This window comes from Liolophura sinensis, chromosome 10, assembly GCF_032854445.1.
Source record: "Liolophura sinensis isolate JHLJ2023 chromosome 10, CUHK_Ljap_v2, whole genome shotgun sequence".
Taxonomy (NCBI): Eukaryota; Metazoa; Mollusca; class Polyplacophora; order Chitonida; family Chitonidae; genus Liolophura; species Liolophura sinensis.
Window position 1 is genome coordinate 15,164,904 of NC_088304.1, and position 144,179 is coordinate 15,309,082.

The following is a 144,179-nucleotide window of genomic DNA, read 5'->3' on the forward strand; positions in this document are numbered from 1 at the left end:
CAAATAACTGTCTCTTTTTGTACATTAAGCAGGTGTTAGTGGGTATTATATGTATTGATGTTTGTCCACGTGTCCATATGCTTCCTGACAATAGTGTTCGATGGGTGTCTCACATAGCTATCTCTTCTTGTACTTCTTGCAGGCGTCAGTGGATATTATATGTATAGATGTTTCTCCACGTGTCCATATGTTTCCTGACAATAGTGTTCGATAGGTGTCTCAAATAACTGTCTCTTTTTGTACATTAAGCAGGTGTTAGTGGGTATTATATGTATTGATGTTTGTCCACGTGTCCATATGTTTCCTGACAATAGTGTTCGATGGGTGTCTCATATAACTGTCTCTTTTTGTACATTGAGCAGGTGTTAGTGGGTATTATATGTATAGATGTTTGTCCACGTGTCCATATGTTTCCTGACAATAGTGTTCGATGGGTGTCTCACATAGCTATCTCTTCTTGTACTTTTTGCAGGCGTTAGTGGGTATTATATGTATTGATGTTTGTCCACGTGTCCATATATTTCCTGACAATAGTGTTCGATGGGTGTCTCAAATAATTGTCTGTTTTTGTACATCGAGCAGGTGTTAGTGGGCATTATATGTATAGATGTTTGTCCACGTGTCCATATGTTTCCTGACAATAGTGTTCGATGGGTGTCTCACATAGCTATCTCTTCTTGTACTTTTTGCAGGTGTTAGTGGGCATTATATGTATAGATGTTTGTTCACGTGTCCATATGTTTCCTGACAATAGTGTTCGATGGGTGTCTCATATAACTGTCTCTTTTTGTACATTGAGCAGGTGTTAGTGGGTATTATATGTATAGATGTTTGTCCACGTGTCCATGTTTCCTGGCAATAGTGTTCGAAGGGTGTCTCATATAACTTTCTGTTTTTTGTACATCGAGCAGGTGTTAGTGGGCATTATATGTATAGATGTTTGTCCACGTGTCCATATGTTTCCTGACAATAGTGTTCGATGGGTGTCTCACATAGCTATCTCTTCTTGTACTTTTTGCAGGCGTTAGTGGGTATTATATGTATAGATGTTTGTCCACGTGTCCATATGTTTCCTGACAATAGTGTTCGATGGGTGTCTCATATAACTGTCTCTTTTTGTACATTGAGCAGGTGTTAGTGGGTATTATATGTATAGATGTTTGTCCACGTGTCCATGTTTCCTGACAATAGTGTTCGAAGGGTGTCTCATATAACTGTCTGTTTTTTGTACATCGTGCAGGTGTTAGTTATATGTATACATTTCATCAACAGATGTCTTCTCTTGTATCACAATGAGTGTTCTTTGGTGTTCAAAACAAATGGTCTTGAAAGGAGAAACATTGCTGACAGGGTATCACATATAGACGTCTCTGGCTCGCACAAATATAGTGCATGTACACCAAAGGGATCTCCAAACACGTTCCCGTGGTTTTCAAGCATTTGCGTCAAAATCAGTTCTTTACGCTCAGGCGTCAAAATTAGTTCTCTTAGGTTCGCAAATACAGCTTGCACCATTGAGCAGCACGAATAGACTCTTGGCCTGACGGCCGCAGCAATCATGATTCCTGAGGTTTCATGAATATTTGGCATGGGATGGACGGAACTAATACCAGTGGGTTATCAGGCTTCATTTTGGCATTAACTAGATTATCAGCATATTTATTGTCATATAAATTATCTTTTCGACATTATATTGTAACTCCTCAAGCATTAAATATTCTCTTATCTCCTTTTCATTCGCCATGATATGGCTGCAGTATTGCCCACGTCGCGTTAACTCACAATCATTCATTGATCATTACATAACTTGTCTCGCCACTGAACTTAAAATTCTTTTAATGTATTTTTTATCGTATAAATTATATTGATCAATCTTCTAAAAGAAATAGATAATATACATATAGGTAGAAAATATTCCCCACTGTCTACACTCTGTCGTTTTTAATGGATTATGGGTTGTCACTGGACCAGCACGACTAACCTTCAGTAAACGACGTCATGAATTCGAATCCCGTTCCCGCCACACCTTTGGTTCGTTGATAAGCGTAACAGTTTCCGATTGGCCTTGTCTTGTTGCTTCATCAATGATCCTGGATTCTATCGAATACAGATGAAACAACCATTTCAGAAATAATAATAGACAGTATTTCATCTTTCAAGAAGAGAGCCACAGTTGGGTCTGTTACAAGGTGGATCTCTATCTACGACTGAAGTATTATCCCATGTACTCAAGTACTATTAGATGCCTCTTTAGAACTGGTTAGACGCCCTGAGCTTTATACGGCTGGTGTGGATGGAGTAACTGGCGTCAGCTGTAATGAATAAAGATTGGCAGAGCTGGGAGAAATCTTCTAAACCTAACTGCTGGCCTGCCAGCCAAGACATTGTCGAATCAATCACTGGAATGAGCTTGACGAGCTGAGACAGGACTGTCCGATTGAACTCTCAATGACATCACGCAAGCATGAGAAAACGGAATGACAGACTTTTCCAAGTGTGAAAAACCCCGTGAACAAACCGATGTATTTTTTTTTTTGTTCACTTGTGCTGTTTTTGTCTTTATGTTGCCCTTTTTTCAGATGGATGGAGACCTTGCGGTTGTTGTTGCTGGGGGTGGTTCTCTACTTGGTGATCGTGAGGCACATTTGGAAATGCGCATGCATCACAGTTTGTGACCACACACTGATATCTATAAATATATACTTATATTTTTGTTATATTTTGTCTTATTCTACTAGTTTTTAGTATATACTATATATATATATATATATATATATATATATATATATATATATATATATATATATATATATATATATATATATATATATATCAGTTTTATTGGAATAAAATTTGACATACATCTGACTAACCCTCTGAGGTAAAATATCCACCCCACCGGAAACCAAACGCTCGTGACCGCAGATGGAGCGGGGTTATCTGACAACTTCCGGTTACACATGTACAATCTGGCCACTGTCCAAAATTAGTTTTCCATTTACTCACATGTTAACATTTGGATAAACAACCCTGTCCCTAAATCTGCGAGCCCCGAACGTTCCGAACCCAATAAGCCTCCATCGTCCCCTGAGACAATTCCAGTTCCTGATAGTAGCTGACCGGTGAAATTTCCCACAAAACTGACAAATAGCTGATTGAGCCAAACCCACCCATTTAGAGGTCAGTCAGCTAGGACTTTTCACTACTTTAGGTTAGTGTCCATCCATCTCCAGTTCATGAAAACCACACAGATTTATACCCAGCATAAAACCTTATAGAAAGAAACTTTGCCCTTCAAAATGATATCACCCAACAAGCAGGGAAAGCGCAAAAAGCAGCCCAAAGGAGCAAAAGAAAATACACAGAATGAATCCGAGAGTACGTGTAAACTAGCGGAAAAGTCGCTGGCTCATTTATCCAAAACATCGTCATTTGTATTACAAGGCGTTGACCAAGAAGCGGTCGCGCTGAAGAGTTGCTAAGATCCTTAATTTAAAAGTTTGGCACCTTGGTAAACTGTGTGTTTAACACTTTATATTTCTCTGAAAATGTCTACTGGGCTTTGCTTTTCTTGTGCGTGTATTTTGTTTCATCGCGAAGCCGCGAGAAAGTGGCTGATACTTTTTGAAGCCCCATTTAAACAAAATCGTTTTGAGCAAGACGAATGATTTTGGATCGTTTTTCCTCCGTGGTATTTCCTGGCTCTTGTGTTTATCTTTACGCTATGCTCCGTCAGTGAAGCACATATGGTCGGCTCATAGTGTGCAGAAATCTGGCCACGCTTTCTTAATACACAAAACCTTAACACTCCCATGTGGGAACAGACTACCTCAAATCAGTGTTTATTTTTTCATATACGGTTCCCGCCAGTTGTACATGTATGACTTTAGTTAACCCGAGTGAGCGGATTACACTGTCAACTACCTATGGCGAGTAACTGGCGAGCTGTCCCACCAGGGAGATGTCGTATTGGTGAGAGTCAAGTGGTTATCAGCGAATTTCATGTAAGCTCCACCCAAGGGATATTGCAGATCACTTAATGATACCAAGACTTGAACAATAACTGAAGGGACGAAGTCTTGTAAATGTACTATCTTAGGCTGGGATTGAACTCACGTCTCTTGTGACCTATCGGCAGAAAGGCACAGCACGCTAACCACTGGGCAACGACCAGTATCCATGATACGCTATAAACAGCTCGCTGCTAGACGGCTCTTCCAGCACACTTCCCGCCTTGTGTCACATTCAACTCTCAGGAAAAAAGATGGGTGTATGTATGCTTGGGGTTTAGCGTCGTACTTAACAATTTTTTAGTCATATGACGACGAGGAGTCATAAGGTGTGTGTATACATACAAAGGCAGGAGGAGTCCATGCCGCCAAAGTGCTGCCACCACTGAAGACACCAGACATGACACTCATGACACACTCATGGCCAATCAGTCATGTCTCCTTGCTCTAACCCCTAACTGCGAGGTACCACTTTCAAAGTTTTTGGAATGATCCGACCCGGGTTTGATCCTGGGGTCCCCCCGACTTTTAATGCGGACGCTCTAACCATTCGGCAGCAGAAGCGGTCGAGGGAAAAAAAACGATGGGTATTCCCTGGCTTGTACTTTGAGCAATTTATCTCATCGCTTGAAGTAGTTCTTAAAACCTTTAACAATTTCATACTGTCTGCATATAGAGGACATCTTTTGCACCGAAAACAGTAACTGTGAATGTAACAATTTCCCATCTCGCTTATCTGCAGTATTACATTTTATTTTTTTATTTATTTATTTATTTATTTATTTATTTATTTATTTATTTATTTATTTATTTATTTATTTATTTATTTGGTGTTTTACGCCGTACTCAACAATATTTCAGCTTATACGAAGGCGGCCAACATTATGATGGAGGAAACCGGGTAGAGCCCGGGGGAGGCAAGACCATCCGCAGGTTGCTGACAGACCTTCCCACGTACGGCCAGAGAGGAAGCCAGCATGAGCTGGACTTGAACTCACAGTGACCACATTGGTGAGAGGACTCCTGGAGTATTATATTTGAGATGGTACGCGAACAAATGAAGTATATGACCATTACATTCAAACTTTAGAATTTGATTACCATACATATATATGACTGATGATTTGAGCTACTTAATTTTACAAAAATCACTAATACAGGATTCATTCTATAATGTAATGGTAGACACGTTTCACTTTGCACCTCTGTTTTTTTCTTCATTTCGGAATATATAGGCCTACTGAAGAGAGGTCCGTATGCGTCAGTCCAAACTTTTCGTCGGAGGACAAATAACCAAATTTTAGTGGAAAAAAATGTTCTTAAAAACATTTCCGAATATGGGTACGAACCCACATCATTGATCTTGCTCCACAAGGCTGCTCTTTATTCATTGACTAGTACTATACTACGTATCAGATTCACCGCGGCGAGTCGCCTGTATAAAGCTCACCGACCGCGCCTGTCCACACTCTGGTGCGTTTTGTCCGCACCATTCCACTAAAGCGAGGTCGCCTCTTCGGCAATTGGAGCGATCTGGAACATTGGTACGCAGTTGACCGGGTCATGGTAAGTCTACTCGGGGATCTAGCCAAATTCACCAGATATCTCACCCAGGAAACTCGCATCGAACATCCCGTTCCGTGTTTTCCGATATAGAGCTGTGAACAACACGTCGATACCAGCTAGGCTAAGCGAAATCAAGTGGCGTGTTTAGTCTGTACCAGCGAGGCTGTACATAGGCAGGCTGTAGTCTATATGAGACTATGACTGGACTGCTGAGGAAGATAACGAGTTCAATTCCTGGTTAAGATGCAAGAAATTTTGAAAGGTGTCATTAAGACTTTTGAAAACTTTACACTAAGCTCCGCAGTGAGAGCAGAGTGGTGGTTTCATGCCTGATGGCTCCCGCATGGGTGGCTCTGGAGTGAGAGCGGAGTGGTGGTTTCATGCCTGATGGCTCCCGCATGGGTGGCTCCGCAGCGAGAGGAGAGTGATGGATTATGTTACACTTTCATTGTGTGTTTGCTCCGCAGTGAGAAGAGAATGGACACTAAGTTACAGTGTCACGCCTGTTGGGTCCGAGTATAGTGGAGAATGCTGATTATATGCTTCATGCGGGATGGACCCGCAGTGAGAAAAGAGCAACGTTTGTTTGTTACGTTTTATTTGATAATTTTGTCACTGGGAAGATAGCGATGATACCTGCTTGATAGCTCCGCAGTGAGCAGAGAATGTTGGTTTCACGGCTAAAGCTCCGCAGTGAAACGAGAGTGACGGATTATATGTTACACATTCATACATTATTGTTTCGCTGTGAGAAGAAAGTGATAAACTCTATGTTACACTTCCATGCCTGAGGGCTCCGCAGTGAGAAAAGTGATGGACTCGGTGCTACAATTTCATTCCAGATGGCTCTGGCACATTGATTATACGTGTGATAACATTCACGTAACATTCTGTCCATTGAACAAGTATCTGTGATATTAGTAACGTTTAAGTAAGATTCTGTCCACTGAATAAGTACCGGTGATATTCGTAAAGTTCACGTAACATTCTGTCCACTGAATAAGTACCGGTGATATTCGTAACGTTAACGTAACATTCTGTCCACTGAATAAATACCGATGATATTTGTAACGTTCATGTAGCAGTCTGTCCACTTAATAAGTACCGGTGATATTCGTAACGTTCACGTAACATTCTGTCCACTGAATAAGTACCGATGATATTCGTTTCAGTCACGTAACAATTCTGTCTATTGAATTTGTACCGGTGATATTCGTAACGTTCACCTAACATTTTGTCCACTGAATAAGTACCGGTGAAGGTCGTATCAGTCACGTAACATTTTGTCCATTGAATAAGTACCGGTGCAGGATTTTAAGCAGCAGTGTCTTGTGATCGCTTTCTGGAATATCCATATTGTTGGACTTTGATTTAAACAATGAAGTTCAAGGTAAAGTTCTGTATATCATATATATCATATATCTGTTGGTTGTTAGTGAGTTGTTCAGTGTTGTCGTTTAGCTTCGTCCCATTTTGGTAGAACGCTGTTAAGGCTTCTTAGTGAGTAAAATTGTACCCCGCCCCCGACGTTTGAAGAAAGTTATGAAGCGGCCCCTTTGAAACTAGATATCAAACGTGATATACCGAGGATAAATATCAGAAGCAAGGTTAGATTTATTTATTTATTTATTTATTTCAGTGTTGCTTATCGAAATACGCAATGATTTTATAGGTTTATTTATTGATTTATTCCATTGGTGTTTTACGCTGCACTCAAGAATATTTCATTTATACATCGGCGGTTAGCATTATGGTGGGAGGAAACCGGGCAGAGCCCGGGGGGAAATGTTTTATAGGTGAAGTGCTAGGGGTAAACCACCAACCTGTGGCACCTCACTGATGAATTTTACTACGTCTGAGATGCTGTTATGCACCACTATACTGGTGGAAGACAAATGGTCCTTCAACTTACATTAAACTGCACAAACAATAGCTTATTGTCACCATGGAGCTATATATAGCTCAATGTTGTCACCATGGAGCTATATATACCTTCATGTTGTCACCAAGGCCCCATGAACAGGTTTATGGGAACAGGGAATTTACATGGCTGGAAATGACTTTCCGTTGGTTCAGATGCTAAATTTCACTACAGTTTAAGCAAAGAATAATCTGCTTTCACCGCGCATTCAAAACGAAAAAAATAATTTTAAAAAGTTTATGGCAGTATAGTATAACTATAAAGGTCCAACATACTTTTGTTTACGTATCATCCGCTTTAAGAGTGGTGTCCTTATCACGCCTAATTTTCAGTTCCCATGATACATTCAGTCCGCTCAAGTTGATAATTTAGAATTATAGGCATATTCCATGAAATGTCTCATTTTTTGCTGAATTTTACAATCAGGACAATCTTCTGAACAGTAGATATAGACAAAATGATCCGTGCATTCGGATTACATATGCATGACTGTGTCGAATAAACTACACATGTATAGGTATGGGGGCAATCACCTCTTGACCAATGACATTGCGTCCCTCCATCAGCTCTCATGGGTTCTTGACCAGTGAGATCGCGTCCCTCAGTCAGCTCTCGCAGGTTCTTGACCAATGACGTCGCCTCTCCCAATCAATCTCCAGCTGGTTTTTGACCAATGAAGTCACGTCTCCTGGTACAACTGTGACTGGTTCAACTGTGGCTTAAAGGAGAAGAAAACATAAAAATTATGCCAAAATCAGACGAAAGAGCGTCAAAACTTATTTGCAGATAGGATCTTTAATATTTTTTTTGATTTTTTTTCAAGAGAAAAGGGTATTTGAATATATTTTTGTATGGTGGGTATTTGGGACCAACTTTTGGTATTTAACGTTGTTGCATAATAATGTTCTAAATAAGGATGTGATGTTTGTCCAATAAACTTACTTGAATGTAAATTTGTTGTTTACATCGAAACATATGCATTTAACCTAAATGATGATAATATTTATGAACATATTAAAAATATAAATATGATCCAAATTGATGTTTAACGCATTTGTTAGCTGAAAAGAACAGATTCTCGTGTAAAAATATTTATTAATCGTGTTACATCCTCATCTATGACATTATTAAATAAAGACTACAAATACCAAAAGGTGGTCCCAAATACCCACCGTACAAAAATTATTTTCAAGTGTCTTTCTCTCCTTAAGGCAAAATCGGCAAAAATATTGAAGACCACATTTAGGAATAACTTTTCGCACTCTTTCATCTGAACTTTATGTCATTTTTATGCTTTCTCCGCCTTTAACAGTGGGACGCCTCTGTGTAATTAAACACTCAAAGAAATAATAAAAATATTGTCTTTATGTTATACTTGATGGTGCCACTTGGTTAAATTGTTTCATTGATGTTAGTTGTACAACTAAAAGACGTGCATAAGCAGGTCACAATTTGTTAGAAGGAACCACAAGGCCGTACCGAACTTTTTCAGTGTAAATATTCTTCTGTTACTATTTGGAATAAGCCGGGTTTGAACTCAAGACTTAAAACTATTCCATTACGGTTAAACAGCGAACAGTTAAATTGACTACTTGAAATCACAAGATCGAAAAGGGAATAAATCCGACAGGGGCCCAAGCCTACCTTCATAGAGCTCCCGTTAAACGAGAAAAAAAAGCCCACCAATCTAAATCGATATTCGCGAGGCCTCAATCCCATCATTACCATTAACACCCATTCCGCTACAAAAAACTGTACTACATAAGTGTAAAAAAAAAGAAGTCTAGTTACACGCACAAGGGAAATAGCCATCAGTTTTCATTGGCGTTAGAAAAAAAACGTGTTTATAATCAACAAAAAAAAAAGCTTGGAAGAAATGAGGGTGGTTGTAATGATCTAACATTTCTCCTCCAGTCAAGGCGGATGAAATGTTGCGGGGGTATAGTGACAGTCTTGTACTTGAAGATTTAACCCAGATTAAAAAAAAAATTGAAATGCACCACAGAATTCCTCAGATTTCTTCTAGATTAACGTCGCTCTCAGCACGATGTATTTTACAACGTCATATTACAACAATCTATTCTTGTTGAAGGACGCTCCCAGTGTAAACGCATTTATGATGCTGTGTCAGTCAAATTTCACATCGAAGACACCAGCCGTTGGTCCTCACCTGTCACCGCATAACACCCTGTGAAACCCTACTTGGTTTACCCTCTTTCACAAAACACCAAGAGTGTATTTACCAACATTGCCTTAATAAAACTGTCATCGACCTATCCCAACTTTGGGGTGAAATGTGAAATCTGGGTGTCTGTCTTTTGGGTCGAACTCTTCATGTGCTCGGTCATCGGTAGTAGCTTGATCGAAGCAGCATGCATGGAAGGGAGATAACGCCGGGAATTCGGGACTTGTTTCTCTCAAAGCCTGTTCCCCGAGGAAATCTAGGATTACTTTGTTGAATAAGGACCAAGAGTGCCCTTTAAAATCTTTGCTATGTTAAAAAAAATGAGTAACTATAAAATGTTGTTCGCGGTTGAATTTAAAGCAACAAACAATAAACTGTTGTCTCCAGCTGATTTTAGTGCAATAAACCATTACAATATTGTCCCCACCGTGTTTTACCCTCTAGAATGTAGCGCCGAGTGTATTATAGAGCTATACCCGTTATAAAATGACGTTCTCAGTTTGTCATTTATTCATTTATTTGAATGATGCTTAACTGCCACAGCCTACTAGTATATTAAAGCAAAAACCACTATTGTATACCTTGTCTCCAGCGTATTTACAGTACTCAACTATGTAAAATGTACATGTCCCTGTCCTATTTTAAAGCCAAAAACACTGACATATCTCTTAGTGAACAGTATGGCCATCTATTATATAGGGCATAATTCTCTTCCCATTGTGGGCTATAGAGTAGTTCTCTAAGGAATGTTGATGCAAATTTTAAACCAAATCACTACTGTTTTGCTCTCATTGGGTTTTAAACCAAACCAGTAGACCTATATCCAATTGTTGCCGGTGGGTTTGTATAGAGCAATCCGCTACTTCATATTCTTGTCGATGGGTTTGTATAGAGCAATCCGCTACTTGATATTGTTGCCGGTGGGTTTGTATAGAGCAATCCGCTACTTGATGTTGTTGCCGGTGGGTTTGTATAGAGCAATCCGCTTATTGATGTTGTTGTCTGTGGGTTTGTACAGAGCAAGGCGCTACTAGATGTTGTTGCCGGTGGGTTTGTATAGAACAATCCGCTTATTGATGTTGCTGTCGGTGGGTTTGTATAGAGCAGTCCTCTACTTGATGTTGTTGCCGGTGGGTTTGTATAGAGCAATCCGCTTATTGATGTTGCTGTCGGTGGGTTTGTATAGAGCAGTCCTCTACTTGATGTTGTTGCCCGTGGGTTTGCACAGAGCAATCCGCTACTTGGTGTTGTTGCAGGTGGGTTTGTACAGAGCAATCCGCTACTTGATGTTGTCGTCGGTGGGTTTGTATAGAGTAATTCGCTGCTTGATGTTGTTGCCGGTGGGTTTGTATCGAGCAGTCCGCTACTTGATGTTGTTGTCTGTGGGTTTGTATAGAGTAATTTGCTGCTTGATGTTGTTGCCGGTGGGTTTGTATAGAGCAGTCTGCTACTTAATGTTGTTGCCCGTGGGTTTGCACAGAGCAATCCGCTACTTGGTGTTGTTACCGGTGGGTTTGTATCGAGCAATCCGCTACTTGGTGTTGTTGCCCGTTTTTTTGCACAGAGCAGTCCGCTACTTGGTGTTGTTGCCCGTGGGTTTGTACAGAGCAATCCGCTACTTGGTGTTATTGCCAGGGGATTTTAACGCAAAATAGTTTTATCCCCAGTACATTTGGAGCAAACCACTGTAAAACGTTCCTCTCAGTGGATTTTGTAGCAACCCATTATGAAACACTTATCCTATGGGATTGCACATTAATTCACACTAACAGGTTCTCCACTATCTCTCCCGCGTGGTTCTTTAGAGAACCTTCGCAACATCGTTTTCACTTTACGCCAGAAACTAAAATGGTTGTGTAATAAGCTGTTTTAGGAACCAATTTCTGACAGCGGTTGCCTCTTGAATTTGATCCCATGACCTCGGGTTCGTAGCAACCTGCCAATATGTTGACGCTAGTGCGCTTGATTGACATTTTCCGTGTCGCTGAAATTGCAGTCCCTAACATAATAATACCGAATGACCCATACCCTTGTTGGATTCGAACGCACGACCGAAGCTTAAAATCAATTTTCGCCCGCACACTTGATGTCAGTATACTGATGTTTGTTTCACTTCCGGGGGCCACGTGCTCTGAACCTACACTGCACAAAGACTTACACTCATAACATAAATATCAAAAACAGCATAATTCCACTGGGAATAAAATCCATCCCCACTGAATCTGACAGCTCCGAAACTATAGGGCCTAAATGTGAACACAGTGGCTCCTTTCGCGGCGCCATGTACCTTCTGGCTCCTTTAACAGTGGATTTAGGTCGGTTCCCAAACCGACCGCTAAATCTGTTCGGTAATAGTAATAGGAATGATCAGTCCATGTCTCTCAGGTAGGTTATAAATAAATCCTCAGACAGCCCTATCGATTTTTGTCTAAACGCCGAAACCGTCCTTCTTGTTCACAGTGCCGCTTTAGTTCCAGCGAGACACGCTTAAAACCCCGCTCCCTCACATATAACTGTTTTGCATGTCGAGATGTATTTCGGTACTTAGCAGAACTCCATCATCTTTAAAGCGTGTTTTTCACGAGGTATTTATGGAAAATTTCCGCCAGGATGCGATCAGAAATGAGGACCGGGAAGTCTCAAATCCAGGAGGCCTGCTCAGGCGCACTGCCAAGGTATACGTGCGGCACGCGAACCGGCAAGAAAACGGATTATTGATGTAACCACTAGCCTTCCACTGTGTTTACAATGTACCGTCTTGAGCGATACGGCGGTCTAAGGGAGATAACCGTACGCTCCGCGAGATTTCTCTCCTCGTTTTCAGTGCGGCACAGTGAGAATACCTCCTTTTATAACATTGTAACATTAATACATTGGACGTCATGCATGACATATGTAAATAAAGTCATCCGGTTTAAAGGTACGTTTAATGTGGCATAAATTAACTCGTAAGATTTATCTAGCCTGGGCCGAACTATAGGCCTACACAAAATATCCACGCCATTCGTATACCTGATGTCTCCGTTATTTTGTAGTCAGGGGCGTAGGAAGCAATTTCAAAGTTTTTGAGGGGGGGGGGGGGGGGGGGGGGGCAAGTGTCCCAACAAAAAAGGCGAGGGTCCATGGGCCGCCAAGGCCCCGGAAGTTCTAAAGGAACTATATCGCCTTAGAGACGATATGCCGTCTCTGTCGTATGTGCCAACTGAGGTGTTATTGACTATTTAAGCCTGCCTGAAAAAATTGAAATAGACGTTCAGTTCAATTGTTGACGCTTTTGTCTGGAGAACCACGGGTCAACAAAGAACACTGTAACAATTTATCCAGAATTCAACATTAAATTTATGTATGTCGGAGAAAGGTTGGTGTAGATTGACTAATACAAGCATTTAACTCGTATAGAGGAGAATCGGTGGAAAGAAACATCCATGTTTTTACTGGGCTTATGTGGTAAACTTGCCGGAGTATTCGCGCTGGCTTGCTTTCGATTGAAATAAATGTCATTCACATGTATACATACACTTTTTCATCAGGCCTTTGGCTCAGAAAAAAAAAGGCGTGCGTTTGATTTAGGGGAATTTAGGTCGGTCCCCAAACCAGTAACGCGCCAAAGTCGGTGGTTACAACGGTTACTTACCTTTCCTTCACCGATGAATCTTGCAAAGTGAAGTGATCTTGGAATGACGATATAGCATAATGAAATAAATAACTCAACACCGATGAATGCATATATTGTACAAATATATTAATTATTCTGCTTTTGGGGATGAATAGAACCGTAACGTCATCGCATTGAAACACAGTCACTAAATTAGAAAAAAAAGATTGTGTTTGGAGACAAATGAGTCCACATTTTTGTCAAACTGTAGATGATTTGCCCAACCTGGAGAGAATGGTATATATTAATATATGCCACTTCAATATGTGTACTGAAAGTTAAAACAAGCAAACCTACATGAACCTATGTAGTTTTGGTACATTATCAGTTTGGAAAAACAGGTAAATATATCTTCGTGACACTATATCATGTGATCTGGAAAAGCAAAATCTTAGAGAAATAATCAAAATTCACAACCTTACAACAATTGCAGGCGTGGTTACATGGATGCAGAAAATACAAAACCGACGTTGCAGAAAAATTATTTTAAAAAGACCATTATTTCAGTACACGTGACATGAACATTTGTACTTCAAAAACCGCCTACGCTAAGTAACTCTCATAAAAAGGAAGGAAAACAATAAACTGAACTATGTGTCAAACTCCATGAAAAATGTTCAGGTGGCTGGATTTATTTTAAAGTGGAACTCGACGAAGTTTGTCAAGCGGCTCCATTTCAATCGACTGACGAGTCCCATCTAAGAGAGCTAACTCATAAACATATATAAATATGTAGGCCGACGGACGAAAACAAAAAGAAATGTAGGCCCTATATTATCAATGTGCACTGGGAAAATTGCAGTTTATCATGTTTAGTTTACCGAGAAAATATATTTGCAGTAGTGCAATGGAAATTTAAAAATGCCCAAAATGGTTTCTCTCTCACGCAAGCCGAGTAATAAATAAAAAAAACAAGATACATTTATCCTTAAAACTCATGTTGGTGATGACGGCGCGTCAACCAAAATGTGTTCAAATGCCAACAAGGCAAAGTGGAGTGTAATTCGTGGTTCCTGGCAAGGAGCAGAAGGTGATAAATAACATGGAGCCAAATGGGCAAAATGCTGATAGATTATTAAATTTCAAGGTGTTTCAGGACATCCTGATTACTTTTCGAGGAAAAAACTTACCTACAAGCTATATTTTTTCTTTATTTTGATACTAAAATCTTTGTCATTGGGTGTCTCACCTGGGTTAAATTCACCTTTATCCACCCCAATACTTTAATCACGTGACCAAGGAGTCTGCTGATGACTGGCTTAGAGCAGCTATGACGTCACTGCAAAACTATGATTTGTGTTACAGATTCCCAATGACAGCAGGTAAGATTGGAGTGAATTTCTTGTTCAATTTGTGTGTGCGTTTGAAGGTTTTAAACACTGATTTCAATTCATGCTTTCACGGCATCGTCTCCGCTCTTGCATTTTGAGGAGGTGTCGTATCGGTCACACACGTGCTACGCATGGGTATTTGTTGAAAGGAGAAGATGCTCCTCATTGTTTTGCTTGTGATCAACGGTTCATAGTCAAGCACATATTGCTTGACTGTGGCGACTTTGCTCCTGCGCGAGATTCCTTTTATCACGTGAGCTCTCTTGCAGAACTTTTCAGTTCTGTAGAAAGTGATACTATTTTTGATTTTCTCTCTACCATTGGTATGGCAGGAAAGCTGTGATTTTAAACTACCGTCTGTGTTTGTTATGTGACTTCTGATGTCCTTTTTTGACTGACTAGTAAATGACTTATCCGTCGTAGATCTTGACGTTTTATTGTCGTGATAAAACTGAAATATTGTTGAAAGCGACGATAAAACTTTCACTCACTCACTCACCCTTAACTCATGTCATTAAAGAGTTGTGTTGTGGAATGGGTTGTGCATCTGTAGTCTGGACATGGCTTAAAAAGACGACGTATAATACAACCTAGACGGAAACCGATAAGGTTCGGGTTACGTAAGCGGAAACAGCTGCGTCCTCGGGTTATAGAAATAACTCGCGCCTGATTGGTTAAAACGGATCGCATTCGCTTGTCTCAATGTGCGCTAACTTGCTTACTTTAAACTGCGATATCTTGGTTGTACAACATAACAGAAAAAAGTTATGCTTTGTAAACTTCCTGTGGGATACTATATTGATGCATATACATTTGGTCTAGCCTTGTCTTTTCTTGGGCTCAGTTGGTTAGCGCGCTAGTGCAGCGTTCAGCTCATGCTGGCTTCCTCTCTGGCCGTACGTGGGAAGGTTTGTCATCAACCTGCGGATGGTCGGGGGTTTCCGCCGGGCTGTGCCCGGTTTCCTCCCACCATAATGCTGGCCGCCGTTGTGTAAGTGAAATATTCTTGAGTATGGCGTAAAATACCAATCAAAAAAATAACTAACTGACAATACCTTTGTTTAAAACCTTTGTGTAAAAGCATGTGAAGATTCGCGTACATGCCAAGAATATGCTGGAAAACATTCGTTCTTCAGTTCGTGAAGATTTCAAATATTTTATTCATACATCATACAAATTCATATAATAGCACTGGTCATCAATACACCGGCATTTTGCTTTGCAATATTCACAAGGCTCCTGTGCTCTTTTAATGCATGTGTCAAAAATTTCGGCTGTACAATTTGAGTTACAAACAGAAGTCTTTCTTCCACTTCTGTAGCAGTTCCCCGCTGACCGATGACCCTCCGCACACGATGACCAGCGCTGACTTGACCTCTCCCAACCTGCCCTCCCCCTGCAGTTTGGGGATAACGTTACTGTAAATGGCTGCCAATGCTGCGCCACACGCAGGTTCTACCATCATTCGGTGATCGTCTGCAACGAAGAAAACATGCCACAATAATCACTAACTCCGCCAGGTGATTGTTTTTGCAGGTGTCTGTGTGTCTGTCAGTAACTTTAAGGGAAACGTTATGTAGAAATATGGATGAACGACTGGACAATTCTTGTCTATCGATAGACAGAACAGAGAGAAGATTTGCTCTCTCGCATGCAGTGTCTTCTATTACTTTAATAGGTTGCGTGCGTTCACATTTACTAGCCCTTTCTTACGACCAGGTCCAGTTGCCACTAATATTCATATTCGACGAGTTTTACGTGATGACAAAGTCTCTGTAAAAAGGACAAGGCCAACGATTTTGGACTGGATTTCAGTCGTTTCTAGATCCTTTTTATAAAAAAGGGTTATGTGAAACCCAAAAGATCGTCGGTAACAGCTTCAGTTCAAATGGCAGCCTAAGTTGACAGGACATTTAAATTCGTGTTGACAACAGGTACCCCCCCCCCCCCCACACACACAAAAAGCTTACTTCATAACGGCTAAAAATACAAATATCCCCAATTATTCAAAATGGGTAAATCCCCAAATTCTGTTCATCATCCCCACCAAGCTTCGTAAAGAAAACTGTTGGAATATCTGACCCAAACATAAAACATTAGCCTACCCAACAAAATTGAATAGCACTGGCTAAGATAAAATGGCAAAGTCAAAAACCTGATAATTTGAATAAAAATACAAACTAATTATTTAAAATTATTTATTTCATGAAGTCTTCAAAGCATGCCCATCGTCCCTACCAAGTCTCAGCAAGATGGTATAAAAACTGTGGCAACAGCTGACCCAACAAAAACATTACCCTGGCCTACTATAGTACTTGCGTGGATAAAATGGTTAAGTCCAAAACCTGATAATTTGAATAAAAATGCAAACATTCCTAATTTATAATTAAAATAAGTAATTGTCCAAATCATGTTCATCATTCCCACCAAGTTTCATAAAGGTGATGTGAAGACTGTGTGACTCAATACCTCGCCTTATTTTTGTAACGGCGAGATTATAAGATCCGTGGCCACTTAAATCAGTCTTAATATATTAACATTGAGGCGCGGTCACAACTGAGGCGCGGACAAAATACGATGATTTTGAATTTCAACCAGTGCTCGCCGCGCCTTGATTACATTAGGTCTACTACCGAAGTGGTGTTCAGTCATTCAATTACTCAGTCTGCATTCTAGAGGCAGGAGTTCAGAAATTCAGTTTCTGCATTGCGTTTGCCATGTTATTATGGCCAGGCAGTGAAATATTGTCGAACAAGGGGAGCTAACTCCTTGCGCCATTTTAGCTTTGCTGTGAAACGGGTGACGCTCTTCACGCGATTGTCTAAATTTAAACAATAAAAAAAAATACTAGATAGGTGTTTTACGCCGTACTCGAGAATATTTCACTTATGTACGACGGCAGCAAGTATTATGATAGGATGAAGCCGGGCAGAGCCCGGAGGAAATCCTCGACCATCCGCAGGTTACGGAGAAAGCCAGCATGAGCTGTACTCACAGCGATCGCATTTGTGAGGGGCTCCTGGGTCAATGAGCTGCGCTAACCACCAGTCCACGGAGGCCCCCGTAGTGCAGCGCATAGTGTCTTTCAAAAATTGTGAATCTATGTTTCGCAAAAGACGTATACGTATACCAGCCGTCAATCAAAATGGGCGTTGAAGGTCACTAATCGCAAGACCAATTCCAAAACAAGTTTTAACACAAGTCACCAAGGATCTAAGAAAGTATATGTAGTGCGAAATGAGGACGGAACCATGGACTGAGAAAGAATCAACTGTTTTCAATGATGTTGGAAACATGCAAGGTAGGCGAATAGGTGAAATCAGTATTTAAATCGCATACCATGCTAGTATATAAGTTGTCAATAATAAAAAATGTATTTCAGTTGTGCTTTGAGTGCAGCTATTCATATATAAAGCGATCTAATTCAACACGATGCATATACCGCCCCTATCCCCGGGTTAGTTTTGGCAGTAATAACTTGTGACATTGATTGAAATCGTCACATAACACAGAGGATGTAACAAATGCTATGACATATGTACACTCCATGTGCAGGACCTACTGGTATATAGCTGTCCATGCAGGAAAATAACGTAAAATGTCAACCAGACAGGAAACCGTTTTGATCTTCGTACAAAACAGGAAGGGCGAACGAAATTGTCATCCTAATGTTATAGGACAGGAAAATGCCAATTTTTGTATCACTAGCCATAACAATACCTGCGAATCTCAGACATGCGCTGATAGCATCCCGGTCCTCTACAACTTCCGAGATGAGGGGTCGTTCCTGGGAATACTGAAGACTCCTCTCACACGGTGTCTTGGCGGCCAGACAGAGTGCCACACTAAAACAGAAACTGAGAGTTAACCAAGTGCCAAAATCTCCAATGCAGAGACAGAAATGAAGCAGTTACTCCCAAATACAGAGACCGCAATGGGGCAGTTATGCCACAATCTTCCACCTTTCCTTCCGGCTCGACTCCGCATAGGAGCATTTATTCCACTCCGAGAGACCGTAATTGGTGGCTGCCATTCAAGAGAGCTTTCTAGTTCTCTTAAGACGAAAGCAGTGCCGGCCGTATGGTAACTTAAAGGAAAGCGATATTTCACTGGTGACCCGCTATCAAAGAGAAGACACTATCAGGATGTTACACGTACCATAAATGATGAAGTTAAGCGCGACATTAAACACCAAGCAAACATACGAACACAAAACAACCAACCAACCTTGTAATGGTGGAAAGGGTGACTAGGTGCCCTGCCTTGACGCTCTGGTTAAAACTGTCTACACCGATCGTTTCCATACAGAGTAAGGGTACCTCGCCCCACCCCACCTCGTTCATCCCCTGGGCCACCCCACACAACAAACCACCACCCCCACGGACAGAATGACCACATCCGGCCGTCGTGAGAGCTGCTCTGCTGATTCCTTTATCATACTTGTATGACCTTCCCTATAAATGGAAAAAAGAATTTCTCTAATTAGATCTTTATTACTTAATTTATTGCTGTTTTACGCGGTACTCAAGAATATTTCACTAAGATGACCCTGTTCAGCATTACGTTGGAAGGTAATCGTGCTGATCCCGGGGGACCCAATTTTTACAGTAATGATTGCGGATTTGATTTTTCCGTGTTGTGAGAATTTGATGAAGCGATCGTGCATTATTCTTTTAATGGCCACCCCGAGCGCCCATAAGTGCTTTACTTTCAAAACTACTAACTCCTTACCAGTATGGTCGTGGTGTTTAAATGCATCCCGATGTGTTTAAAAGCTTTTTCAGCCAGATGGGTAGAAGCGCCGCCTCCCACCAACATACTCACATCGTATATCAAAGCAGGAATTCCCCGCCAAAAAAAATAGAAAAACTGACGAAATTTAGTCCACATATCAATGTATTGTAGAACAGATCTCTCCATGTAGGAACTACACCTCTACAGTGCTTCAGCAGGCTTCACCACAAAGCCCTGAATTCTGTGCAACAATGTGAAGTATAGTCTTCAAAGCTAATACCAATTTCCACAATAACGTTCAGCACAAACAACCAAAGAAGTCAGAAAGTATATAAAAAGAGATTAGGACGGCTTCCTCAAAGGGAGCATGCCAACAGTTTTTGCTGATGATGGTAGACAAAGAGAAATCTTCTAGGCAAAATGAATTAAATCAAAGCCTGTACCATGCTAGTGTATAATCACCCTCATGTATCTTAGTTGCGCTCTGACTGCAACTGTTTATCAATCCAACATGGCGATTGCATGTGTACTATATTGAATAGAAACACATCTAGGAACGTTAGCGTGTCATTAGACACCGCATTCAATGTGAGGAAATATGATTAGTGTTAAGACGAATATTGAACACAATACAAAGGTCTTACCATACGTCTTTGTTGTCAAATGGATGGACATATACAAAACCTACAAAGAAAGGAAATAATTAAAAACTCACAGGTAAGCTCGCTGTTTGTCAAAACCTAACAGCTTACAACGTTTAAACTCTGCACTATACTTTTTCGCCAGCAGCTTGCGTGCCTTGAAAACATAGGAACGGAATATTGGCTTTTCAATAAGGATGTGTCGCGTGAAGCTCTGGTTTCAGAGAAAGTAGACATGCGCGTGTATGTAAGGTTCTTTGAGGATTAAGATACTAACATACGCGGGCTATCAATTACCTGGTTGCTCGCAGAGTTTGAGTGCATACGAGTTGGCTTCGTCCCACACTTCTCCATGGATTTCAACTTCAGCACCCTGTGATATGAACAGGTAAAGAGAGGTGTCACAAGTATATGAACCCTATAGTTTCAAAAACAACGTTGTTCATTGATGATACAGGTGTAGATGTCAAAAGATGTCAAAATCAAATTTAAATACGACCAAGCATGTCGTTTTTATGAGACGAAAATTTCAACAAACAATTCAAGCCATATAACCCAATTGAAATGTACAAAAAAGTATACCTTTAGAACCGTGCGTCCGTTCGTTCACTGAAAAAAACGTCAGTTGACGTGGATTTTAAAACTTTATGAATTCAACACACAATAACACATACATGAAGGTTACACACGATTTAGGAGAAATACAAATCTGATAAACTTACATAATAAGTCCGAAGCTTGTCCGCTACAAAATTCGGGGTACTTTTAGGAAGTACGATTCGTGCGGGTATCTTCAGCGCCTGCGCAGAATATGCCGCTGCTAGACCAGCATTTCCGCCGGAAGCACATACTATCGTCTTGCAACCTCTTTCTTTTGCCTGTGGTGAAACGGAAATAGAAATTCATTTCTTCACACATAGTTCAATTTAATTTACCCATGAATGGTTTCTCCGCTTTTTCTCCACCCATAGAGATGACCATCATAGTAGAAATACTTTTGATTTTGGCGTAAAAAAAAACAACTGAATACGTGTAATACATTCAAGGAAATTTTAATATGGTAGGTTTTTCGCACACTTTGACGCAGCTCTACAGATCAAAGACCCAACTGATGTTCTACAGGATAACACCGTATTACAATAGAAACGAGACACATGAGAAGAGAAAACAGAACAGGGAAGCCCACCAAAATAAGATCAATCATATACCTTGGAACGTCAACGGAAACTTCTCCAAGAAGACGATTGTAGTTCTGTGTATTTTAGGGTGTAAAGTCTTTTTTTGCTGCCAGCCTGCCGTTTTTGGTGTACAGGTGCATGCTTGGTATCAAAATGATGGAAATTGTCTAAGCTTTGGGCAGGTATGAGTTTTAATGGTGAAAGTTTGAAATTCTGGGCGAGAGGACACAAGGAGACAGATGGTGATGAGGCTGCGAGTGACGTCCCCTTGGCGTTGCTAGGCACCCCTCCCAGCTGCCGGCATGGAAAGGTCCAGATTTTGACGGTCAATCTATGTCAAGATTTTTACAGCTTCTTTCTCACAGGCTGGGCCAGGTATGCACCACAGCTTATTGGCCTCGGAATGTTTGGGACTGAGCTACAGCGCTACACGTTAACATTGTCGCTTATGGAAAACTAATGGGGGTCTGTGGCCAAATGCGCTGTGCTGTCTAACCGTCAGTATGTGAGGCGGAGGAACAGTTTGAAATAAAGCACGAATCTCGCAGGTCACCACCAGGCGAAAGGAATCATGGGAGACAATCTTAAACTAATCAGCTAATCTATCCGTGAATTACGATAGTTGAACTCAGATTTTAGACGTTTCCCCACTTGGGGCTCATAGTCTTCACTCTGTTTGTTGGTGTTGTGTTGTGAACTTCCGTAAAGTTCCGTAATATTCCGTAAATGGACTATCTTTTTGACGACATGCAACCATAGATGTAATATGCAGTTTTGTGTGAATTAACAGCACAATGTAGGAAGAAAGGGTTCTGTTTAACAGCAACAACACAGAATTCTCTGCTGTAAATGAGTACCACATCTTTCCTTTACAAGCGCAGTGTAGGCCGCTTCGGTGGCCTAATAGTCAGAGCGTCCGCCTCGAGGTCGGGACGTCCGCTTCGGGGGCGTTAGATCCAGGGTCAATCCTGTCTCGGGTCACACCTAAGTCCTTAAAAGAGGAAGTTATAACTTCCTCGCTCGGCGTTCAGCATTAAGAGGATAGTGTAACGACTGGTTGACCCGTATCAGTATAAAATGGCTCGGGTGGGGCCACTTACTTGCTTTCAGTGAAGCAGTACCAGATAAAAGAGCAGTGGAAACTCGTCCTGCAACAAGGAGGCACATTATATACACTCTAAGTATTCCTTCGTCATCATATGACTGAAAAATTGTTAAATACGACATTAAACGCCAAACACTGACTCACTCACTCACTCGAAGTCGGGAGGCCGGCAAAATGATAGGATCTCAACTCCGGATCGGATCATAGCAAAGATTTTAAAAATGGTACTTGTTTCTACCTCACTTGTACTGAGAGGTTAGAGCAAGAAAAGTCAGTATAATGTGACTGGGTGGGGTTTCTTGTCTTGTGTCTTCCGCACGATACATCAGTAGCGGAAGCACTCTGGCAGCATGGGTTCGCTCTGCCACAACACAGTAGGCTTATATGTACACACATCTATTGACTCTTCGTCTTCATATATCTGACAGATTAAGTTAAGTGCGACGTAAAACCTCACACATACATACAACAAGACGTCATGTACACAGACACTGTGACGCATTACAGAAAAGAGCAAAAGTGTGCATTGCTTGGTTCGACTTCATCGTTTTCGGTAAATTAGACCAATCTTTTCCTTTACTGTTAAAGTGGGTTTTGTTGATTACAGCCTCACCTTTTTACACTGATGACTTATCCCCCTGCACTTGAAGGACCCCGGGGGTTGAAGATTTTCCAGTTTGAGGAAGACATCAAATCCCGTGAGAAGTTTCATCGGCCTACTATCTATGACTGGCGTCACCAAATAGAGCGGCGGGCTTGTTCCCGAGTTGTCTGTACGGGAATTCATCCTACAAATAATCAGGAATATCAAGATTTCTGCCCACTTCCTTCAATAATATTTAGGAGGAATTTATTTATTCATTTACTGGTGTTTCACTTACACGACAGCGGCCAGCACTACAGTGGGATTAAACCATGCAGAGCTCGGGGAAACCCCAAAACCACCGGCAGGTTACAGCAGACTTCCCCACATATCACAGGCGAGGAAACCAGCAAGAGTTGAGCTTGAACTCACAGTGACCGCATTGATGAGAGGCTCCTGCGTCATCGTGCTGTGCTAGCATTCTAATTATACCCGGCAACGGGTGTCCCCAATACAGGAGAACGGTTACTTCGACACTGTCGATAACTTCTTGGATCAATATTTCGACACTTTGTTCACAACATACTCTTCCAATATGCTACTAATAAAATACGACAACAATCTAACATTCCTCATATGTGCAAATATAATCAGTGAATCCACTCACTCTCCAGATCAATGCTTGTCTATAAACTTACCCCTTTATCTATGAAATTGCTGCCTTTTGTGGATTTCCGCGTGTTTCCGGTCTAGCACGTTCAGGCACTCAAATAAACAGCGATATTTTCCGTCGAGATTTCTACGGAGAAAAAGGAATGATATTCCAGAACCAAATTGCATTTTTCAAAGAAAGATGTATGTGATTTAGACAAAGGCTATAACAAAGATATTCTCTAAAAAAGAATGATCAGTGCAAATCCAGCCAAGTTTTCACATAGCTGAAATATTTATTTATTCATTTATTTGATTGGTGTTTTACGCCGTACTCAAGAATATTTTACTTATACGACGGCGGTCAGCATTATAGTGGGAAGAAACAGGGAAGACATATCACAATAGAACGATTATCCAGATTAAATCAGATAAACACAGAGGGGTTCTATGCAGGAGGTATATTTAGGAGGTATATTTAAATTACTAATATTTATTTAAGTTACAAGATTTTCCGGCGTTGTTTACAAAGCCCCGTTTTGATGCTGTAAAAAGTCTGAAAATTCGCACTTTCATGCGGTTCAGCACTGTGGAGTTTAGTCAGTTCATCGTCATAAATGGTCGGCATCGGTGTTAATTCTTCTCTTGCTCTCTTCTGCATACATATTTTCACTTCATCAAACTGTCGACTAAATGCACTGGAGTCATGTTTGTGCTCTTGTTGGCTGACATATGAAAGAATGTTGTCTGTTGTACATCAACTTGCACGACATCCGGCAATTGATCATTTCCGTGCTATCCAGTTTTCTTTCTTTCGTGTGACCCGGTATTTGTAACCGCCATACATAACAGCCTGTCTGCCTCTCCGTGTTGGAACAAACTCAAGTCGTGTCTGTGAAGCTGCCATTTTTGGAGTGACCATGTTGATAGTTAGCTACCTTTATATAGCAAGAGTGAGAGATTTTTGGTCAGTAAATTAAAGTGTTAACAGAATTGTACCCATGCTAAGTTGCTTGATTTACACCACCCGTGAACAAACCTTTCACTACATGTATGTTGACCCTACATTGTGGGTTAACTGAAGCATTGCCATTGGGTGCCAGGAGCCACCGAAATAACAGAGTTGGCAAAAGTGGCATTTTTGAGATGTTAAAGTCGGCGAAAGGGAAATTGTTGAGAGGTTCCTGGGTCATTACGCTGCCCCTCCCCATAGCCTAAATAATAACCTTACATAAACTATAAGCCATTTTCTGTGCAGTGTTCCCATTCAAAAGCGGTAACAAAGTTTATAATATTTATTATGTGGGTTGCATTATAACTTCTTAAAATTTTAGAACCACTTTAACACTATAGTACTAGTCTGATATTTACTGAAAGGCAATAATTTGAGGTATTCTTGCTAAACAAAAAAAAAATTAATTCAATTAGCGAATAGCCTGTGCAGTTTTTGCCAAACTTCTCCGGTATAGCCTTTTAAAAGAGTGTTCATTTCTTTCACTGGTTAAGTTACATTTTATTATAAATAGGATCTTTGTTCCAAAAGATTCCTTGCCATGCCTTTTCCTGAAAGTAATAAACGTCTGAATTCTGAATGGAATGATACATATGGTGATGCTGATTTAATACACTTACGTTTGATTCGATACATTTTCACCTTTGCAATAGCAGACCTGTAGGCCGACGCGATGTTACCAGTGACTGGCCTAGCACACATAATGTGGGGGCCAACAACAAATAGTGCCCTCTCTGATTTTACTTCCACATAGATTGTGTTTTAACCCTGTTTTGTTTTTAGCTTAGTAAGTACAACACTGTATGCTACCAGCATAATGAATAGAGGCCAAGACACCACATCTGTTCGATACATAATGACCCAGCTTATTGCTAAGAACCCAAGTAGCCTAACGTGAAAGAAAGTAGTGGTTAGCTACGGAAATTGGGTCATGTGTAATTCTGTAATGGACAACTGAGAACCCCATAAGTGTGTGTATATTATCCCAATTGCAAAAAAACCGTACCGGTAGCCTAATAGTTACTAAAATGTAACACCTTTTAATCTATGCAAATTATGAGAACTAATATGAACATCCCTAACTTGACCTAGCAGCAGTCTGATCGATCAAGATGCCCGTGCTCAAGGTTTATAGACACCTTGTAGAATATCACTAGCATCATAGTTTAGCACGAAGGGGATAGTGTAACTACTGGTTGACCCGTATCAGTATAATGGCTCAGGCCTTCGGTAAGGCGTCTTAGTGAAGCAGCACTAGATAAAAGAGCGGTGGAAATCCGCCCTGCAACAAGGAGGCACATGACAAGCACTCTTGAGGATTCCTTCGTCAGATGACCGAAAAACTGTTAAATACGACATTAAACCCCAAGCACTCACTCACACATGTCTTCTTAGGTCTTTTATGTAGGTCTTTTTTAAGCTGGTATGCCGTGAAGGGCCTATAAATCTTCACTTTCTTGGCAAATGAGGAGGAGTGGGTGTCGCCTACAGGTACATCACAGCAACATAGATGGCGCTGTACCGGCGCTGAAATATCCAGGGTGTTCATAATTACCCGTGGTTCCACGTACATTACCCCTACTTAATGTATTCATTAGTAAGACAGTTGAGAAGGCATACAGTTTTACATCTCGTCTGTCAGTCCGTGATTCTAGTCACGAAACAGTTGTTAGGGCTATATAGCTTATTCAGAAGCTATATGGTTTCTGATGTAGACTTGAAAGACCTACATATAGCCCTAAAATAGGTAAAACCTACGTAAATTGTGTATGTCTTACAGTATTGTAGGTGAATGTATAGGCCTACAGACACTAGCTTAAATGTTTACGTACAGTGCATAGGCGTGCTTTATGAAAGCAGGTAAAACATGTACGTGTAAATATACGTATCCTATATATATATATGTGTGTGTGTGTGTGTGTTTGTGTTCTCTTGATAGGCACACGGCCTGTGTAAATCATGCAACAGTCCAGGAGTCTCGATAACTGGGCACCCAGTCGCACCCTGTCACAGATGCCGGCTTGTACACGTGTAGGTCTGCACATGTTATTAAGCGCAATTAAGTGAACCGTTCAGAATTTAATGAATTTCAACCTGTCTGTACAAGCCTAATCAACTTACCTGCTATTACATGTCAAATCAGCTACACCTTTGCCTTAACCGTCGTCGGCGCATTGGGCATAGACTAGAAGTCACGCTGAGCTTGACCTAGTTATGTACCGGCTGTAGTAGTAAATAGGTCGGACTGTCCATATGCAGTTTAACACAAAATTTGACCAATTTCTGTTGTTTTCGAGAATCTAGTGCATGCACATAAAAAAAAAAAAAAAAAAACTGCAAAAACATAACAAATGAAAATAAATTGCGGACTTGCATGCATTGAAGTCTTTCATGCGCAGTTAAATACGTGTAATTTCAGAAGCAGAAGGGATGTTTTAAGACGTTTAACCATGCAAAAGAACCTACATGAAAGTAACTATTAGTCAGTAGGGCTATTTCAGACATTTAACCATTGATCAGTAGGGCAATTTCACACGTTTAACCATCATAATCAGAAGCGCTGTTTCATACGTTTAACCTGGGACTATTATGTACCGTATATAATAGTCCCAGGTTTAACCATTAATCATCACTTGGGCCTAAATTGAAGACAACAATTTGCGGCAAATTTCTCCATACATGATACACGTTTTTACCTGCAGAGTAAAATCAGGGTGCCTTCCTTATTGATGGACAGCAAAGTGATTGTCAATAAACTTCATGTAAGACCACCTGACCTAAAAAGCCATAATGTGATAAGCGTGATGAATATGAAGCTGGAGAAAACATACAAATTACATGAAATTCAGATGGAACTGTTTGCTGTAAATGTAGTTTTCCATTTTTTTTTTTTAAAGAGAAAACGACACTTGAAAGCATTTTCTGTATGGTGGGTATTTGGGACCACCTTTACATATATATATAGTCTTCGGGTAATAATGCTACAAATGAAGATGTAACACTTGTTTTATAAATATATTTGTACCAGAATTTGGTCTTTCCAGCTCAAAAATGTTTTCAACTTGGATTTTAGTTGTATATGTAATGCATATGTTTGGATGTAAAAGACGATATATAATAAACTACAAAGAGGTGGTCCCACATACCTGCCATATCAAAAATATTTTCAAATACACTTTTCTCCTGAAGGAATAAATCGAAAAAAAAAAAAAAAAAGAATTGAAGACAATGTTTACATTTTCACACTCTTTCATCTGATTTTGGCATCATTATTATGTTGTTTTTTCTGGGAATTCAAAGACATACCACACACATACAAGGGTTTATTCCATGAATGTTATATATATATATATATATATATATATATATATATATATACCTGATACGTCTATGTACATGTACATAAATGAGTTAAATCAATAAAACATACACAAAACATATTCATAAATATCTCAACATAACCAGATAAAGGCGTATTTCAGCAAACAAATAACTTTGTATGCCTGAGATCTGTGCTTCACATGCAACTGTATGGACATACCATGTGTCATATTGACTTTAATTTAGCATGGATATATATAAAACAATAGAACAAATAACAGCAAATATATGTACGTATGTTAAAATAGTCTTTGAATAATTACAAATGTAAATGTCACTGGATAACAACAATTAATACCAGTAGGGTATTTATTCATTTATTAATGATATCTACCAGATTTTGTATATCCTATTTTTACATTTGCAAGGGATGTACAAAATGTGTGTTTCGAAAGTTTCTTGGACTGATCTCGTAAACTTTGAGTTAATCAAGTCAATCATCTATCAGGAGTTTGACAAGAATTTTTATAACTAAAGTCCTATTTTACAAACACCACCATAACGGTATAAATAACAACTCCTTCTTGTTATGCGATACAAATTTTCATAAAAAATATAATGCAATCAAAGTGTTACAAAGCACAGTTTTTACCTCTTATGATATTAATATCATTAATGATTAAATCTCAGATCATACACCAAATAACCATTTACAACATGAGCAATTTGGCAAGTATGTTACAAGACATGATTTTGGCTTCAGTATTTCTCATATACTACAATAACGTGAATATCTCGTCTTGTCTAAAACAGTAAATATACACTCCTGTTACAATGTATTACACTGTGATCTTTAATCCACTTTACTTGTAATTCAACTATATATCAGCTAAGAGAAAATTATCTATTAAAGCAAAAAAACAAAAATAGCAATAACTCTCCAGTAGAACATTGCTGTTGAGAAACACTTCCTTATTATTAACAGGAAAATAAGGAATGTATAGCACTATGTAAATAAAATAAAACTTCATAAAACAAAACCAAAAATGAAATGAATAATTGGGGTTCAACACTGCATGGGCAGTATTTCAATCACAGCATCATGGTGACCCAACAAATAAAAATGACCTTCAAAAAATTCCCCAACATTCATAAATATATTTGAGAGGATTGTCTCACACCATGATTGGGTTCATAAAAACAAATTACACTACACAATTGAAAAACGTGAATAAGATGTGCAAACCTGTCTATCAGCTGATACACGTTGTATCACACAGGCTTTTGCAAACCTACATTGGCAATGAAAAACCGGGGCCTCCGTGGCTCAGTCGGTTAAAGCGCTAGCGCAGCGTAATGACCCAGGAGTCTCTCACCAATGCAGTCGCTGTGAGTTTAAGTCCAGCTCATGCTGGCTTCCTCTCCGGCCGTACGTGAGAAGGTCTGTCAGCAACCTGCGGACGGTCGTGGGTTTCCCCCGGGCTGTGCCCGGTTTCCACCCACCATAATGCTGGCCGCCGTCGTATAAGTGAAATATTCTTGAGTACAGCGTAAAACAGTAAAAAAAAAAAAAAAAAACAAAAAAAAAAAAAAAAAATCAATGAAAAACCTACTGTACACACAACAGTGAACACCATGTGGTAACGCCCTTCTCTGCATGCGATGCAATGTTGCTATCACCAATTATTTCAGTCAAATCAAGCTGGCATGACATGGACAGTGTCCTTCTAACAGACCTTATCTCAACATGGAACGGGAACCCTTGTGGATGAGGGGATTAGCCTGCCACTGCGGCCCAATGACCCAGGAGCCTCCCACCAATGTGGTCTCTGTGAGTTCAAGTCCAGCTTATGCTGCTTTGGAAGGTCTGCAGCAACCTGCGGATGTCATGGGTTTCCCCCCGTGCTTTACAGGGTTTCCTCTGACTATATCGTTGATCGTCGTCGTACAAGTGAAATATTTTTTAGTATGGCGTAACACATCAACTTAATTAATAAATAAATAAACACAGACATAGTGTAATTGTCCTAAGAAATTCCCCAAAAGAAGGGCATGTTTAAGACGTAAATATTAAAGGGTCATAAAATATTACTTTTGCTTCTGAAACATTTTCCCAATAGAATGTCATCCCACCTCTAAAACAAACCTCAAGACACTGTTCTAAGATAAACAGCTATTTGCTTGTCAGTTTTCATATATTAAATTTTCTTTCTCAATAAAAGATATAACAATTACAGACACAACTTGACACAATATAAAACCAAATAGCTCTTTTGAGTGGTACAGAAAGGGTCTTATGTAGGAGATGCAAAAGCACATGGTGTTTTTACCTCTGAGATTGGCTGGCCATGTTCCCAGCTTAGCTTTCCCATTAACCGCAGGTTAGTAGATGGAAGAGTACAGGTCTGTATTTCTGAAAGCTAAGCTGGGAAGAATGGAACAGACCTCAGATCATCGAGCTTTATACCTTATGGCGTCCCATTGAAGACTGTTGTAGCAGCCTAAGATTTAGCTCATCTGTAGTAATTTACCACAGAGATGAACTTAAAATGTACAATATTTCTGAATTGTATGTGACTACCATGGGTTACAATATTTTCAGTACCATAGACAGAACCAGTCAGTTAATTATATTTGTCCTGCAGCCAGAAGATCCAGATCAAGTGCACTCAAAACAGCTATCTGGCTTATGTCTATTAACTCCCGTGTGCTTTCCCTATGGACACCAGAGACACCTGTCTTAAGGCCATCCTTTTACAGAGGACCTTATATGCCCCCTTCACCATGAGCACCAGCCAGTACAGCTGAGGTAGGAGAAGCAGAGAACAACCAACATTACATCTGATGGGGATACTCCCAGGCACGTCCCAGAATCCAATATTGGCATAGTTGCTGTATGACCAGAAGAGGAAAGGAAAGACAAGAATACGACTGACGAAGAAGACGATGACCATCAGCAGACCGGCGATGATGGTGTAGATTTGTTCTGTCACCTTGAGCTGAAAGTAGAGAAGACAGAATCCGTATTATATAATCTTCTTATTTTTCATACACTTTATGGCTTTGTTCCAGTATAAAATAGTAGAAATGGGTTACAATCTTTCCCAGTGGTATAGCAGAGAGAGTAACCTTAGGACAGTTATGAAGAGTGTTGTAGTTGGAAAATGCTCACACCCTTTACCAGACTGAGAGAAATTAGGCGACTTGTAAATTTACTTGTCATGTTAGTTAGGGTTTCACTCTAACTGTTCACCTAAATACTTAAAAAGTGACAACTCCCCACCCACCCCAAGGGTTAATTTATTTATTTATTTGACAGGTGTTCATGCCGTACTCAAGAATATTTCACTTATACGACGGTGGCCAGCATTATAGTGGGAGGAAACCGGGCAGAGCCCGCGGGGAACCCACGACCACCTGCAGATTGCTGCAAGACCTTCCCACCTACATCCGGAGAGAAAGCCAGCATGAGCTGGACTTGAATTCACAGTGACTGCATTGGTGAGAGGCTCCTGGGTCAACACGCTGAACTAGCATGCTAACCAACTGAGCCACGGAGATATTGATGCAGTGATATTGATTGTAACATAATAAATGTCACTGGTCTAGTATTACTCAAAATGCTGTTGTCATCAGATTTAACATACAAACACATTACAACAATACAAAGGGATCAGGCCTTGGGGGCGCTTAGTCCACCAGCACAATCCCGGTTTACACAGGAATTATTATATAAAAGACAACAGCACAGAGAGTAATATATCAGAGCCGTGACCACAATGTGATGGCATATGGTCACCTATGTTACTTGTGAAAACTGGCCTCTTGTCAATTTACGTCAATTAGGAATTCATTCTAACTGTTCTCGTGAATGCTTAAACAGTAGCAATTTACACACCCCCTAGCACCACGGTTTAATCAGGATTAGCATATTTCACCTAAAGTTTGGTATGTAAAAAGGCATTTTCAGAATCTCAAGAAGACATTCAAATGATACTTTTGATATCAAATCTTAAGTCTATCTGATAAGAAATGAATAAAATTTTTGTTAAGGTGGATGAATCCATTAGAATCAAGTAAATGTTTCAGTTGAAAAGCACTAAACTTAAAGTGAAATGCAGTAGGTTAAAAAAGCCTTAACTCCACATGTGGAATATTCAGCTGGCCCCCATGTACATGTATGAAAAGACAACTTGGTGTCTTCCTGTAATTGTTGATATACATGCACATGGTTGTGGCTAGGGTGGTTGCCCAGAATGCTGGAACGAAAACGGGCCCAAAAATTGCAGTCTAACACACCTGCCAAATGAGTACTTTATGCAAAATAGAGATGTCAACTGCATATATAAGATTGTATATACAGAGAATTTTTTCACGCCACCGCAACACTGCTGTCGAAGAGCAACGTCTTATCATTCAGCAGGGTCATTCCAACCACAGGGAGGATAAGTTGGTACCGCATACAGTTTAAATGTATGAAAACAAACTTAATTGTTTGAGATACAACACATGTACTTCTGTAATACTTCTAGCAGTGGCTGGAATTCATTCATCAAACCTCAAAGTTTGTTAAAAACCCTCATCCCATTAAGTATACATTTAGTGACTATTCGGTGAATGTATCTCATTCCGAAACAGACTCACACAATAATATTCAAAGCAACTCACTGAAAGCCCACAATACCTCAAGCCACATCCATTCCTTTTCTACACAGATTTATTGCTAATATACATAATGTGAATAAATCACACAAACGAGCTTACCTGAACCAATAATGTAAACAATGCTATGAATGGTATGGTGATCTCAATCATGTAAAATACTCCGATGAAATAGTCTCCTTGATCTTTCCTCAAGAACTGTAACACAAATCAACATGATCAAAAAATGGACATTTTATTTTAATAGATGTTTAGGAATATAAAAATCATAAAAATATTACTTTTGATGCTGAAACTTACATTTTCCAGTAGACTACCATCCTACCTTTCAAATAAACCACAAAAGAACTAAGATCAGGGTAACTTTTTGAATCCAGCAAAAGGAGTAACTGGATGAAATTTTGGGTCAAAAATATTCAGGTTCATTGACTGATTAATTGACTGATGGTTGTTTTAAGTTATACTTAAGATGGCAGTCAGTTTTTGGGAATGAGGAAACCAGAGGGGGCTGAGTTAACCCACTGACCTCGGACAGGTATAACATGACCTATATGCTTGCAAGGTGAAAGGCAAGTGGTCTTCAACACCCATGGCTGTACCAACAACCCTACAATCATCGTTGACCAGGTATTATCCACTGTTAACATTGAGAGTTGGGTATGAACAAATTCTGTGTCGGGGCCTCCGTGGCTCAGTTGGTTAGGGCGCTAGCACAGCATAATGACCCAGGAGTCTCTCACCAATGCGGTCGCTGTGAGTTCAAGTCCAGCTCAGGCTGGCTTCCTCTCCGGCCGTATGTGGGAAGGTCTGGCAGCAACCTGTCATGGTCGTGGGTTTTCCCCCGGGCTGTGCCCAGTTTCCACCCACCATAATGCTGTCCGCCGTCTTATAAGTGAGTATGGCGTAAAACACCAATCAAATAAATAAATAAATAAATAAATAAATAAATTCTGTGTCCAAGGTGGAGATTGAACTTTAACATTGTGTATCTTGTTGATCATCATAGTTATTCACTTATTATAGATAGACGAAACTGATGGAAGAAGCTGGGGAAAAAACCAATGCTACTTACAATGAACATGTTTGTAATTATTAGAAATAGGTAAATTGAAAATATGACAACTTACTAGAATGATTGGGAAGAAGACCATAGGCATAATGACATGGTGGACCATCATCACCACATTCCGACTAAGGTAATGTCTGATTGAAACCCAGGTGGACTTCTCGGCAAGATATGGGTGAAACAGCAGATGAGTCTGGTACATTGCCCATATGTCATAATAGAAGTATGGCAAGGCAAACCACGCATATGTGTTTGAGAGCCAGTGGCTGTAAACAAGAGAATGAAGTCATTTACTACAGATGTGCATAAACACGATGAATTCACAATGTAAATGAAATGTTCTTTTAGCCAGAATTAAAGGCTAATAAACATAATGACATAAATACAGCATATATCATTACTATTGTTTTTTGATTCTGTTAAATTATTTTCTTTAATGTCGCTTAATAATGATCTAGATGATATCTACACCCTTTTTTTTAGATAAACAATCATCTGGTACAAAACAGAATGAAGAATGAAAATCAAGATTCAGGTAGCTTTATTTTGAGTTGGGTTTATATATGTGTGGGTGCGTGTTAAGTTTTTTACACCATAATTAACATTTTTTCACTTATATGACAACGCGCTGTCTTTAGGTGTGTGTGTGTATATACTATGTCTTCTTATGCCACCTAAGTGATACCGGCACTGAAGTACACCAGACATGACACCCCACCCTGTCACATTCACTGACATCGGGCCAGTCAGTCCTGTTTCCTTGCTCTTAACTCTCACTTTTCAGCGATAAGAGAGGCAACAACAAGTACCATATGATTTGTAAAGTACATGTATTTGGTATGACCCAACCTTGATTTGATCTTGCATCTCCTCCTGGCTTTGATTCATTTATTTATTTATTTGATTGGTGTTTTACGCCGTACTCAAAAATATTTCACTTATATGACGGGGGCCAGCATTATGGTGAGAGGAAACTGGGCAGAGCCCGGGGGAAACCCACGACCATCCGCAGGTTGCTGACAGACTTTCCCACATATGGCCAAAGAGGAAACCAGCATGAGCTGGACTTGAACTCACAGCGACTGCATTGGTCTCCTGGCTTTGAGACAGATGCTCTAACCATTACACCACCAAAGCAGTCAAGTTGCGTGTATACAATTATAATAAGCTTTTATTCTCACATGTAAAATGGCTTTTGTAACATTACAATGATGGTACTAAAGTGTGGGTTGGCTGTATTACTCGTATCCTACCTATCTGTCATGATATCTGGGCAAGAGGACATAATGATGAAGCCTGCACAGGTGGAGGTTAGAGCTTGCAGACTTGATACACATCTGCAATCAAAATTATGGAGATATGTATTTATGTAAAAATTATAATAAAAAACATTATGAATTTTCATAATCAACACTGATAGAAAATTGTTGTGAATATGCTACATCAGTCGTCCATGTACATTGAACACTTTGAAGCCTCATAGTTGTGCCTCCTTCTATTCTACGTCCATGAGTCAACTAACAGATGGTCAAATATTGACAACTTTCGTAAAATACAACCTTCCCATGCCCACCCCAAACAAAAAACATTAGACAAATCACTGTGACAAATACAAAACCACATGTGACTTGTTAGACTATTAAGGATCCGGTTTTCGTTACAATAACACAACATATCATTAACACTGTAGTACTTACTTTACAGAGATGTTGCTCACATGAACATCTGATAACGTAGAATATCGTTTCCGAAGAGAAGCTCTCAGGAAAAGAAAACACGACGGGAAGAAAACACAGCCTACTATAAAAACAACAGCAACCGCCATCAATGATGCGACTGCTAAGGTGCTCCATACCAACCAATGAAAATACCTGTAACATTCTACCTCAGCCAATGAGATTAAGAATTTCTCCATTTAGGCGGTTTGACCACTTCCGGTTTATGTTTGATGCGGAAGGGAGCGTGGAAAGAGTGTCAGTGAAAAGAAACTGTCATTTATCGGGTAAATATTTTTTTTTAACAAAGTGATAAATGGAATCCATCGTTTGGTTGTTTGCATTCAACGTGTATCGAGATCGGAATTCGACTGATGATAGTGAGAAGACAAATGATGCCTTTTCGCTTTTGCTTTTACGTTTTAGTTTTTTAAAATTTGTTGTTGTCTCTGGAGCAGTGTTGACGTCCTTCTTGAAATTAATCATTTTATCCTTCTATTTAATTCAATTTTCTTTGATTATCAAAAGCTCATAAGTCCGGACGATTGTGCTCAAAGAATTTTATAGATTTTGACGGTCAAATTTTGATGTGCTTGCCTTCGGACGTTTGTTTTTGAAAAGGCTATTGAGTAAAGTGAATAATAAGATAATTGAGGAAAGGCTAGATTTAGCAGCTCCCCACATTTTGTTGAACATGCTGTGTTAATACCGTTTGACAGATTTATGGTATTATGCAAATGTGTATGATAATTCACATTTTTTTTTTTGTCAGGATTTAAAAGCTGTGATGGCGTCTGGCTCATCCAGCACTGCAGCTGCTGAGGCTCGCATCAAAGAGCTACTGAAGGAACTCTACCATTTGATACATGAAGTTCAGGTAAACTCAGTGATGGAATAGGTTAAAGTGTGGTACACATGGCACCTTGAACCATAGCACACTTCTAAGGCTAGCTGGGGGGCCTCTGTTGCCGAGGGGCTTATCAGGCGCGAGGACGCAGGAACCTCTCACGAATGCAGTCATTCTGAGTTAAGTCCAGGTCTTGCTGGCTCCCTCTCCAACCCTGTGGGTTCCCCTGGGCTCTAGCTGGTTTCCACCCATCATAGTGCAGGCCTCCATCATATAAATGAAGTATTCTTGAGTACACTGTAAAACAAAAAAGAAATAAATAAATCTGAGGCAAGCCTTAACAGTCTAGCCCTGTGACCTCGCTATGCTTTAACCTGGCGGTAGCAGAGATCCTAGTGAAGGCTTGTATTAACATGCTCTGAGTGTTCCCACATTGACTTGTATTCTTAGTAAAACCCACATACTAATATTGTTTGGTCGTTTGCCTACCTTGTTAGAAAGATAAACATCAACACTTTGGGTCAACTTTTTCTGCCTTGGCAATGTTTGGCCAGTCCAGTCCAAGCCACTTAACCACCTTAGTCACAATGAATACTCTACTCACATAAGCATTTGAACCATTTAAACAATGGAGAGCACATGCAATGACTACTTTGCACATGGAAGCGACGACTTTTAAAGGGAGTAATAAAGTTTGGAGCTTACGGCTTTGGCACCCTCACCAGGACTGAAACGTTCCTTTATTGTTTAGCGTCTCCTGGTACGGAAATTAAATACCCTATCTTTGAGGTTGATTATGAGGCTAATTTTAAACAATGGCCATCTGTGTTACACGTGGTCTAGGAGATTCAACTTTGCCTGGCGGTAGCAGGAATGTAAAGTGAGTGTTGTTGGGAGCATGACATTATGGTAGTGTTTTTGGTGCTTTTGAGGTCTTTGCTGCTTTGTGCATTTTTCATGTATTTAAATGTACATACATTTTGTGTGCAATTGTTTCCTGATTGCAGGATGAACGAGCGAGAGGAGAACATAACTTGACAAACATCACGAAGACACATGAGCGGATGCAGGCCGAACAAAGAAGTGAGTTCTTGTTAGCTTTGTTCACAGTCATTGTGGTTATGGTTTAAAGGTTGACATCATCTCAAAGTAGGTTGACATGAATAAACTTTGCTTTTGTGAATATCAAAGCATTGGCATTATTAACACCACTGACAACTTATGTTTTCTTCAAATTTATTTAATGTAGGTTCTAGGCAACAGTAAAAAGCAAATAATGCACAGTGAAAGTTGAATGTGGTAAATGTAAAAGTGACAGATGGAAATTTCGGTCAACTTAGTTATCAGTTCCTCATTTTCATGGGCACAGTATTTATTGAGTTCAAACTTAATTGTCCACCTGTGCATATTTTGACAATGAGAATTTTTGCGTGGGCAAAAGTTAGGCGATGTTTTTTAGCTACAGGCCTACCCAGCCTTATACATGTATATAGAGTGACCTAGTCGACGTTGTTACATTAGATCGTGTCTTGATACGTATAAATGCACTTTGTTCTCATCCTGCTGAGTTTAGATTCAAAACAAAATATTTCTCTTTTTTTGGATTTTCAAGGGGCCTGTGTGCAAAATGCCAAAAGTGATATCTAACTGTGAAGGAAATCCTGATTCTGCATCTTTCTTATAAACAATAAATGAGATTTCTAACACCCTAAGCCTTTCTTTTATGCTCCATGTTTAGTGGACAATTTATTTTTGATGGCCATTTTCAGGTATTGAGGAGATTATATCGACAATTTATTCCAGAATGTACATCAGAAATTATCTTTTAATGAGCATTGAGGATAATAATTACGGGTAATGTCTGACCTAGGCCACTTGTCAGTGACTTTTTTAATACAGCCAAACAAACAAATTAATAGGTAACAATGCTTAGTTCCTGTGTCATATTTAGGCTTTCTGTATGTTTTCTAAAAAATCTGGTACAGTTTTAGTTTATTGAGGAGGTAAATGTTATCCGACTTGTTCTTGGATAATTTCTGAGTTTTATACATGTATGTCATAACACATACAATATCATTTTGTGCTTGCATTTGACCATATTGTAGATAGTTGGTCTGAACCAGTGGAAGATGACACTTCAACTGCATTATAGGCTTAATACTGGAAGAGCATGCACTGTTGATATCTATCAACTCCCCATTGCTGTTTATGTACTAAGAGTCTAGCGTTTACAGGCCTATGTTTGTGTTCAGGAAATCTTTTCACGTTTTTTACCTTAACATGCCCATTGGATAAATGTGTTTTTTATTTTTATTTTTTTTTCTGTGTTGCCTTGACAACCTAGCCGATTTGCTTGCTTGTTTGTTTGTTTGTCTCATTGGGTAAGTGAAATTGAGTGTGACTAATGACATTGAAGAAGACATCTAAACATACTACATGTACAAGTGAAATATTCTTGAGCATGGTATAAAACACCAGTCAAATAAATAAATAAATACATGTACAAATGTGTTGTATTTATTTTTTTTTTTTATGTGTTGCAGTCTCCCCATACTACAAGAACAAGTTAAGAGGCCTGTACACAACAGCTATGCAAGACGCCGAAGCAGAGGCTGAGTAAGTTTATAGTAGGCCCACAGTTGGTCAGGATTAACAAATTAATAATGTAGCTATTATTATTTGACACATTATTTCTGTCATGTATTGTACAAATTTATCTGTGCAAGTTACTGTGTATGCAGGCCTACTGATGTTAGGTACATGTAGAATGTATGAGTATGTTGTGAAGTCAAGGCCTGGTTGGTGTCAGGAGGCCATCTTCATGTTTTGTGCGGGCCCGATATGCGACGTCAATAATGTATACAAATAGGACGCAAGACAAACTGATGGTCTTGTCATTGCAAAGTGAAAATGTCACACCCATCATGTATGCTTTGTGATACAACATTGCTGACTCTGTGACACTGCAGAATATAGGGTCTTGTGGAAGAAAATTGGAAATTTAACAGGATATGGGTGGATCTGTGGCCTTGTGGCCTTGTGGTTGGCATGCTAGAACAGCACAATGACCTCACCAATGTGATCTGTATGAGTTCAAGTCCAGCTCATACCGTCTTCCTCCCCACTCTTACGTGGGAGCCAGCAACCTTTGGATGGACATGAGTTTTCCTTCGGCTCTGCAGGTTTCTTCCCAGCATAATGCGGACCAAGAGTGTAAGAGTTAAAAATTCTTTAGTAAGGCATAAAACACCAATCAGATAAATAAATAAATCTGTTAGCTCTCGTTTGCATCTGTTTCATCAGAGCTTCTCAGACTGCTTAGATTTCGCTCTCACTTTCAAAGGGTGATGTGATGAAATCTCTGTGTGCATTTGTGCCCTTACATAATCACTTTAGATAAAATGTGAGAATTGTGTTAGTGTTTGACAAAATACATTTCCGTGTGTGTGCTCACAGAGAATTGTGTCAGTGTTTGACAAAATACATGTCCATGTGTGTGCTCACAGAGAATTGTGTTAGTGTTTGACAAAATACATGTCCATGTGTTTGTGCTCACAGAGAATTGTGTCAGTGTTTGACAAAATACATGTCCATGTGTGTGCTCACAGAGAATTGTGTCAGTGTTTGACAAAATACATGTCCATGTATGTGCTCCCAGAGAATTGTGTCAGTGTTTGACAAAATACATGTCCATGTGTGTGTTCACACAGAACTGTGTTACTGTTTGACCAAATACATGTCCATGTGTGTGCCCACAGAGAATTGCATCAGTGTTTGACAAAATACATGTCCATATGTGTACTCACAGAGAATTGTCTTAGTGTTTGATAAAATACATGTCCATGTGTGTGCTCACAGAGAATTGTGTTAGTGTTTGACAAAATACATGTCCATGTGTGTGCTCACAGAGAATTGTGTTAGTGTTTGACAAAATACATGTCCATATGTGTGCTCACAGAGAATTGTGTTAGTGTTTGACAAAATACATGTCCATGTGTGTGCTCACAGAGAATTGTGTCAGTGTTTGACAAAATACATGTCCATGTGTGTGCTCACAGAGAATTGTGTTACTGTTTGACAAAATACATGTCCATGTGTGTGCCCACAGAGAATTGTGTTAGTGTTTGACAAAATACATGTCCATGTGTGTGCTCACAGAGAATTGTGTTAGTATTTGACAAAATACCTGTCCATGTGTGTGCTCACAGAGAATTGTGTTAGTGTTTGACAAAATACATGTCCATGTGTGTGCTCACAGAGAATTGTGTCAGTGTTTGACAAAATACATGTCCATGTGTGTGCTCACAGAGAATTGTGTTAGTGTTTGACAAAATACATGTCCATGTGTGTGCTCACAGAGAATTGTGTTAGTATTTGACAAAATACATGTCCATGTGTGTGTGCTCACAGAGAATTGTGTTACTGTTTGACAAAATACATGTCCATATGTGTACTCACAGAGAATTGTCTTAGTGTTTGACAAAATACATGTCCATGTGTGTGTGCTCACAGAGAATTGTGTTAGTGTTTGACAAAATACATGTCCGTGTGTGTGCTCACAGAGCATTGTCAGTGTTTGACAAAATACATGTCCATGTGTGTGCTCCCAGAGAATTGTGTTAGTGTTTGACAAAATACATGTCCATGTATGTGCTCCCAGAGAATTGTGTCAGTGTTTGACAAAATACATGTCCGTGTGTGTGTGCTCACAGAGAATTGTGTTAGTGTTTGACAAAATACATGTCCATGTGTTTGTGCTCACAGAGAATTGTGTCAGTGTTTGACAAAATACATGTCCATGTGTGTGCTCACAGAGAATTGTGTTAGTGTTTGACAAAATACATGTCCATGTGTGTGCTCACAGAGAATTGTGTTAGTATTTGACAAAATACATGTCCATGTGTGTGTGCTCACAGAGAATTGTGTTACTGTTTGACAAAATACATGTCCATATGTGTACTCACAGAGAATTGTGTTAGTGTTTGACAAAATACATGTCCATGTGTGTGTGCTCACAGAGAATTGTGTCAGTGTTTGACAAAATACATGTCCATGTGTGTGCTCACAGAGAATTATGTTAGTGTTTGACAAAATACATGTCCATGTGTGTGCTCACAGAGAATTATGTTAGTGTTTGACAAAATATATGTCCGTTTGTGTGCTCACAGAGAATTGTGTTAGTGTTTGACAAATACCTGTCCATGTGTGTGCTCACAGAGAATTGTGTTAGTGTTTGATCAAATACATGTCCATGTGTGTGCCCACGGAGAATTGCATCAGTGGTTGACAAAATACATGTCCATATGTGTGCCCAGAGAGAATTATGTCAGTGTTTGACAAAATACATGTCCGTGTGTGTGCTCACAGAGAATTGTGTTAGTGTTTGACAAAATACATGTCCATGTGTGTGTGCTCACAGAGAATTGTGTTAGTGTTTGACAAAATACATGTCCATGTGTGTGCTCCCAGAGCATTGTGTTAGTGTTTGACAAAATACATGTCCATGTGTGTACTCCCAGAGAATTGTGTTAGTGTTTGACAAAATACATGTCCATGTGTGTGTGCTCACAGAGAATTGTGTTAGTGTTTGACAAAATACATGTCCATGTGTGTGCTCCCAGAGAATTGTGTCAGTGTTTGACAAAATACATGCCCATGTTTGTGCCCACAGAGAATTGTGTCAGTGTTTGACAAAATACATGTCCATGTGTGTGCTCACAGAGAATTGCATTAGTGTTTGACAAAATACATGTCCGTGTGTGTGCTCACAGAGAATTGCATTAGTGTTTGACAAAATACATGTCCATGTGTGTGCTCACAGAGAATTGTGTTAGTGTTTGACAAAATACATGTCCATGTGTTTGTGCTCACAGAGAATTGTGTCAGTGGTTGACAAAATACATGTCCATGTGTGTGCTCACAGAGAATTGCATCAGTGTTTGACCAAATACATGTCCATGTGTGTGCTCACAGAGAATTGTGTTAGTGTTTGACAAAATACATGTCCATGTGTGTGCTCACAGAGAATTGTGTTAGTGTTTGACAAAATACATGTCCATGTGTGTGCTCACAGAGAATTGCATTAGTGTTTGACAAAATACATGTCCATGTGTGTGCTCACAGAGAATTGTGTTAGTGTTTGACAAAATACATGTCCATATGTGTGCTCACAGAGAATTGTGTTAGTGTTTGACAAAATACATGTCCATGTGTGTGCTCACAGAGAATTGTGTTAGCGTTTGACAAAATACATGTCCGTGTGTGTGCTCACAGAGAATTGTGTCAGTGTTTGACAAAATACATGTCCATGTGTGTGCTCCCAGAGAATTGTGTCAGTGTTTGACAAAATACATGCCCATGTGTGTGTGCTCACAGAGAATTGTGTTAGTGTTTGACAAAATACATGCCCATGTGTGTGTGCCCACAGAGAATTGTGTTAGTGTTTGACAAAATACATGTCCATATGTGTGCTCACAGAGAATTGTGTCAGTGTTTGACAAAATACATGCCCATGTGTGTGTGCTCACAGAGAATTGTGCTACTGTTTGACAAAATACATGCCCATGTGTGTGTGCTCACAGAGAATTGTGTTAGTGTTTGACAAAATACATGCCCATGTGTGTGTGCTCACAGAGAATTGTGTTAGTGTTTGACAAAATACATGTCCATGTGTGTGCTCACAGAGAATTGTGTTAGTGTTTGACAAAATACATGTCCGTGTGTGTGCTCACAGAGAATTGTGTTAGTGTTTGACAAAATACTGGGAGCATGCAATTTATCATTTCAGGTTATTGAGAAGAGCCTTGGACAAAATTGGAGAAATAAAAGGAATACGTGAGAACAGAAGATTAGGTGAGTTACACATTTTAAACTGAGTGAAAGCAGATTAGGCAAGTTAGACATTGAAGAAGATTAGGTGACTTACATTGGAGAAATGCAGGAGATTAGGTGAGTTTAACTGGATGAGAGTGAAAAATTAAATGCCTTAAACTTCACAAAAGAAGAGTACTGAAGATGTTGTGTCTGTTTGATTAAGCATATTTGGACTTTTGGCTGGTATTTAAACATGGTAATCTGAACCGTTATCAATTTAATTAATGTAATTTGGCGTTGTCTTGTCGGTACACATTGTGTATCAAGAGAAGAATGTGCAGCTTTCTGCAACAATTGTCTTCTTCATGTTGAGTGTTGTCTCTTATTCATGTGATTAGAGTTATATATATATATATATATATATATATATATATATATATATATATATATATAGAACAAATAGTGTATCAAAAGAATGACCATAGAATGCATGTAACTGTGTTTCTCACTGCTACATATGACTCATTACTTCTTAATCCTGTAGCTGATTCATGTCTCACCAGTAAAGCTGCATTATCAAACCCAGCTCTCGCCGGTTTGACCACAGTTTTCGGCTGAGGGATAGTCGTGCTTAGGTGCTCTTGTTTTGTTCACCCAGAAACCTAGCAGCTGTTGTATTTTTGTAGTGAGTGTGGTATTAAACATGGTGAACTGAATAAACACATGTAATAATCACAACAGTTGTCGCTAGGCGTTCAGCATGAAGAGGATAGTGCAAGGAATGGTTGACGTGTATCACTATAATGGCTCGGGTGGGGCGGCTTACTTGCCTTCGGTAAGACGTCTCTGTGGAGCAGCACTAGATAAAAGAATGGTGGAAATCCATCCTGCAACAAGGAGGTACATTACATGTACTCTAAGGATTCCTTCGCAGTCATATGACTGAAAAATTGTTAAGTAAGATGTTAAACCCCAAGCACTCACTCATTCACTCACTCACTCACTCACAACAGTTGTCCATGTGATTTTCAGGAGATTCGGACCGCCCTAAACAGATATTACGCCGTGGGGTGTTGATGACGATGTTACAACAGAACGCTGTTACACTACCACTGTGGGTGAGCAAGCCTGGAGAAAAGTAAGTCAAACAGTGCTGCTATGAATAAAGTGAACTTTAGTATCAAAATGCTGTTATGCCTTTGGTTTTGTTGAAGGCAGGTTAGGTTCCCTTCAAGATGGCACAAGTACATGTATATGTAGTGTTATGTTTCAATCCAGGAAGTTAGATTTAGTAACCAGTTGTCTCACTGTACAAGTTGGCTAAAAGAAAGCTAAAATATGAAGTAAGGTTCATCATAAATACTTCATCAGTATGGTCCATAAAGCCCACCTTAGAAGTCAAATGTTTACGTGCCTTTAACTCTTTTTACCAAAATCTAAAAAAAATGAATGAAAGTAAATTTATGCATAGTTTTATGTGGCCTACTTTGATTTTTAGAGGTCTTTTCATTTAACTGAAACGTAATCTCATGTCCAAACTTTGATTCTGATTTAAGAGACAGAGATTTTATGTAATGTTTTGCCTGATGTGCAAATACATGTACATATATGTTGTTAGAAACAAGAAATTTGGATTCAATTTCATGTCTGGTCTGTCCTAGGGGTTTAATATTAACAGCCTGTTTACTTCCATCCTACTGTCTCGAGCTCAGCATGACAGGATTTGCCAAGTGCTAAGACAGTATTCTTTGGCTGGGTGTGGTATCACATCTGATGTCTTTGATATATGCAAATTATTGTGACAGTATGCGATCCGCGATGATGTATTAGCATCGAGTTGTCTGAGCTCAGGTGTTGTATTAGCCGAGTCCAAAGGGCGAGGCTGATGCTGAAGCCTGACCTTAGAAAACGAGATTTTGACAAAACTTTGCGGAACGTGCACCGTCCTGATGGTCTGTTTATCATATATCTCTTTATTCAATGAAATCAACGAGAATGAAAAGTTAAAACATGCTGACGAAGTGCCTGATCACGTCACTAGTTAACCTGCAAACAAACGTAGCTCTTAATAAACATTAAATTACTCAACAGAAAGTGAATGCAAATATTAAAACTAATTCAAAAATAATCACAAAATTTCTGTTCGATGATGCCTAACGAATAACCAGTCTTAAACAATATTATCACTATGCCAAACGGTATGCTGAGAAACAGTGCTGAGGTCACCGTGGAGGTTACTTGGAAATGTCACCAAATGGGTGATTCACAGCAACAAAAACAAACAAATCAGATCTCAAACTGGAGCATGACTGAACTAACTTGAATGAAAAATACAATTACTGCGGTTCTCAACAAAGCTGAAATTTCATCTTGGAAAAAATTTGCAGGATCGCCAGTGGCATTTATTGCTTGTATGGCTGTCATCGTTGCGCATCCCAAATATAGATATAGGGTTTCCTCCAGTAGAGGGCGCAAACAAGGTAAGGGAGTTCAAAGCAGTCCCTGGATGAGTGCTGACGTATCAGATGGCATGTATCGGATGGCACATATCGGATGGCATGTATCGGATGCTGTAGGCAGATAGGTTGATGATAAAGTGTTACATGTCATCATTCATGATGAAAATACAAATAGTTTTTGTAAGGGTAATAAACCCTAACCAAACAAACAAGCAGTACATGTGCTGTGGTCACCATTGTATAATTTTGGCGTTTATTTTGATACAGTATGTCTATAAATGTGAGCTTTGTATCCTCCCTCCCTTGCAGACCCCCTCAGTTATGTGGTGCAGTGCCAGCTGACAACAATTACGTGGCCAAACAAGGAGACAAGGTGGCTGCTAGGGTCAGGGGCTCCGATGGTGAGGAGAATTGGATCTTAGCAGAAGTAGTCTCATTTTCATCCTCATCAAACAAATATGAAGTGGATGATATTGATGCTGAGGAAGACAAAGAGTAAGCATGAAGTCTTTATATACTGTTGTGATTGAAGGAGTGTGTCATGGTTGAGTGCTTAAGAGACTTGTCTTTTGATTGCTAGAACACACAAGGTGCGAATGCAGTCCCAATCCTGGACAGGGAATTTTTACATTCCTTGCTGTCATTGTTTTGAGAGCCTTGGTAACAAGAAGTGGTTGATGATAGTCATATGGCAGTTTAACATATTTTAAAGACCACTTGCCTTCCACTAATGCAGTTTGTTCGCCACACAAGGGAAAGTTCAGCAGTTACTTGCCAGAGAGGTTGGTTTTATCCAGAACCTCAGTTTCCTCCCTTCATAAAACTGACTGCCATTGTGTAAGTGAAAAATTCTTTAAACAACCTCTATATAAATAAAACAAATCAATAAATACTGGTACTATTTCATTGTAAGCTAAGCAACAGGGAACTTATCAAATATGACAATCTGACTCAGCTGTGAATGCCAAAAAAGTTTATTTTTTTGGATAATTTATTATTTAATCTTGTTTTCAACGTTGTAATGCTACCTTAAACACAATCCAGTAGTTTAGAAATTTTGCACAATGTTTCTTCATATCATAGGCTTTCGTTATATTGCTTTCCGTGTATTTTCAGACGGCACACACTAAGCAAGAGACGGATAGTTCCTCTGCCCATATGGAAGGCTAATCCAGAAACTGACCCAGAAGCTCTCTTCCCCAAAGACACTGTATGTGTATCCAGTGGTATTGTTTTCACAGTCCTGTGCACTACACTAATATAATATGCTACTCAGACCTACACATTTTGTACTAAAACCAAACTAAACATATTCATTCTATTTTTACTATTATTTTAAAGCATCTAAAATTGTTCTTTCTTTGTGTGATAAGATAAGTACAAAGTCTCCAGGGCTAGACGTAAATTGATGCATGCAGGAATTTTGTCTCCACTTCAGTGCTTGAGGATACTTTTTACTTAGTCTTTTCATTGATATTGCATATTTAGGAAACTGGGATAATTTTCCATGCCATACCTGGTACATGTTCTTTTACTCATTCATTGTATAACTTGTAAATAAGCAATCAAACTGACCTTTAATCTCTTTGGAGTTGAATTGGTTGCTGTCACATATGTGTTGTCCATTTTGGTGATACAATGTACATATAATCTCAAAGTATAGCTTATGAGAACAGACTTCAGATTTCTTGATAGTCTCCGTGTTCCAATAATGTAAATTCATCCTATATTTTTTCAGTTGGTCTTAGCCCTATATCCGCAGACAACATGTTTTTACCGAGCCCTTATTCATGAGCCGCCTAAAAGGGTAAGTCTGCACCTGAATGAATTCTTCATGTAAAATAAAAACGCTCCTTGGTTAATTTTAGACATTATCAAACGTGGGTAATTCAATCTATTATCAATAGCTGCCTGTGTGGAGCAAGGGAGACAACCCAGCATTATGCAGTTAAGCTGTCAACGGTTAACAGCATAGATCACCTCATTCCTACATCTATCCTGTAATAACAACTGTTCAGAAAAACAGTTGTTTTCTGTGGTATCTGTTATGTCAGGTTGTTTGCTAGCTCACAATGTTGTGTCGTCTATTAAGATATTAAAACCTGTTTATTTCAACGATGAAATTTTTTCTTAAATGTTTCCTCAGCTCCATGATTTTGTCATGTTAAATGGCAGTTCTGAAACAGAGAACTTAAGGCTAATTATAGTTCTGAAAAAAAAAATGTAACAGGAAGCTGTTTACTTCTTTAGCAACCAGTGGGTTTGTGAGTGTTAAGAAATGTTTAAAAGTAAATCAGTATTTTTATTCATGATGTTATTCACCCATGAAGTGCGCCTACTGAAGACTTACTGGTATATACTTGTCAGGAAATATACGACTGGTGGAAAAGGTTTGGAAATAGGTTTCCGTTTTTGTCCGTTTTCATGAAATCACAAAAATGTGAACAAAAAAAGTTTGTGTTTTAGGATGTGGAATTATTTTTTCTCACAATGCTCCGGGCGTACGTGGTAAGGTCTGTCAGCAACCTGCGGATGGTGGGTTTCTGCCCGGTTTCCTCCCACCATAATGCTGGCTGCTGTCGTATAAGTGAAATATTCTTGAGTACAGCGTAAAACACCAATCAAATAAATAAATAAATCCTTTCAATGCAATCCATGTAAAAAAAATTCATCAGGTGCAGGTTTCTGTGGAAATGAAAAATTAATGTCTTTCTTTCATCTGGTTTTTCAGCCTCAAGATGACTACTGGGTGTTATTTGAGGATACATCATACCCCGAAGGCTACTCCCCACCCCTGACTGTAGCTCAGAGATATGTCATAGCCTGTAAAGAGGACAAGTCCAAGAAATGACACTGCGGAGAATGCTAGTTCTTTGTACCATAATTTTACTGCTGTGTACATACATTGTAATTTGTGTCACAGAAGCCAGGGTATATGAATAGAACTTCAAATTACAACATTTAGAATTAAGGTGTAGGCTTGCTTCAGCGTTAAAACACAAGATTTTAAAACTTTTTAATGTCAATGCTGTCCATTGTTCTCTTACTAACATTCGTGGAGGACTGTCAAATCCTTTTCTTTTACATCAGAAGTTATTGCTCAACTCATATTGAGAAAATCATCTTACTGATAACAGTCCAGTTTAAAACTTCATGTATTTGCCTCTATAGGTTTGAAATATTTGAATCTGCAAAACAACAGTTTTATGGCAAAGAAGTGTCATTAATACCAGGACTGTTCTGTAGATACATGCATATTGTAGGTTATCATAACTGGCTTTGTGAAAGGACCATATTTGGAATATTTCTGATGAACTACCGGAAATAGGGTTCACCAGCCCTCTACCAAGGGAAGCAAATCTTGTAACTCAGAAAACAGCAGGGTCTTGAAAAACAGTACATGTACCCGTGATTTCAAGAGCAGAAGTTATCATAAATAATCATAGCTGGCGTTTTTATGCCAGGACGTAGAGGGCACTGCAGCTTTGAAGAGTTACAAGATTTGCTTCCCTTACCAGAGGGCTGGTGAACCCCAATATATATATACAGTATATATAATCACCATCAAGAGATAAGATAATCTGGAAATAACTGTGTACATTTCTGGAAATCATAGGTGCAAAATCATTCACATATCTTCTTCAAATTTCCACCGAGGTTTGCTCATTTACAGCACTTTATCAATTAGAGGTAGGTACAATAATCAGGACGCTATCGTTGTGTGGCATTCAGCTCTAGATTGTATGAACAGTCCATTAACAAAGCTTTAATGAATGCCTGAACTAAAATATGTCTCTCGATATGACATGGTGTACAATAAATATTGTATAATGGAAAATGTGTGTTTGTATTTGAACTGATTTTATAAGGTTGAGGGGCCTCTGGCTCAGCTGGTTAGCGCAGCATAATGACCCAGGGGTCTCTCACCAATGCAGTCTCTGTGAGTTCAAGTCCAGCTCATGCTGGCTTCCTCTCCAGCCGTAAGTGGGAAGGTCTGCCAGCAACCTGCAGATGGTCATGGGTTGCCCCCGAGCTCTACCCGGTTTCCTCCCACCATAATGGTGGCTGGCTGCCGTCACATAAGTGAAATATTCTTGAGTACACCAATCAAATAAATAAATTTATAAGGTTGATGGAAAAAAATTGTTTGGTCAAGCGTTCTACAAGTTATGTTTTATGGCTCCAAATACAAGTTCTGGCATGAAAGGCAAACTCACCTGAAGATGGAATTTAGTTAACAACTTTTCTCCACCTGGATAAATGTTTGAACTCTTACATGCAATACAAATGAACTCTACAGCAAAATGGTACATGTATTTTAGAACAGATGAATGATAACGAGTTAACAACATCTGCAATATTTCACCCACGTCATGGCGAAGAAGAATTAAGAAGTTTTTCTGACTAATGGTGAAACAGATTAACCATTTAGAGCTTCATGCCATGAATGCACTATGTCCATTCACCTTACTCGAGAGTTTTTTCCTACCTGAACAATAGCAGTGTTTTGTTTGATTGTTTTTTTATGATTTACTCGAGAATATATCACTTATACGACGGCGGCCAACATTATGGTGGGAGGAATCCGAGCAGAGCCCGAGAGAAACCCATGACCATCCACAGGTTGCCGGAATAGACCTTCCCACACACGGCTCACAATGGCAGTGAATGCAGAGTGTAAACCATTGACCTTGGGGCAAGGTGCTGATGAACATTTATACCCAGACATGCACACCATACTCAAAGCAGAAAACGAGTGGCCTTCAATGAGAGTATTGACTGCTTAACACCAATGAATGCGACAAAACTGATAAATTCTATTTTGAAATCCGCTGGCACATTTTAATATGTCTTCCTCCAAATACTATTAGTTTGAAGGAAATTCATTGCAGGCAAAGCTTCAGTCAAGCAATATGTGAAATGTTCTGCCAAATATTTATTTGATTTATTTATTTTATTTAATTTGATGGGGAAACCCATAACCATCTGCAGGTGGTTGCTGGAAGACTTTCTCACGTATGTCCGGAGAGGAAGCCAGCATGAGCTGGACTTGAACTCATAGCAACCGTATTGGTGAGAAGCTCCTGGGTCAACTGAACCACGGAGGCCCCAAATCACATTATTAATGGCTTGTGAGTGTGCCTGGTGCTCAGAAATAAATAGACCCAAGTCATCAATTTGATGAACATTTAATACTGTAAAAATCAGTACAACAAACAGCAAGAAATATGAAACGGCACTTAATGTCGACGCTGGCACAACACAATCATGAAAAGATTTATGCATCATATGTTGATTTAAGCGCTTCTGAATTGGAAGATGAAATGGTTCAGCTGCCAGCAGCCTGCATTTAACAAATTTGCATAAAAATATTTACAACTCATGGGTTTGGTTCTGGTTCAAATGCGGGAATGAAGTCACTGGTGTGAGGATAGTTCAGAAGGTGTGTTTATACAGGGCATGTAAACTCTTGGGTGTCAGGATGGTGTGATGGATTTATTTATTTATTTGATTGGTGTTTTATGCCATACTCAAGAATATCTCACTTATGGTTGGAGGAAACTGGGCAGAGCCCGGGGGAAACCCACAACCATCCGCAGGTTGCTGCAAGACCTTCCCACGTACAGCCATAGAGGAAGCAAGCATGACCTGGACTTGAACTCACGGCGACCGCATTGGTGAGAGGATCCTGGTTCATTACGCTGCGCTAGCGTGCTAACCGACTGAGCTGGTGTGATGGATCCAACACACCTGACATCCCAACAAACCTTCTTGTGACAACATTACTTTTCATTCCATTCCCGGTGAAAGCAATTGTGACGTTATGATGTCACAGAAAGATTCAACATTTGTAACCAATGTATGAGAGATCCAGTTAAACTTATTTTCAACAATGCTTATGATAGGTCAATTGAATGTTCTTGATTGACAGTTTGGAAAGGTTAATCAGGAAAGGTTAATCATGAAAGGTTAATCGAGAGTCTAGAATCACGTCACAAATCATTCATGTTACCTTCAGTAACAGGGCAGCAATACATATACATGTACAGTCCACGAAAACAGGCTGTTGAATATATAATAACGGCTTGGGCTTTAACACTGATCATGCAGCTACACATAAAAACCACAATCTTTTACAAATCTCGCAATACAAATGACAAGTGTCTCAGACAATCATGCCTATATCTCATCACCTTGCAACTGCATTACATTGTAGCTGAGTTTTGGCATAGCCATAAGTCACAAAACCCAGTTCTCAATAGGTTCATGATTATGTTTATCTGGTATATGGTACTTGTCCCACAGTAATATATGGTTACTGATGCATTACATCAGTTTTAGCGTACATCCTTGTGGAGTGGAAAGTATCACCAAAAAAAAGTAAGTGCTTCGAAAATGATGGCACTATAGCTGTCCACTCACAAGCCGAAACACGCCCTGAAGGATCCACATGTGGATGGGTTTGTACAACCAAGTGGATTCAGAAACATTTCTCCTGAATTCATTTGAGAGGCATCTTTACACAGGATTGTTCTCCACTACACACTACAGCCGTCAGTACTCTGGGTCATCCATTTCCTCGTCAGGTGCACACTGGTGAATGACAGATGACAGAAGTCAAACGAACACATCAAACGTCATATTATTCATAATAAAAACAACAGAGTTTTATGATGAGCTAAAAGGATTATTTAATACATATTATACATATTAAGTCAATCAGGTTAATAGAAAATGGAAGAAACCAAGAAACACAAAATACCTGACAAGAATTTAGAAACAACAAGTTATCGGCAATGCATGGATATGAACAAGTGATAAACATCCAATGGCCAGGACTCGAGCAATGCACATTTCTTCAATGAACACTTAATTTATTTACTGAGAGTTCATAACACATTTAGCAATTTTTCATTTTTACAGTGGTAATCAGGATCAGGCAATCACAAATCCTGACAGAAAAAAACAAAACATTTTTCATAGCCAGGTACCTGGCATAAAGGTAAAATCAAGACAGAGGGAAATTTGAATTACCTGACCTGAATACACCTTAGACTGATATTCATAATACCACATTTGCGAATACAAGTATCTCATTCAAGCAAAGGTGACCAGTTTCATGTGTGGAGTAAACCACTGGCCTTTGACCATTAACTGACAAACTTTCTCACACCTATATTCTGATATTTGTGGATGGAAAGTGATCTTATACAAACTTCATGTCAGACCACACCATCATCACCGAGGCTCAGGGAGCTGGCAAAGGAGTCTCAACTCAGCTGGCAGAGGGTCTCAACAATTTCCTGCATAAAGATTGAGCATGACCCAAGACGCATGTCCAGGGCATGGCTACTGCCCACTGTGCACCCCTACTAAGCCACCATGAGCCTTAAAGCATACAGGAAAAGGTATGGTACAATAAAATGATTGGTTTTAAGGAAAATCAGGAAAGACATGCCAAAACAATCCAAAAAAAAATTTCCTTTTTTATATTTCTTAATAACCCCTCTATCTCATTCATATTTTCCATCAATGCTCAGAAATCTTCAGTCATCGATAAACATACTGGGAAAGTAGAACCTGGGGCTGGTTTCATGAAGCCCACTTAGCTGTGAGCTCTTAACTATAATGAAAACATATGTTGGAAGAGATAAAAAGTGCACTTAGCTAAGGGAAACTGAACACTCAGTACTCTTCATAAAACTGAACCCAGTTTAGTGCCCCCCTATTCAGTTCTTCTGTAACAGCTATCACGGCAGGCTACTTAATTTCCGATGTAAGTGACCAATGGAACCTTAGTTTAAAGCCATTTTTATGCCCTAAGAAAAAAGGTGTGAAGCTTTTGCTACTTCTATATGTTAGATCACATCATATACTGTGCATTAAGGAACAGAAACCATGCATTTCACATATCCTTTAAGAGCCTGTCAAGTAGGGGTCTGTTAAATAAGCAAAAAGATATTGTGATTACATAAAGATCTTTGTCTGAACTTACATAATATTCCACAAAGCAGACTTGGCCGTCCTCAGCTTTGATCATGTATTGTAAGGAGAGAAAGCCTCGGTTATCTGTGCGGATAGATATCCGCGAGGATAATCCCAGGGCTTTCACCGATGGCTTCAATAGGGAGAGTTTGTATCTGAAAAATGGTTTGTGTGCTGTTAGTCAGATTGAAGCCATACCGAAGAAGTATTCACCTATTTGGACAACAATGGTAGAGGAATTAGAGTGCCGAGAGAAACCTTTAACCTTTAATAACCTCTTTCGGCAAACATTCCATGAGTGACACAGGTCATACTGCTTGACAGCAAGTGGTCTCCAGCAAAATGGAAGTAGTGGAATCCAAAAATTCCTTGTCTGAGGATGGGATTGAACTCACATCTTGTATGATCTACAAGTGGTAACTGAACGGTAAACACCTTGACCCTGTGGCATGACCCACCAATCTACATCATCAAAAGTTTACAACATATCAGTTAAATAGTGCTGATGTAGCCAGCTGCAATCATTCAAAATGTACTTTATCAAAGCTATGATATGGTGAATTATCAGAATAGAAACCAGAATCTGCTGCACAAAACCACCTATTTGTTTGTACAATCATACCTGCTTATCTGTATTGTTTATCTGTCTGTACCTGTTTGTCTGTACAGTGTTACCTGTTTGCCTGTGCCATGTCACCTTTTGGTTTGTACAAATCATACCTGTTTGTCTGTACTGTTACCTGCCTGTCTGTATCTGTTTGTCTGTACAGTGTTCCCTGTTTGTATGTACCTGTTTGCCTGTACAGAGTTACCTGTTTGTCTGTACCTTTTTGCCTGTACAGAGTTACCTGTTTGTCTGTACCTTTTTGCCTGTACAGAGTTACCTGTTTGTCTGTACCTGTTTGCCTGTATAGTTACCTGTTTGTCTGTACCTTTTTGCCTGTACAGAGTTACCTGTTTGTCTGTACCTGTTTGTCTGTACCTGTTTGCCTGTACAGAGTTACCTGTATGTCTGAAAAGTGGTACCTGCTTGTCTGTACTTGTTCCTCTGTACAGCTTTCACCAGTTTGTGTGTACAATGTTACCCGTTTGTCTGTAAAGTGCTACCCCTTTGTCTGTATTAGTGTTACCAGTTTGTCTGTACAGTGTTACCAGTTTGTCGGTGCTGTATTACCTGTCTTTCTGTGCCATGTTACTTGTTTGTCTATACAGGGTTACCGGTTTGTCCGTGCTGCATTACCTATTTGTGTGTGCTGTGTTACCTGTTTGTGTGTTCTGTTACCAGTTTGTCTGTGACAAGTTACCAGTTTGTCAGTACACTGTTACCGATTTGCCTATCCTGTGTTACCATTCTGTCAGTGCCATGTTACCTGTTTGTGTGTGCTGTGTTACCTGTTTGTCTATACTGTGTTACTGATTTGTCTGTGCTGTGTTACCAATTTGTCTGTGCTGTGTTGCCTGTTTGTGTTACAGTACTACCTGTTTATTTGTGCTGTGTTACCTGTTTGTCTGTGCTGAGTTACCTGTTGGTCTGTTCCATGTTACCTGTTTGTCTGTTCAATGTTACCTGTTTGTCTGTTCAATGTTACCTGTTTGCCTGTGCTGAGTTACCCGTTTGTCTGTTCTGAGTTACCCGTTTGTCTGTTTAATGTTACCCGTTTGTCTGTTCCATGTTACCTGTTTGTCTGTTCCATGTTACCTGTTTGTCTCTTCAATGTTACCTGTTTGTCTCTTCAATGTTACCTGTTTGTCTGCAGCTGATCACACTGAAAAGATTCCACCATGTCTGAATCTTTGGAGAAGTCAGACTGAAAACAACAAAGGGGAGGGGTTATAAACAAACTGTATTTACAGAATTACATGAGGCTAAAAAAAAACATTTAAGAATCTGTGGAACACAATGCAATAAACATGAAATATATGAGTATTAACAGACCATATAAACAGTAGGTCTACTTACACCAAAATATAACAATAATGCTGGCCGCTGTCGTATAAGTGAAATATTCCTGAGTACGGCGTAAAACACCAATCAAATAAATAAATAAATAAATAAACCAAAATATACAGCACTGGTCTGAGTCACATCTAGTCACATCCTCTAACAACTTCAAGACAAATTTTCTCATGTTTTACCAAATATAAAATTTTGTGAGTTTTATAGTCAATTTGGGCATTGTATTCAACAATGCCACTTTACTATCATCATGGCTAATCAATTTACAGGTCAGGAGTTATAGTTAATTGTCTGTGTTGAGCAGATGATGGGTAGTTCTTAAACTGCTGTGTTCAGAGCTTACGACCATCAGCCATTGAGATCACTAAGACTTACAGGCAACCGAAAAGGTTTTGTGTTAGAAACTTCTTTATGTAGAGGTACACACACACAAAATGTTGTGATGTCGACAGATGCCATATAAAGTGAAAAAACCGTTACAATCGTGTGTTGCCATGGTAACCAAAATCAACTTGTTCTACAAAAAGCTTAAAGGAAGCTACATGGCCCGGACCATCAAGCAAGACATATGTAATCTGACTTATAAAGGGCCCTAGTTTTACCTGGCTTTTAATTAATTTTTTTAAAATCTTCATTAGCTAGAATTTGAAAAAAATGTACTTGGCCTACTGACTTACCCTATTTTTGCTGAGAAAAGTTATGCCTCCAATAACATGTTTCTTATGAAAGCCCAAAGTTATATCAGTTATATCCAGAAATGTATAAAGAGGAAATGACCCGTACATAAGCACTCCCTGCATATCCAAATGTGGAGAGCCTGAAGTAAGGATGATCTGGTGACATGATGATCTCTAGCACATCACTGGTCATGTCAAGCTCACTGAATGCTTCCTTCAGGCACTCGGACTGGAAAACAACAACAGAAAACATTCACCAGAAGATTCATTCAAACAATCGGGCTGGAAAAACGACGACAGAAAACATCCATCAGAAGATTCATTGAGGCACTCTGACTGGAAAACAACAACAGAAAACATTCATCAGAAGATTCATTGAGGCACTCCTACTGGAAACAAAAACAGAAAGCATTCACCAGAAGATTCATTCAGACAATCAGGCTGGAAAAACGACAACAGAAAACATCCATCAGAAGATTCATTCAGACAATCGGGCTGGAAACAGAAACAGAAAACATTCACCAGTAGATTCATTCAGACAATCAGGCTGGAAAAATGACAACAGAAAACATCCATCAGAAGATTCATTCAGACAATCGGGCTGGAAAAATGACAACAGAAAACATTCACCAGAAGATTCATTCAGACAATCGGGCTGGAAAAACGACAACAGAAAACATCCACCAGAAGATTCATTGAGGCACTCCGACTGGAAACAGAAACAGAAAACATTCACCAGAAGATTCATTCAGACAATCAGGCTGGAAAAATGACAACAGAAAACATTCACCAGAGGATTCATTCAGACAATCGGGCCGGAAAAATGACAACAGAAAACATCCATCAGAAGATTCATTCAGACAATCGGGCTGGAAAAATGACAACAGAAAACATTCACCAGAAGATTCATTCAGACAATCGCGCTGGAAGCAACAACACAAAAATTTAACCAGAAGATTCTTTCAGGCACGTGGACTGAAAACAACAACAGAAAAGCTACCTCTCCCGTCGTAAGTGGGAAGGTCTGACAGCAACCTGCAGATGGTCATGGGTTTTCCCTGGGCTCTGGCCAGTTTCCTCCAAACATAATGCTGGCTGCCGTATTATAAGTGAAATATTCTTGAGTACGGCGTAAACACCAATCAAATAAATAAATAAATAAATAATTAAATTAATCCATTACATAGTAATTATAGTAAACAACATATGTCCTGAGCTAATGATTCAGCCAATCCTGTGAGTGCTACAGCTGTAGGTACGAGTCTGCAACCCCATTGGTCAGATGCAACCGCCTGCGACAACAACAATTGTTATAGTCAACAGAACCAGTGATGGCCCCAAAACCAGCATAATCTCTGCCCCTCAATCATGAACATCATCAGTTCTCACCTTCATAATAATTTTGTTAATAACGTTTGTGCTACAAAAGTTGAAATCCAGCACTTCGTCTGGTTCCAGCGTCTTGATACTGCAGTCTGTAAGTACTCCTTCCTCCTCTAAACTGAAACAGAAGACCAACAATAAACACAGTTTCACTCTTTATACATGTACCACTCACATCTCAAGCTTATAAATGTTAACAGGAATCTAGCAGAAGTCAGGGTTCGTACACCTCAAAAATTTTCCAGGCTTTTTTCCAGGCCATAAATTCACATTTCCCAGGCTGCTTGGAATAAATATTATGCACTTTCACAAGCTTGAGGCAATGTGAAGTGACCTTATTTACTTTCAGCCTTTGATATACACTTATATACAGCAGTGCACTGTACAATTTTAGAAATGTTGGAAAATAAGTCTCCTCAAGGGAATGTCAGCATAGTATACACACTAGCTCAGGATGGTTCAGTCTCAATTTCATGGCTTTTCCAGGCCCATCTATAAACCTCCCAGATTTTCCAGGCTTTTTAAGGCTTGCAAAGGTCACTTCAAATTCCAAGCTTTTCAGAGTTTCAATTTTACACCAGGTGCTGGATTTGAACTTGCAACCCCACTGTTCTAGTCCAAAGGCTATAAATAAACTCTCCAAGTTAGCCCCCTCTGAAGTGATGTTTTTAATGATTAAAACTTTTATAATTATTTATTTGGTGTTTTATTGCGTATTCAGGAATATTTCGCCTATATGACAAAACACACAAGCATCCGCAGAGACCTTCCCACATACAGCCAGAGAGGAAGCCAGCATGAGCCAGACAAAGCGTCCACACTGGTGAGAGGCTCCTTGCTCATTGTGCCACACTGGCCACGGAGGCCCCCCTAAATGATTAAGACGTCAGCAGTGTCTTCAAATCTTACAGTAGTGTTAGCGGACTTCCGTATCCAGCATAGCACATCTTCAGACTGGTGGTTGAACCTGCTGAGGGGTTGGCACCAAAAATGGTTAAACAGTCCTGGAGAAAGGAAAACAAAATTAATAGTTAGGATTACTGAATGTAAAACTGAATATACCACTAACCTGCTTTAACAAATAAACATCACACATGTTTAGGAGAAGTCAATGAATGAATGCTGGTTATTGCTATGAGTATACATCACCAGCACTAAAGCTACGTAAACAATGTGGACTTCATTCACTCTGTCTTTTTCTGATCATCCAATTGTGGGCAAAAACTGCACCTTTACAACATAAATTTGCAACCTTTCCATCGAAAACCTGTGACATGAAGGCCCTACTTGTACTGTCAGGTGTTTGGTTCTGCAGTTCCAAAAAGTGAATCAAAAGCTACCAGAGTTTTTCAAAATTCAAAACTCCAAAATGCAAGCAGAAAGTTATTTTGTTCACCCACCATTAACACAGTGAGATTGATCTTGAAGGTGACCTGCTCCTCTTTGATGACAAACTCATGGAATATACCTGCCTGGATGAAGGCATTGGCCTGTACACACTTAGCATCTTCAACGGTCACCTTAAACCCCATAGAGCTGGCAAACACAGTGGCTGTCTGGCAAATAAAATTTGTATACATGTACATATACTACAATCTTGTCAGTGCACTACAGTGAGCAGCTTCTCCAATTCGGGCTGGCACATACCAGAAATCTGGAGAAATGTCCACTGACCTCATGTATCTTACAGCTTTTAATAATAATGGCAGCTGTATTAAGCTCAATGCATCGGGTGCATTCAAAATCCGGACTGTATTTGAGGCCATTGGTCAGAAAAAATGCACAACGAAGCAGATGTGCAGACAATAGCAACAAGCCTTGAGTGGGCGTTCAGAATTAATGCTTCTCGCCTGATTGACTGGGAAAATTGTACTTTCTGTTCTACATCCATGATGACTACAGAAATCATGTCCAACCTTGGCATTAAGAGTGAGTTAGCGTTTGGGGTTTAACTTTGTTCTTGACAATTTTTCAGCCGTGCGACAACAAAGGAATCCTTAAATTGCATTTAATGTGCCTCCTTGTTACAGGACGGATTTCCATCGCTCTTTTATCTAGTGCTGCTTCACTAAGACAACTTACCGAAGGCAGGTAAGCCGCCCTGCCCGAGCAATAATACTGATACGGGTCAACCAGTCTTTGCACTACCCTCTTAACGCTGAACGCCAAAGGAGGAAGTTACAACTTCCACTTTGAAGGTCAAAGGTGTGACCCAATCCAGGATTGACCCTGGATCTACTGCTCCGAAGCTGACGCTCTACCAACGAAGCTATCGGGGCCAGTAACTTGGCATTTAAGAATGGATGCGTGGTTTTGTTATATTGATTTCTGTATGTTGTGGTGCACATTTCTAGTACACCCAACTCATCGTGACAGCATAAAGTTATTTTACTGAGTGAGAAGAAAATACTTCTGTGCATTTCAACAACATTTCGACTCAGGACTGGTAATAAAGGTTCTATTCTATGTAATGCACACCAGAAATGCGTGTGCAGTTGTTATAAAGTGGGTTTAAAGGCTCTCTCTGTTCCGCAAAGTGTCCTGCAAAAATGAACCCCCTGGACTTTTTAATTCAATGATTAAATGTTGAGGTAGGTAAATATCAGAAATTGTTGAAAATAGATCTCAACCTTTAACTTAATTGAGCTATAAATATTGAGGTCAAATATATCTCTAGTATCCTTTATAAGTCAAAACTGATTTGGGGGATACATGCACCTGTGCGCACATAACAAGTCGCTTACAACATTTACTTTATAGTCTGAGACTGCTTTGACATTAGGTTTGGCAAACTTTTTTGTTCGACCAAGGTTGGCCCCCACCACGGTCAGAACACGCTCCATTTAAAAACCTGATGCAGTTAAACGGCTTTGTCAAAAATGTCGCGGCTCAGTACAGCCATTCACTTTGGGCATCACCATGGAATCTCGGAACCATGCGGCAGATCGACATTGTGCTTAAGATAAATCGACAGACGAAAACATAAAGAACATATAGTGTCTGCGAACATAAGGCCATGTAGTCCATCAAGATGGACATAGTGTGCTATTTTAAAATTAAAATTCATACATTCATCATAACAGTGAATCTATCGCCGACTCTCAAACAAATCGCCGCACATCTGCACACTCCAACTCGAAGGAGCCGATCTCAATGAGATCCGTGCTCATGGCACCCAAACTTACATGCACAAGTTCTTTTTCATGCCAGTTTGGATTGAATTAAGTAGGTTGAAGTTGTTCTTGCAGATGGCAATCGAAATATAATAGTTTTCTTGAGGATTTCAATACCAGAAATCAGTAGCATTTCAAACACACAAGTAGGTCACGTGACACTTCAAAATGGCTGTCCTCGGCAAGGCACTTGATACCACTGAAGCTCTACCAGTCAATGTGACCACCACATAGCAAGTTAATCAGTTTCGTAGGTGAGGATATTAGCAACAGCGTTGTCCTGGATGATAACGATCGTAAGGCCTTGCGCAGTCATGGCTGGGTCCCTTTTATCCTGGTAGGATGAATTGTAAAATTTTAGAAAACAGTTGATCACTAACGTACCTCGCCCGTCCAGCGACTCCTTTACAATACTTAGGGTCCTAGGGAACCCGATTGTTAAAATGCTGAGATGTCAATCATCCCAAAGGTAAATATCCATCCATACTTATTGAAGTCCCCCTCTCCACTGACTTTTCATTTATAAAATAGCCGCCATCTACATGGCACACATGCACGGCCAGGCAGATGAATACGCAACGGCTGACTGGCTTCATTTGTGGAGGTCAGGCATATCAAAACAATGGCACAATGGCTCTAGTTTGGTTCCCTGATGCACTATTTGTACTATCTAAAATAGATGGGACTCGAACCAGCCTGCACCTGATCGCATAACAACAAAAGGACTTCATAACCAGCATAACTGAAGGGAGGGATAATTTTGTATCCAGCCACCAGGCAGCGCATGCGTGCCGTATGAATGGCGGCCATTTCGTAAATGAAAAGTCAGCGGAAAAGGGGACTTTAATAAATATGGATGGATATTTACCTTTGGGACGATTGATATCTCGGGATTTTCACAGTTAAATGCCCTAGGACCCTAAGCATTGTAAAGGAGTGGTTGGATGGCCTAGGTACGTTAGTAATTGACTGCTTTCCGACATTTTACAATTCATCCTATCGGGCTAAAGGGAGCCCACCCATGACTATGCGAGGCCCTACAAACGTTGCCATCCAGGACTAACGTCAGCGGGATCTCAGACTAGCCTTAGGGTAAACGTTATGTTGTTGTTGTATCTCACATCTTTGAAGTGGATCGCCTTCAGGATATTGGACACATTTCTGACGTTGTCAATCTTGGCCATGACCAGGTACTGTCCGTCATCGTCCCCCTGCTGCGTGGAGAGCGACATTCTAGGCTCGCCCAGGTCAGGGACAGGCATTGCAGAGCAAAGCTCAAAAGACAATACCTCTTTCTTTTCTTTGAATGCTCTCTCAATATTTCCCGCGACAGTGAAGAGGTTCGTGTAAGGGAGATAATTACCAAACTACCCACCGCCAAGTCCGCTGAATCTGCGTCAGTCAATTTCATTCGATTAAGTGTAAAACATTTTGTGAAACCTAGTAGGGTTAGCTGTATAACTTTCAGCTCACTTCGCAATCATAATCGTAATCATCTATGTATATAAACTCATACACATCTATGTATTTAAACCGATACAAATGTACTAAATTGCGAAAGATCTACAGGACAGATAGGAAAAGTCTGCCAGCAACATCAGCAGATAAGGTTGTGAGCTTCCCTGGCCATGGGCCACTGTATAAGTGAAATATTCTTTTAGTACTGGAACAGGGTAAACATCAATGAAATAAATGAATACAACTCTTAAAGAAATTAATAAAAAGAAATTGTGAGGGTATGCTATATATGTTCTTGTTTTATTTCTGATGTTAAGTCAGAAAAATAGTATGGACTATACCCTAGGACATCAAGCCTTGACGTCCTACAGTGCTAACATCGCACATGTAGGCCTTTATCTTGTCTTGTACCTGGCAAGTAAATTTCATTTTTTTTTTTGGAGAAATTCTTTGAGGACCGTCAGTCTCTCTGTATTTACTATACTCACTGTAAAACGTAAAAAAGTGAAGGCGTTTATTTCATCTGGGAAAAGCAATCAACAGAGTGACTATCTTCCGAGAATCTCTCAAAAAATGAAATTTTCCTGCCGAGTAACAATTAAGCACTAGACAGTATAGAGGCCTACTTATGCTGAGTCAGCATAGCACAGCTAGCCTTGATCGTCAAGTAGGCCTATGCAAACCAAGGGACCATTATTAAACGGATCTGAGGACTTAAGTCAAAATTTCAAACACAGCTACCACTAAAATGCTTTGCTCCAAAAAGTTCAAAATCTGTACAGTGATCCTTTACTGCAGAATAATATATTAACCCCAATTTACCGAATTAGCCTCGATATATTTTAATTCTTTCCTATTCCGAGACAGGTTTTTCAAGCACTTACTCTCAACTGGCTTGATAAATATGGGCCAAGGTTTAATGGAAAGGAGATAACCTTGACACACTAGTTTTTGCACCAATAACATGTGACGTTGGTTGAAATCGTCACGTAACACACAGTCCCTACTAACAAATGCTACGTGGCGAGATATATATTGCAGGGCATGTAAAATTTTGTCAGGACAAAATTAACAGTGTACACTGATGTGAACCCCATGGATGCGCAGTAAGGAGAACGCCCCACTGCCAGCACATTAGTTGACCTGTACAGAAATGCACACGGTTTTGCTTTTCACTACGAACAGCTGAGAACCAGATCAATAACAAACACGAGGAACATCCGATTCTTTACTTATCCCACGGTCATCATAACAGCGCGCCATGTAACACACAAAATATCAATCTTACGACAGGCCCTTTTGACCGCCCATCATTTTATTAAACTTTCAACCTAGTCCATAACTGGGTATGAACTTTACTGTAAAAAGGAAACGGAACAGTAAACGAGATACCATTCACTCTCTCAAACTCACAATCCCAAAGTATTTTTTAAAACGACACAATGCCTTATATTATATTGATATTTTGGGCAAAGAAAAAATAAGAATAAAAAAAATAAAAAAGATTTTCCGGTTTTTAAGTGGGTTAAGGTTTTACCAGTCTGCAGTCGCGTATGTCTTATGAACTTTAAGGTGAGTCCTGCTATATGTTGTCAGGTGGTTGCTCAGGTGAAATTTACGCGCTGATCAGTCTTTCTCTATCTGAGTTTAGGTATGTCTGTTTCTTAGTATGTAATGTTTAACTTGTCTAAGCAAGCTTTGTGTGAGGTTGGGGTGATAATGATTTCGCAACAGTTATTTGGGAGACGTGCGCGCTACACTATCACCGAGTCACGCGCTCCAACAACGCCTGGACGCACCCGTCACACTAATTCAGACTAATTCAAACAATGCTAGGTCATTCACCTTCATTTTCGGCACGTACCTGATTCTCAGTGTCTGATGTCAAGGACAGTGACATGAAAATCTGGCGGGTAGACAACCTCACCTAGAGACAGCCTACTGTGAGCTGTGCCGTCAGTGACAAGTATAGGCAGATAGGTGGCCTAAATTCGAGGCCGCGGTGGTTAGCGTTCTAGCGCGAGCCACACAGTGACCCAGGAGGCTTTCACTGATGTGATCGCTTTGAGTTCAAGTCCAGCTCATGCTGGTTGCCTCTCTGGCCATACGTGGGAAGGGCTGCCAGCTACCTGTGGGTGCTGGTGGTCGTGGGTTTCCCCCCAGGCTCTGGCGTATAAGGGAAATATTATTGAGTAAAGCGAGCTCCAAGCAGATAAATAAATAAATATTGTCAGACTGAAAACTCAAATATATATATATGTGTGTGTGTGAGTGTGTGTTTATATATATATATATATATATATATGTATGTATATATATATATGCGTGTGTGTGTATACTTGACAGCCAGACATAGTGTGCTGCGAACAGGCCGTTATGTTTGACTTGGACTATTTTTTGTTTGATATTTGCAGCAGTAGAAATTGTGAAAACCACCAATCCCATATGATGGAATTTGAAACTTTTATACATGTATCCATCTAACTTGTTATTGTGTTCAGATGTTTTTGCTTCCACGTGTGATTCTGTCAGTTAATTTCTTATTAAAAAAACTTAAGTATTAGCATTAAAAGTCATTTTAAGACCTCTATGGACAATGGAGGACAATCCATATTTCAGTGAAATACAATACTGTAGATTGGATAATGTATATGGTTTGACAAGACTTTACAAAGAAGTCATTTTCACTTGAGGCTGCGGACACAGGGGAAAATCGCTCGTGCAAATCAGCACAAGCAGATGACGAGGTGAAGGATAACATGGGAAGGTATAGGGAAATGAACAGCATTGGATGATATTCAGAGAAGAGCAGATGACAGTAGCCAAAACTGTAGTATGTAGAGTATGTAGTTGTGAAATGTAACTCTGAAATGGAATAACACAAAGTGTTGGGAGAGTTACATGGAATAACTGCTTTTAATGTGTCGGATCGACGGAAAGCAACATTTCCGGCATCTTCACATGCGCATTAAATCTTCCCTTGCGTAAATTGATGTCAGCCTATTGGTTCCCATAATCAGCTAACGTGCTCTGAGCCTCGCCAAACCAAAAACAATCCATGGCAACTGCACAAATTCACAAAATAAATATATTTTCAGACACAACGCCCACTGTGGCTTCCATCTCATTCTGATAGTTATACATACAATTCACGTGATAGATGTGAACCCAGAAAGAAGTAAGGTTGCTCAAGGGAGATAATACCTATGGCAATCATTATAGTAACACCAGGTCTAGTCCATTTGGCTGGTTCCCTCCCCTTGTCATAAGATGGCGCATCAGTCCCGTTCATTCTTGCAAGTGATCAAAATGGATACAGCTTGCTTACGGCCACAGTGGGTGTATTGTCTGAAAATGTACTTATTTCCTGAATTTGTGCTGTTAGAAATCTTTTTTGGGTTTAAAACAGGTAAGTTGATTATGGGAAACACTCGGTAGACATCGATCTATGCTAGGAAAGATTAAATGAGCGTGAGAAGATGCGGTAAATGTGGCATATTTGTTGATTCTACACATTACAATTAGTTGTTCCCCTGTAACTCTCCCAACACATCGTGTTAATCGATTTCAGAGTTATGAGGCCATGAGTTTTTGTATTAACTACCATGTTATTCAAACAGTGTTTTCACTGCCCTGTGTGAACGAGTAAGCATGTTGGTGCAAATAAAAGGGCAAATGCCCAGATGTCTGCAGTCTCAAATATTAAAAGATTTTAATCAGCACATCTTTTTTTTTTTCTTTTTTTTTTTGTTTCAAGGAGCACCCCTTGCAGCGTTTTCGAATATTAGTCCAAAGTTTCACTTTGTAACAGTGAAGGTTCCAACCCAGCTTTTACTGTCCTTGATAAATGTGTGGAGAGTTCCAGGAGTGGCAAATCCAGGCAGGCACCATCCTGGCTTCAGTAACCGTGTCAACTGTTGTGTCCCGTCCACCTGTGTGTGAGTGTCCATTCATCGACCCTGGGCCAGATCTTGGTGCCTCGTGAGTGTGGCTAGGAAAGCTGTGAACAAAACTCCAGTCTGTCCTACACTAGATCTCAGAATTGGGAGCTATACGTGTCCCGTTCTAACAGTACCCCAAGCTACCCGTGACGTGTCCCCACCTCCTAGCCCTGTCTCACCTACAACAGTTCATTTTTGTGCAGCTGTCACTACAGCGTCTTACCAGTGTTGACTCCAAAGCCGGTTGTGACTTAATTCAAGCTAGTGGTAAGGTAAGTTTTGTTTTTTGACTTCTTGATGCATACATTTCCCTGACTGTCCTCATACATGCAGCGGCCCTTGACCACACTTCACCTACAGACTACATGTACCACTGCTGAAAGAGTTCACAAAGCTAATGCATATGCCTAATTAACAACATAACAAACGCCCACAATGACCAATGGGAAACAATCATACTGTCATAAGCGCTAACATGTTGTTGTTGTAGAGCTGCCATGACCAATCGAAATGAGAGGGTGAATACCAGAGATCTGGTTTTAAGTATTGAGAGGATGTATGGTTTTCTTGTGCGCGATCGATGATGCCATGTATTGCTGGAGTAGTTTTCATCTCATTCTACGTGTAGTATAGGGGCCTAGGTGGCTCACTTGGTTAGCGCCCTAGCGCAGCGTAATGACCCAGGAGTCTCTCACCAATGCGGTCGCTGTGAGTTCAAGTCCAGCTCATGCTGGCTTCCTCTCCGGCCGTACGTGGGATGGTCTGCCAGCAAACTGCGGATGGTCGTGGGTTTCCCCCGGGCTCTGCCCGGTTTCCACCCACCATAATGCTGGCCGCCGTCGTATAAGTGAAATATTCTTGAGTACAGCGTAAAACACCAATCAAATAAATAAATAAATACGTGTAGTATATGAATAATAATGAGTCATACCACGCACCTCTACTTAAATCAAGGAAAATTTGTACTCGCCTGTTGAAGTATTTTGCTCGTTCATTGGCCAACATGGATTATGGCACTTACCTCTCCTATCAGAAAACCAGGTGTCTTTCGACAGAGCACGGATCGGATAGAATTGAATGGCCTGTCATGTAGAGAGAGTAGCATTTCCCCTGTTTTTGATGTTCTTAATGGCATTGATGGCAAATTATTGACTGCCCATGGGGCCATTTCGATAGTATTACATTTGTTGAAGACCATTTTCCACCAATATGGAGTGCATATGTGCAAGTGACATTTGGTGAACATTTGTCAGTGACTTGCATCACTTCGGGAGCGGTAGATCCAGGATCAATTCTAGGTCGAGTCACACCTAAGACTTTAAAAGGGGAAGTTGTAACTTCCTCGCCTGCAACAAGGAGGTACATTACATACACCCTAAGGATTCCTGCGACGTCATATGACTGAAAAATTGTTGAGCACGATGTTAAACCCCAAGCACTCACTCACTCACTCACTCAGTGACTTGAAAAAAATCTGTAGTTTACCCCAGATAACTTTGGGCTTAACTACTACATTCTTGAGCATGGAGTTAATCAACAATCAATCAATTCATCTTGACAATTCTCAGAATATTTTGTTCATGATTGACTTTATGATTCATATAAACGAATCTCACTGTCAACGTAAAATTCAGACTGAGTACAGGGTGAAAAATGAAAAAGCTGTGGTGAAGTAGCACTTTGTAGAATAGAACCTGTTGTTATTGTCATTTCAAGAATTCAGTGCCTGTTTGTTTTTTCCCCCTTTTTTTTTGTAGCCTTTTTTTTGTTCTTTTTTGTTTTGGTTTAATGCTTTGTGATTTAATACATCTAGAACATTTGTCGCTGTGAGTTCAAGTCCAGCTTATGCTGACTTCCTCTCCGGCCGTAAGTGGGAAGGTCTGTCAGCAACCTGTGCGTGGTCGTGGGTTTTCCCCCGGGCTCTGCCTGGTTTCCTCCCACCATAATGCTGGCCGCCGTCGTATAAGTGAAGTATACTTGAGTACAGCGTAAAACACCAATCAAATAAATAAATAAACTAAGAACATTTGATCATCCCGGTCTTTGATGGTTATCTCCCTTCCATTCATGATATCCATAATCTAAACTCAACAGACCCACAGCTGGATCTTTAGCATTATTACCTTTGTGGAGAATGTGTGACCACGTTTATTCAGATTTGTTTTGTATATGTTGAAATAATTTATGTGAATATTTGAAACATTTACTCAGTGTTGACCCAGTTTCCTTTGTTTCAAGATGACGGGGTTGGTGGCCAATGGTAGACGCTGGTTTCACGAGGTTAATGATCAGTGGCCTGGGTTCGGCGTGTCCATCGAGATTGAGAAAATCCTTCATGAGGAGCAGTCCAAGTATCAGAAGATCGTGTTCTTCAAAAGGTGACTCTTGACTCAATATGGGTACATTGCTGCCATAATGACATTAAGTCATAATCATGCATTCGTTGATGTCCATTGTTGTGGCCTCACAGACTGAATCAGCTAAAGCATCTATCTAAGAGTCAAGCTTTGGCCGGATTAGCTGTGATTATAATCTTCTCACATGTTTGCAAGGTGTTTATTCAGGCATATTCTGAAGATATCATTCTGTGTTGACTGAAGAAATTATACTTTATTGTGAAGCCTTGAAACTGGCCAATCCAGCCAATGTAGTTTTGTGTCCAAAATCAAATATAAAATGTGCATAAATTGCACTGAAAGTTGCTCTTTCATATTCGAAAAATTTGAGGAATTCGGCCATGTGCTTAGTGCTTATTAGAGGCGGTTCATGGAGGATGTTTTGGTTCTCTTCACCCATGCGGTTCATGAAGGATGTTTTGGTTCTCTTCACCCATGCGGTTCATAGAGGATGTTTTGGTTCTCTTCACCCATGCGGTTCATGAAGGATGTTTTGGTTCTCCTCACCCATGCGGTTCATGGAGGATGTTTTGGTTCTCTTCACTCATGCGGTTCATGAAGGATGTTTTGGTTCTCTTCACCCATGCGGTTCATGAAGGATGTTTTGGTTCTCTTCACCCATGCGGTTCATAGAGGATGTTTTGGTTCTCTTCACCCATGCAGTTCATGAAGGATGTTTTCGTTCTCTTCACCCATGCGGTTCATGGAGGATGTTTTGGTTCTCTTTATCCATGTGGTTCATGGAAGATGTTTTGGTTGTCATCACCCATGCGGTTCATGAAGGATGTTTTGGTTCTCTTCACCCATGCGGTTCATGGAGGATGTTTTGGTTCTCTTTATCCATGTGGTTCATAGAAGATGTTTTGGTTGTCATCACCCATGCAGTTCATGGAGGATGTTTTGTCTCTCTTTATCCATGAATCTGACAACCATCTTCACAGGAAAGGTTTAAACTTGTAAATAAATAATTTAAAAGCATAACTGTCTACCTGTATTTTCCTTTTGCTACCTTTTACCTCTGTTTGCAATACAGTCTGTATTTTCTGCCTGTATTTGCAGTAAGACGTTCGGGACAGTGTTGACCCTGGATGACATCGTGCAGTGTACAGAGAGGGATGAGTTCTCGTATCAGGAGATGATCAGCTTAATCCCACTAAACTCCCACCCAAATCCACAAAATGTGAGTTATCTCAACTCATCCTGATCCCTGAAATGTGAGTTAGCTAAACTCCCACCCAAATCCACAAAATGTGAGTTATATCAACTCATCCTGATCCCCGAAATGCAAGTTAGCTAAACTCCCACCCAAATCCACAAAATGTGAGTTATCTCAACTCATCCTGATCCCTGAAATGTGAGTTAGCTAAACCCCACCCAAATCCACAAAATGTGAGTTATCTCAACTCATCCTGATCTCTGAAATGTGAGTTAGCTAAACTCTCATCCTAATCCACAAAATGTGAGTTAGTTGAACTCGTCCTGATCCATGAAATGGGAGTTAGCTAAACTCCCACCCAAATCCACAAAATGTGAGTTATCTCAACTCGTCCTGATCCATGAAATGGGAGTTAGCTAAACTCTCATCCTAATCCACAAAATGTGAGTTATCTCAACTCGTCCTGATCCATGAAATGTGTGTTAGCTAAACTTCTACCCAAATCCACAAAATGTGAGTTAACTCAACTCATCCTGATCTCTGAAATGTGAGTTAGCTAAACTCTCATCCTAATCCACAAAATGTGAGTTAGTTGAACTCGTCTGATCCATGAAATGGGAGTTAGCTAAACTCCCACCCAAATCCACAAAATGTGAGTTATCTCAACTCGTCCTGATCCATGAAATGGGAGTTAGCTAAACTCTCATCCTAATCCACAAAATGTGAGTTATCTCAACTCGTCCTGATCCATGAAATGTGTGTTAGCTAAACTTCTACCCAAATCCACAAAATGTGAGTTAACTCAACTCATCCTGATCTCTGAAATGTGAGTTAGCTAAACTCTCATCCTAATCCACAAAATGTGAGTTAGTTGAACTCGTCCTGATCCATGAAATGGGAGTTAGCTAAACTCTCATCCTAGTCAACAAAATGTGAGTTATCTCAACTCATCCTGATCCCTGAAATGTGTGTTAGCTAAACTTCTACCCAAATCCACAAAATGTGAGTTATCTCAACTCATCCTGATCTCTGAAATGTGAGTTAGCTAAACTCTCATCCTAATCCACAAAATGTGAGTTAGTTGAACTCGTTCTGATCCATGAAATGTGTGTTAGCTAAACTCTCATCCTAGTCAACAAAATGTGAGTTATCTCAACTCATCCTGATCCCTGAAATGTGTGTTAGCTAAACTCCCACCCAAGAACACAAGATTCCTTTCAATATCAATTATACTTTGTTTTGTTTTTTTTTTTTGTTGTTTTTTTCCTTTTGCGTTAATGATATTTACAGTTTTTCTCTTGGTTGTTTTGATTGACAGGTTCTGGTGGTTGGCGGTGGTGATGGTGGTGTGGCCAGAGAGGTGGTAAAACACCCTGCTGTGAAGAGGGTAGTCGTGTGTGAGATTGATAATGTAAGAGCCATATGGGCAGTCAGTCAATCTTTTTTGTCTTTCATCCAATGAAACTTCAAAATCATCACTTATTCATGCTTTTAGTAATGTGTATACAGTTATTGTATTTAAAAGGCATTTTGGTTTATGAAAGTTATGAAGAATTTTGGAGTAAGCCAGAGAAAGATGTGAACTCACATGCGAGTAAGATCTTGTGAAAGACTTTAAAGAAAAGACTAAAAAAAACATTACCTAAGTTATTTTGGAAGAGCAGTTCATATAGACCTAAATGGGAATAGACATTGTTTTTATTACCTTCTTGGTAATTCTATAAATCAACTTGAATTCTTATGAGGTCATGGGACACGCCATTGTAGAGAAACTGGAAACTCGATGTCATGTTATCCACACCCTACGCTCTTTAGTATTTGAGGCAAGACAGTCCTTTGTAGCCATATTCCACAACCACTTTCTTGTTGAAAATGGCTTAAAAGTTTATCAAAACTTTGTCTCGTAATCAGAAGGAAAACAGTTGATTTAACACTTATTCTACATGGCAAAATATTGAACTAGGAGTGGGTGACGTCAGTGCAGAAAAGATGCCTTCTCAGGTGATAGAAATAACTTGCCCTTGATTGATTAAAACTGAGAGCATGATGGCTTGCTTTGATTTTCTCAAAGTGGGCATTTTTGCATTCTTTGAGCTGCGATATTTCGGTTATCCTTCATCACAAATATAAAAAGTGATGCATAAAAGGGATATAGGGATAAAGCCCAAGTATTTGTGACCCAAGCGGAGAGGTGTCGGTTGGCATATGTGGGATCAAATCAGACATTTTATAGTAAACCTTAATATCTCATGTTCCTATTTACTCCTGAATTATTGCTGGTTGTTACTTGAGGATTTTTGGAGGCCTCCGTGGCTCAGTTGGTTAGCGCGCTAGCGAGCAGCGTAATGACCCAGGAGTCTCTCACTAATGCGGTCACTGTGAGTTCAAGTCCAGCTCATGCTGGCTTCCTCTCCGGCCATAAGTGGGAAGGTCATTCAGCAACCTGCAGATGGTCGTGGGTTTGCCCGGACTCTGCCCGGTTTCCACCCACCATAATGCCGACCGCCCTCATATAAGTGAAATATTCTTGAGTTTGGTTTAAAACACCAATCAAATAAATAAATAAATCAAATACTTCAGAATTTGGTAAATATTCACATCAAACTCCCGGTGAACCTGCATTTAATTAATAACGGCAGATATCTTCCAAATATGAAGAAAAGTTATTAGATAAGAATTGATCAGGCCAAAGAGTTTGGACACGGGGTGGTGTATGAGTAGAATAGATTGTCGGATAGATAGGTCATGCATCCTGCTCCCGTTGTGTTTTGTCACCCTTGATCTCATGCTTTCCCTTTCCCCTTCCAGCGTGTTATTGAACTCTCCAGGAAGTACCTGCCCAACATGGCTAAGGGTTATGATGACCCGCGTGTCGAGATCAACGTTGGCGATGGACTGGAGTATATGAAGGAACACGAGAACGAGTTCGATGTCATCATCACGGACTCCTCTGATCCTATTGGTTAGTACAACAGCTGTTGTTTTGTTTGGCATTCTTGGTAGAATGTAGATGTAGATCCTTCAGTCTTTTAGAAAACAAGTGGTGTGAAATTTAGTTTCTTTATCTATTTGCCTTTTTACATGATTTTAAACTGTAGGCTAAAACATCGTTTAAAAAAAAAATTAGATATATGTATGTAAGAAGTTTATATTATTTTATTTATATTATGCAATAGGGATTCTTCACTTGTTTGTGCTGTAAAATTATCAGGTCCTGTTTCTTAACATTTGATAATAAATTTTTGTTTGTGTTTCCCTTTTAGGCCCAGCTACAGTTCTGTTTCAGAAGCAGTACTATGAGTTGATGTACAGAGTGCTGAAGCCTGAGGGGATTATCTGTAGTCAAGGTAACCAGTGATTGATCACTTTTGATCAATTTATTTCTTTAGAGATGAAATACTTGATTGTCTGTTAGATGAATATCCTGATTGGAATTACATGTATTTACTGTCAGGGGGCCTCCATGGCTCAGTTGGTTAGCGCGCTATCACAGCGTGATGACCCAGGAGTCTCTCAACAATGCGGTTGCTGTGAGTTCAAGTCCAGCTCATGCTGGCTTCCTCTCAGCCGTACATCGGAAGGTCAGGCAGCAACCTGCAGATGGTCATGGGTTTCCCCCGGGCTCTGCCCAGTTGTCACCCACCATACTGCTGGCCGCTGTCGTATAAGTGAAATATTCTTGAGTACGGCGTAAAACACCAATCAAACAAATAAATAAGTAAATATTTACTGTCATCTCAGTCTTGTATTGTTTGTCTTTTTGTGTGTGTTTTTAATTTTTTCTTTGTTTTATTTTTTGTTGTTGTTGTTTCGACTTCTTACTTTATTACAAATAATGAGAAAACAAGGACACCCAATACTACATTCATTCTTCAACCTTTGTACACCTTTGCAAAGTGTTTATTCAAGCATATTCTGGAAGCATTCTTCTGTGTAGACTGATAAATTTATACTTTTTGTGAAGCCTGAAACTATCCGATCCAAAAGGAGCATAAATTGCGCGGAAAGTTGCTCTTTCATATGTGAAAAGGTTGAAAAATTTTTGGAGTACCTAACACAGTATTGACTATCAACATTTTAATGAGTCAAAATGTTCTCATTTATGTACAGAGCAGGGATATAATGAGTACAGTCGAGTAACGATGCGATACGGTACACAATACGAGAGTGGCGAGTACATTTCAATAAAATGTGTACTGTAAACAGGGCCTTGTCAGAATATGTCGTAGGATATACTATAAGTTAGTTTTAATTCCTGAAAATAAATAATGTGAGGATATTATTAACTTATCTTTGCTGCCACAAATGTTGATAATCTGCTATAGGTTTCATGCTGTCTTTTGCTTGACTATATAGTGTTCAGAACCCTACTGTTTCAACAGCCAGGGACATTGCCTCCTGTAAAGTCTACCAGGAAATTTTCAGCCAATCATTGCCTATCCCTTATGCAAATATTTTGTTGAAAACAAATGCGTATAGGTGCAGAGCTCATTCCTGGATGCAAAATCAGAAATGGAAACAGCTGTGAGTTTGGGTTTTTAAGATTAATGAATTTTGCATGTGATAAGACTGACGAATTTCACCTGTCAAAAATGATGAAGTTCTTCTGTGTTTAGAATGATGAATTTCCCTTGTACATTACTAAGTGTGATGATTTTCCCTTGTACGGTACTAAGTGTGATGAATTTCGCTTGTGCTAAGTGTGATGAATTTCCCTAGTGCTAAGTGTGATGAATTTCGCTCGTGCTAAGTATAATGAATTTCCCTAGTGCTAAGTATAATGAATTTCCCTAGTGCTAAGTATGATGAATTTCCCTAGTGCTAAGTGTGATGAATTTCGCTCGTGCTAAGTATAATGAATTTCCCTAGTGCTAAGTATAATGAATTTCCCTAGTGCTAAGTATGATGAATTTCCCTAGTGCTAAGTGTGATGAATTTCGCTCGTGCTAAGTATAATGAATTTCCCTAGTGCTAAGTATAATGAATTTCCCTAGTGCTAAGTATGATGAATTTCCCTAGTGCTTAGTGTGATGAATTTCGCTCGTGCTAAGTATAATGAATTTCCCTAGTGCTAAGTATGATGAATTTCCCTAGTGCTTAGTGTGATGAATTTCGCTCGTGCTAAGTATAATGAATTTCCCTAGTGCTAAGTATAATGAATTTCCCTAGTGCTAAGTATGATGAATTTCCCTAGTGCTTAGTGTGATGAATTTCGCTCATGCTAAGTATGATAAATTTCCCTAGTGCTAAGTATGATGAATTTCCCTTGTGCTAAGTGTGATGAATTTCCCTAGTGCTAAGTATGATGAACTTCCCTCGTGCTAAGTATGATGAATTTCCCTAATGCTTAGTGTGATAAATTTTCCTAGTGCTAAGTATGATGAACTTCCCTCGTGCTAAGTGTGATGAATTTCCCTAGTGCTAAGTATGATGAACTTCCCTCGTGCTAAGTGTGATGAATTTCCCTAGTGCTAAGTATGATGAACTTCCCTCGTGCTAAGTATTATGAATTTCCCTTGTGCTAAGTATGATGAATTTCCCATGTGTTGTAGGTGAGTGTCTGTGGTTGGACATGGGCATCATCCGGGAGGTGTTTTCCTTCTGTCAATCCATCTACCCTGTGGTAGACTACGCTTTCACCACTATCCCAAGCTACGTCGGTGGACAGATAGGCTTCATTCTCTGCAGCAAGAATAAGGTAGCTGGTTATTTACTTGTATGGTATATACCTCGAGATATTGCAGTCCAGCGTAAGCATGATGGTGAACATTGAGAAAATTGAAAGCACCACCATGTTATCATTTTTAACTAATCAGGTGCAAATTATTCATGTAGGTGTAGAACGCACTTGTTTTTGCTGTTACTTGAACCCTGTTTTGCCTTTTATCCATTGTATATCCGGTTTCTCTGACGTTCGTGCCTCCCACAGCTACTTCAGAATTCCAGATTAAAACTTGCTTTACGGAATTACCAAGTTCTTCAGAACAAAATTAGTCTGGCCTTTAAGGCCTGTTTCCAAATCTGAGCAGTTCAATCTCCCCTTTGTCATAAGTGAATGGGGCGTCTTGCCTGTTATTTTTAGTTTGGTATTGCTGAACCATGACAGTCCTTAAACAAGAGTTCAATCATGGATTGAAGTCCATCAAAGTATCTGATTCAGTGATAAATATTATTATGTCCTAAGTGAACCGATAAATAAGCTACCAATAACAACACCAATACCTGTACTTACTAAACTGAATGGTCCTTGCATGTGCTGGAAAACATGAGATAATAGGTCCTTGTATGTGCTAGAAAACATCAGATAATACGTCCTTGCATGTACTGGAAAACATCAGATATTAGGTCCTTGCATGTGCTGGAAAACATCATACACTATGTCCTTGCATGTGCTGGAAAAAAACAGATACTAGTGTGTATTTTGTTGATGTCCATGCACGTGCTGGAAAACATGGAATATAAGGTTCTTGCATGTGCGGGAAAACATTGTATATATAGGTTCTTGCATGTGCTGGAAAACATGGGATATTAGATTCTTGCGTGTGCTGGAAACATTGGATGTTAGATCCTTACAGGTTTTAGAAAACATCGAATATTTGATCCTTACATGTGCTGTAAAACATCAGTTATTAGGTTCTTGCATCAGATAATAGGGTCTTGCATATACTTGAAACACCAGATTTTAGAACCTTGCATGTGCTGGAAACGTTAGATAATAAGGTCTTGCATGTACTGGAAACACCAGATGTTAGAACCTTGCATGTACTGGAAACATCAGATATTAGGTCCTTATATGTGCTGGAAAACATCAGATATTTGGTCCTTGCATGTGCTGGATAACACCAGATATAAGAACCTTGCATGTGCTGGAAACATCAGATAATAGAGTCTTGCAAGTACTGGAAACACCAGATATTAGAACCTTGCATGTGCTGGAAACATCAGATATTAGGTCTTTGCATGTGCTGGAAAACACCAGATATTAGGTCCTTGCATGTGCTGGAAAACACTAGATTTTAAAACCTTGCATGTGCTGGAAATATCAGATATTAGGTCCTTGCATGTGCTGGAAAACATCAGATATTAGGTCCTTCATGTGCTGGAAAACAATTAGGACCTTAAAAGTCCTGGGAAGACATTTTTTCTTTCAAGGATTGGGTTCCTGCCTGATCTGTGATGAGTTTCTTCAGCAATAACTGGTTAATCTAACCATCATAATCATTTGCATAAGTGAAATACAGTAACTGATCTCAAATTTCACCTGAAAGTTGCACAATTTGCCTGAATTTGAGAGTTCTTTTGTTTTGTGGACTCTTTCTTAAGTAGGATGGTATCTTCCTTGAAAAATGTAAACACATTCACAAAAAATAATATTTTATAACCATTATTTGCCACTTAAAATGCAGTTTTTTAACAAAATTTTAGGTTATTTTAATACCATATATTTAGAGAAATACCTCAAGCTTGCTGGACTTACACTTATCTTCTCCAGAACACCAAGTTCTCCGAGCCCTTGAGAAGAATGACCGACGCTGAGGTAGAGAAATGTCAGCTCAACTATTACAACTCGGACATCCACAGCGCAGCATTTGTCCTTCCTCAGTTTGCCAAGAAGGTAAGGGTGTCATTCGAATTTTTTTTAGAATTTTAAGTAGGTCTTTGTTATTTTCTCTTCACTTCAGAGCATTAGGTTTCACACAATCAATGATCAAACATGACAATTGAAATTGTAACTACCCATCTTTGGTAGATACTCGACAAACGCTGTATATGTAATTTTTAACAGAAATGGTTGACCTGCAGTATATATTCAGAAATACATAAATTGAAATGTTCACGCCTTAGCTGCAGAAAAATATGCCTACTGTTTCATTGAATTGATGAGTCAGATCATGCAACAGTATGTTCCAAAAATTTTAAGAAATCTAAAATGCCATGATGTATAGGTTAAAATGATCAGTGTAATAATGCAAAGTTTGAATTGTCTTTTCTTGTAGAATTCCAAAACTCTTTGCTGTACTTGTTAATTGAAAGCTGAAAGTTCATGTAGATAAAGAATGATTTTTTCATGAATTCGACATTGTCATTGTTTGTGTAACATGTTCCTCGATAAACGAATAATTTATGTAATGTTATATCCAGTGAAATGAAGTCCTTGTTATATATCTTGTTCTTGCAATACAGGAGAAGATAACTCAGATAATAATTTGACATGACTTTACCCAGTAGTGTCCCTTGGAAAATGTCGGCATCCGAGTATTTAATGAAAATTTCTTTTCTCTTTGTAGGCATTGTATGGTATCAAGAAGTCCGTAAATTCCAACCATATGTAGTTCATGCCTGTGGAAACTTTAAGGATGTATTTTAAGTCCATTTTGGGAATTTATTTGCAGCCTGTGAAACTTGGTTTGAATTCTGTTTTAAGAATTTACATGTGTGGAATAGTTTTGCTTTATTATACATAATTTCTGCCTTTATTTTTTGTACTTTTATACGCAGTCTTCTTTGTCCATTACGCCTTTTTAAATATAATTTTGCAATTCAAATTTATTTATATTAATTAGAGCTTGACATAATATTCATATTAGTGATGTTTTGCCTTTTAATAATTTTGTATTTACTACTGTCTATGGACACTTGTGAATTACTCAGTATGTATTTTAGAGCTACCAGTTCGCCTAAAGAATACATTGTACCCATCCTTTTAGGGCCTTTGTGAGTAAAACTAAACGTAAATATAGCTTCTCGTCAATGCAGTCGCTGTGAGTTCAAGTCCAGCTCATACTGGCTTATTTCCAGCCCCACCTGGGAAAGTTTGTCAGAGACCTGCTGCTCTGCCAGGTTTCCTTCCAGCACAGTGCTGGCCTCTGTCATATGAGTCAAATATTTTTGAGTATGGCGTAAAACACCAATCAAATGAATAAACTTGGTAAAGTGCACTATTTCCACAACATGCAAACCTGCCTGCTTCAGTACAGTATTAGAAAAGTAGTTCCATTTTATAGCAGCTATGTTCAAAGAATTGCTAAAGAGAGCTACTGACAGAATTGCTTTTTGTTTTATTTTTTGTTTGTTTTTGTTTCTTTACCCTTAACCTGGTCATTTTTGTGGTCATTTTGAAAAATATCAGGTGTTTTTGGCTTCTGTTAAAAGCATACATAGCAAGGTATGTACATGCACCCTGTAGTCATTGATGTGCCAGAGGGATTTACTCCGTTTTCAAGGATCTTAACATTGTCTAGTTGACAACAGTTTCCTTTGTAAGGTGTCATAAATCAGTTTTTCCAGGATTTCAGTATTATAACTCAGTTTTTACCCTGAACACGTTTGGCTTCAATATGTTTGGCAAAAAACAGGTTAAATCCAGACCAAACATTTATGTGCTTTTTGAACACAGGTTAAAGCACGCCGAATTTTTCCAGCAGATTTCGCAATTTTATTACCTTAATTCTTGAACCTTTTCAACGAGCTCTGCAACCAATATTTTGGAACATTCTGAAATGACTATTGATGTAGAGAAATGAAATTTGCATCTTTAATGACACAAAGTTCTCATTTATAACATCATTTTGATAATAATTGTATGCCTAAATTCCACCAAAGAAAGTGCTATAGTGTTAAAGTAATTACACCCCCCCCCCCAACCCGGAATATTACAGAAATCCATATATACTACATATATGTAAATATACTTACATCAGAGTAGACAGTTTTATCACCAGTTGAATGTGTGAAACCATTTTATCTGCATATATTAAGAACTGTTAACGTTTAATAACTAAATTCAGTCATATTTTCAGTATCTGTACTACGTTGTCACAGAAAGTTTAAAATCTCTTCAACCCAGTCTTATTCCTTGTTAAAAGGATGGCTAGTACTTTAGGTAATGCAAATGTTGACTAATTGTATGAGATGGTGCTAGTGGAAAGCATTAGTGGAGTCATTGTTACCTTAATGTTGATTTAATGTAGCTCAACCTCTACAATGTTGAAATCTGTCGGTTTCTGCTGTAGCCTCATTCTGTCTTTAATTTAAACTGCAAAGGTAACGTTTGACGTAAATAAAATGGCTTCGAGTGCTGCTGTTGGGCGTTTGCCGGTTCTCCGTTCAATAATGAAGACGTATACTCCAGCACAGTTAGATATCAGTAATAGATAAAATTCAAGTAAAGATAAAATTAAAGTAACGGTAGTAGGTCAAAAACTTGATTCGGATTTTTATTTAATAACTTCTTTCATACTGAACATAAACAAATGCGTCAACACATATACATTATTTGTTGTTTTTTTCTTTTAATTCGGAAATACAGTTTTTGTTACTTTTAAGTCCTGTGTTTCATTTGAACTGTGGTAAACATTTTGTTAAATGTATGTAGCGTTACCGTTTTGCTTTTGAGATGAGATGGATAGCCTACAGTACATGTACCGGATTATTTTAGAATACCACTTGTTACCTAAAGTCCTCAACTTTTTCGCATGTGTAAACTTCAGTGTGATTTGTGCATCTTTTGAATTTGATTCTGGAGACAAAACCACATGGGTTGGATTGGTCAATATCAGGCCTTGACAAAAAAAAACTACACTTTTATCAGTCTACACAAAATAATGCCCGAAAAACATGCTATAAAAAGCGTCTTGCAAAGACATGAAAAGAATTACAGTACACCTACTTTGTCCGCTTACATACCTCTATTCCTAAACATGTCCATGTGTTATTAAACTTGATGCTTAGAGGAAATCTGTGTTAGTCATTTTTATGGGTTTGTTTTAAAATTCGGTATTTAAGACAAGGTACGAATGGTGACAGTATTAAGCTACATGCAGTTCTGTGTTGTATATAAAGCTAATGTACTGTTGTCTTCATTTAATGTGAGATATTTTAATTATATTGCAAAACCAGTGCTATCAAAAACAAATGGCAAGAGTAGCATACTTTCACTATTGCTGTGTGGCATTTAATTTGGCCTACATTTACATTTATTTTATGTAAACCCACGGGGAAACCCACGACCATCCGCAGATTTAATAAAAACGCTATTTTCTGTCCTATTAAACATTTGGTATAACTGGCTACACCGTAAACTACACGATGTCTATAGCCTTACAATGTGAAATGGCTGTACAAAGAGCTTAAATGGTAATCAGTTTGTATCTGCTAGTCGTGTCACAGTGTAACTTCTGGTCACAGCTTTTTGAAATGATTATTGTCATGTTACAAAAGCTGAGTGAGCACCATAAATAAAGCTTTGGGTACAAAAAGGTATGTGCTTTTTTGTCTTCTTTTTTTTACAGTATGCTTGATAATGCTTGAAGGCATTCAGTAATTTGTAATTTATATTTTCGTACATGTATATCTTAAAACTGATCAACGAAGCAGGTTGACTGATAAACCAACACACTGCCGAAAGAGTTAACATACACGTAAGTTAAGAAATGTTAATTGCAATAAATGTTTTTTTTTCTGTATTTTTTTGTGTTTATGAGGTCACCTCTTTGAACATGGAGGTATATATGCCTCCATGCTTTGAATTAAGGTCTGCATGATTCGAGCTGTCTTGGACAGTTTGTCCGATACTGGGAATTGATAGATTCAACCGCTTCCATTGTTCGCACAGGGCCTTTATGACAGTAAGCGGTCGACTCATTCTGAAACTTTCGTTGAGGAGACACCCATGCATGGCGTATATATATGCGCATCAAAAAATGTCAGTAACTTGCCCAAGGTCGATAGTTGTTTGTAGGATGAGAAAATTTTTCACTTTCTGATCAACAAGGTTTTAAAAAGTTACTTGGAAGGTCATTTATCTGGGTAATGTTCCGTTGTTTACTCCGTGTATTTTTTATTTTTTTTAGACTTAAAAAACCGTGTAAATATGTTTTTAAAAATTCGTACGTAATTTGTTTTCAAGGTGTTTAGATACAGCATACCTTTGTAACGAAAACATCAACTTTTGAGACAAATGGTATGTAAATCTATCAATCATGTGACGAAGACATGTAGGTTAACTGGGGTGACACGAAACAGCCGTGTTACTCATGGCAACGTCATCTCGTGTAATGGAACACTTTGTCTAAAAACATTAACTCCCGACTGGGGTGATTTGATGAAAACCTGACAATGATGGAGACAAAGAACAATACGTATTTGTAGGGGGAAATACGTGAGATAACAGTAAGTATGCTTTCGTGTTTTCGACTTTAATTCATTTAGCCTTCGTTGAAGTGGTTTATATTGTGGTTGTGAAAGACGGAGAAAACAGGTGGAGGTTTGTATACGTTACCTTAGCTGTACACCTGTGTGTGGATAAATCTTGTGTATGTCATTCTTTCGAAGACGCACATCATAGTATATGTATTCTCGTGATAGATTCTCAGCCACTGACGAGTGCAAGGTTGCGTGTTCGAATCCAGCTTTCGACCGCTCACCTGTATTTTTTTCATACATTTATTGTTTTTCGAGTCTGAGGTAACTTAAATGAAAGTACACAGAAATAAATAGATTATTTTAATTATTTATGTATATAAACTTCAAATTATTTCATTCTTGTTTAACGCAGTAAAACTTAGATGGTGGCGGTCAGTCTTCTGGGTGGAGGGAAGCCCGGAGTGCCCGGGATAAACCACCGGCCTTTGGCAAGTTTCTGACGAACTAATGTGCGACGTGCATATATGCACTGCATAAGCATGGGGTAGGAGAGAAGCGCTCGGTCCCGCTGACATGAAGTGCGAGGCAATACATAAATGAATCCGCGCCTTGTGTGCGCGACTGAAAACAAACACGTTAACAAATCGGTTCCACAAGTATATATGTAATATATTCCCCTTAACAGATCGTTGTCCTCTATATCATACGTTTAACATGCATGTGTAGACGTGTCCTTTGACGTGTACTTATAACATACAGATGTATAAACAGATTTGTTTGTTTGTAACAACAGTTCCCTCTGTTATAAGAAGGCTCTGTTACACAAGAGGAATGATTAGACACCAGTGTGTTTGTAATCCAAGCTGAGTGAGTGCGAGTGAGTGCTTGGGGGTTAACGTCGTACTCAACAATTTTTCAGCCATATGACGACGAAGGAATCATTAGGGTGCATGTACGTGTAATGTGCCTTCTTGTTGCAGGACGGATTTCCACCGCTCTTTTATTTAGTGCTGCTTCACTGAGACGACTTACCGAAGGCAAGTAAGCCGCCCCGCCCCAGCCATTATACTGATACGGGTCAACCAGTCGTTGCACTATCCCCTTCATGCTGAACGCCAAGCGAGGAAGTTACAACTTCCTCTTTTAAAGTCTAAGGTGTGACTCGATCAAGGGTTGATCCTGGATCTACCGGTCCCGAAGCGGACGCTCTACCAACTGTGGTATCCGGGCCGGTCCAAGCTGCGTAACGGTTCATTTGCAGTCTCAGACTATGCTCCTACAACGTACAGAGTGTACATGTCAATTTGATTGGCTGATGGGGGTGATAACCCTAAAGTCTAAGAGATCTAGACAGAGGTAAATTATACGTACGTTGACTCGTCAATTTTTTCGCATATGAAAGAACGGCTTTCAGTGCAATTTATGCACATTTATAACCTGATTTTGGAGACAAGATGACATTGGTTGGATTGGGCAATATCAGCGCTTCATAGAAAGTTTTTACAGTCTACACAGTATAATGCATTCAGAATTTAGTTACTTAGTTATTTACTTACTTATTTACTTATTTATTTACTTATTTATTTATTTATTTATTTGATTGGTGTTCACGCCGTACTGAAGAATATTTCACTTATACGACGGCGGCCAGCATTATGGTTGGTGGAAACCGGACAGTGCTTGGGGAAAACCCACGACCATCCGCAGGTTGGTGACAGACCTTCTCACTTACGGTCGGAAAAGATAATGCATTCAGACTATGCTTGAATAAACACCTTACGAACATGCGAAAAGGTTGAAAAACTACAGTAGAGTTAATTTCACTTCAGGACGTCATCAACGGCATGTCTATAGTTTAGTTGTTTTTCATGACATTTCTTACAAATACACGCCACCTCTTAATCACCACAACGTTTTATTAACGTGTAAAGCTTTGTACAGGGATATTCATACAAAATCACATGCTTGAAACACCACTGTGACAATCTCAAAATTCCTCCCACCACCATGTTGGCATATTGGTGAAATATTCTTAAGCAGAGCGTTAAACACCAATCAAAATAAATAAATATAAATAAATAACAAAAATATCAACATTTTCAAAGTGTTTAATGATAGATCATGTTACATTTTGTAACGCATGATCTTAGAATATTACTGTGTAGTGATAGTATGCAGGTTGTAATTTAATGTTAGAATACACAATTTTTAACATTTATTTATTTATCTACTTATTTATTTATTTGATTAACAGTATTATCGTTAATAGGGATTACACTTTCTGAATATAGCACAGATACTAGTGCTGAAATTTGGCTGAGACCACTGTGGGTTTCAAACCAGCGACCTCAGAGTATCCACAAATACAGTATACAGTAACAGTATTTTCGTTAATAGGAAAAGTTCAGAAAGTGTAATCCCTATTAACAACAATACTGTTACGTAATCCACTTTCTAAAATGACACCTGTACCTATCTGATATATTCACCTAACATCATTTCTGATCATCAGAGGGGTAATGCGTGTTTGCTGTAAAGTCTACCGGTCAACTACCGCATATTTTCTTGGAAGGCCTGTTGGTCGAATGGTCTAGACGGTTGACATGTATTGCTGGCGATTTGGTGCCTGACTCTGAGGTCGCTGGTTCGAAATCAGCAGTGGTTTTACCCAAATTTCAGGATTAGAATCTGTGCTATGTTCAGGAAGTATAATCCCTATTAATGATAATACTGCTACTTAATCGACTTTCTAAAATGACATCTGTACCTTCCTATTTATTTGATTGTTGTTTTACGCCGTACTCAAATTTTACTTATACGACGGCGGCCAGCATTATACATCGTGGAGGGAAACCCACGACCATGCACAGGTTGATGCCAGACGTTCCCAACTATAAAGCCGCAGAGGCGTACAAAATTTTAAATATTCATAATCCGAAGGACAACGCCCACAAGTATTAATGAAACATGAGATAGTGTTAAAATATACAACGTTTCTGATCATTTTGTAAAGTGTTGAATTTCTTGAGAATTTCGTAATAAGTTTAAAGTGTTAGCATGGTATTAACAAATAAATCTTTTCATCCTCTCCACCGCGAGGTAGCACTATAAATATGGCAGTATTGTGGCCACCCTGTTACAGTCAGTGAGGCAGCACTATAAATATGGCAGCACTGTGGCCACCCTGTTACAAAGGCAGTGAGGCAGCACTGTAAATGTGGCAGCATTGTAATCGTCATAGGAATAAATCCCCGAAAATTGCTATGGTGGTTCATTCCCGTATTCTAATTTCACTAGCGCATTTCTTGATTTGCGCAACGTTTCATTGGTGCAATCGTCCATTCGCACATGTGTGCGGGTGTCAGTGTAATGTGACTGGGTGGCGTGTCATGTCTGGTGTACTTCAGTGACGGCAGCACTTCGGCGGCATGGACTCGCCCTGCCGCCAGGAGATGCAGTGTATGTATACACATCTGATTGCTCCTCGTCGCCATATGACTGAAAAAATTGTACGTATACATACATATACAGTGATACACCATGTGTAATTCATTCATTATCTTTACTCGCATCATCCATTCTTCCATAATCATACATGCAGTGTGTACGACCCATTTAATACGTGATTCCAATAAAACTATAAGGTTTGGAGGCAGTATATATATATATATATATATATATATATATATATATATATATATATATATATATATATATATATATATATATATATATATATATATGCGTATGCGTCACTGGGTTAAATTTTCCCTATGCAAATACATTTATATACACAACGTGTCTACTTTCTAATTAAAGCATAACTTCGAGACGATAAGATTCAGCAAAGCCCAGGTATTCAACGGATATTGCAGCTTCTTCATAAACGGGAAAGCCGAGTTGATAAGTTGCTGGAATTGAAGAAGTCACGATTTTATAATAGACTATAGGATAATAGGGTAGACGGCCATTCAGCCTTTTCACGGTCCTTAAAGCCTACATCTTTCTAATGAAAGACGCCGCCTCAAGTTTAACAAAGCTGTCTATATGCTATTCACGTCACTTTTTGAATTATACCCTAAAAAAGAATCCAGATTCCTTAATGACTGGTGCGCATCTAGGGAGTAGTCGCACAAGGTATACATGCATATTTCTGAAATGAATCAGGAATTTGAATTAAAACGTTGCTGTCTTTTTTTATATATATATATACAGACATTTATCAGCACAATCCATGCATGCAGGCGATGCAGAATCACTATGACTTTGAGGTCGTGTATTTTGTTTGCAGCCAAACTGTCAGAAGTTTGTGACGAAATGTGACGGTTTCCTCCAACACCGTGACTGCAGGGTAATCTTCAGTCAGAAAACTTGACAAAACATTGTAATATTTCACATGTACTACCGTCTAGTCGAAAGTGAAATCTTGTTAAATGTACTAGGAAACCAAGTTAACACACATGTAAATATCTAAAAATAATAATATTATAATAATAATAAGTAACCAATAGCCGTTTTCATTGGTTGAATCATTACCATGGGCGGTTCGAGATCAGTTAATTAGTGTGGAGAAACCCGGAGGAAACGACCGCCTGTCACAATAGTACCTTACAAATATCCTAACTTAAAGCTAAACGCAATTATACAGAGAGTGGAACGTACACAGTCTCCTAGACCAGGTGCCAATCGGCTGCATCAAGGCCATTTGAGGGAACTGATACACCCTTCTCTTGTTCATATCTTGCTTTTTATTAGTTAAGGCATCAATCATAAATCTCTCGGGACAAACTGTTATGTAAGCGGCAAAAGAAACCCACTGGGATTTTTATCAAATTGCAATCTATATGATATACGGTGTATATATAGGTACATGCAGGTAGCTTAAAATGGGATGTTCGTGATGTGAAGAGGGTGGACAAACAAGGGATTTAGATTTGCTCAACAAATTGATTTAATTGTTTTTAACTCCCGATATATTTAATTTTTACTCGTGCGATACCAAGGAACGTGGCTAACATATACAGGTGAAAGAAGTGATACATGCGAACATAACCCAAATGCTGCCCGGGAAGACTTACACGAACAAAACCATCAATAAATGCTCTTTAATCAACATACGCGTCCGCTATATGCAGAAGGATCAATTTTCCCAATTAATTCAGGCAGAAAAATTTAAAAATTTAATAATATGACGTTTTAAATTTTGAGGGCCACATACATGTATTTCATACAAACGGTTTTTTGATTGTGTAATGAATTGGTTCTTAGAGGATGTTTCTTGGTCAGCTTTGGCCACGTTGTACAAATATCTCTGTATAGAATGGGTTAATCATCAAGATCTGACGCCACATCCCCAATATTGCAGACAATCCCCAGGTAGACAACAGCAATTATAAGATTAAATATTATGTCAGGCTAATTTATCATCAAAAACAATTACTGATAGTCTTCAAAGCATAGTTTCAGTCAGTGCCGACATTTTTGATAACAATTACCCCTTTAATTAGGCACAGTTACTTAATTACCAAATAATGAGAAATAGACTATAAATTAATAGATGAACCTTTGTTATAGTTGATTGGTTACGTCCACGCATGTGCATGAGGGCACAGGACAGGTGCACGGTCTATGCAGGTTATTAGGAATGTAAAGATTTCTTGTTTGTTGACACAGGGATTGCATCTGCTTCTGTGGAGCGTGTTTCTCCAGATGAAACAATGTCTGGTTAATACGTAAGATGTGCGGTCGCTGTGAGCTCAAGCCCATCTCATTTCCGGCCCTACGTGGGAAGGTCTGTCAGCACCCTGCGGATGGTCGTGGGTTTCCTCCAGACTCTGCCCGTTTTCCTCCCGCCATAACGCTGGTCGCCGTCGCATTAGTGAAATATTCTTGATATCCTAAAACACCAATCAAATAAAATAAATATATAAATATATAAGATGTGGTGCAGGCGTATTTTAAAACTCCTTATAATAAGAAGACCTCAGTGTTTGTTTTCAGTGATTGATTTTTCTATATTATAAATGCTAGGCTGTTACTTCCAAGTACTTTGGTTTAATGTAAACACAACCATTTTCTACTGTATGATGCGACTGTGTATGTTACTGATCATGGACATTGTAATGCTTTAAAAGAACAATGGAGGTACTAGAAACAAAACTGATTATAAAATAAAATAAATGATGATGGCAATGTCCATGCGACCTATCTTCCAACATAATAAACAGTAACAATAAGAAAATCTCTCGACAAGAACGCCACTGTTTACATGTACATTATACATTTTTTGTTGAGCTACGTCATGTACACACTTAAAACTGAACAAGAACCTCTTAATTCGCATAGAAACGTTTTTTCGAATTACAATAGAATTCCGCATTTGGAAATATTCATTTATTTATTTACTTGATTGGTGTTTTTACGCCGTACTCAAGAATATTTCACTTATACTACGGCGACCAGCAATACGGTGGGAGGAAACTGGGCACACAGGTTGCTGTCAGACCTTCCCACATACAGTCGGAGAGAAAGACAGTATAACTTGAACTTGGACTTGAACTCACGGCGACAGCATTGGTGAGAGGCTCCTGGGCCAGTGCGCCGCGCTGACGTGCTAACCCCTTCGGCTATGGGGGCCCCACTATTTTGATATACATTATACAAGTAAAACGTAACACTGGTACCGTATTTTATGCGGTCTACATCACATGTTCCTGTATTTCACTTACAACACCAAGGGTCAGGTTTATCACTGGAAGAAGCCTGAAAGAGTTCGAGATAAACCTTTTAGTATGCCTCACAAACTTCCTGACATACACGTCTTCCTGTGGTACAAAAACAATCTGCGGTCGCTGTGAGTTCAAGTCCAGCTCATGCTGGCTTCCTCTCCGGCCGTAAGTGGGAAGGTCTGCCAGCAACATGTGGATGGTCATGGGTTTCCCCCAGGCTCTGCCCGGTTTCCACCCACCATAATGCTGGACGCCGTCGTATAAGTGAAATATTCTTGAGTACGGCGTAAAACACCAATCAAATAAATAAATAAATGAACAATCTGCTAATTTTAACAAAGAGTGTGTTGTCTGAGTGTTAATGGAATGCATTCTGTCATTATAACTGAATGCTTGCCATATTCAACATACTAATAGTCCAGTACAATGCTGACACGGTCAAACCATTTTTCCAGGCATCACAAGAAATTTACCATTGTAACAGAGACGCCAAAGCATTATGCAACGTGGACCCAATTCACCAAACATCGGATAAACGTATTCCATCACACAAATCACACAATCAGTCACGCTAGTCGTGGATCAACTGTGAAACCCAGCACAACACGGAAACAGAAATATAATTCACGTTAGGCCTAATATTACCATCAACGTTAAAACATTTCCCATACATTATAAAATAAGCTATCAGGTAAACCGTGAAAACCGTGTGTTTTTTTTTATACAAAGCACTGAAAAAAGAGACATATCTATGTGGATATATAGTGGATATCCAAAACTACTGAAACAAACTTCGCCATGCAGTTCGGTTGATGCTTGCTTGCTTGCTTGGGGTTTAACGTCGTACTCAACAATTTTTCAGTCATATGACGACGAAGGAGTCTTTAGGGTGCATGTACGTGTAATGTACCTCCTTGTTGCAGGTCGGATTTCCACCGCTCTTTTATTTAGTGCTGCTTCTGTGCTATCCGGGCTGGTAGTTCAGTTGATGCAGTTGCCTATCTGTAAGGCCATCCTACATACACCAAATAAAAAGAGTGTTTTTTTTTTCTTTCTTTTTTTTTAACTGGATTTCCAAACTGGATTCTGAAGCCACTTTGAAATCAGCCAGAATGTAGCCTACCAAGCCGGATACGGAGGCTTATAAGAATACTCTCTGCCTATACATTAATATCTAGCCAGGTTATATGCAGATTTGTTTTCGAATGTGTAACTGTGTGTTCGTGTAAGCTAGATCGATCAAAATATTACATCGGAATTTGATTATATATAGATCATGTCACTTTTGTTACATGTAGCCCATATGCTACAGATACGCCACAGCAACTGTTTGTCTCACATTGATTGCCCCTTACGTGAATGTGCCAGTATAAACGCATGTGATAGACATATCATTGCCCAAATAACCTTGTGTGATATATAGCTGTGTTTTTCATACTAACTGTAAATAATAGTTCTGGCCCAGAAACACGTTTCTTTATGGCATAAATCATGTCACAAGGCATAATTTAAAGAAACACACAGATCCAATCAACCGCCCAATTACTTTGATACATGTATAGGTCGCCGTGCACTCCGGAATTGTTCTTTTCTACGGTGGCCATTTCTGACCATATTTTGCCCACTGAAATTTCACCAAATGAGCACTAAAACGAACTACATGTATTTCAAGCCCAAAATACCGATGTAACGTCATTGATACCCACTTTGTCCCAACAGATCACCATATGTCGAATGTAGATTCCAATTTCATAAAAGCATATTCCTCGGAGGGAAAAATTCTACAATAAAACTGTTTTTCGGGATATGTCCTTCAGTTTTCTTGTTTTCTTTGCCTTTAACAAACTCAAGTGACTGAGTGCTTGGGGTTTAACGTCGTTCAAAAAACTCGAGAGTAAACCCTCATACATATACATATTTCTATATTTGTACATGTACATATTTGAATCTAGCTTTATAGGGAAGAATCTAATAAAGTCTGAAAAAAGCGCAGTCTTAATTATCACGATATGAAGCTGGTTTGTGAATGTTAAGTTCTATATCTGTACTCGCAGCGTTTTATTTTGATCGTGCCCAAGATGCTGTGCAACCCGTGTCGACCTATAGTTGTACGGCGTCCCGTTATCGTTATAGATTTTTTTAGATTCAGAGTCAGATTGCAGGTAAGCCACAGGTAGAAGAGAAGAGAGAAGCTGACTGAATTGATCAGTCAGACGCTGGTTAGCATGTACCTCACGTGTTGGTTACGGCAGGAAGATGCCTGGCTGTGTATGGTAAACTAGGCCGTCAGGTTACCGAGTTGTGGACCGTGATGTGTGTTTCACGGTAGCTACGGCTTGGTAGGACGCGTACATTTGTATATAATAATCGTAGACCATGTGTGTAATGTATGTATAGCGGACTCGTCTTATGTGTCGTACACAGGGCTCGTATATCGACATGAGAGTATATACGTAAACACAGCACTACATTTGAAGAAGAGAGGCTTTCGTTGCTCAGTTCACACGGCTCGCTGGACCGACACTGCCGGGCAGATCGTAGCGTCCTCTAGCCGGGCTTACATCGGTATTTACCCGTCGAAACATCCCTAAGCCGGCGTTGTTAAGCTAGCTGAACTACCGGATAGCCTTTATGTGGATGGAGCAAGGTGGGTACAACCGATCAGGTACCAGGGAGTCTGGATGAACCGGTGGTTGTCATTAGTACAGGTATACGTCAGGGGAGGCCGGCTAAGGACAGTTAAGCCACATCAACCCCTCCCCCTTGAGCAACGACTATATGTACCACTGATTGTCAAAGGGAATGTTAGTGATCTATTTTTACGGATGTAGGTCTATGCACCTTTTAGACACCGTTGTCGCCACTCGGGCTCTGATGTGCATTTTGAGGTTGAATCCCTGGTCCATATAGGGCAGCAGACCCGGACGTCATACCCTAAGCGGACAGTCGTGTATTGCACCGACCTGAAAGCCAGCGAGGATAAGTGGCAAGAAACTCAGCTGGTTAATGTTGATACGCGAGCTGAAGTTCTGGTAGCTCAGACACACATGTTCGTTAGTGTCACGGGAGGCGACTGGAGCCAGCACGTTTGACGGTTGACAAGCTCCGGTTAAAAGCCTACATATACTTACTGTGCAACAAGACATATGGCTAGTAAAATGTAATTTTGCGTTGGTTAACTACGATTTTCGTTCAACAAGACACGTGGCTCGTCTAACTTTCGCCAAGGACATCAAAGCCTCACTGCCAAAATGCCTAGAAAACGAAAGCAGCCACAGATGCGGGGCAATTCTGGTAACGACACCTCCACCGAGAACAACAACAACAACGGTCCGGTGGTGCAGTCGGGGAAACTGACTGGAAGCGAAACATATAGAAATGGTCAGGTCCCGCTACCGATGTTAAAAAAGAGAGAAGCGCATTGGAAGGACTGCGAGGATAGCTTCATCTTCCCTAGATGTACCCCTTGGTTGGTGTTTCTAGTGACTCTTATAGGGCGTGTGGTTTACGTCAGCCAGGTGAAAAATTGGTGGATTTTGCATCCGGATGAGGTGTTCCAGTCAGTTGAAGGTAAGCACTTCAGCCAAACATGTTGTACACACTAAAATCGTAATCTGTTAAAGTTTAACAATACTATGTTTTGTGCTCAAATTACAGCAGGGTTGTTTTGTGAGGTTGATACTATATCCCAGCTAGGTTTAGGCCTACGTTGGTACAAAATTTTACCTAGTTTATCTGCAACTTGAAAACTTTTCAGAGTGAGACTTTCCAGATACATAACTTTTCTTTAACATAAAGAATCATTTTCATGGTACTTATTTTTACAAATAAGGAAACGTTAAGGGATTATAAAGACTACTGTAATTTTAATAGAAATGTTTTCCTAAAGGATTAGCAATACTATGCATCTGCATAATTTACCATAAGACATAGGAGTTTCCATTTCCAATCGCGCAATAACTAAGCCAACGAGTTTTTCTGAGAAAAAATTAACCTTGGTTTGACGACACATATATAGTTCTCTCATTTACATGTTTTTATATTCGGGAAAACATCTGTCAGGTATGCTAAAATTGCTAAAATTCGGTATATCTATAAAAACAAGACCTATACCTAATCGAGACAACTTTATGCGTATATCCATACATTCGTTTCGTTAATTTCGGTATATATATATACATTTCTTAAAATGACAGTGATTTGTATATGCGTGTGTTCACTGCTAACAATCAGCAGATACCATCTATAGCACAGGTTATATGTATATACTCTTCTATTGCCATTTTTATTTCACATTCCATAATCTCACAAAATATGAATATGCGCATAAATTTATTATGTATGCACTCTGTGTAAGTTATAAGCTTTGTTTCTGACAAGGTTGAATGAATATGGGCTGTACTGCATCAAAAATATATCATGGTCACGTAGTAATAATTGTCAATCTCTAAAACGGAATATTAAGTGCTCCTCAGGGAATGAATTTTCCATAATGTAGATTATTTCCACACGATATACGCATAAACAAGTCCTCCATTTTGGTTATGAACGAGAGAACGAGGCAGAGAAAAAACTAATGGCATATGGGAATTTGATCCCATTTGTCTACTTGATGTGTATCGCTCTCTTTGAAAGTTATTGCGTTTTATTTATAGCGCTATAAAATGTCAGCGTTGTTTAACACTCCTGATATCAGCCGAAAGTTGGTGGCACCCTTGTGGACAATAAATGCTTTCGCGGAAATGAAACTTAATCTCCAATCACAACAGAGGGAGGGGGGTGGGTATGCGAGATTATGTGTATGTCGATGTTGTGTTTCCCGGTCGCCAGGGATTTGAAACGCTGAAATGCTCTCAACGTAACGTTGTGCCCCTTTCATTTATTCCGTCGTATTTCTCTATAAGTTTACAAAGGACTTCCATGTGTGATTTTCTTGGGCCCATGTATAGGTTATGTAAGATGCCTGATTCATGCCACATACGTCTAGATGTCCTACCAATCAAGCACCCCCTTACAGGAGGGATTCATGACACACACGTCTTGATATTTTACCAATCAAACACCCTCGTATAGGAGGGAAAACTAGAACTTTTGGACCAAATATTTTGATAGTCAGGAAATTATTAACACACACAAAATGAGATAAGGTATAAATTTCCATATGTGCCCAGAGAATAAAGAGAGTCAACATTAGATATGAGATCTTTTTCATTCTTCCCAGCTTAGATATCAGAATTACGAAAATAGTTAATGCCTTCGATCAGCTGATCTCAGGGCTTAAGGGCAACGTATACCTGAAACAGTCATGTTTTTGTTTTCAGTACAGCCTAATATTTCATTCGAACAATTGAGATCAAGTTCGAATTTCGGGTTATTGTCGACAAAATTATAATAGATATTCATGTCTGGAGTTTTAATGGTGAAGAGGAAATGAATATGTCTAGAATGCTTGTTTGTTTATCTATTTATTTATTACTTTGGTTATATATCCGACTGACGTTAAACGCTGTGTTCAAGAATATTTCCAGAATATTATGTTTGTCAGGTTCATTGAATAGGGAATCAGTGTTTTCAGTACTGGATATCAGTTCACGGAGAAAAGCGTCTTCTCTTCTTGCTCATCGTACATTATACATTACGATATGTATGTATTGCCTCGGCTATAGCGTGTTGACATGAAGGTATGTGTTATTTGGCCGTGCATACACGCATCTATATAATCATCGACAAAAGCAAAAGGTCACCTGCTCCAGTCCAAAGAGAAAGGCAGGAACCTCTCCACATGTATACCTTCCTTCGATTTCCCTACAGCCGTTCAACTTCACACTTGACGGGTTGTATTGCTGAGGACACAAGGAAGAATTTGCGTACCGGTATTCAAAAAATGGCATATGATAATTTATTTATATCATAAATTATATGGGGCAATAGTGACGTCATAATACTTTCCTTATTGTGAAATGAATACTGTACAAAGTATATAGAGATATGCAATTACACAGATATAAGAGACCTATGGACAATTTCAACGGCATTGAACTGTATTGTGTATAATGAATGTACGATTACGACACCCAGTAAGGCATATGTATGGATGCAGGCGAAGTTTTCTTCTTACACGAAGCACTACACACACACACACACACACACACACACACACACACACATATATATATATATATATATATATATATATTGCTACAATATAATATTGCAGTTCAATATTATAAAAATTGCTACGTTTCTGTATATATATATATATATATATATATATATATATATATATATATATATATACAGAAACGTGCTAGCTAAGTCGCCTCCCGTGACACTAACGAACATGTGTCTGAGCTACCAGAACTTCAGCTCGCGTATCAAAATTAACCAGCTGAGTTTCTTGCCACTTATCCTCGCTGGCGTTCATATCTACAACTACAAACACAGGCCACAAACCACGTCCTGTAGGCCAAATACTATGGGACACTAAATATACATGCATGGCCACAAACCACATCCTGTAGGCCAAATACTATGGGACACTAAATATACATGCATAAAATTTAACGCCCCACTCCACTTCCGAAATATACCCATTATCATTTAAAAAATTGCTACGTTTCTGTATATACACAGAAACGTATATATATATATATACAGAAACGTAGAAACGTAGTGTCCCATAGTATTTGGCCTACAGGATGTGGTTTGTGGCCTGTGTTTGTAGTTGTAGCCGTGCAAGTGGATTTTTTTCATAAGCGAACCAGCATGCGCCGTGACTATTTCCTTTTTTAGTCGATTTTTATTGTGTAATCTAATTCATTTACACACAGAAGCATGTTCCCTAATCACCATCCAGATTAGCGCTATTACCTGAGATCACGTGACCATAAATCACACGTGCTTGTGCATCAACAATACCTCTGTACCTGTGTGACTTAACAGCTGAATCGTGAACTGCGGCGATAAGCTTCAAACGGCTACCAAAATTCTCCTAGCTGACAGGCTGTACAGAGACTGCCAAGAAATGTGAGAGAGTAATTATAATCTGGGTCTTTCTTTCCCTCGAGGAAATATTTACACGTGCTCAGCTTTTCAAAAGGCTGGTCACAAACAGGAGATTTCTTATCAGTGGTTGTTATCTTCTGAATAAATTACCACGCTTGACCTGGTTTACTAGTGAAAATCGTAACGTGTTCGCTGAAGCGGAACGGACTGTGACAATCTTGGGGTAAAGTTCACGCGGCCTTTTTCGTCAATTTTGCTTATTTTTGTTTTTTTTTTTTGCTTTTTTTTCTTCTGCGATTTTTCTCCTTTTTTGCGGCCGCTTTCGAGTTTAACGTGGGAAGAGTAACTATAGTATGAACTCAAATATCCGTCTTTTGCTTTGCACTATCAGCCTTACGTCTACTGCAGAAAATACGTTCCAGACACAGATATCTGTACACAAACGTTCTTGTAAAACGCTGGCAGTTCGCTTGAACTCATATTGAACACAGTTTGTGCTGAGTGCATACCGCAACGCGGCTCGATAACTAATAAATTATGCGAAAATGCAGTATATGTGTAAGTCCTTCAGTGAAACATTTTTTGATGCTCATGTATTGAAAACTTTAATTAATAATGATCGTTTTATTTTATTGACAACGCCACTTGTTCATTTTTGAAAATCGTTCTTTTGAAACGTGAGTATTAGACTGTGAAGAATTACATGGGTATATATCGTTTGTTTGGACAGCCAAATCCAAGCGAACATCGCCGAAAGCATCCGACAAGACTTTCCACTCAGCCGATCGATTTGGCATGCATGGACTGAGAGGGGTGGGGATGGTGGCGTGTTGAGGTGGGGTTGCTGTATCATTGGAGCAGGTTTAGCCACCACCTATGTTTATTTTCCTCCATATGCTTGGGAATTCTCCAGGTATAAAGTGACAATTCCCGAGAGCTTCGCCAGAAAAGTTATTGTCAGAAAGTTATTTTAAAAAAATGTATACACCAAAGAAGCTTTTTGGAAACCTACCAGAGGGTTTGTTGGAAAGCGAGTATGCGAAACAATATTTATTCCTGTATACATACATCATCATGTAAATGCCACTAACACGTACAGCGGAACTGAAATCCGAAGGCTATGTCTCTTTGATTTCTGAGTAATAGCGCGATCGATCTCGTTATTTTCTTTCTCTGTGGATTTCCACACAACCGATCCACGCACCGAGGTTTGTATCGATCCTGAAATTTATGTTAACATCACACGTTAATTAGCTTATTTCTTCATGTTAACATAGCCTTATATCTCCCAAATCTTTGTGTGATCAGAGATTGTTTGATTGTGGGCTCTCATGGCTTTCAACACTCACGCTATCATTAAAGAATACAAACAGTCAGGTCTCTGATTGATGTGCAATCAGAACTTCCATTTAGCTTTCTGACACGATGGAAACGACTAGTATTTAGCTATCTAAAAAAACACGCATGTTGTCAGCATTGAAATGCCCTGTTTAGCACGTCCACGGTTTGCCGAACAAGCTTGTCGATCAAACAGAAAAATCAGTTATTCGGAACTAACTGTGATAACCTGTAGAGTTGAAGGTGGAATGTCATATTAGCATTCCTCAGCTGTGTACATTTTATTGTGTCTATACAGCTAGAGATCTCGAGAAACCTAATGGCCAAGAAAAAATCAGGGTTTTTTGCGCCCTTGCACTCGCAAATCCAACGCAATACAGAGAACTCGTTAAAATTTCCTTTTCTACAAGTTACGGTGTTTTAGGTATGCTGGAATCGACAGTGTTGCACAAATTTAATCTGTATGTATCGCACCTAGAAAAAACACTTTCATGTCTTGCATGGAAGTTAAAATATTTTGCAATAATTGTGTTTGTTTTGTTTCCGTGTGTAAGAAGACCAAACTCATGGTTACAAATGAATGTATAGACATGTCTTCATGTCATACATGAATGTATAGATATGTCTTCATGCCACATATAATTGTATAGACATGTCTTCATGCCACATATGAATGTATGGACATGTCTTCATGCCACATATGAATGTATAGACATGTCTTCATGCCACATATGGGGGACTCCGTGGCTCAGTCGGTTAAAGCGCTAGCGCAGCGTAATGACCCAGGAGTCTCTCACCAATGCGATCGCTGTGAGTTCAAGTCCAGCTCATGCTGGCGGCCGTACGTGAGAAGGTCTGCCAGCAACCTGCGGATGGTCGTGGGTTTCCCCCGGGCTGTGCCCGGTTTCCACCCACCATAATGCTGGCCGCCGTCGTATAAGTGAAATATTCTTGAGTACGGCGTAAAACACCAATCAAAAAAAAAAAAAAAATCATGCCACATATGAAGGTATAGACATGTCTTCATGCCACATATGAAGGTATAGACATATCTTCATGCCACATATGAATGCATAGACATGTCCTAATCCCACATATGAATGTATAGACATGTCTTCATGCCACATATGAATGTATAGACATATGGCGTATCTCCATGTCACGCTTGCCAAACTCATGATGTGACCATCCGGAACATCTGTGATCATAACCGTACGGACGTAATACACACAGTACACACATCAAAGCGTGTCATGCTCCAGTGAACACAATTACTACTCCATATCTCGTATAAACACGCAATGTAATATTGCATGCGTTCTGCACAATTTCCGAGAGGTTTTTCTGTCTATTTCCTTTTATCGACAAGGCATATTTTCACACGGGACTCACCGTGGGAAACCAGTTGATGCTTCATCGTGTTAAATTTCATTTGCACGTTCTGGAGAAATTCGGGAGAAATTAACTAAAGCCGACAAAGAATAGTCAACTATTTCCTCACGTGATAATTTGTATACGTTGACCTTTATATATGCCCTTAGTTATCTTCAGAATTCCTAGCTTACCTCTACAGATATGCAAGTATCTCCCCCGGAAACACGTGTGACCATTTGCTGACTATCACACTGTCGCCGATGTTCTGGTTTTAATCTCTCGACTGTGGTCTTTTATATTGTTTAGCCTTTTATATTGTGTTCCCGCATAAACCAGGATTCTGCTGGTGGACTAAGTGTCCCCGAGCCCTGGACCCTTGGCATTGTTTTCACTTGACTGTATATTAAATGTTATGACAGCCGAGCATTTTCAGTAATTCTAGACCAATAATTTACAACTAACGTCACAATATTTTGACCTAGTTCTGTTTAAGTCATGGTGCTAGGGAAGTGCACGTTGCTTAATTTTAAGCCCATATAAGAACAGTTACAATAAAATCCTGACTACGGTAAATTGACAAGAGACCAAGTTTCATCAGTTACTTGTGACCATTTGCACGCTATCACGCTTCGTCTGTGCTCTGGTTATACTCTCTATGCTGTCTTTTCTTTAGTGTTGTTTTTGTTGCTTGATATAGGTAGAGGCAAAAAAATGAATATATATGCCTACAATACTTCAATGGGTATATCTAAATGTTTTCTTAAGTGTATCCATTTCAACGATGCTTTGACTAGTCCACCGTGCAAGGCAAACACCTCTAAGCTTACGTTATCTACCTCACCTTCCGCTTCGGGAGCGGTAGCTCCAGGGTCAATCCTGGGTCGAGTCACAATTAAGACCTCAGAAGAGGAAGTTGTAATTTCCTCGCTTGGCGTTCAGCATGAAGGGGATAGTGCAACGACTGGTTGACCCGTATCAGTCTCTTTATTTGATAAAAACAATGTAATCTTTCACGAAACCAGTGTATATATTATTTCACGGTATTTGTGTTCAATCATAAAGAGACGCATTAAGTGATAATTACACGAAATCGGCACTATTCTTTGAAACTTCCAAAAGCAAAAGTATATAAGTTTTGTCAAATCCAAATTATGAAGGCGATACATGAACCAGTTGTAATTAATGATAAACCGGTTATTATTTTATCAGGGCGGTTCTCGGTTAGGAATATATACATGTATCTTTGTTGACATCTAAGGTATAGAATGTGTTTTTCTGCGTCCATGAGTAACAATGGTATAAATGTATACCTGTTAACAGCCTACGGTATCTCAGTAGGTGGTCTGGGGCAGTATTAAGGTCAGTAATAACAACATTTAGGGATAAGGTACTAATACAGGGCCAAATAAAAAGCTATCTGAATAATCAGTATTCCTTGGGCTACCTGAGCATGGCTCGTAACATGGTAGTGACTAGTTAATAATGAAAGCTGTCATTATATATAAATGCATGTATGCTAATGCGGTATATATGTACGCCCTTCATAGTGTGTTAAGACGAGACACACGAACGAACATCAAGATTGACAATCCACGTGAAATAACCGATCGGACAAAATACACATTTCAGGGCAACAAGAACGGCTGGGAATGTCAATAATAAAGGGTTAAAGTGTCAAAAAATGAAGGCGTGAAGTATCAGTAATTAGGCTTGAGGTGTTTAATAAAGGATTGGAGTGTTAATAATAAAGGATTGGAGTGTCCGTAATAAAGGATTGGAGTGTCAATAATAAATGATTGAAATGTCAATAATAAAGGCTTGAAATGTCAATAATAACAGGTTTGTAGTGTCAACAATACGGGTGTGTTTTAACGATGTTTATACAGTGTCTGTTGTGGCCAAAATCGTGTCTACCTCCACTCAGTATTGATCACAGAAGCGTGGGGCGCGTGCGCATATGACTATCACCCTGTCGTTAGATCACTTTTGACAGACAGTCTCCCCTGATTTCATATAGTATGGCCGTCGTACTGGGATGTTTACGCATGTCATTTCTGTCCGCCCCAAACGAGTGGCCTCCAAATATATAAGTCAACTAAACAGAAGCACCAGGGCCGGGGAACGAACAAACATAGCGCTACCGCTGTCTGAATTATTATTAACCCTTACTTTATACCTATCCCCCGATCCAGATAGCATTTATACCTATATAGACAAGATAAAACCTTTCGTGGCCCGGCTGGGTGAAGAGGACAGACACTTCAACTTGTCACTTGTCACGAGTTAATCATGACACAGGGTCGTTCTTGGTTGGAGTTTCGCCGTAGCTATGCCAGATGGATACATGGAACTTTCGTCGTGAGCGCCGCATTTCGGAATAGGACTTACATGTCCAGGTGTCTATAATCTGACGGACCTTTTCATATTCCATGAACATCTTATCTGCCCTAGGAATGTGCATCTATCAAACATACCATCACGTGATCTGGATTTTGAGACCTCTTTTTACATGCCTGAAGAAATAAAAACATATAGATTTCTGAAAATCATTTAACGTCTCCTATTTTATAGAATTTGATCATACTTCTAAGCATAGCATAATTTGCAAATGCGTACCTGATATATCCACAAGTCAATTTTTCGAGATTTTTACAACAACAGAGTGACGTCCCTTGGTTATATAACGTCGTCGCTTTACGGCACAGTAGGGCCAATCTGGTAATTTTAACATGCGGTCGTATATAGAATATAGAGTACTAATTAAAAAGGCATTAGACTGATCTCCTGAATCATGTTTTTGGATGGATTTGGGTTCCCAATATTGCAAAAATAATGATGTTATCCCGGTACTTTGATCTAAAAACGATCAGTACCATCTTATAAGATAGGCAGTTAGCGCCACCGTGCCGTGAAGTGGCGACGTCATCTTGCAATAGGACATCACTCTGTTGTCGTAATGACGTAGCTCGAAAACTGCGTATTGAGACAAACCAAGAGCTTTGTAATAAATAAGAATATTGTAATGGAGACAGACGGTGTGATTTAGCAGATTTCCACTTTTTTTGGTACCATGTAGTTTTTCAGACTTATTACAGGCATTTAAAATATTAGTCTAGACGTTACCACACATGTACAAAAAACATCATAGCAGTTTGTTGTCTGAACACTTTTAAAACGATGCATTGGGATTTGCTATCTGTGGTGTTTGTACGTTGTCATTTGATATGCATTAAATTATTTTTCAAAAAGACTTTCGAGCCATGCAGTCTGAATTGATTTTTAGCCGATGTCTCAGCAACGTGTTGTGCACACCCTGTCGTAGTGGTGGAGAAAACGTAATACATCTTGTATATATTCTGAGGATGACGGAAGAATAGAGCTTTTAATTTATTTACTTACCTACTTGATTGGTATTGTACGCAAGAATATCTCATACGACGGTGGCCAGCATTGTGATGGGAGGAAAGTGGGCAGAGCCCGGGGGAAACTCAGGATCATCCGTAGGTTGCTGACAGACCTTCCCCACTTACGACAAGAGGAAGTCAGCATGAGCTGGACTTCACAGCGGACGCTGGTGAAGAAGCTCTTGGGTCATTGGGCTGCCCTAGCATGCTAACCACCAGGCTACGGAGCTTCTCCCCGACACCCCCATTTTCATTTGGATTCAATATGATATTTATCTATATCTTCCCTTGCGCAATCCCAATCGAAAACGCTGGTCATTGGGACGGGTTTTGTGTTACAACCACAATGCGTTCATAAGCACTTCTCGGCGACAGAACAGAATCGTGGAAATTCAAACGGCTTGTAAACGCTTACACAATTTACAGTTCGTGTGTTATTCTGTGCCCATCCCCGGATTTACTGTGCAGATTCTCCGCTTGTCTATATACACTGCGTGTCTGCGAACGTATTGACACAATTTACGACAGCTTGTTCGACCCTTCTCTTATTTTCTCTTTGTTAATTTGGCTCCCTACAGGTGACATTACTTGAAAATCATAAGTATGTGTGTAAGTGTAACATAGGGATATAGGATTTCCCTATATAAGCTTGTGTAATGATAGATTTGACACTTCCCTGTGACCCTTACCCAGTTTATTGAAGATGACCTCATTAGAGGTGAGAGTCTTTTTAAGCAAAGGCTTGGAATTTCGGGCGTGGCTAAAGCCTCTATGTTTTTCATGGATCCACCTTTTTTGTTCAAACTTTCTTTAGAAAAATACGGGGCGTACATATGCCTAGACTGGTTGAGAGACTTTGAGAGGGTTTTAAATAAACCTGAGATATTGGCAGCTCACCGTCCATGTATATATTTCCATGGTATATTGTGTACTATGAAATGCTCTTCCCCTTCCCAGTAGACATGGATGTTAAGAAAATATCTCTAGGTTATATATTCAACATAATGAACTTACCTGTTGGCACACCCGGTATTTTACAATTTAGTTTACTTGCAGGTTTCATAACTCTTTGAACATTATTTTCGGACATATTATGCGTACCTCCCAGAAGGCTGGTCTCAATGCCAGTGCTTATGGTGCTGCCTCACTGGTACACTATGCGAAAGACACCAGATATGGAGCGCTATATCCGTGCAATGACACTTTTATACAAGCTCAATACGAATTTTAATTATATACAAATTCAGTGATTTGTGTACCAGCATTTGACGCCAAAATAGGACTTAACCAGAACCGTAGATGGTATCATGTACGTGGATGTCCAATATGTCGCATACTAAGTGATTAAGTCGCTGTGAGTTCAAGTCCAGCTCATGAGGGCTTCCTCTCCGGCCGTACCTGGGAAGGTTTTCCCGCAACCTGCGGATGGACGTGGCTGTCAAATAAATAAATGAATCGTAGGCCTACATGCACTTACCAATTTTTCAGTCATATGACGACGAAGGATCATTAGGTATGTGCTCAAACACTATGGACTCACGTGGGAGGGTGAGTCCATATTGCCAAAGAGCAACAAAGAGTGATAGATGGAACGTTTCACATTAAATGACTCAATACTGCATAATGTTGGTTGACGTCGTACATATATACGTCGAAATATTCTTGTGTAGGACTTAAAACATCAAATAAATAAATAAATAAATAAATGACCCAGTAGGAGAGCGTTTCCATCCTGAAATATAATCGTCTGTACCGCTTTGATGGAACGACTATCCTAATGATGCCATCTTATTTCCCCACATGTGGAACTGGTGAAGACTTGTATGTTCAGGGGTTTGACAGTTGAATCGCGATCCTGCATATGATTGGTCAGATCCGGGCCGCACAATTTTGCTACATTTCTCTCGTTCTGCATCATGTTCAAATATAGTTTTAGTGAATTTTGGCCTAAAACTCAAAGGAAATATACCTGTATATGATAAAGTGCTTTGGAAAATCTCATCAAACAGAATGCACAAGTCTAGTGATAACCTCTGACCCACATCTCAGCGTCCTTTGTATAGGTCTCACAGTTCTAAGATTACCTCCCCTGATCACTGTGGTTGATTATATAAACTCGCCCGTAAAACTGAGAGATGGCATGACAACGAAAATTTGCAAATAGGGGTGTTGTCAGTGCGTAGTCTCACAGTCCTCAGATTACATCAAGTAGTCTCTTTTTGCAGCCTAGTCATTTTACGAAAGGTTAGGTGAAAAGATAACAATGATAGTTTCGTGTGATAAATGGAACGTTTCAAATTGTTTAATTGTTATCTTCTACATTTGATAGTGTCGTGCAGTGATTTACATTCAAAGATAACCTCTGGAGCGGTAGATCCAGGGTCAATCCTGGGTCGAATCACACCTAAGACCTTAAAAGAGGAAGTTGTAACTTCTTTGCTTGGCTTCCTCGCATGAAGGGGATAGTGCAACGACTGGTTGACCCTTATCAGTATAATGGCTCGGGCGGAGCGACTTACTTGCCTTCGGTAAGTCGTCTCAGTGAAGCAGCACTAGTTAAAAGAGCGGTGGAAATCCGTCTTTGCAACAAGGAGGCACATTACATGCACTCTAAGGATTCCTTCGTCGTCATATGACTGAAAAATGGTTAAGTATGACATTAAATATCAAGCACTCGCTCACTCAAAGAGGACCATCTTTTTTCTTTACTTCCAAGAACAAATCACAACCTTCACGACGTCTTTCTCATGGTATAGCAAATAATGCAAAACCACTCATAATAAGAAGACAGCGTCGTTGTTTGGATGTGTGTAAGCGACGAAAAGAGCCATTCGTCACATTTTTGGCTGTGATTATCTGAATAATGGGTGCTAATAAATCAGACGGATAATCACCTATATTTGTGTTAGAACAGGTGTAGATTACGAGCAGTCAACATACCTGAGGCAGGTGGGGTCGGGGATTAGACCGGCTTAAATGAGTGTGTTTCGGGGTCATCTTTTCCTGCCGCAGAATGAAAAGGCACCCAAGCGTGTCTTGTCTGTATAAGCTGGCTTTCGCCGAACACCCCAGAGTCTGTAAAATAAAATGGGTGTTATGTTCAGCTTTAGAATTTATCCACTTGAAAAAAACTGCTATTGTATTTCTTTTCTAACGAATGTACCCTACTCCCTAAAACGGCTGTTTCTTCCGGGCTCGGTCCGGTTTCCCCGCTCTCTGTCTGGTTCCACCGGCTATGTCCGGTTTCCCACCCACCATAATGCTGGCCGCCGTCGTATAAGTCAAATATTCTTGGGTATGGCGTAAAACACCAATCAGATAAATAAATAAAACGACCGTGCACCTTAAGTACGCTCAGGTGCATCAGAATTGAACATCTACAATTTTGTGTAATATAGATACGCAGTGTACTAGGGGTAAAAAAAATATGTACTGTGTATAATTTGTTGTGTACCTCTAGTACACAAACATGGTCATGAAGCTCTGTTTATTTATTTATTTATTTAGTTTTAGCGCCATACTAAATAGTTTCTCAACCTATTCACTCAAAAAAATTAATCTGTTAATTTTAACAGAGCATCTGTTGTCTGAGTAAGTGTATTCTTTTATTGACATACTATTCTGTCATATTTACTATAATATCCTTTTTAGTCTAAAGGTTTGGTTATGTCGAATTGATAGAATACGTGAGTTATACTTAAGAGAACAATCTGCTACTATACCAGAATATATTCTAGCATCACTCAGACAACAGAATTTCTGTTAAGATTTACAGATTAACTTTTTTTCATTGTACGACGTCAGTGAAGTTTATGATCGAGGGAACCGCTGAGCGTCATCAGGGACACTATTAGCATTACAGCTGAGAAATCACATATGGTGACACGGCCCTTAGATCTTGTTCTAATAATACTCCGTCCACCGTTCAAGTGGGCTCATTTGCCAATTAACCCCGCCCCAACTAGGAGTCCTGTTAGCTGAATAGCTCTCAAGGTGAGGAAATATCAGGTACGAAGAATAACGGGCTATACAGTTGTGTATTTTTGACCGGGTTACAGGCCTTATCCAAACATCAAACATCTCCGATATGTCAGCTCAACTCAATAGGATATTTCACGCTTCGTCGACTTCTAATCCTCACATAAAATCTTTTAAGATATAAAATAGATCAAGGCTGCTACCATGAGCAAAGACCATGATTGAAACAGGGAAGTTTGGCACCGACGAAAGATTTTATATTTCTTTTTGGCTGTCACCGTTGAAGCGTCCCCTATAAATACAATGTGGCGGAAGTTCGGTTGTTTCCTTGGTTTGTAAACCACCATTTTCAGAAGTTTGCATATATTTTTTTGATGTGAATATTCTGGGGCCACTTATACAGCTTCCTAACTAGACCTGGTAATATTTATCCTGAGTAGTCTAAAAATAAAAAAAATAAAAAAAAAATTCAGAAGTTGGAATCACGGTAGAATTGTTTACCGGCAATCTGTACGGTAAGCGGTTTTATCAAATACCAATTGCTGATTAGCAATTTTGTGCATGATATGCGTGCGTAGCCCTGAAAACCATATGCATTGTTGGAAATTCGTCATGATTGTACCTTAGTTTTTGTAATATTTTGTTAAAAGATAAATCTTATAGGGTAGATTTACAAAGTATCTAAATGTGATCATATCTGAGGGTCAGAGGTCAAATATGGCTAAGCGGTTTGGAGGCATCTGTTCTACACTTAAGTCATTTATGTGTCATTAAAATCGTTCACTCAAGGTTGTTTTCAACTTTCATTAGGATTTATTTATTTTATTTATTTGATTGGTGTTTTACGCCGTACTCAAGAATATTTCACTTATACGACGGCGGCCAGCATTATGGTGGGTGGAAACCGGGCACAGCCCGGGGGAAACCCACGACCATCCGCAGGTTGGTGACAGACCTTCCCACGTAAGGCCGGAGAGGAAGCCAGCATGAGCTGGACTTGAACTCACAGCGACCGCATTCGTGAGAGGCTCCTGGGTCATTACGCTGCGCTAGCGCGCTAACCGACTGAGCCACGGAGGCCCCTAACTTTCATTAGGAGAAAACATGCTTATGTTATATTTGCTACAATTTGCTATAAATATAATCAGTGTTATTTATAGCGAATTGTAGCAAATATAACATTAACTTCTTACCCAGTGTCAGAATAATGTGACTGGGTGGGGTGTCATGTCTCGTGTCTTCGGCATGATACTTCATGGCGGCAGCACTTGGATTCACCCTGCCACAAGAAGCCAATGTATGCACGCACATATGACTCCTCCTCGTCTTCCAGGCATTGCTTGGGTTGCTAAACACATTGACAGAGATACTAACTGCAAATGAGCTTCATACAACACGACTTAAACATCAAATGACAGAGAAAATTGTATAATAAATGACATATGCTTGTCAACTTTTGTGAATTACATGGATCTCAACGTCATCAGGAATAGTTTACGTGAGGCTTGCGTTCGAAAGTTTGTTCATACACGTCATATTTGTCCCCGGTATCCTCAGCAGATACATAACACAATGTGCAATCAGACAAATCCAATTTTCTCTTTTCTTCCCAACAGTGGCGTTCTCGGAGTTACATGGGTACGGGTTTCGGGCGTACGAGTTCCTGCCACCCCCCGAGTCACCACTTAGCAGTTCAGCTCGTCAGCAGGAGGCCAACCTCGGCATGCATAGCCTACGCTCCTTTCTCTACCCACGTGTATTTGTCCTCGTCATGCTGGTAGGAGACTGGCTGGGAATGAAACCGTTTTTGGTAAGTGACTGGTTAAATGATGTAAGGAGTGGCTATATGTATTAATTTATAAATAATATTTATTTATTTATGGGACTTAATGCCGTGCTAAGAACTGTTCACGTATATAATGGCGGCTAGGTTTATGGATGCAGGAAACCTGAGTGCCCGGAATACACGACCGCACTTAGCCAAGTATTTGGCAAACCCCCTGACTTAAAGTCACAGCCGAATAAACGAGAGCCTGAATTCGAACAAGTGACGTCACTGGACAAAGCCCTCTGCGGATCGTCGCAGCGGGCCATGTAAAAGTTATAAAAACACAGACTAAATTTACTTTTGGTCCACACACATTCAGTACCATATACACGACCGTCTCTGTCGTGTGGCAAATCCTCCCCAAGTTCAGGGTATCGTTTTTTCTCAGTGTGGCAAACTTACTAAATGCACAACCCTTCATTAAGACAACTTTGCCAATTTTTCGTATTATCCCAACGCTTACTCACAAAGCTCAGTCTTTAATATTTAACCTATCTGGGTGCTAGCTTGAAATCGTTTATAATACTCGGTTTTCTTTCCTTGTTTCAGGTTGCCAAAGTGTTCCACGCCGCCGTGACGTCCACATTGCCGCTTGCCACCTATTTCTTCACATCCACTGTGTTTCATTGCCATGACATTGCCTCTCTGTCCAGCATACTTGTGGCATTCTCCGTGCACCTGACAGTTTTCGGGACGCACACTTTAATGAACAGCTTTTTTGCTCCAATTGTCCTCCTGTGCCTGGTGCCTATTTTAAAAAACTTCTTGGAGAATAAAGAATCAGAGGGAGAATACTCGACAAGCGGCTCCCTCAATGGTACGCGTTCCAATGGATTTATAGAAGTTCCAAAGGAGCATAAGCGTCAGTGCAACGGATATCTGTCTGACGAAACCCCACGTGTCAACAACGGAATGGCAGGAGAGTGGAACAGACCCTTGGTTCTGTTCTTGTCAGGGCTAATGTTAGGAGTAACCTGCTACATTCGAATCGATCTGGGTTTGTTTCTTGCCTTGATTATCGCCCCTCATTGTCTACGCACAAGGTCCAACCAGGTTCTCTTGACTTTTGATCTCCAAGTGTTCTTACCCATCATCCTGGGTTTCGTTTCCGGTATGTTGCTAGGCGGTCTTGAGGACTCATGGTCTTATGGCGTCTGGTTTCTGTCTCCGTATCAGTGGTTGAGATTCAATGTCGGATTTGACTTCGCCACTCTGCTGTTTGGAAAACAGGACTTGGATTATTATTTAAAGCGAATAGTAACCCATAACTTCTCATTGGTCTGCTTATCTGCATCGTTGGTCACAGTTTTGATCTACGCAGCCATCTCACACGAATTCCGCAGAGCACAAGGACGGAATTTAACATTGTTGTTAAAGCTGTTTATACCTTCAGTATTTCTGTTTATTATTTATACCCTCAAGGGACACAAAGAAATGAGATTTGTTCATAATCCCCTGGTGCTTCTTATAATAGTTTACTCCAGTGCAATCTTGTTAGCTCTGAAACACATCTTTTCACGAGACCTGACGAGAACTCGCGTGAAGTGGATTGTTTATTTATGCGTAAGTTTATACATTTTTAACCAATGGCGTGTGATGCCAACTCCTGTGGACCAGTCAAATAAACCATGGGTTTACAACTCGGGCTGGGACTCCAATCATGTGAACGACTGCTTTGACTTCATTGGCCAACAGTCCGACGTTCGTGGCGTTTTCGTTGACAGGAGCATACACACCAGTGCAGCCTTCAGCGTCTTACGCCAGGACGTCCCGCTTCTGTCGCTGATTCACTACGAGTTGTACGAGTTTGGAACTACGGCTTATCTCCCTTTATCATCCGTTACCATTTTTGGGCGGAAGGATACAGTGAACGTGCGAACTTTAAGCAGTATTTCCAACTACATTAGTATTTATAATAGCCATGAATATTTATTGAAACTTCTTCTAAAGAGAAAAGACTACAATTATCTAGTGATGAAAAAAGAGAAGACTTTTATCAACCGAGGATATGAACAAGTGTACAGTTCCGGAACAATGAAAGTTTTGAGGCGAACATTCGATAAAGGCGCGGAGGAATATCTGGCCAAGTTGGCGGACAGCCTTCCTATAGGCACAAACGCCACGATCCTGGAGTACGAAGGCAGCTGGTTGTTGACCTTTGGACTACTTCAGCTCGCGGAGGAAAGACTGTTGACCGCGTTGCAACTTGGCAACCCGACAGCGCGGCTGTTTCAAATCCTCGTGAAGACGTTCTTGGAGCAGAACAAGTTTAACCATGCACGTAAAGCCGAACAGCTGTGTATCGACAGTCTGGGATTGGATACTTGCCGAACCCCACAACCAAGAATTATTCTACATGAAGGTTACGATATTCAGCTTCCCGGGCGATAGCAACGTGAGAAACATACTACCTGTTCAAGTATTTAGTGTTTCACCAATTTTGTTTCTTGAAGATGGAGGCAGAGGAAGATACTATTGACAATGTCGGAGAAAAGCTCAAATTTTTGGTATAAAAACCGAGATTAGTAAAATTTAGTGCAGGTATTGTATTATAAATGAATCAGGCCAACGCACCAGTATATTTAAATCACGGACAGCGTGAAGAAAAATCAAAGAGAACAGGTTTTCATCCACCAATTTCAACTTTTAGTTTCTCTGGCTTAAATGCTGATTTCTGCTATGGGAAGCGAATACATGTAGCTTTAACTTCATACGTTTGTCTTTTAGCCTGGTGGCGCTGTGACCTGGCTTATACCTGTAGGACAACAGTATGACAGACCAGAGGCCGGATTCACGAACCATTTTAACGTTACGATATACGTAACTGAGCTACGTAATGCCAACCGTGCTGGCATATATGTGCGCGCAAACATACGAGATCTTCGTGTATCCGGTTCCGGACTGACGTCAGGTTGCTGAATATCACGTCTACTATCATAAAGCATAATCTTCAAACATACCACAAAAGTTTTAATGCAGAAAGGTTTCCTATTTTCTCACGAAGAAGTTGTTGATGTTATATGTTATTGTTATGTCCTGTAATTATTTAATTGTGTAGAATAGTAACTTATTTCAATAATGGCTGCCTTGTTTGTTTGTCTTTTTAATTATTTCGATTAAGATATTTTTAACTGTGAAGAATGCAGATGACATTGAAAAGTTAAAACGCAAGTATAGCTACAGTGCTTGTAAAATCTTTGTTGTTTACTGCACTGCATCACTCTATGCCTCTCGTTTTCTATATATACTAGTTATGTAGGCAAAGACAAAGGCAACATTGCTAGAAACTGCCGCCTGACACATACATGTACAGTAGGTCATTTACAGAAAGTATGTGACAAATTTTGATCATTTTTTCACCAATGCTCTTTAGGTTCTGTTAAATATTCGATAACATCACTTGGAGGTATTTGTCAAGACATCAACTTAAAGACAGTTTTCGAAAGGTTCTTAGAATACGTCTTTAATGTTAGTTTAGTCTGGCGTTATTTCTCCCCCCATCGCATTTGCATTGGTGCACGTCGTATTGTCTTATTCTCGTAAATTCTTGGTTTGAAACTTACAAATTTTAAATTTGTTTACATCCTTTCCATATTTACTTTTTTATCATCTCAATGAACGAATAAAAAACTGACTTGACTTTAATAACTGAAATGTTGTGTTTCATTTATAACAAATTTAAGTAATGCTACTACTCTTAAATAACTGAATGGCCAGGGTTCTGAATGGTTGGTTCTTTCTTCTGGGACTATAGGCGTTATCGGCGTGAGTACAAAAAGGGTTCATAAAGTTTCTCAAAGGGGCCGTAAAGTTACGCCGGTCCCAAGTGTCAAGTTAACGTATACCGTTCACAATGATTAAAGGCCGTTAAGAACGCTTTGAAAAGCAGACCTCAGGGGGCTCATTCCACACAGCCATTTCTGACTGACAGCCAAGATTTGAAACCTTATCACCATGCTTAAATTTTTGGTACTAACCTAGAAGTTGACATTTTGACACATTTCTTTTAAGATAACATTTGCTCAGGTGGTAATGATTTTTATTTCAAGGCCAAAAAATAACCACTAAAATTGCGTTTCAAATTCGCATGACGTTCAAGTGAGGCATATCACAAATCACGTGTTGCCATGGTAACTACCCTGCTGCCAGCGCATCATCTTCACAATTCAACATTTAATGTTGACATTGACATTAAACCTTTAACGTTCAAGTTTCGAAATGTTGAAAAAGACTACACCTCATGGGATATCCATTCAAATGTGTTTTAGCAGGCAGTAGGTATGGATTGGTTTCACAGTGGTTTGTTAAAAACATCACAAAAAAACACACTGTACGTGATTGTTATTTTACAGCGTTTCGGAAGAAGATCTTTCCATCATCAGGTAAGTAACAACACATTCTGCCTGGAGTAACGACCTACATACCACAGGAAACATACTGACTTCAGACCTCAGCCGACTTAGCGAGAGCGTAAGAACGCACTCATTGGTCAAAGGGCAATCGGAAGCGACGAGAGCGATTACTCAGCGAAGTCGTATGTTGTTTATTGTAACAGTCAGGAAATCCTCTAGGCTGAAACTCTCACCAGTGTCACAGGGTCATGTAAGCTTGATGACAACCATTTCTTTTCAAACAGAAATTGAAAAACGGTCACAGAGTTTTCAGATGGCGCTAAATGTTTTCCACATGATTTACACCGTAACGAAGATTATTTTCCTTATAGGGACCAGGTTTATGAGCAAACGGAAGTTCGAAATAGTCTCCTTCTATCTCCCAACATTTCACAAAACAAAAGAAAGAAAACTAAGAACATGTTATATGAAATGACAGGACGTCATGTTGCTTAGTTTAGCTTCACATAGATTGTTTCATGGGCCATTCGTGGCGTGCATTGATCGCAATACTGGTACATCCAGTTTGAGTGGAGAAATGTAGCAATCAGAAGTGCATTGATTGCACTACTGGTACACCCAGATTCAACGGAGAAATGTTTGCAATCAAAACAGGAAAGTTCAGCATTGCACTACTTTCCTTAACAGGAGTGACTATGGAAATAGTTACTAGTACCTGCTGGTAATTATACTTAAGCATGTACAAGGTCAGATTTTAAGGAAGATGTACGCTAAGTTTCGTCGGAAAAGGTTCGTTACTTTAGGAAGACTTGCATGGAGAAAATCTGAATACCAGTACGTGGAAAAGTACAATTACAAAAAGTCTTAAATAGGAAAATAATTACCTTTGTGCCGTTAAACTTAAGCCTTCGTAAGTTCAGATAATAGGCAAGATGTATGGTAAGTTTCACATAAAGCAGTACAGTAGTTTGGGAGGTGGGGGGGGGGGGCGGGGGGGGTGTCATGGACGAAATCTGAATGCATGGATAGCACTGATACACAAAGTCCCAAATCTTAAGCATGCACACGTTCAGATAATAGTCAAGACGTATGGTGAGTTTCATCAGACTGCCAGAAAGACGGCCAGACAGGATATTTCCAATATACCCACGTTGAGGGGTGTTTAAAAGGAAAACTACCGGACCTGGAAATGTAGGTTCTACATGATCTTGACAAACTACATAGTACATGTAGATAAAACGATTATAAGTTTTCATAACACCTCGTGTAATGTATCACTTCGCTGTAATGACGAACAATAATCAAAGCCTTCATTTCAAAGGAATCCAACGGGTCAAGGGATCTGCATGGTTCTTTTCCAATTTTAGGCTTCGGAGTCATTGAAAATTGAAGTCTCCTAGAAGACATTTTAGCCAAGTCTCAACTCATCGTCAAAAAATGTTGAGATGACTGACAGACCTTTCCCATATCCATCATTCTGGTCTTGTGACAGAAACCACCATAGCGATGATACAATGTGCCAAAGTCATTTCATTAGTTCATTCATTGCGATGACAGGTGTCATACCCCGTGGTCACATGATCTATGCACGGGTCACAGTGAAGCGATGTCAACAATCTATAAATGAAAGACTGTGGGGCACGCCGTGTTTGTATGTTGATATATTCCCTTCGTTTATATTTGCCTTTGTGGTTGTATCATTTACATATCAGTATGGGTTGAATGAAATGTGTGACAAGAACGTAGTAATGTCGCCCCTCAGGAAAAAATAACCTGACTTCACTTCATTTACTGTGAGTTTGTGAAAGAACACCGATAGATGCATCATAAAAAAGTGTTGTTGTTGAAAGGAAAGCTCATATCGTAATATTGGATGGCGCCAGTTTGTACTATATGACACTGAATATGAAAACATTTTTTCCTCGATGCATCAATGAACCTAGCAACGCCATTATTCATGTTATGGTTGAATGACTTTAGCACTGTGTGGTCACATCGTATTATTAACATGAGAGTTTCTATGTACAGTAGCCTGATCTGAAACCTCTGTGGCATTGTGGTTAAGGTACTAGCGCAGTGCAGTGACCCAGGAACCTCCCACCAATACGTCGATGTGAGTTCAAATCCAGCTTATGTGCTGACATCCTCTCCGGTCGTAAGTGGGAAGGTTTGACAGCAATTGTGGGTTTCACCAGGGCTTGGACCGGTTTCCTCCGTCCACGACGTTGCCGCTGTCGTTTAAGTGCAATATTTACCAATCAAATAAATACATAAAATATCATTTTGATATATTAATATCCTTACACTAGTATACCAGACAGAGTCTTGGAACTTCACCGTCGCTCACCCACCTTCAATGCAGCTAAACACAAGCACAGAAAGAAACATTCGCGCGCTAGCGCAGCGTAATGACCCAGGAGTCTCTCACCAAAGCGGTCGCTGTGACTTAAATTCCAACTCATGCTGGCTTCCTCTCCGGTCCTACGTGGGAAAGTCTTCCAGCAACCTGCGGATGGTCGTGGGTTTCCCCCAGACTCTGCCCGGTTTCCACCCACCATAACGCTGGTCGCCATCGTATAAGTGAAATATTCTTGAAAGTCTATAGCATAAAATGTCCGATTTAGATTCAAACTCATAACTTCATTTTGCAAATATTTATTCTTACATAGTGTATAACAACAGTCGACCACTAAAGGGATTACATGGCTATGGCGTCAGAAGATGCATGTTCTACATCACGCACAAAATAACAGTTATTCTAGACAAGATCAAAAGGAAAACTACAAGGAAGAGGGTAAAATAAATTTTAACTGCACCAAACTAAAATGGGCGATCAAAAGTACCCAGGAATGGGCTAACAAAACTATACAGCAATAACCGATCAGAACTTCACAGTAATGAATATCAAAAGTAAACAGTAATGACCGATCAGAACTTCACAGTAACGATTATCAGAACCAACAGTAATGACCGATCAGAACTTCACAGTAATAACCGATCAGAACTTCACAGTAACGATTATCAGAACCAACAGTAATGACCGATCAGAACTTCACAGTAACGATTATCAGAACCAACAGTAATGACCGATCAGACCTTCACAGTAATAACCGATCAGAACTTCACAGTAACGATTATCAGAACCAACAGTAATGACCGATCAGAACTTCACAGTAATGACCGATCAGAACTTCACAGTAACGATTATCAGAACCAACAGTAATGACCGATCGGAACTTCACAGTAATGACCGATCAGAACTTCACAGTAACGACTATCAGAACCAACAGTAATGACCGATCAGAACTTCACAGTAACGATTATCAGAACTACGCAGCAATGATCGATCAGAACTTTACCGTAATGGATATCTAAACCTGACCAATCAGAACAACACAGGAACGAATATCAGAACTTCACAGCTATGACCGATCAGAACTGCAGAGTAATGACCGATTGGAACTTCACAGGAATGGCAGATCAGATCTACACAGGAATGAACGATCAAAACTTCGCCGTAATGAATATCAGAACTAAACAGTGATGACCAATCAAAACAACACAGTAATGAATATCAGAACTTCACTGTAAAGACGAATCAAAACTGCACGGTAATGACCGATCAGACCTTCACAGTAAAGACCAATCAGACCTACACAGCAATGACCAATCAGAACTTTACAGTAATGACCGATCAGACCTACACAGCAATGACCGATTATAACTACACAGTAATGGCCAATCATAACTACACAGGAAAGACCGATCAGACCTACACAGCAATGACCCATCAGAACTACACAGTAATGATCGATCAGAACTACACAGTAATGATCGATCAGATCTACACGGTGATGACTGTTCAGAACTACACAGTAATGATCAATCAGAACTTCACAGTAATGACCGATCAGAACTACACAGCTATGACCGATCAGAACTACACAGCTATGACCGATCAGAACTACACAGCTATGACCAATCAGAACTACACAGTAATGACCAATCAGACCTTCTCAGTAATGACCGATCAGAACTACACAGTAATGACCGATCACAACTACACAATAATGACGGATCAGAACTTCACAGTAATGAACGATCAAAACTTCACAGTAATGACCGATCAGACATACACAGCAATGACCAATCAGAACTACACAGTAATGACCGATCAGAACTTCACAGCAATAACCGATCAGAACTACACACCTATGACCGGTTATAACTACACAGTAATGGCCAATCATAACTACACAGGAAAGATCGATCAGAACTACACAGTAATGATCGATCAGATCTACACAGTAATGACCGTTCAGATCTTCACACTAATGACCAATCAGAACTACACAGTAATGACCAATCAGAACTGCACAATAATGATCAATAAGAACTACACAGTAAGAAACGATCAGAATTTCACAATAAAGACCGATCATAACTACACAATAATGACCGATCATAACTACACAATAATGATGGATCAGAACTTCACATTAGTGACACGACCAGAACTACACAATAATGGGTCATAAGAAACGTTCAATACTGGGAAATCAGAACTGCACCTTAATGGGCTATCAGAACAGCACACTAATGGGCCATCAGAACAACATAGTAATGGGCAATCAGAACTACACCGTTATGGGCCATCAGAATTGCACTGTAATGGGCCATCAGGACTACACAGTAATGGACCATCAGAGGTGCACTGTAATGGGCCATCAGAACTACACAGTAATGGGCCATGAGCACTGCACTGTAATAGGCCATCAGAGGTGTAATGTAATGGACCATCTGAACTGCACTGTCATGGGCCATCAGAACTGCACTGTAATAGGCTATCAGAACTACATAGTAATGGGCCATCAGAACTGCACTGTAATGGGCCATCAGAGGTGCACTGTAATGGGACATCAGAACTGCACTGTAATAGGCCAGCAGAGGTGCACAGTAATGGACCGTCTGAACTGCACTGCCATGGGCCATCAGAACTGCACTGTAATAGGCCATCAGAACTACACTGTAATGGGCTTGGTAAGAAACGTTACATTACATTCTACAGGGATATCAGGGTTAAACCGTAGTAGCACTGGACATTATAGTGCTGTTTTGTTTGTAACTAGACAGTTTAGCGCTCTGTTGTAACTAGGCAGTTTAGTGCCCTTTTGTTTGTAACTATTCATGCGAGCTTAAACTGTAGAACTACTTGTATTTGCCTTACGACAGACTGTGTGCATGATAAAAATGCGTCAACCAGGATCAAGTTTGGTGGCTCAAGGAAAATACAGTAATGAGCATGCGCAAATGGATTATCGGTCGGATTTTGAAAATTTTAAAAACACATTCAAGATGTCAATGGATTTCTCATTATGGAAGACAATGCTCGTCCGCGTCGTGCCAGTGTGATAAATGTCTTCCTTGAACATTAAGGCATTGAGCATATGCAATGGCCTGCCAATTTTCACTGTCTCAATACCCAATGAACATTTGTGAGGTCAGTTGAAACAAGCGGTGTATCGCCGTGTTATGATGAGGTCCGATCTTAATGACGTTAGACACCTGCTTCAGGAAGAGTGGTAAGTCAACCCTTAAAATCGGACCACACGCCTTATTGACAAGATGTGAGCTCGATGTCTCAGTGTGATACAAAAACGTGGTGGTTACACCAGATTTTAACATTACCTGGTCGTAGTTAGTCAAAATTATCTTTAATTTGTTTGTAAAATTTTTGAAAATCCGTCCGGTAATGCACTTGTGCATGCTCATCTGTATCTACGTGTTAATCAGTGCATTTACGCATGCTCCTTGGAGCACATCTTTTTCTACAGGGTAATCCTTGCTACAGTATGTTGACTTGATTACCGCGGTGCCATGTGCAAAATTTCACAACGATTGGGCAAATATCTTGGTAAATGTCAAGCACTGTTTGGTGGGGAACTTACTTTTGATACACTGTTTATAATAATAAAAACAGCATTGAGAGTAAAACCAGAGTAGCGACGACAGTGTGATAGTTGGCAAAGGGTCACATGTGACCGGTGAAATACGGCCTCTTGTCATTTTATCTCAGTTGGGGTTTTATTCTGACTGTTCATGTAAATATATAAATAGTAACAAATTACACCGCTCTCGCACCATGGCTTCAGCAGAATTATGTAAAAAAATTCAATGATGTTGAGTTCGATTTATTAGACGTCACTAGTGTACAATTAAAAACAGAAAACACTAACGTGAAGTGTATGTAAAATGAAATATCATTAAACATTGTCTTTAAAAATAGCTTAATTTAAATTTTCCTGAAAATGGTGGCGTGTTCTGTCCACATCGGGGCCTATGCCGTTGCATCAGGTTTTTGCCACTTATCACGTATCATTCAAAATGCGTATACATATAGATCTAAATGCATTCGCCGCAAAAAATATTAATGTGACGTCACTGATCCCTCTGGGTCAGTGTATATAGACCATCGTTTAATCTGATCTAAAAGAAAAAAATAAGTCTTACTTTTTTCCTGTAGATTGATATATCACCTCATAAATACTTCATTTTAAATAGAGGGTTTTTTGCATTGAACTCCAGTTCTGGCTGGTTCGGCTGAGGCGTTAAGTCTGGAGAGTTGTCAGGTACTTGGGGAAGGGCGGCGGTTTACTCCCATGGTTGTCCTCGTAAAAATGGTTGTATACTCGTCATTTCTACGGCTTTGGATGACAGAAACAAACACAGAACGGCTGTGAGAAGCTGTTAGTTTTCCAAATAATATTTGTTCTTGGAAACAGAAGAAAAGGTATAAAAGACTACAACATTAGATCGTAAAACCAGAGCAAGGATGGCACTGAGTGTGGTAATTCGCTAATGGTCACACACATTTCCAGTGATCAGTTAGGGTTTTATTCCACTTGTTATATGAAGGCTTAAGTTGTACCAACATACACAGCTAGTAGCACCACGGCTTAAGCATAATTAAGTAGAATAAATGCAGCGATCTTAACGGTATTTTATTAAACGGCAATGCTTCGAAATGCTGTGTTGTCATCACATATAATATACAAACACAATAAAACAGTGCATAGGGACCAGGCCTCAGGATGCTTAATCCACCAGCGGAATCCTGGTTTATGTGCTTAGTCCACCAGCAGAATCCTGGTTTATGTGCTTAATCCATCAGCAGAATCCTGGTTTGTGTGCTTAATTCACCAGCAGAATCCTGGTTTATGTGCTTCGTCCACCAGCGGAACCCTGGTTTATGCGCTTAATCCACCAGCGGAATCCTGGTTAATGTGCTTAGTCCACCGGCAGAATCCTGGTTTATGTGCTCAGTCCACCGGCAGAATCCTGGTTTATGCAAGAATGTAATATATTGCACTATAATATAGCATAGACAAGAAAACCAAGGCAGTGACAACAGTGTGACAGTGTCTTTAAAATAATATACAGCTAAAAATTGAAGTAATCATTGCCTGGTAGACTGCTGAAAATTGTACTCGTGGGTACTTTTGCCCTCACTTTTAAACCTTTTGAAAAAATTTAATGCATTTAAACGCTGGAAAGGGCTTTATCGAAAATACTGACAGTGACAGGGTATCCTAGCGTCAAGCCACCTTTATTACTTTCTCTCCACAAAAAGATATTTTTGTTTTCATCTCATCTTTTACTACTGGGAAATAAGAACTATTTCTAACCATTAATCTGTGCGTCGAAACGGACATTCGCATACCAGCCGTCAATCAAGTTGGACGTTCCAGGTCAAGTCCTAAAATGCCCTTTAGCACAAACTACCAAAGAACTAAGAAAGTATACAAAGCATAAAGTTTAAAAGCTAGAAAACTTTTTTGTGACGTGATAGTACGTAACCACCAGCTGTGTATATGGCTCATAAAGCCCACCATAGAATTCAAGCATTTGAATGCATTTAAGTTTTTCAAAAATAATCTAAATAAACCTTACCATCTTAGCTTTCTTTCATTTATTTCTGTCAAAGTGTTTTTCATGTTGTTTTTTATTATTATAAATCAGTGATTTGTTATCATACATATCACTTGTGAATTAAGCTGTCCACTGTGAAACATACCCCTATTCCATGTGTAAACAAATGTGGGTATCCCTATTCCATGTGTAAACACATGTGGATATCCCTAGTACATGTGTAAACCCATGTGGATATCGCTATTACATTTGTAAACACATGTGGATATCCCTATATGTAAGCATATCTGGATAGCGTCAGTACTTATTTAGTTAATATTATCCTCTTGCATCATTCCTTCCTGTATTTACATCCGAGTTTTAACTACGTATAACTGACGGCGGTTTGTGCAATACAATTGATCGGGTTTCCCCGGTGAAATGTGTATTTATTTAATTTAAATATTTCCTATAGAACAACACAACTGTCGACAGAAGGCTGTGCTTTATATGCAGTGGTCGTCATACCTGTACATGTTTTCTATACGTATAGTGGACAAGAACGATTTGCACCAGTGTAACATGACAACGGGTTGTCATCATGATATATAGATGACAAGATCACCTGAACGCTTTTCAGTGATGGAGAAAGAAAAACCACCGTGGAAGGGAGACAACTTCGATAAGCATGTTGCGATATCGTGAACTTGCAAGAGCGGCCAGCAAATTTGGCTATGGATCAGTGTCTCTGTGTTATAGCATGGTGCCTCGTACGTCTTGTGTTTTGAATGGTTGGTTCTGTGAATTTCGAGTTTATTACGTAGCCGTAAAAGGAACATAGCGGTTTTTTTAACTGTGCGTTTTTTATTTTTTTCCCCACTTTTGCAGTCGGAGTTTTTCTTTGCCCCCCAAAAAGGGAAAACTCCCAGAAGAAGAGATCGGGTAGGAGCCTCGACAAGAAGCCTAGCTCTACAGTCCTAAAGCCATTCACATAACGAGATCGAGGCTTCACTGCATGACGACATCTGATCATTTTTCACAGATGTTGTTAAAAAGTTCTGATACGGATGAGTAAAACTCGACCCGAATGCTGACACATTTGACGGGAATCGATATTGATCAAACTTTTGAAGATATTTAACACTATACGTAATACAGCTAGGAATCTGATATTTCAAAGCCAAAAAAAAAGTACCACTAGAGTCAGAAAACCAACAAAGTACCACTGGAGTCAAAAAACCAACAAAGTACCATTACGATCAGAAAAACAACACAGTACCACTACGGTCAGAAAACCAACAAAGTTCTACTATGGCCAGGAAACCAACAAAGAACCGCTTGGGTCAGAAAACCAACAAAGTACTACTATGGTCAAAAAACTACGAGTACCACTATGGTCAGAAATCCAACAAAGCTCCACTATGGTCAGAAAACCCAACAAAGCTTCAATTGGGCCAGAAACCCCAAAATTTCCTCTCTGCACCTTCCATTCTAAATAAACCGGAATGTAATACTAAAATTCTTCTTGGTGAAAGTCGTGGCTCTACAGATCCTCAATCAACGTCATAAAATTCCCGCTATCTGATGCTCATGGAATGCCTGGTGAGATACTGTATTCGGCATAGCAACCACAAATGGCACTCATCATCTGAACCGCTTTACTTAAGCCAAATACTCATGGCTTATCTTAATGATATACCATGGATATAGCCAGGACATTTAACTTTCGTACAGACCTAAGAGGTTAGTATATAATCAACAATTTTCCAGAACTTTACGACTTTTTCAGGGTTGAATGGCAACACAATGCGTGTGCCAGTTGAAATACAAAAAAAAAAGAAAAAAAAAAAAAAACCAAACAAACGACCATTTAGGGCTACTCCTTTCACTGGCATTTAGAACTGAAGCTGAGTTAGATAACACAGCGAATATATAAATCACAACCTCTATTTATTGAGTGAGCGACGTTTCGGTATACGTACTAAAACCGTTATCAAGCATAATGATCAGTTGGTGACAGCAATGGGTGTTTGTTGTTGATTTCAACATATGGACAAAGAGGAAACATACAACAGATTAACCAGATTGACAAGATTTACAACAGAGGGTTATATCGTTGATTAAGTAATTGAACAATGGTTGAAACATACAATAGTCGAAACATACATCAGATAAACAATAGACATTGACAGGGGCATGGGCAGGGGTGTCAGTCAGGATGGGGTTGTAGTCTAAGGTCTGTCTGCTGAGAAGAGATGGGCAGAGGTGTCAGTCAGGATGGGATTGTAGTCTGAGGTCTGTCTGCTGAGAAGAGATGGGCAGAGGTGTCAGTCAGGATGGGGTGGTAGTCTAGGGTCTTTATGCTGAGATGAGATGGGCAGAGGTGTCAGTCAGGATGGGGTTGTAGTCTGAGGTCTGTCTGCTGAGAAGAGATGGGCAGAGGTGTCAGTCAGGATGGGGTAGTAGTCTAGGGTCTGTCTGCTGAGATGAGATGGGCAGAGGTGTCAATCAGGATTGGGTGGTAGTCTAGGGTCTGTCTGCTGAGATGAGATGGGCAGAGGTGTCAGTCAGGATGGGGTGGTAGTCTAGGGTCTGTATGCTGAGATGAGATGGGCAGGGGTGTCAGTCAGAATTGGATGGTAGTCTAGGGTCTGTATGCTGAGATGAGATGGGCAGAGGTGTCAGTCAGGATGGGGTGGTAGTCTAGCGTCTGTCTGCTGAGAAGAGATGGGCAGATGTGTCAGTTAGGATGGGGTGGCAGTCTAGCGTCTGTCTGCTGAGAGGAGATCACTGTCGCCTGAGGTGAATTAGAGGGAATTTAGAATCCATTTTCTCGGTTAATATGTGGCTTTAATAGGCGTATGTCTTCCAGAGCTAATTGGAACTTTAAACTTGGCATTGGAATACTGCATGACGCTATATAGAGACGAGAACATTGTGTTAACCTTGACCTTGTCTCCCTCTCCGGTCGTACTTGGAAATATCCGCCAAAAGACTGTGAATGGTCGTGAGTTTTTCCTGCACTCTGCCCACTTTCCTCCCACCATAATGCTGGGCTGCGTCGTATAAATGAAATATTCTTGAGTGTGGCGTACAACACCAATCAGATGAATAAATAAAATGTAGCTCGATCACGACGTATTGGTGCACACCGCTCTTCGCATTAACCCCCTCTAATCGGACAATTTTGTCATATTCACCCTTGACACCTAGGGTTTGGTGACATGTCAAGTACTGGCTGTTGTAGTGCCGTGTATGATGACCAAACTGGGGACTCATATTTTGGACATGTATATATATCGTTCCAGTGAGGCATCCAGTAAAAAATGGTGGCATTAATTTTCACCCGCCATGCCGTCGTGATAAACAAAACAAGGGATCAAACCAGTAACTTCCTACACGTAGTTATCTAATGGCAAATTTAAGAAAAATGGACGTTTTAAGACGAGGATATGTTTCAACTTGTTGTGAAGAATTTTTGGCCTATACGATGTCAACGAACCATCAGTAAGTGACCGATGAACTCTCCCACGTATATACTAGTCGGGGCCTCCGTGGCTCAGTTGGTTAGCGCGCTAGCGCATCGTAATGACCCAGTAGCCTCTCACCAATGCGGTCGCTGAGAGTTCATGCTGCCTTCCTCTCCGGCCTTACGTGGGAAGGTCTATCAGCAACCTACGGATGGCCGTGGGTTTCCCCTGGTCTCTGCCCGGTTCCGCACACCATAATGCAGGCCGCCGTCTTAATACTTTTGGGTACGGCGTAAAACACCACGCAAATAAGTAAATAAATAAAATCATATGCTGGTCAATTACACAGTGCTGTAAAAGGAAATTTTTAAATTGTTAAAATTAAAAATTTGAATTCGTAAAACTCGTAACCCTGACCCGCGTCGGGTTCACGTCTTCCCCTTTAATATGATGCGGGCATTTCAACATTTTGACTTTTGCAGAGCGGTCACCTTTAAATTACACAGCATTTTGAATAATTCTAGATCGGAGACGTCTAATAAACTGCATGTTACATCACTGAATTATTGTATCTAATTCTGCTTAAGCCAGTGCTAGGGGCCGTGTATTTTTGCTCCTATATATACATTTACATGAACAGTTAGAATAAAACCTTAACTGAGGTAAATTGAAAAGAGGCCATATATTTCACCGCTTACGTGTGACCATTTGCCGGCTATCGCATTGTCGTCAATGCTCTAGTTTTTTTCCCTATTCGGTATGCTTTAATTTTACTGTGTCTATGTCATACTGTAGTATGCACGTCGTTTTAGTAGAAAGCAAGTAATCTTAAATGAAGGATAGCCAGCGGAAACGACCGCACTAGCGTCGTCATCCGATTGAGGCCAAGGTTTCACGAGCAGTTTTTGTCCAAAACCGTGCATGGAGGATTTGTTATATTGTTATAGGTTATCTGATGTGGGTCTCATCATTTATTCTGAATTTATATATATATATATGTCACTTAGTTTAGTTACGCACACAGTGTCGCCCGTCTGCATACTGAGAGCGTTGTCTCTATTGCCTCTCATTATCAGGCCAGAGTAATTATGACAATCCTCTTAGACTATCTGTTCCTGCCATTCAGCTGTAATTACCTCATTATCCTAGCTGGTAGATTTCTGCACATGTCCTGTGCCCCGCACGCACTTACATGAATGCCAATACATTCATATATATCGTTATCTATGAGGCGACGTGCTCTTTCAAGATGTGAAAACGCACTACATTTGCCTGTTCATTTTAAAATATACAGGATAACAAACCCCCTTTCTTCATAGGCAAGTTATAAGCCACAAACACATCTCTTCACGTCGCTTGAATAAGCCCATAACCTAATGCGACGATAGGCGCTCGCGCGTTTACAAACTGAGCTACAGAGGACCCCTCACGCTATAGATACACTGTACTGAATGGTGGTTGAGATGAGAATAAAACCCCAGGTAGCAAGTTCCCCCCAAACCGTCATTTAGCACAGTTCTGTTGTTGTAGCCTACTCAACCATTGATATCAGTATTCCCAAGGTGTGCTGAACTACACGAAGACTGTCATAAACACATAAATACGGTGGCCCTGAACGACCATGGCGATCACCCCGGTTTTTCCATCGAGCGATTGGTGTGATGGAATAAAGGAGCGATGAATGTGATGAAATAATACACTGATGGATGTGATGGAATAATAGAGCGATGGCTGTGATGGAATAATAGAGCGATGGATGTGATGGAATGACGGAGGCTTTAATGCCATGGAACAATGGGGTGATGGGTGGCATCGGATAATGGAGCGATGGTAAGCGATAGTAATGAGGCGATGAATCGATTTATAGCTGTATTAACTTGCCGGTCAAGTAAGTACTCCATGCACAAATGTCACTCCACTGCTTCCCAGAAAAAACGCATGTCTTATACTCTATTTCCTTGACCAGTAGCATTTGGCAATAGGAAAGATCCTGTCAACGTTGGATGTGTGGCATTTGTATAAACGACGAAAAACAAACAGCTCAGGAGACCGACATTAGCAACAAACATTTCATATCGCTCAAAAACTTACATCAAGCTTCTCTCTTTGGTCTAAATGCTAGTCATCCTATTCATAGCTTAATCTACCTATTTTAAATATATTTTAGTTGAATGTCAGATGTGAAAACGTAATTCGTCAAAGTGAAACACGTGTACAGGTAATTGGTTCTACGTTGATGTGCACACGATTCACCGTTGCAACCACGTAATGAGATACAGCTACAGGCGGGTTTTGCATTTAATATACCGCCAACAACAGGATGTTCGCATCTACATTTCATGATATGCTTTGCTGGGTATATGTTTGCACAGCCTTTGTATCAGAATGATTCGTATATATTTATTAATAATAAATCATAACTCCATATTAATCTGTGAAGTGAGCTGGGCAGTGACATCTGATTGAGGTCGCGTCAGGTGAAAAAGAGCTAATTATCCCACCTGGCTTAGCTTAAAGATTATCCTCAGCCTGTTGGATGACCGATTTTTGCACATTCAGCAGTCATGATGCTACTAATTACAGGTGTGTACAGTATGTCGTCTTGTTTACAAAGAGTCACACCTGAAGAGGTAAGACTACGCTTAATAGCTACATCTAGAACATCTGTAACTTAAGAGCTCGGCGGTGGGGCATTTTTCCGCGTGCTATTTATATTCCTATTTTACATTGATCAAAGTGTGTCAAGCAAATCAGGGGATAATAGCAGAGGGTACGGCTAAACCCGGGCCTGGGCGCCTCACACAAGTGTGTCTTACAGAGGGAGAGTGTTAAGAAGGAATAGTTAACTCAGATTTCGAGTGTGTAGTTGTCCTCGTGCACGATGACCTGTATTATTAGGGTTTGACAATGCGACCATAAAGGTATGCACGCCAAAGTATCATATGTCCTGTATACAGGCACGTCTCGTTGTATGTAGGTGAAGGGGCAAGGAGTTGGGAGATTTCCAGGTAAGTCTATGGTGGTGAAGTTAACAGCCTACTACAATGGCACCTATTGTTGACTGACCACGACCTACCTGCAGAGAACAAGAGGAAGTTTACACCGACATTTTTTCACACGGTATTGGAGGTTTCAGTTGAAGCGTGCCAAATATTCATATCAGTGCAACAGGAATCTTTAGATCTTCGCGAACTGCAAATATTGCCGGTTGGAGTCCGTTCTGAAGTATGGAATTTATTGAACAGCAGTTCTACGGACTCCGTGATATGTAGCTTTGGCTGTGTTCTTCATGCAAAATACTGCAGTCTAGAGTCAGATTATTACTGCTGGAGATTGCAGGAGAGGAATACTTCACTGATGGGAATGATTGTTTACGGAAGAACAAAAACTCATTCGTGCCCGACTGAATTGATGGAGACGCAACACGTAATCGTTCCATGGATAATAGTCTGCGCTAAACAGGAGAAATCTATATAGGCTATTGCTGCAGACCAGAAGAGCAAACGCCAAGCGGCAAGTCCGGGCAAATCCAGATATGGGCAAACAGACGAAATTGAACGGCGCCCAGAAAAAGAAAGGTTCGCCCAAAGGGTCGGACAAAATGAACAAAACGCACGACTTTCCTAACAACAACAATGGAAATGATTTGCGTAACAGAAAACGTCAGAAAGACCCACCACACAGCAAGCACCTGTTTAGGCGACCTGGCAGACCAAGGATCGGCGTCGATGCTACGGATGACTGTTCTCACCACATCTTTCCTCGCAAAGCGGAAGTCATCGTGTTCCTAGTGACCCTTGGAGTTCGTTTATATTACGTCTCCCGGAAGAGGAATTGGTGGATTCTACATCCGGATGAGGTTTTCCAAATCACTGAAGGTGAGCAGGAATAAGTCAGAGTAACCCTCCCTCACCAATGATGCTCTCTTTTTTTCTCAGATTGATTTACTTGATACGTTTATTTATTTATTTATTTATTTATTTATTTATTTATTTATCTATTTATTTATTTATTTATTTAGTTTATCTGAATGTTGTTTAACGCCTTACTCAGTCATATTTCACCTATACTATGGCAGTCAGTTTATCGCTGGAGAAAATTATTTGAGTGACCGTGGTAAACCACTAACCTTTGGCAAGTTACTGACGAATTTCCGTGAACACGTGCGGTATCCAGACATGCACACGATGCCTGTGGAAGACAAGTGGTCAGCAAGAAGCATTAGACTGCTCAAACGGCCACCCGAGCGTCATCAACGACTTTTTGGCACCAAGACATCACGAACAGCGAGAAAGGGGAAAGCTACAAACTTCTTGTCTAATACCAAGCATTTCATAGGTTTACTATAAAGCTTATTTTTATCAGATTGATAAATTAGTTACAAATGAGATATTTGAGTGTAACCATATACCCAAAAATATAACATGGCGGTCCGTGTAAGGGATGATGGCAACAGCAGTACCGGAATGAAACCACCGACATTTGGTAGGTAACTGACGAACTGTTTCACACGTGACACACATGTGTTCATAACAAGAAGGAACTTAGTGTATATGCCATATTGACGGACGACAAGTTGTTTACAGTACAATTCACTTAATATCACTTAAATATCCCATCGAGCGCTATGAGAGAAGCCGAGAACGTGCAGTGATGGAAACAAGCGGAAATCTACGTTGGAAGCTGAAAGTAAAGCAACAGATCTTCGTGAATCCGAGGAATTGCATGTACACATTCAGCTATGAGCATATTCTCCAAATTGACCTTGAAACGAACTATTTTAAAGAGGCTATAAAAAAGGCTATTTAAAGAGGTGATTTCTGCCAATAAATGTATCAATGAGGCATTAATTATAATACAATTAAAGACGTACGCCATAGAGAGAAAAAAAAACAGAGCACAGTGTGATAGCTGGCAATGGTTACACTTAACTGGTGAAATACGACCTCTTGTCAATTCGAACTGTTCATGAAAATGCTTAAAAGTAGCAAATTACACACCCCAAGCACCATATATATATATATATATATATATATATATATATATATATATATATATATATATATATATATATATATATATATATATATTCCTAACATAGCCATGGAGGCCAAGGCCCATAAATAACAAAACGCATGTTTATAAACCATAGAAAAAATAAATATCGATCATAGATCATTTTCATTGATTTTATAGGAAAGACATACAGCATATAGAGAACAACCAGTTCAGCGACGACAGTGTGATAGTTAGCAAACGATTACGCGTATAACCGGTGAAATAAGGCCTCGTCAATCAACAGTTTCAATAGTATTGGAATAAAGTTCATGCTGATAAGATTTCAAATTTAAAATTCTTACAATCATTCTAGTGAAATACACAATGCAAACTAAGACATAGAGTTTAGAAACTGTCCATTATAACCTATATAACAGTTAAAATCTCTATTATCAAAGCAACTTCTGACTGACATTTGTTAGCCCCGAAACCCTTGTATGGAACCAATGTAGACGTTGCCCTAACAAAAATCACTCAGAAAAACCGAGCGTGTTTGAAGTCAATGCGGTGAATACAATCGATGTCTGGATAAATTACCATTGGCAAAAGGTCAGAATCTGTAGAGAATAAAGTTGACTCGAGGAATGGTCATGCTGTGGTGAGACATAATGACGGTAACAATGGAATCGATGTCTAAATCGTCAAAGCTATACGTGCTCTATATATACGTACGTGCCGTACATGGGAAGATCTGCCAACAAACTTCGGAATGTATATGTAGTACATGTTTTCCCCGGGCTCTGTTCAGTTTCCTCCCACCATAATGCTGGTCGCCGTCGCATAAGAGAAATACTCTTGAGTAAGGCGTAAAACACTAATCAAAGAAATAAATAGAGGTATACGTAAACAAATCGCGGTTGGATTGGATACAGATTCTGAACACTCTCTCCATATTTGCGTATAGTATCCTTGACATACTATAATTTTTGTATGAAATAACTTGTGACGTAGATTCAAATTATCACATTTTATACTGAATGCAACAAACATGATGGTACATGATGCTTAGTATAGGGCCAGTCCATTGTTCTATCGTTGGAAGCAGTAACGCAAAATGCCGGAGTGAAGAAAATTCAGGAGACAACATATCAGCTGTTGAATGTTCGAAAAAAACTTTTCTTTTCTACCCGTTATCATCACGGGCTGTGTTAGTCCCGCCGAATCTCGCACTGCATGTGTCACGTTAACCTGGTTTTCTCCGGACAATCCTGAAACGAAATTGTCAAAAAGATTCGAAATTTTTTTTAAGTGTTTTAGCTTAAAACGTAACCTTTGGGCACTTGCGAAAACCTAATTGGCATAAACGTATTGACTGCGCATGCCTAAACAATAACCGAAAGACCGATAAATCGCTTCAGTGGTAAAACACCTGTAATGCGAAAAACTCCTGATCTATGTGGGGTTCACATATTATTTTACAAGATGGACAAAGTTCCCTTTATATTGCCATTATGAGGGTTATTTTATAGTGAAAATACCTGGCGGTTAATTGCAATGTCTTTTACCCGTAATTTGGCAGAGAGTTTTATAACTGTTTATAGTTTGTAACTAAAAACTCGATGTGTTACCTTGTTGCCGCATCCTACCAAAAACCAGGGGACCAACTTGACAGTTTACATTGCAATAAAAACGCAATAAAAGGTACATGAAGGATGCTTCCTCTGTTTCAGTTGCCCACTCTGAGGTGTATGGGTACGGATTCCGGGCTTATGAGTACCAACCCCCACCCCCGGGCCACTTCAGCTCGCAGAGTGCAAAGGATATGGCCAGTCTCGGCATGTACGCGTTAAGGTCCTTCATCCTACCTAAGATCTTCATGTTCGTCTTCACACTGGCTGAGATGGCCGGAATAAAAGACCAGCCGTTTTTGGTAAGAATCCAGGGACAATATTTATGTCGTCAACCATGTAATTAAGTTCAGAAGCCTTACCTACTCGCTCAGTGCTAGCAAACAGGTACAGGAAAATTACATGTTGGCCGTGTGTCAGTCTAGTGTGAATGTGTGGGACATTCTGCTTGGTGTTTTCAGCATGACGTTCCAGTGAGGCAGCACTGTGGTCATGGCGGCATCGGGACCAACCTTTGATCTTTTAATTGCAGCTAATTTCAATGCATTTGTTTTCATCTCATTTTACTTAAGTCATGGTGCTATATGGCGAATACCTTGCTACTTCTTAAGCATGTACATTAATGGTCCCAGTGTAATGTTTTAATGCTATTGTATATTTAATGGGATGATAACACAGCATTTTAAGTAAGGCACGTCTTAAAACTAACATCACTGCTTTTTTTAACCTAATTCTGTGTAAAAAAAATGATGCGTGCATATGCATAAACAGCCAGAACAAAGTCCTCACCGAGGTGAATTGATAACACATCGAATTAACTGGTTATGTGTGGGCATTTGCCAACTATATATTGGAATGTGACTTGTTTACACCGCAAACATACGATGTTAGCAATGTAATTACTAATAAACAGTAAAGCAAACACTTTTACATGTTTGTCTGCTTTTTATACTTAATATCATACAGCCATCTTTACTGGGCTATTTGTGTTTACCGAAATATCCAACACAATACTATGTAAAAATTTCCACACATTTTAGATGGACATGTTTATGAGCTGAAATGTTTTTATAAACGAATCGCTTATTTTAGTGTGTAGGCGTAGTTGAGGCAATACGCCTGTTTGCCCGTATAAATGTAAGGTACCCCGAGAGCACTTATCTCCGCAACAGCAAAACGTAGACATTACCGTTACTACAAATAAAGGGGCAATACTCTCCTTATCTGTCTTATCAACCATTGGTGGAGAATTGCTGAAACAAATTTTTATTCAGGATCTAGATCCAAATAACTATCAAAATTTAATGAATTGGTCCGTAGGTCAAGGACATCTACTTCACAAAATATAATCTAAATCCTTGGATAAATAGCTTTTGGCAAACGGGCAACGGACAAATAAATGAGGCCAGAAACATAACCTCATTGGCTGAGGTAACTATGAGAAACTTTAGTGCTCTAAATAGCGTGGTGCCCTAGCGCCAGTGAGTAGCTGGAAAGGTAAGCGTGCCAGAGAGACCACAAACCTGGTTAGCTGAGAGGCCGCAATAAAGTCTGCTCTATTATCGGTGTGCAGTATGCTAAATGCTACATCCGGGAATGTTTGCGAAGGGTAAACTTATCAACTGTGTGTGATATCTAAATGGAATGTCGTATCTTTTCATAACGATGATTCAATTACGCTGACCTCTGTGAACGGCAATTCTGTCACGAACTGAACTGTGATGTTTCTAACGGCAATTTGAACAGTGAGTCATTTAGCTGTAATGTTGTATTCTGAGGTTCAAGAAAGGTTATATGATGGAATCCGTGTTCAGTTGTTACTCGGGATGGGGGTCGTGGGCGGCGGTGGTGGGGTGTGCTACATGCTATGTCTTGCAGCACAGTGCAGTGCTGTCGGTGTTGCAATCTGTACATTCTAAACACGGAAGTTTCCTACGGACATCACGCTATGTCATATCAAACAATCACGGAATTACATAGCATGGTTTGGTAGTCAGCATCATATAGTCTCAAAAGCTGGTATAACAACTAAGGCAAGCGACTTTAAATACACAGTGAAATGCTGTGAGCTTGAAGGAATGCTAATCCTCGAGATAGTTGATTAATTGGTGACCTACTTTATGACTCATCTGATACATTATAAGATAATCTCAACATCGAATCCGACATTTGTTTATCTCATCGTAATAAATAAAAAGGGTGAATGCCAACAAAAAGGCATTAACATCAACTCCAATTTATCCTATTGATTACATTGAATTATTTTACTTATGCGCCATTGGTGACTTTCATGGGTTGGAAGAAAATGGGACGCACCGAGTGAACCACCAAAAAGCCATTTGGGAAATTTGGGTGAGATGTGTGCCCCTTTTGGCTCACAATGTGGAACAGAACACAGGCCCCATCTGAAAGCAGATGGGGGAAATGGGGCCCCGAATTCCCGTCTGTTTCCAAAGTTGGAACTTGAGGTCCTCGACGCCTATGAACCAACGATGATCTTGATTTTGATTCAACCAACTTCCTGAGTGACATCTTGATTCGTTTTTTCGTAATTTATATTTAGGATCAACAATTATAATTTTCGTGTTCTAGAACCCTGGAGTTTTGAGTCCATAAAGTTGTGTAAAACTTCTTGTTTCAGGTTTCGAAGCTGTTCCATGCAGCCGTAGCCTCCTGTCTTCCGCTCTCCGTGTACAGACTCACCAAGACGCTCTACTCGTCACGTGATCTCGCTGTCATGGCCGCCATCATGGCAGCAGCGTCTCACCACCTGACGATGTTTGGGACGCATGTTCTCGTCAATAGCTTCCTGTCCCCTGTGGTCATCTGGTGTGTCGCAGAGGTGTTGGACGCGATAGCCAAGCAGAGTCCATCTCCAAATGGCTCTGCTGAAAGGATTGACAACAACAACATAAGTCCCAATAATACGACACCAGACAGCAGCATCTGTTCGCATTTGTCTCAAGACAACACAGATCTCGGCAACTGGAGGATATTGCTGGTTGGCTTTATCCTAGGTCTCTGCGCTTATATACGTGTTGATCTAACATTGTTTCTGGTACTGTTTTTCATGCCATTTACTCTTTTACACATGAGGTGCTCTCTTCAATTTTTCTTCCTATTGGCCAAGTTCGCGGCGTCGTTTTTCGCGGGCATGGCCACGGCTGGGGTGGATGACTTACTGAGCTACGGTAAGTGGGGTTTGTCCGTCTATCAGTGGGTAAAATTTAACGTGGCAACGGGTCACACTGCTACGTTTTTCGGACAAAGTGGCGGAACGAGGTACCTATACGATATTCTCTTGGTTGACTGGTTATCGACGTTACTATTCGCAACAACGGTCGCTGTGATCGCTTTGCAGCTTGGCAGGTCGTATTCCAGGAGTCCTCGTTTCAGCACTAGTTTATCGCTATTGCTGGTAGCGACCATGATGTTTTTAGTGTATTCCTCTCAACCCCATAAAGAGACCCGGTTCCTCCACAATGCTGTTGTAATACTGTGCATTATCCAGTCTTGGACGGTCTGGAATGTGGTACAGTGGACCAAGCAGGCGTTGCATTTTAGCGTGAAATCCACCTCAGTGTCGGTATTGGGTGTCACGTTTTTCTATATTTACTCATCATGGGCTACGTTTCCGAACTCCGCAGATGACAGTCACCTACGATGGGCTTTCCAGCGACAACCGGGCTCCCATGACGTCAATAAGTGTCTGTCATACGTCAGCCAACAAAATGACGTCACCGGAGTTTTCAATGGGTTTTCCATGCAGGCCACCGGTGGATACAGCCTCTTACACAAAGACGTCACCTTCTTGACACTCGTTCGCCAGGAGTTCTGTGAATATTCAGTAGAGGCTAGAACCGTTGTACGATCAGTGAACCCGTTTTGTTTGAAGCCTTACAACATAAGTATTTCTTCAGTGAACAACGTATCCGATTATATCTCGTCAGAGAAGATCAGTGAACCCGTTTTGTTTGAAGCCTTACAACATAAGTATTTCTTCAGTGAACAACGTATCCGATTATATCTCGTCAGAGAATGTACCTTCTGTGTACAAAATCCTTGTAGAAAATCGGATCTACAACTACGCAGTCGTTCCACGGGAATCGGATTTCAGTAAACTTGGCTACCTGGAGGTATTTACTTCAGGGATTGCGAAAGTCGTGAAACGGTCGCTATCCCCAAGCTTGGTAGCTGCCGCCAAACAGTTTCTAGAAGGCTTACCGACCTGGACAAACGCTGCAGTGCTAGAGGAAGAAAGTAGCCGGCTACTCAGTTTTGGTCTCCCATCCAAGGCCATTCCGAGGCTACAGCGTGCCCTTTCATTGAACAGGGATAGAATTCGTACATACAAGCTGCTGATGAGAGCCTTTGAAAAGACCGGAAATGTAGAGGGGAGTCTACATCTGCGGCAGGATTGCTTCAGTCGTCACGGACAGGAAGCATGTCTGGCCCCACTAAAACCTGTTGACCTATAAAGGGCTGATTTGATGCAATCTTTTAGCTAAGTTAAAGATGGACAGGCGTAAAGGCGCTGCTTATGTCAGCTTTAGGCCTCTTAAGTGAGCAGGTTAGCCGTTTTCACTGAAAACGGAAGGATCGCACAGACTGTGACTGTAACTGTCAAGAAAGCCCAAGCTCCTAACGTGAGTGTTAACATGTAGGTGTCAACAAAAAATTTGCTGGTAATGTACGAGTCACACAAATTCTTACTATAAATGTAAGGTTCGCGCAAATAGAATGGTGAATAGCCTCATATTGTAAATCCAAGAATTAGGCTTACAGAAAACAGAAGTATAACCCAAACTCTTACTTTAAGTAAAAAAAATTCACAGTAAAGCCCTTCGTACACTTTCGTCGATTACGTTGCCAAGTTTGGTTATATCTCCTATCCAACTCGGAAAACAAGTCGACATAGCTCGCCACAACTCGTGTGGACCCTCGAGTGTTTTCGAGCATGTTCAGTACATTCGGGATGGCGTGACATCTCGTAGTAACTCGTAGTAAACTCGGTGCAACTCGTACTAAACCACGTCTCCCCTGCTAGTTATGGAACTGTTTCGCTTGGCAGCTGCAAAGAGAGAGCATGCATGTTCGTTATGGCAGCCACTTATCCATGCGGGTAATGAATGAATAAATGAATGACTATTTACTTAATTATGTAATTGGCGCTTTGATGCTATTTTCGCCACTGAATGAATAAATGTTCGGCAAATGAATTATGTGCTAATAAAAAAGTATAAGATATTCCAGAATTTATTAATATTTTTCGAAAACACAATGGTGTAAATAAAAAAATAAAAAAATAAAAATAATAATAATGCTCTTTATTTCAGCTCAATAGCCTTAGTAGGTGTAACACGTATTTTCCCAAGGGTCGAGTGCAAGTTGTTACGACCCAAACTGCCTGTATTATAAAGAGATGGCTTAGTCGAAATACACGACAGTTAAGCCGCACAAAAAAGTAACCAAAACCAGCAGATTTTATTTTACAACAGTTTATTAGCTTAACAAGAACAGATAATAAGACTTATACAAATATTAAAGTACTTAAGTTTAACAAGAAAGGATAGCAGTATCTATACAAAGACAAAGGTACTTACGGTGTCAAGTCCAAACGGACGCATATATTCCACAATATATACCACACAGGCATAAATGCTCAGAGGCAAATTCACAAGAGGGAAAATCCGAGTGTATGACGAAATATACACAAAATTCCAAAGACACCAAAATTCAGCACAAATGGCCTACTGAAGTAATACACAGCAAAAGCATCCAAGCTCTCAATAATTCTCGTTTCTCCGTTCTCTGTTCTCTCCTCTCTGTTCTCTCCGTTTGACCTGCTTTCATAGGTCTTATATAGCCTGGTGGAATTGTCTAGAATAAGAAAATTCCTGAACACTTGATGTAAACAAACAGGCACCGAACTCAGCGCATTCTGGAATATTCTAAGGTAGAGGCAGACAGCACTCCCCGAACTTAGCATATGTAAACAGTGGCAAGCTATATTTAGAAACTGACGGCAGTCGTGCACATAACAAAGTACCAAGCGATAATAATATATATAGGCTGTACATGTATGGTAAAACAAACAATGATTCTTAAAACCCTGCAAATAATAAAAAATACATGCAAGGCCTTAACATGACTTGTAAAATACGTCAAAATTTTACATACTTGACAGTCATAGAGATAAAACACCTGTGAAATCATTAAAATAAAATTCGTAACAAGACCGTTTAAAAGATTCCAGACTTGTACAATTTGTAACACGTGCTGGTAATTCATTGTAAAACGTTGGCCCTGAGGTTCTAAAAGAGCGTTTCAAAATTTCCGTTCGTGCGAAGGGTATATTTAAAGTCTGCTGAGAATGTGATCTTAGATTTCCAGCTTGTTCGCGCACAGAAGGAAGAGTAGAGATATAAGGAGATGCTTGACCATGTACACCATTTCAATGCTACGAACATATCATGAGACGGGGCACTCGCATTGCAGTCCAAAATAAAGCGCATAGGTCATTTTAGCAACCCATCTAGTCCTGACAAATCTGATTTACTAAGTTGCCCCAATCAGTAATACAGCAATCCAAATATAGTGGAACAAAACTATGGTTAAAATTGTTTTCGAGCCGTTAAGGGTAAAGACTTCTTAATTCTGGCCAAAAGGTATAATTTACTTTTAACTTTTCGAATGAGTCCATTGACAAGTAGGTTCCAAGATGGACCGTTGCGAGGAGTAACGTCTAGTAGTTTTTCATCACTAACATTTTTAAGTAGGTGTTCACCAAGTGAAATATTCAAGTAAGGTTGTTCAAAATATGCCCGTTTCTGACCGCTTGTTATTAACAGACGTTTTGTTTTTTTCTGCGTTTGCACACATCGTGTTCATAGTACACCAGTTATTAACATTGTCAATATGGTGATTTAGGTTCTGTTGTAGCTCTGTTACAGATTTTGCAGATGAGAAAAGCGCGGTGTCGTCAGCAAATTTCTTTGTCACAATCACTAGTACTAAGAGGCATGTCATTTACATACAGCAAAAATAAGAGGGGACCAAGAATAGAGCCTTGCGGCACCCCAACGATCACATGCGTGCTCTCTGACACACCGCCATTAAAACATACAGCCTGTAATCCTTCACTGTGAAAGGATTTAAATATACACAGGCCATTATCTGTTATACCATACAGTTTTAGTTTCTTTAGAAGCAGTTCATGGTTAACCAACTCAAAGGTTATTTTATGTCGAGAAAAACTACACCTGTAAGGTATTTCTTTTCGATCTGTGCACTCCAGGAGTCTATTAGAGACGTAAGGGAAGTTTGACATGAGTGGAATGACATGAAACTTGAGTGTTTACCATATAAGAGATCGTGGGTTTGTGGATAATGTATCAAGTAGTGACGAACATGACGTTCAAAAATTTTAGAATATAGGCAGAACACGTATTGGCCTGTAGTTACTAACATCACAGCGTTCCCCTGTTTTGTATCGAGGCGAAACTTTAGCGCCCATCCAAAGAGATGGAAAGTGTTCAGATTTGATAAATTTGTTGATGACAGAAGTCAAAGTCGGAGTAATAATGTCTTCTCATAGCTTTAAAAATTGGGACTGGGTTCCATCTAAGCCCGGAGATTTCGTGTTGACAAGGGATTTGAGGAAAGACTGAACAAAACTGACAGACATATGAGGTGTGACAAAACTGATATTATTATTTATCTTATTTTTTACTTTTCACAAACTGTTCTAGGTTCTCTAAGACTTCAGTGTGATCATGTTCAGTGTTTGCCACAAATCGTCTGACAACACACGTGACCCAAGTATTAAAACCATTTACCATATCCTATTTATTTACCATTGATAAGAAGGTGAGCAGTTTTCTGGTTTGCTTTGGAAGGCATAAGTTCTGTAAAATGGTTCCAAAATTCGTTGATGGCATTGGCTTTTGGATTTAAAAGATTCTGATAAAAATCATGCCTTGAAAATTAGTGATTTTACTTTGTTTCTCCAGAATTTGAACACAACGAAACTGTTCTTTTTGCCTGTCACGTCTCTTTGTGAGATGGCGTGGGTTATTTTTATCATCCACCATTCAAGTTGACCTTTGAAGGCAACAAATTTGTCCTTCAAAGATGCATGATTATTTACCGTCTTTTGAAAAAGGTAATCCGTGTATCCAGGCTATCCTCTGGATAATCAAACGCGTCAGTCACAAACCAAGGCTGTGATGCTAAATCGTTCAAAAAGTCCGCTTCCGAGAATGTTTTCATACAGCGATATTTTATGATGAATGAGGTGAGTTTTGGTCTCGGTTCAAAACTGTTCTTCATAGAGTGACGATTTGTGAAATAAAATCATGTGTTTCGAAAAATCTCTTCCAAAGTATGCCTTAGTAATTAATTTTCCTCCGAAAAAGAATCAGGGAAGTGATGGAAAGTCTGATAAAACCACGAAGTTTTGACGGCGCTATCTCCGTCCCTTGCATTTTTAGAAGCTGGATTGCGGACTCCCATGACGACAGACTGTCGATAAACTGACCAATCAAATCGACGTAACTGTTGAGTCAATCGCGCTCCATGTTACACTCAGGCTGTACGTGGTGTTTCGTGAGTAGTACATGCGAAAGAGGGCGAGCCGCATGAATACTAACAGGTCTACTTTCACCAGGTTTTGCGTGACGGATATCTGTATCTGAATCTGATTGGGCTGTATTTGGAAATTTGCATTTAAAACATGTCATATCCACGTTTTGAAATCGTAACTCGGGCTACTCCTACAACACTGGTAAACAAACTAGATAATAGGCTACTATACAGAACCTCGGCAAACTCACATTTTATGCCGAGCTCTTGAGGGGTTCCAGATCGGGAAAGATCGGGACCACACTCGGCAGTATGTTAGGCGCTTTACTGTTGGCTGATAGGTTGTCGGACTCATTGTAATGTTAAACGTCATACTCACAAATACGTCACTTATCCGGCATCAGTTTTTGTGGGTGAAGGAAACCCGAGTTCCCAGAGTAGGCCTAAACCACGCCCTTTGGCCAACCACTGGCGAACTTTTCTCAAATGTGACGCTAAAATTTTCATACGATAAAACAGAAACATTGTGTATCGCGATATTGATGAACGGTATAGCTTCGAAAGTCTTCTTATAAGAACAATTACTCGAAACTCGCTTCCTAATCTCAAACAAACAAACAAACAAACAAACAAAAAAAACAAAAAAAAACAAAAATCTGTGAAATTTAACACAAAGTCTGTTAACAGAGTGATACTAAAATGTATTCTGGTATTGCAGCAGATTGTTCTTCTATCAGTAGCATTTAGAAGTTGAGTTGGATAACATAACAAATATATGGATCACAAATTCTGTTTATTCTGTAATCAGTAAGCGACGTTTCGGTATAGTTACTATACGTTATCAAGCTTGATAACGGTATTAGATCATTCCGTCAAACGCCTTCACTCCAAGTTTCATGAGCTTTGCAATGAGTGCAATTATCTTGTGAGTAAATACAGACATGGTGTCCAGAATCTCTGCTACCCTGCTTCATAAGGATGTCCAATTCCGTTTAACCCGGGGCTAGGGGCTGTATATTCATTGTGTTGAATTACAAGCAGATAGTCACGTTGGACATGTGAACAATGGCAACCTAAGGGTAACTGAGGTACATATTTTATTACCGGATATTTATGTACTAGAATGGAACACGATTTGAATACTGATTTCACTCAGTCGCCTATAGAACATACCTTGCGTCTGCCCAATGTAATTGACCGTTTCTCTTTGCATGTCTCTTTTTATATACTTTCTTAGTTCTTTGGTGGTTTGTGTTGCACGTTGTTATCTCGACTGGCCTTGCGATTATTGACCTGCAACGTCCATATTGGTTGACGGCTTGTATACGAATGTCTGTTTCGACGCATAGATCATACATATAGTATGTTCATCAACCGAACAGATAATTTTTGTGGTCTCAATAAATCGACATTGTAAGATCAAAAGGAAAATTGACAAAAGAATGAAAGCTATTTTTTTTTGAGACAGATGATGCTCGTTACAGTGGCGACTGTTTGAAAACATTATGTTCATTTAATTGTCAAATACTTTTGGATTGATCTGAGTATATACACACGGGACAGATACACGTAAATGTACGAAACTTTATGAAATCTATACCAGCAGTGCAGAACAGTCATATCATATAATATATCATATTCAGTTGAAGCTTTCCTTCATAATAATATCACAATAGCAAACATGAAGTTTCATCTTAACTGAAGCTTTCTTTCATTATTCTTGTCTCCGACTTCCCAAGGCTGTGTACTATTAGCATTTTTTTCGTGTGACCGTGAGTAATTCTAGACTAGGGACACCTAAGAAACTGTATTTAATATGGCTGCGGAAACAAATTACCTAATTCTTCCTGGGACTTATATAACATAAAGATTTAGCTAAAGCCATGGTATTGTAGAGGGCGTATAAATTGCTCTGTTTTACAGGACCAGTTGGAATAAAACATTAACTGAGGTAAAATGACCTCATCACGTGTGACCATTTGCCAATCACCACAATATCGTCGCTGCTCGCGTTTAATTCTGTGCTGTACGTTTTTTATGCCACCTCAAAGAGTCAGCGCGGCGTAATCTAGCTCTCTCTGCTGCTTGGGTGTCAGTGGGTGGGGTTACATGTACCCTTCCACGTGGGCATCTTCCTCCACCTACAAACCTGACCCCAGAGGAATAAGGGAAATCTTCTTGACAATGGAATGTAATCTCAAATAATGAAACAAACAACTAACTGGTTGAAGGGCAGACAACTGCTAAGTAAACTGCCTCCACTGAGGGTGAGCTCCCTTTATCTTACAGGCCGTGATTTTCCCAACGTTCGTTATAAAATGGACTTATGGCAACCTTTCCCGCCTATAGTGACTCAGGCCTAAGTTGTGAAGTCTATCGTTTATTCCTGCCCCTTGAAATGACCAGTTGTGAGCACACTGATATTGCAAAAGAATGTATCTGGGTTAATTGAGCACCTCAGAAAATGTCCCAAAACACACATTACAATGCGAGCAAAGTGATAGTGCTGCCGCACTGGAACGTCATGCCGATGATGTAGACATTACGCCCCACCCACATTGTAGTCACACCAAGCCGACCAGTCCTTGATCTGTTTCTCTTATGTGCTGAGCGCCAGGCGAGGTGATGCCAAGATTAACACTTGATGTTAAATTCTTCCGTATGATTCGATTCAGAATTGAACCCCGTAAGTTCACGAGGCGGAGCTCTAACCACTACGCCTGCGCAACTGCCTTTTGTCACTGGCATTAGTACGCGTGAACTACACATGTACATGGCTTTGTTCAAAGTATTGAACGCTGTGAGTTCAAGTCCAGCTCATGCTGCATGCTTCCTCTTCAGTCGTACATGTACGTGGAAACTTTTTGCGGCAACCTGCGGATGGTCGTGGGTCTCCCCCGGACTCTGTCGGGCTTCCTCTCACCATAATGCTGGCCGCCTTCGTATTTAAGTGAAATATTCCTGAGTATGACGATAAGCACCAATCAAATAAATAAACCAATCAATCAAGCTCTTGTAAAAACACGTTTTTGAACAATTCATGGCTCGGGCATTTATTAACGACTCTTCTGGCTTTATATATATTTTTTAGTAAATAAATAATAAAAGGATAAAACTCTAGAAATCCTGCAAACGAAGGGAAATCAAAATGTCGATATTTGAAAAAAATAATCATTAGCTATTATATTACACTATACTATTCTTGTGTCCGAGTCTTAAAAACAACAGAATTTATTTACTAAGAGAAATGTTTATAATCGCCCCCAGTTAGTGATACGATTCCGAAATACTATTCCTTGGAATGCAGGATGTCTGTACTGTAGCAGGCAATATTCCTGTGTTTGGCATTTAAAGTTCTGCTCATGGCAATGTTAACTCGAGTTTAATTTCAGTATATAACTCTCAGCTTTTTTTTAATAATCTGGTGGACCCTCCATACCCCAAACACAGTTGTTTTGCCATCATACGCACAATTTGTTATACTTCATTAGAGATAGATTAAGCACAGATATGCACGATTACTGCTAGAAAGGTGTCACAGATCTACGAATAAACTTAACGAATTAACAAACTACGTTTTAATAATATGCATGCAGGGATATGTACAACTCAGTGCAAATACCCATATATATTATATCATTTATATAGTATAGGGGCCTCACTCACTGGCTCAAACATGCTGTCTCTGCACTGAGCGCGATAAGCGTCAGGCCCTTTGCCAATTAGGCAGAGCTAGTGTTCGAATCCATCTCTCGCAGTTCGGCCACGGCTTTGAAAAATGAAGACATTTGTCAACCGCAGGCTGAGGTTTTCTCCACCAGCAAACCTTGTCCAAGATTTACTGGCACTATGCGAGGATCCACACTTGCCGTATACCACGCAGTTCATAAATGATTGGTTATAGACAGGTTACCAACTGATGTAGCCTTGTGAAAGCAATTGCCTGTTTATTGAATAACTGAAGGCCCGGCGAATACATTTCGGAACAAGATATCTGAATCAGTCAGACTTTATAAATGGATTATATGCTTTTTATCTGTTAAGGTAAAAGTTTGGTTCTTAATCCAATGCACATGAATTGTGAATGTAATGACATCGCAGTGAATTGACATACGTGGTAAGTACATGCATGTACATGGAAGCATTAGGGAGCGTGGTAGGACTAAGCGGACAGATATCATGGAAGCCGAATAAGGTCGTCATGGTACCATGCATCATCGTGCCTTCGTGCCATCGGGCCATCGTTTCTTGCCATCGCCGGGCGATGGAACTGTTGTACGGTGGTACGATGAAGGCCTTATCTGGCTTCCATAAGATATATATTTTTTTCCATTGAAACTTTAGTATTGACTGATACCGTCTATCTTACTGGAACACAAATCGACGCTGACTGGTTAAAATTGAAAATAAAAGTTCAACCCAACGGTATAATTCTACAGTATACGGGCTAAAATTCCAGTTATCTATATGCCTACGTATACCTGTATATATCACACCAGCCAATCAGCGACGATTCTTCAATCCACTAAAGGGATACAGAATCGTTTCTGATTGGCTGGTGTGAGATATCGGCAAGTCCAGGCTACGCCTAGGCTAAACAGAATTTTAGGTATGGTATATTTATTCAAGCCTGATCCGTTTCTGGGTTTAACCCATTAAACCCTTAGATATCCACTGTTACCCATCCAATCAGCGTCGATTTTTGTATCCGTTTAACACCAAATAAGTACATACATGAAAACAGGCATATACCGCAGGTGCACAAACCTGTAATAAAACTAAAAGTACATGTACTTTACCATACTTGTGTACTTTAGGGAATAAAATGCATGCATGTCACTGTGATACTGTGATTGTAGGGATAGCACATTCTGTCGTGTTCCTCTACTTACACAAAAGGGCTCTTAAATGTTCAATTTTGTTACACCTTTGCGTACCTGTGTTACGCTATGAATTTTAAAAAGGTAAGTCTAACAATTAACTATGCAGTACTTACTATCAGTGTATTAGCCCCGCCCCCACCTCTCATACACACTATATAGGCCTACATGTACGGTAATATTTTGGCCTGATCGGCAGTTAATGTATGCATGCAAGAACTATGAGTCGATCGGTGTTGACACAAACTCGAAAGGTGTTGACACAAATTCTAATCGTGTTGACACAAATGATCGACTGGCGTTAATTCTCTGACAGTTTGTACGAGCTGGGACAACTCTTACATAACGGGATTATCCCCTATGTCAATGTGGACACAACTTGGCATGAACGGGTATAACACTTAACCATATATAGTAGACCTGAGCCAGGTTAGTGTCTTACAAGCCCACCCATCCTGCCCTTAACCACAACTGAATAAAAAGAGGCAAGGTAAACAATTTGAAAGCTGTTATATTTTATCCCCGACACACATCTTCCACAGATTCCCAAGGTTATCATAAAATATTTAACACTGTGTAAAGCTTAGCTGAGCTAAATTGACAAGAAGCCGGATTTCACTGGTAGATTGCGTCAAACCATTTTTCAACTAACACCTTGTCTTTGGTGGAAGATTTTTTTCAGATTAGGTTTATATAGGTGCCCATATTAAAAAAAAGGAAAGACAGATTGAGAGTTATAAGGCCTAATATCAGAATGATTTTGCACTATGATCACGGTTTTCTCACTTCCTTTTCCTGGTCCATATGGTTTCGTGAATTAACGCCCTATTAAAAAAAAAAATAAAAACCCAACTATTTAAAACTACTATTTTTGTGGACATCGTTTATTGGTTGTTCATCTCACAGAAGCCTACGTGTTCAATGCTACATTTACATCTATTCTTCATTGATGTGTTTTCTTTCTTTTTGGTTACTGCTT

At 39.7% G+C, this 144,179-nt stretch overlaps 7 protein-coding genes across 9 annotated transcripts; 4 read left to right on the forward strand and 3 right to left on the reverse strand.

The window, feature by feature from the left end:
• Positions 1-15,814: 15,814 nt before the first annotated feature.
• LOC135476789 (serine dehydratase-like) lies at positions 15,815-26,787 on the reverse strand. Its single transcript, XM_064756921.1, is given in 10 exon segments — positions 15,815-16,144; positions 18,389-18,513; positions 18,896-19,049; positions 19,052-19,122; positions 20,047-20,086; positions 20,341-20,416; positions 20,766-20,921; positions 22,940-23,114; positions 23,608-23,708; positions 26,694-26,787. Coding segments are annotated over 8 exon segments (984 nt in total). The 5' UTR covers position 23,114; positions 23,608-23,708; positions 26,694-26,787; the 3' UTR covers positions 15,815-15,956.
• Positions 26,788-30,534: 3,747 nt separating this feature from the next.
• On the reverse strand, positions 30,535-35,445 carry LOC135477185 (ceramide synthase-like). Its single transcript, XM_064757340.1, has 5 exons — positions 35,319-35,445; positions 34,875-34,958; positions 33,683-33,887; positions 32,658-32,753; positions 30,535-30,892 (listed from the first exon to the last, which is right to left on the reverse strand). Exons 2-5 carry the CDS (start codon positions 34,904-34,906, stop codon positions 30,590-30,592), a joined length of 636 nt encoding a protein of 211 aa, XP_064613410.1. The 5' UTR covers positions 34,907-34,958; positions 35,319-35,445; the 3' UTR covers positions 30,535-30,589.
• Positions 35,446-35,563: 118 nt separating this feature from the next.
• LOC135476572 (SAGA-associated factor 29-like) lies at positions 35,564-49,293 on the forward strand. Of its 2 annotated transcripts, none has more exons than XM_064756638.1 (10): positions 35,564-35,623; positions 36,109-36,213; positions 37,191-37,266; positions 38,727-38,799; positions 42,971-43,035; positions 44,029-44,134; positions 45,765-45,950; positions 46,572-46,665; positions 47,194-47,262; positions 48,187-49,293. In XM_064756638.1, exons 2-10 carry the CDS (start codon positions 36,124-36,126, stop codon positions 48,304-48,306), a joined length of 879 nt encoding a protein of 292 aa, XP_064612708.1. In that variant the 5' UTR covers positions 35,564-35,623; positions 36,109-36,123; the 3' UTR covers positions 48,307-49,293. The 2 variants fall into 2 exon arrangements, with proteins under 2 accessions (XP_064612708.1, XP_064612709.1); XM_064756639.1 differs by lacking the exon at positions 35,564-35,623 and adding an exon at positions 35,832-35,970.
• Positions 49,294-50,628: 1,335 nt separating this feature from the next.
• LOC135476565 (cell cycle checkpoint protein RAD1-like) lies at positions 50,629-61,950 on the reverse strand. The gene is made up of 8 exons (XM_064756630.1): positions 61,753-61,950; positions 58,859-59,014; positions 58,368-58,462; positions 57,465-57,576; positions 56,182-56,304; positions 55,185-55,249; positions 53,452-53,596; positions 50,629-52,049 (listed from the first exon to the last, which is right to left on the reverse strand). Exons 1-8 carry the CDS (start codon positions 61,891-61,893, stop codon positions 52,011-52,013), a joined length of 876 nt encoding a protein of 291 aa, XP_064612700.1. The 5' UTR covers positions 61,894-61,950; the 3' UTR covers positions 50,629-52,010.
• Positions 61,951-63,677: 1,727 nt separating this feature from the next.
• Positions 63,678-80,836, forward strand: LOC135476187 (spermidine synthase-like). 2 transcript variants are annotated; one of them, XM_064756122.1, is made up of 10 exons: positions 63,678-63,740; positions 65,847-66,302; positions 68,269-68,408; positions 69,486-69,606; positions 70,901-70,993; positions 72,391-72,544; positions 72,846-72,929; positions 75,135-75,280; positions 77,075-77,197; positions 77,871-80,836. In XM_064756122.1, exons 3-10 carry the CDS (start codon positions 68,269-68,271, stop codon positions 77,913-77,915), a joined length of 906 nt encoding a protein of 301 aa, XP_064612192.1. In that variant the 5' UTR covers positions 63,678-63,740; positions 65,847-66,302; the 3' UTR covers positions 77,916-80,836. The 2 variants fall into 2 exon arrangements, with proteins under 2 accessions (XP_064612192.1, XP_064612191.1); XM_064756121.1 differs by lacking the exon at positions 63,678-63,740 and adding an exon at positions 65,388-65,498.
• A 9,848-nt stretch (positions 80,837-90,684) lies between these two features.
• LOC135476506 (uncharacterized) lies at positions 90,685-111,015 on the forward strand. The gene is made up of 3 exons (XM_064756542.1): positions 90,685-92,024; positions 107,170-107,363; positions 107,931-111,015. The coding sequence occupies exons 1-3, from the start codon at positions 91,706-91,708 to the stop codon at positions 109,770-109,772; spliced, it is 2,355 nt and encodes a 784-aa protein (XP_064612612.1). The 5' UTR covers positions 90,685-91,705; the 3' UTR covers positions 109,773-111,015.
• A 15,468-nt stretch (positions 111,016-126,483) lies between these two features.
• Positions 126,484-134,258, forward strand: LOC135476921 (uncharacterized). Its single transcript, XM_064757066.1, has 4 exons — positions 126,484-126,989; positions 129,840-130,039; positions 132,379-133,599; positions 133,718-134,258. The coding sequence occupies exons 1-4, from the start codon at positions 126,647-126,649 to the stop codon at positions 134,213-134,215; spliced, it is 2,262 nt and encodes a 753-aa protein (XP_064613136.1). The 5' UTR covers positions 126,484-126,646; the 3' UTR covers positions 134,216-134,258.
• Positions 134,259-144,179: the final 9,921 nt, after the last annotated feature.

Bases quoted from the DNA above. Each gene is read 5' to 3' on its own strand.
- LOC135477185 (XM_064757340.1), bottom strand. From the start codon at position 34,906: ATGTCCTCTTGCCCAGATATCATGACAGATAG. The intron at 33,888-34,874 runs GTAGGATACGAG...TCTTGTTTACAG, and splicing joins CCAGATATCATGACAGATAG to CCACTGGCTCTCAAACACAT. The intron at 32,754-33,682 runs GTAAGTTGTCAT...TTTGTGTTACAG, and splicing joins TCTTCTTCCCAATCATTCTA to TTCTTGAGGAAAGATCAAGG.
- LOC135476506 (XM_064756542.1), top strand. From the start codon at position 91,706: ATGCCTAGAAAACGAAAGCAGCCACAGATGCGGGGCAATTCTGGTAAC. The intron at 92,025-107,169 runs GTAAGCACTTCA...TCTTCCCAACAG, and splicing joins GGTGTTCCAGTCAGTTGAAG to TGGCGTTCTCGGAGTTACAT. The intron at 107,364-107,930 runs GTAAGTGACTGG...TCCTTGTTTCAG, and splicing joins TGGGAATGAAACCGTTTTTG to GTTGCCAAAGTGTTCCACGC.
- LOC135476565 (XM_064756630.1), bottom strand. From the start codon at position 61,893: ATGCCTGTCCCTGACCTGGGCGAGCCTAGAATGTCGCTCTCCACGCAG. The intron at 59,015-61,752 runs GTGAGATACAAC...TTTATTTGCCAG, and splicing joins AGGCGATCCACTTCAAAGAT to ACAGCCACTGTGTTTGCCAG. The intron at 58,463-58,858 runs GTGGGTGAACAA...TCCTTTCTCCAG, and splicing joins TCAATCTCACTGTGTTAATG to GACTGTTTAACCATTTTTGG.
- LOC135476187 (XM_064756122.1), top strand. From the start codon at position 68,269: ATGACGGGGTTGGTGGCCAATGGTAGACGCTGGTTTCACGAGGTTAAT. The intron at 70,994-72,390 runs GTAAGAGCCATA...TTCCCCTTCCAG, and splicing joins TCGTGTGTGAGATTGATAAT to CGTGTTATTGAACTCTCCAG. The intron at 72,930-75,134 runs GTAACCAGTGAT...CATGTGTTGTAG, and splicing joins GGGGATTATCTGTAGTCAAG to GTGAGTGTCTGTGGTTGGAC.
- LOC135476921 (XM_064757066.1), top strand. From the start codon at position 126,647: ATGGGCAAACAGACGAAATTGAACGGCGCCCAGAAAAAGAAAGGTTCG. The intron at 126,990-129,839 runs GTGAGCAGGAAT...CCTCTGTTTCAG, and splicing joins GGTTTTCCAAATCACTGAAG to TTGCCCACTCTGAGGTGTAT. The intron at 130,040-132,378 runs GTAAGAATCCAG...TTCTTGTTTCAG, and splicing joins TAAAAGACCAGCCGTTTTTG to GTTTCGAAGCTGTTCCATGC.
- LOC135476572 (XM_064756638.1), top strand. From the start codon at position 36,124: ATGGCGTCTGGCTCATCCAGCACTGCAGCTGCTGAGGCTCGCATCAAA. The intron at 37,267-38,726 runs GTGAGTTCTTGT...TATGTGTTGCAG, and splicing joins GATGCAGGCCGAACAAAGAA to TCTCCCCATACTACAAGAAC. The intron at 38,800-42,970 runs GTAAGTTTATAG...TTATCATTTCAG, and splicing joins GACGCCGAAGCAGAGGCTGA to GTTATTGAGAAGAGCCTTGG.